General features: G+C 43.3%; 1 protein-coding gene across 4 annotated transcripts; it reads left to right on the top strand.

Annotated features, from left to right (window-relative positions):
• The first annotated feature begins 28,033 nt into the window (after positions 1-28,033).
• siae (sialic acid acetylesterase) lies at positions 28,034-128,413 on the top strand. Of its 4 annotated transcripts, XM_069908631.1 has the most exons (11): positions 28,034-28,150; positions 32,908-33,072; positions 37,935-38,122; positions 58,056-58,194; positions 66,709-66,883; positions 97,647-97,765; positions 108,828-108,961; positions 122,492-122,646; positions 123,290-123,482; positions 127,601-127,682; positions 128,027-128,086. In XM_069908631.1, the coding sequence occupies exons 1-10, from the start codon at positions 28,054-28,056 to the stop codon at positions 127,679-127,681; spliced, it is 1,446 nt and encodes a 481-aa protein (XP_069764732.1). In that variant the 5' UTR covers positions 28,034-28,053; the 3' UTR covers position 127,682; positions 128,027-128,086. The 4 variants fall into 4 exon arrangements, with proteins under 4 accessions (XP_069764732.1, XP_069764731.1, XP_069764734.1 ...); XM_069908630.1 differs by lacking the exon at positions 127,601-127,682 and having other exon boundaries at positions 128,027-128,413; XM_069908633.1 differs by lacking the exons at positions 28,034-28,150; positions 32,908-33,072; positions 127,601-127,682 and adding an exon at positions 36,327-36,371 and having other exon boundaries at positions 128,027-128,413.
• The last annotated feature ends 15,766 nt before the right edge of the window (positions 128,414-144,179 follow it).

The following is a 144,179-nucleotide window of genomic DNA, read 5'->3' as shown; positions in this document are numbered from 1 at the left end:
CACCATTTCCCCACGGCTGCCCCGCCATGTGGCAATACAAGTGGGGCCGGTTCGCCATGAGGATGTGCGCCACCACATACCATTCATCTAACCATCTCACAATGACACACTGAAACAGGCAGCCTGGCCCTTCTTGTCCAGGCCGAACACTTTCTCTCTTGCTTAATATTTATTTAAAGTCACAGAACAGAACATGAATTACTCTTTTCCAGTACATATTTTTACGGAGTCTAGAGGACCCCAAAATCCAGCAGCAATAGATAGGCACCACAGCAGAGGGTTACTTAAACAAAAGTAGGTTTAATTATATTTGGACAAGAAAAGAGAATTAAATTGTAACTGATTCCTGTGAGAAACCCAGCTGACTGATGAAATCATCTCACAGAGTCAGTGGGTGAAGTGATAAAACCTTTTATTCAACATTCTTGCAAGAGCGGGTCTCCTTCAGAGAAGACACAGTCACGGATATACAACGAGGTTGTATAACCTTTCCTTTGTTAATTTAATTGGTCATTTAACTGAGGAACTGTTTATTTAACCTATCAAAAGCTGTTTCACTCCTCCTCTTAAAGCCCATCCTTGTTTACTTCTCCTATTCCCCTGATTTCGGGACCCCCAACTCTTTATTTATTCTTATCTTTATTTGGTAACATGCTTTGTCACATGTTCCCGTTCTTTCCATTCTTTTTAATAGATCATTGTTGGGCGGTTTCAGTTGCCCCAATAATGACTCAGAAAAAGACAGAGGGGAACGATAGGTTTTATTGCACGAGAGACTGCTGGCCCGGGTTCAAGGCTAGGAATGAGTGGGAAGGAGAGGGGACTCGACCTTTATGGGCCGGAGTCACATGGGCAGAACTAAGGGAGGAGCCAAGGTAGAAGGACACCCGGAGGGAGGGGCAGCCAGAACATACAATCATAACAGTACAATTACCCCCTCTTTAAAAAAATGGAACCCACCGGAACACAATAAACACCCGGGGGTGACACCACAGCCATAGTAACAGCAGCAGTACAGTATTACAACAGCAGCAGGATAAACCCTCCCTCCCCCACCATAAGCTCGAGCAGGGGTGGCCAAACCGCCACTAGCGAGCCACATGCGGCTCTTTCACCTTTAATATGCGACTCGCTGCCAGTCTCCCACTTACCCGCCCAACTCACGCTTCCGGTTCCCCCCCTCGTCCAAATGACTCGTGATGCTAGTCTCCCTCCACCCTCACCTGGCCAACTTGCGCAGCTGGTCTCCCCGCCCCCACCCAGCCGACTCACGCTGCTGGTCTCCACCCACCTTGCCCACACGACACGCGCTGCCATTTCCACCCCCCCTCGCCCGGCCGACTCGTGATGCTGGTTCCCCCCACACTTGTACGATTTTCGCTGCCGTTCTCCTCCCACCCTCGCCCAGCCGACTCTCACTGCTGGTCTCCACCCCTCTCACCTGGCCGACTCATGCTGACAGTCACCGCACCACCTCGCTTGCCCGACTTGCCGACTTGCGTCTTCAATAGCCTGATATTTTTAGAATTTTATTTTAGTCATAAAAAGATATGATTTTAATGACTAATTTTGTAGGGTGGAATCTGATTAAAATATCTCTCCTTTTTTAACATGTTTGTGTCTTTATGATAGCTGAAACTAATACAAATTAACAGTTTAGAAACTGCAGGCATGAATAAATATGATGGCATTTAACAGCCATTTCTGAACATTGATATAATATTTTTGTTACAAAATGTGGATGTAACAATGAAAACGTCTGTGAGAATTTTGTTCTCCTGCGACTGACTCTCAAGCATCTGAGCTTTATTGTTTGTGGCTCTTACATTAAGCAAGTTTGGCTACCCTTGAGCTTGAGGTTAAGCCGCTCAGGCGCCCTCCTCTGTCTGCCAGACCGCTGTAAGGCCAGCATGTCCGTATGGTGCTCCTCCGGGGAGGGGAGCATCCATTGCAGGCACTGTCTGAAAAGGGGTGTAAGCGGTGTACTCCCGGACTGCTGGGAGCTCCTCCACTGTTGCATGGGAGGTAGATGCCTGGACGTCTGGCTGCAAGGCAGGCAGCTCAGGCTCCAGTGTCGTGCTCTGATGCTGCACGATCAGGTGCACGGCGTGGTCAGTAGCCAGAAAGGCGGTCTCAGGGTCTTCAGCCCTTGCCAGGTCTTGTATTGGAACAGTGTCCTTGCGGCCATCCGGGTACGGGGAGTATTGAGTGGGACAGGATATTTTCAGATAAGGATGTAAATGAAAAATTGAGGATATTCAAAAAAGAAATTTTGAGGGTACAGAGTAGATATGTCCCAGTGAGGATCAAAGGAAAGACTCGAAGTCATAGGGAGGCTTGTTTTTCGAGGAATATTGGAAATTTGGTTAGGAGAAAAAGGGAGGTATACAAGAGGTATAAAGAGCAGGGAGCTGAGAATTTGAAGGAGGATTTCAAGGAGTGTAGAAGGAATCTTAAGAAAGAAATTAGAAAGGCCAAAAAAAGGCATGAAGAGGCTTTGGCAGACAGAGTAAAAATAAATCCAAAGGGTTTCTATAGGTACATTAAAAGTAAATGATTAGTGAGGGATAAAATTGGACCCCTTGTAGATAGTGAGGGTAGGCTGAGTTCTCAGAGGAAATGCAGGGAAATTTTGAATGATTTCTTTGCCTCGGTATTCACTAGGGAAAAAAATATTGAACCAGTTGAAGTAAAGAAAAATAGTGGGGAGGTCATGAAGCATATAAGGATAACCGAGGAAGGAGTGATGGCTGTGTTGAAAAAGATAAAGGTGGATAAATCTCCGGGACCGGACAAAATATTCCCAAGGACACTCAGGGAGGCTTGTGGGCAGATAGTGGGGCCATTAACAGAGATATTTATGATGTCACTGGCCACGGGGTTAGTGCCAAAGGATTGGAGGGTGACGCATGTGGTTCTGCTGTTTAAGAAGAAGTCCAAATGTAAACCAGGGAATTATAGGCCCGTGTGTCTGATGTCTGTGGTGGGCAAGTTGATAGAAAGTGTTCTGAGGTATTTACAAATATTGGGAGGTCCAGAGATTGATAGGGAGTAATCAGCATGGTTTTGTCAGGGGTAGATCATGCTTGACAAACCTGATTGAGTTTTATGAGGGGGTTACAAAAAAGGTTGATGAAGGGAAAGCTGTGGATGTTGTCTATTTAGACTTTAGTAAAGCATTTGACAAAGTTCCCCACAGGAGGTTAGAAAAAAAGGTGGAGGCATTAGGTATAAATAAGGAGGTAGTGAAATGGATTCAGCAATCGTTGGATGGGGGGTGTCAGAGAGTAGTGGTAGAAAATTGTTTGTCCAATTGGAGGCCGGTGACTAGTGGAGTTCTTCAGGGATCGGTCCTGGGTCCACTATTGTTTGTTATATATATTAACAATCTGGAAGTAGGGGTGGAGAATTGGATAAGCAACTTTGCGGATTGGTGGTGTTGTGGACAGTGAGGAAGATTACCATAAATTAAAAGGTGATTTCGGAAGACTGGAGGTGTGGGCTGAGAAATGGCTGATGGAATTTAATACAGATAAGTGTGAGGTGTTACATTTTGGAAAGCAAAATCTCATTAGGCCATATGCATTAAATGGTAGGCTATTGAGATGTGCAGAGAAACAAAGGGATTTAGGAGTGATGGTAAATAGTACCCTCAAGGCTGATACTCAGGTAGATGGTGTGGTGAAGAAGGCATTTGGAATGTTGGCCTTCATAAATCAGAGTATTGAATTCAAGAGTAGGGAGGTTATAATGAAATTGTACAAGGCATTGGTGAGGCCAAATTTGGAGTACTGTGTACAGTTTTGGTCACCAAATTATAGGAAAGATATAAAAAAAATAGAGAGAGTGCAGAGCAGGTTCACGAGAAGGTTGACAGCATTTCAAGGTTTGAGTTACAGGGGAAGGTTGTGCAGACTAGGGTTTTTTTCTCTGGAGCGTAGAAGATTGAGGGGGGACTTGATAGAGGTGTTTAAGATTTTAAAAGGGACAGACAGAGTAAATGTGGATAGGCTTTTTCAATTAAGAGTGGGGGAGATTCAAACTAGAGGGCATGGTTTAAGATTGAAGGGGGAAAATTATAAGGGGAACATGAGGGGAAATTTCTTTACGCAAAGGGTGGTAGGGATGTGGAATGAGCTTCCGGCAGACGTAGTTGAGGCTGGATCATTGGTTACATTTAAGGATAGACTGGATAGTTACATGGAGAGGAGAGGACTGAATGGGTATGGACAGGGTGCTGGTCAATGGGACTAGGAGGGTGGGGATTTGATACGGCATGGACTAGTAGGGCTGAACTGGCCTGTTCTGTGCTGTAAGTGGTTATATGGTTATATTGAGGGTTTGCATGTATGAGGTGCACCGCTTCAACCAGTGGGTCCATCTTATGGCCCCTGACGTGCTTCCGAAGCAGAACCTGCCCTGGAGTTGTCATCCAGGGAGGGAAGGAAGAAGCATTCGCTTGTCTCCTAGGAAAACCAAGGAGGCATTCATGCAGGGTGGTGTTAGTAGTGGCACAAAATAAAGATTAGATGGCATGGAGGGCTTTGGGCAAGACATCCTGCCATCAGGATATTTGCAAATTTTTAGATCTGAGGGACAGGGATGTCGCCTTCTAGATGGTGCCATTCTCCCTTTCCACCTGGCCATTGCTTCTGGGGTTATAGCTAGTGGTCTTGCTGGTGGCTATGCCTCTGGCCAAAAAGTACTGTCGCAGCTCCTCACTTATGAATGAGGTCCCTCTGTCACTATGGATGTAGTCGTGGTACCCGAACAGAGTGAAGATACTGCTCAGGTCCTTGATGATCGTAGCTGAGGTCATATCTGGGCAGGGGTTTGCAAAAGGGATTCTGGAGAATTTGTCCACTACCGTCATGAAGTAGGCATTTCTATTTGTCATTAGGAGGGGGCCCTTGAAATTGTTTGAAAGGGTGGGCAACCTTGACGAGGTGTGCCTTTTCTGGCCGGTAGAATTGTGGCTTACACTCGGCGCCTTTTGGCAGCGTCTGGTCGAGGCCCGGAAATCCTCTACGGAGTATGGGAGGTTTTGTGTTTTAAACAAATGATACAACCTCGTTACTCTGGGATGACATTGGTGGTCATGGAGGATCTGGAGACTGTTGAGATGCATGCAGGTACACATCCCTCAGGCTAGGGCATCCAGGGAGTCATTGAGCTTACCCAGCTGGTACAAGATGTCATAATTGTTGGTGGACAATTCTAACCTACACTTCAGAATCTTACCATTCTTGATTTTACCCCATTGTTTGGCTCTGAACATGAAGGCCACTGCCCTCTGGTCAGTCAACAGGATAAACCTTTTAGTGTCGCCAGTGGTACACCGTCTCAACAATCACTTGAGCCTCCTTCTCGACAGAGGAGTGCCAGAGTTCGGGACTGAGCAGGGTGCGATAAAAATGCTACTGGCCTGCCTGCCTGGTTTAACGTGTTGGCCAGTGTAACATCAGAGGCATCGCACTCCATCTGAAATGGGACAGATTCATCTATGGCATCCATCGTGGCCTTAGCGAGGTCTCCTCTAATTTGGTCAAAAGCAGCCAGGGCATCCACCAATAATGGTTGTACGAATTAGGGGGTGGGTTTCATCGGCGTAGCTGGGCACCCATTGAGCATAATATGTAAACAGCCCCAGGCAGCTCTTAAGGGCCTTCAGGGAGTTTGGGACAGGATACTCCTTGAGGGGTTGCATGTGGTCTGGGTTGGGGGCAATGAAACGTGGCAATGAAGCATCTAAAAAGGGCTTGGCGCTCCGTGTTGAACATGCATTTGTCCTTGTTGTACGTGAAGTTGAGTCACTTGGCCATACACAAGAACTTTGCGAGATTCGTGTCATGGTCCTTCTGATCATTGCCGCAGATGGTGACATTGTGGGGAAAAGTCGCCGTCAGCCCGTGTTCCTCCACCATCCGTTCCATCACTATCTGAAAGGAAGACACCGTAGTAACCCTGAGAGGCACCCGCAGGAAATGAAAGAGCTTCCTGTCTGTCTCAAAGCCTGTATATATTTGATCAGCTGGACGGAGGGGGAGTTGATGGTAGGATGACTTGAGGTCAACAGTCGAAAAAATTCTGTACTTAGCAACCTTATTGGCTATATGGGGAAGTGGGTACGCGTCCAAATGGGTAAAATGGTTTATGGTCTGACAATACTCAATTACCTTCCAGGGATTGCCCGCACCTCTGATCAAGAGGACCTGTGCCCTCCAGGAACTGGTGATAGAGGCTATGATCCCCTTCACCAGGGGTCGTTGAACTACATGTCCTCCGATCTATAGCGCTTACTCTTGGTGGCAATTGGCTTACAATCCGTGGTGAGGTTTGCCAACAGTGATGGGTGGCACCCATAGCGTGGTGAGTTTGCAGTACAGTTCCGGAGACTGGGTATTGAGTCCGCAGAACGGTGCTGGTGGCTGCATGGTGAGACCACAAGGCGGTGCCGGGAACTGGTGGCTGTGGATGGTCAGCGGTGGTTGGGGGTCCCGGAACGTGAACGTCATGCTCCTGAACTGACTCTGAAAGTAGAGGCCCAGAAGGATCGGCGCACTGAGGCGAGACTTAATTAACATTACGAAATCATTATAACACTTCCACCCACCACCGTAAGCGACACTACACAATATCCCCAGATACTGGTCTGTTGGTCCCTTGCAGCCACTGAAACCATCCCTGTCATGGGTCGGACCGGTAGGGAGAGTCTCTGGACTAATTCGGGGTGCACGAAGTTTTCCGTGCTCCTGTTATCAAAAAGGCAGTTCATTTTATGCCCATTCACCTTGAGTTCAAGATCGGGATCAAAGACCGTCTTGATTCAGGGTGACTGATGCCAGGATAGGCATCCCTTCATTGTCATCGTCAGCAGGGAGGCCTTGCCAAGATGGTGACCTCCATGTTGACCACACAGTTTTCAATGAAGAATGCGGCAGAAATGGTGTTGTGGCATTCAGAAGTGATGTCATCGGGGCAGTAGGCCCAAGTGCTGAGGTTGGGAGCGATGGCCAACAGGATGGCGCTCCCCTTATTGTGCACACGGTCAGCATCAGAAGTTCCTCAGGAATGCACGCCGCGCTGCTCCCAGACTGTGCTTGGGACCTGCAGACTTACTGGTAATGGTCCCTCTTCCCTCAGACAGAACATGTAGCCCCCCCCTCGCAGAGCAGAGGCATCACAAATGCTTGGACTGCCCACAGAAGTTGCATCTCAATGATGCCAACGGCGTGATTGCAGCCATAGTTGGGTCGGTAGCCCCCGATGCAGAATCATAGGCTGAAGGCCCTTCTGGTGGAACATACGGAGCTGGCCCACTTCTGTCCGCGATCAAGGGTATGGATAGGATAGATGTAGGAAGGATTTTTGAGCTGGCCAGGGAAACTAAAACGAGAGGACACAGTCTCAAGATTCGGGGGAGTAGATTTAGGTCAGAGATGAGGAAAAATAGTTTTTCCAAGAGAGTAGTGAAGGGAAGTGGTTGAGGCTGCTTCATTAAACATATATAAAATTCGGTTAGATAAATTTTTACATGATAGGGGAATTAGGGGATATGGGGAGAAGGCAGGTACGTGGAGTTAGGTTATAAATTAGATCAGCTATGATCGTATTGAATGGCGGAGCAGGCTCGTTGGGCCATTTTTGGCCTACTCCTGTTCCTACTTCCTCTGTTCCAATGTTCCTATCAACAATGCATGGTGCTGGGGGAATGGCAAGATGGCGTAGGGAGCGGACGTGCATTCCCGGTCTCCCCCAGGCAGTTATATAAATACCCGTTTTAAGAATATTTATTTTCTGTTAAAAGTCTTTGTTTTGTTTATCAATTGTTTTTAGTTTAAAATGGCAACAAAGATTAAGGAAAATAGAGTTCAAATACAGAACAAAACTACACTCTCCGACTTTGGAAGAAACTCGGCCTACTTGTCCAGACAGAACCACGGAGTCAAGGCTGGAATTTTCTTAAGAACGGAGCTCATTAATTGGACTGTCGGATAAGCTGGCCTTGGACACCCCTCTGAAAGATGGTGATGAATATTGATTTGAAATGTTTTATGAAGATAAATTGCAGTAATTGGCATTGGTTGCCCGTGAGTTTTAAAAATCCAGATAACATTAAAGTTTATTAGTGATTTTTTTTGGATGGAATATCGGAGGATGAATTTATTATCTATAAATACAGAACAAAATTACATTCTTTGACTTTGGAAGAAATTTGACCTATTTGCCCAGACAGAGCCGGAGTTGGTGCTGGAATTTTCTCAAGAACAGAACTTATTAAAGTTGATTTCGGACTCCTTTTTGAATGATGGCGACGAATGTTGATTTGAAATATTTGAAATATTTTCTGAAAATAAACATATATATGGAACTCCTTGACCTGCAATAAGGTTTATTAGTGATTTTTTTTTTTGGATGGAATATTGGAAGAGTGAATTTATTATCTGTGAGTATGCATACATTGCAAACAGATTTTAATAGTTTTGAAAAGGTTTTTTTTAAACTAAACAACAAGATCAGTTTAATATTGAGAAAATTGGAAAAAACGGAAACTTTATTATTAAATTTGGAAATTCAGTAGAAAGAAACTATGAACAAGTTTGATGATTTATAAAATTAAAGTTGAAGGAGCAATGTCCAAGAAGAGTTAAAAATTTTGAATAAGTTTTTCTTGAAAATAAACAATAATTTCAACTTAACATTGAGAAGTTTGACAAAGTGGAAAATTTGGTATTAAATTGGGAAACACAGAAGAAAGAACTTATGAATAACATTGATGCTTTAGAAGATCAAGACCGAAGGAATTATGTTCAAGAAAATTTTAAAAGATTTGAAAAAAACTTTTTTTGAAAGTAATTCAACTTGAAACTGAGAAGAATGGAAGATTCGGTGTTGAACTGGGATGTTCAGAGGTGTTTTAATTCAGTGGATGAAATTCAGGAAGACTTGAAAAAAAAAATTTTTTTTTAACTTTTATTGATTGTAAACAATGTTTAACTCAGTGTTGGGAGGGTGGAAAGGGTGCAAAATTTAATATCAAGTTTGGATTTTCAAAAAAAAGAGTTTATGAATAAGATTGGTTAAATTGATGGACCGGGGTTTTATGGATATAAGAAATGATGATTTTTCGGATTATACGTGTATTTTGTCTGCCTGGGGGGGGGGGGAGGGAGTGGTACTTCTGCTCCCGAAAGTCATATTCCACTTGTGGTTTATACCACACCCATTTGAGTTTTTGGTGGTTTCCTAAGGGGTTAGGGGAGGTGGGGGGGGGGTGAAAATTTGAAAATTATTTAGTATCTATTATGTAATATTATACTAAGTCAATTTGAAATGAATGTATGGAGATACTATAAATAAATTTCGAAAAAAAAAACAATGCATGGTGCTGGGCCAAATTTAAGGTTCTGATTGAGTCGATAGCCTTTTGAGTGGGAGTGAGTCCTCCTCGAGGAGTCATTGCCGGATATAATCTGACCTCAGACCTGATACATAGGCATCTAAAATCAGTTCTTCCACGCATTGGGTCAGGGATATAGTGGCCATGGGATTCACCAGTCTTTTCGTAGTGTGACCAGGGACCAGGCGAACTCTCCAGTCTGTTGTTTTCGGGATGCCAGCAGCTAACGGGAGTATACCACATTCACTTTAGTCTTGTACAGCACCCGTAGCTCAGCCATCGCCTCGTTGAGGGTCGCACTGCCTTGGATGGTCAGAAAGGCCCACTGGCCGACTCATGACTGAGTATTTTTAATTTCTGCTTGTTGGAGTCGACCACCTGAGCAGCAGTGACGAGGAAGTTATTGAAGCAGTTTATCCACTGCTCGAAGACCACCGAAGCACCTGGGACTTGGAGGTCAACTTCTAGCCATTCTGGATGCAGCAATTTTTCTATTACCAGAGACATCCAAGATCTAGCACAATAAATTGTTGGGCGCTCTCAGTAACCCCAATAATGACTCGGACAAAGACTGACGGGAACGATAGGCTTTATTGTATGAGAGACTGCTGGCCTGAGTCCAAGGCTAGGAATGAGCGGAAAGGAGAGGGGACTCGTCCTTTATGGCCCAGGGTCACAAGGGCAGGACTAAGAGTGGAGCCAAAGTAGAAGGACACCTGGAGGAAAGGGCAGCCAGCACATACAATCATATCACTATTATCAAGTTGACCTTGCCTGCAATCTCTTGCAGGAACTGTCCTTCCTTTGTATTCTAGCTGACACCCCTAACCCTCCCCCCAAACTTTCTTTTCTCATGTCTTGTCTCTGAACAGCCATTGTTAACACTGATTATTACATTTTGCTGAAACATCACTTTGGATAATTCTCACAATTCCCCCTTTGGAAGTCCAGACCATGACTGAGGCATGCCAGGACTCCACGGAATGCAAGCCTCGCATCTTCTGCCCAACTCAGGCCCACATTGTGAAGGACACCCAGTCGTTTGAATGCCTCAGTATTGACTTCAAGGGCCCCCTGCCTTCCATGAACTGGAACGTCTACTTCCTCACAGAGATAGATGAGTACTCCCATTTTCACTTCGCCATCCGATGCCCAGACACCTCCACAGCCACGTTCATCTGACACAGATCTTCACTCTGTTCAGCTACCCCACCTTCATCCACAGTGACTGGTGGTCCAGCTTCATGATTGAGGAGTTGCGCCAGTACCTGACAGCGAGGGGCATCGCAACTAGTTGTACGACTAATTACAACCCGAGGGGCAAAGGGCAGGTAGAATGTGAGAACAGAGAGATCTGGAAGACAGTTCTCCTGGCCCTTAAGCCAAAAGACTGGACCGTGGACCACTGGCAGGACGTCCTCTCCACCAACCCCTTACTCTGCACCAACCCCTCCCTCCCCATCACCCCCCTTCACATCACCCCTCCCTCCCTCACCATCTCTCCCTCCTAATCACCCCTCACACCACACCAAACCCTCCCTCCCCATCAACCCTGCCTCCACACCAACCATTCCCTCCACTGCACCCTTCCCACCCCATCACCTCCTCCCTCTCCACCAATTCCCCTCAATCACGCCCTCCCTCCCTACCAATCCCCCTTCCCCATCACCCCCTCCCTCTTCCCCAACCCATCCATCCCCATCATACCCTCCCTCCCCACCAACCCCTCTGTCCCCATCACCCCTCCCTACCCAGCACCCCTGCACACCCTCCCTCTCCATCACCCCTCCCTCCAAACCAACCCCTCCCTCACCATCTTCCCATCCCTCCCCATCACCCCATCCCTCTCCATAACATAAACGGGATTCACGCCCGCGAGAACATTCTTGCATACGACTCCCCTTATTCCCCAGCCTGGTGTTGCTCTGTTACTAGGCAGCCTGGCCAGCCTCATTTTAGGGCTGCATGTCTTGTACTGCCCCAGCTTCCAACCGCACTTGTTCCCGATCCTGGGAATCACGTTAGTGAGTTATGCCGCTGTTTATTACCGCGTGTTGTGCCGGCCTGATCTCCGCACTTGTGGGCAACATTATCTTTTCATAACATTTTCCAATCATTTTGATCTAATTTTCTGCCTAAAACATTTTCCCACTTTCATCTTGATTTATGCAATTGTGTGTGAGAGTCTGTGAGTGCATTAGTGAGTACATGTGCATGCGTACATGTGTTTGTGCATGAGTTCATGAAAATGAAGGTGTACATTCATGTGTGTGCATGTGGGTGCACGTGTGTGTGTCTGTTCATTTGTGTGTGCACATGAATGTGTGGGTGCATGTGTGCAATAAGCCTGCATGCCTGTGTGCGAGTGTGTGCATGAGTAGGTGAGAGTGTGTGCGTGAATGCATGTTTACATCTGTGTGATTGTGTGTGTGTGTGTGTGTGTGTGTGTGTGTGTGTGTGTGTGTGTGTGTGTGTGTGTGTGTGTGTGTGTGTGTGTGTGTGTGCGTTTGTGCATTCACATATGTGACTGTGTAATGGGGAGGCAGCGTCCAACACCAGGTGGTGCTGCTGTGCTCCTGTTTGGTCAAAGACTCACCCCAAGCCATCAAGGTGACCCTTGCGATTGGCCCACCTAAATCACCAGGAGCTACTGTCCAGGAAGCCCGGCCAGACTTAGCCCTGACTTTCACCCAATTGGCCCAGGTGAATCACCTCGACTGACCCCTACTGAGCCTCTGCACTTCTTGACTTCAAGCCATTGGCCACAGCAGCCAGTGGAGCCCCGCCTGCCCTGAGTGATTGGCCCTCCCAGCACTGCCCCCTGAATTAATAAGGACCATGTGCCCCTTTGTTCTTCCTCTTTTGACTCCTTGTGGCTTGAAAGTAGCACCTTCCACACAGGGTTGGGATGAGTCTTGAGGTCAGGTAGCAAGAGCCATGTCCCTACCGGTTAAGGGGTGGGGGCTTGAAGTATAACCTTGAATCTGACTGTTCAATGTGTACATTCATGTAATTTTCCCCAGTCTCTGTTGGTTTCTCCCTTGTTATTGGAAGTGTATATTTACTCCCTGCGTACTCTGTGTGTTGAAGTTTGCCTAACATATTGACCCTGTTGTCCCGTTTCCATCCCTGAAATAAACGTGTGTTTTGTTCCTCTGCTTTGGCCTGGTTCTTAACCTGTGGGACCCACACAAACCTGACAACAATGCAGGAGGGGAAGCAAAGTATTTTATCAATAAATGAAGAGTCAAAGCAATAGAAATAAAAGACAGATACATCTGATCAGAATGTGACAAGAATTTAATGTATGTTTAGAAAGCAAAGGTAGGGATCTCAAGAAAAGCAACAGTGTGTCAAAATATAAACAAAGACAATAGAATATTAAATTTGTGTTATGACAGAGGTATAAGATAGTTTGAAGACTGCTACATAGAAGAAATTCTTCAGAAAATTAAACTCAAATACGGAGTGACCAGTGGGACCTTCTTCTGTTTTCTCCCGCTTGGATCGTTCTTCAGAGAAAGATGGGGACCAACATTGACCCCACCTAAAATTAGTGAAATGGAACAAAGAGTCTTGATGGGGAATACACCCAAATTTATCAATGAAATGTACGATGCTTTCCAGAGAAAAAATTCAAAGCCAGGATAGCAGAGGTCAGGTGAAAGATGGGAGACGGACTTGGATGTGACGATTTCAGAAAGAAGCTGGTCAGATTGGTGTAAGGACAGCATGACATCAATTAGAAATGCAGGATATGGACTGGTTCAGTCTAATATTTTACAGCAATTCTATCATGCCCCAGAGAAATGACCTAAATATCAGAAATGTGTTTCAAATGTGGGAAGATTTTATAGACATCATATATAATATGGGGAAAAGGATTTATATAAATCAAAACAAAGGGGGAAAGAAGATTGAAATATACAAATTCAGGAAGAAATAGGGTCAAGATTGTGTCAAGAGTGTTACAAATACGATTAATGCCAGATACAAAAATAGGATTCTCCACATCAATTCTGCTATACTCCATATAAATTAAATGCACTTATCTACAATAATTCCGAGAAATGTTTTCAATGTAATGAGGTGATCAGGACTTTTTTTTCCATTCGGTTTGGACCTGTGTAAAAGTGGAAGAATTTTGGAAGGATTTCACTATATTATTAGGACAAATTATGAAGATAAAAATACAAAAGGATGCAAGAATATTTGTGATTGGTCACATATGTGAAGCAAATACAAAACTGAAGTTGGATAAACATCAAACAAACTTTCTGAGTCCAGCCACAGCAGCAGTGAAGAAATGTGCAGCACTAACGAGGGATGGGACATTGAAATGCAAAACGGTGTCACGTTAGAAAAAAAATGACTTCTCGTTGAAGGAATCAGATTGGGAACGGTAAATGGATATGGCGAATAAAAGTCCATCCACATCCTCCACATCACCCACTCCTCTTAGTTCATGGTTAATAATTATTAACTAGAAAATCAAATAACTCTGGGAATAATAGCAACTGTATAGATTGAGGTGGGTTACTCCTTCTTTTCTTTGGGGAGGAGGAGGGAGGGGCTGGGGAGAAAATAGATTAAAGGTTTGGGATCATTTTGTATTCTGTTGTTATAAGATAGTCTCTTTATTGAGTTAATGCTTGTATTGATGTAAATGATAAACAAAAAAAGATGTGGGACTGAGACAGGAAATTTTTGGTTGTGTGTGAAGGTGAGGCCATTTTGGCAAGACATCACCGAAAAATTAACCAGGATAACAGGAGTGGCTTTCACGGGTGGCCCAGAGTGCTATCTACTAGGTAATGTGATGGAAGTCAGCAACAAATTGAACAAATATACAATCTCATTGATAAAAATAGCATTGGCTGGAGCAAAGAAAAGTGGCGCGATCACTTGGACGTCAGACTCCCCTCGACTTATCGCAGAATGGACGGCAGAAATGGACAGCTAGAAACCCATGGAAAAAGTCACATCTAACTTAAAGAACAAATATGACACTTTTGTAAAGACCTGGCAGCCAGAAAAGGACCGCATTGGGGCCCAAATACAGTCATAAAAATCAAAAAGGACTATAAATGCAACTATTATATTTATTTAAGCATGGTTTCCCCAATTGGATATTATATATTTGAAAGATATATCAACTCTGATGGTGAGCGGATTCATTTGTTTGGAAGTGGAGAGGGAGGGAGGGACCATTTTGCTTTTGTTGATTGTTTATAAGAAAAAGTTTCATATATATGATATTCAAAAATATGTTAAGGATATTTTTTTTTAAATCGTAAATAAATATGTTCGTTCCCCAGGGCTGAAGCTGGCCCCTGGTGGTCAAGGAGGTCCTGCGCACCCCATAGCTGTCTGGGGATGGGGATGTAGGCCTGGTCAGTGTCGTCCTAGGTTGGAGGTTGGCGTGGAGTGGTGGGTGTTCCTGCTGGTGCCAGGTTCCTGGCTGAGACGGTGTCCTCCCTGCCACTGCCGAACCTAACGTAGGCGTAGTTATGGTTCGCATATAGGAGAAAGAACTGCTTGTCCAGGGCTTCGGCCTTGTGTGTCCATACGTGCTTACACAGGAGCACCGGTCCCGGGAACATGTGCCATACTGGGTGGGACATTCCAGACACCGACTTCCTGGGGATTGAGAACAGACGTTCATGAGGGGTCTCGTTGGTAACTACCAAATGGCTTGGAGCACTTCGGGCTGGGCATCCTGCCTGTACTCAACGGCTCACCCTTTTGACTTGAGAGCCAGGAGGACTGCCTTCAAGAACACCCCATTTTTGTGTTCCACGCCCATTGCCTCTCGGGTTATAACTCATCGTGCAACTGGTCGCGATGCCCCTCGCTGTCAGGTACTGGCGCAGCTCGTCACTCATGAAACTAGACTCCCGGTCACTATGGATGAAAACGGTGTAGCCAAACATGGTGAAGATCTGCCACAGGGCCCTGATGATGGTGGCCATGGAGGTGTCCGTGCAAGGGATAGCAAAAGGGGAGTGTGAATACTTGTCCACAACCGTGAAGAAGTAGACGTTTCGGTTCATGGAAGGCAGGGGCTCTTTGAAGTCTATGACAAGACACTCGAAGGGCCGAGTGGTCTTTACAACATGGGCCTGTGGCTCATGGAATAAAAGGGGTTTACACTCTGCACAGACCTGGCAGGCTTCCTAGTGAGGATATGTCCCAGTGAGGATCAAAGGAAAGGCTGGAAGTGATAGGGAGCCTTGGTTTTTGAGGAATATTAGAAATTTGGTTAGGAGAAAGAGGGAGGTGTACAAGAGGTATAAAGAGCAGGGAGCTGAGAAATTGAAAGAGGACTACAAGGAGTGTAGAAAAAATCTTAAGAAACAAATTAGAAAGGCCAAAAAGAGGCACAAAGTGTCTTTGTCAGGCAGAGAAAGAATAAATCCAAAGGGTTTATATTTGTACATTAAAAGTAAAAGATTAGTGAGGGATAAAATTGGACCCTTTGTAGATAGGGAGGGTAGGCTATGTGAGAAGTCAGAGGAGACGGGGGGAATTTTAAATTATTTCTTTTCCTTGGTATTCACTAGGGAAAAAAATATTGCACCAGTTGAAGTAAAGAAAAATAGTGGGGAGGTCATGAATCATATAAGGATAACCGAGGAGGTAGTGATGGCAGTGTTAATAAAGATAAAGGTGGACAAATCTCCGGGTCCAGACAATGTATTCCCAAGGACACTCAGGGAGACTAGTGTACAGATAGTGGGGCCATTAACAGAGATATTTAGGATGTCACTGGTCACTGGGGTAGTGGCAGAGGATTGGAGGGTGGCTCATGTTGTTCCACTGTATAAGAAAGGGTCCAAATGTAAGTCTGGAAATTATAAACCTGTGAGTCTGACGTCTGTGGTGGTAAGTTGATGGAAAGTGTTCTGAGGGATGGCATTTACAAATATTTGGAAGAACAGGGATTGATAGGTCGTAGTCAGCATGGTTTTGTCAGGGGTTTCTCTTCTTTGGCTTGGCTTTGCGGACAAAGATTAATGGAGGGGTAAATGTCCACGTCAGCTGCAGGCTCGTTTGTGGCTGACAAGTCCGATGCGGGACAGGCAGATATGGTTGCAGCAGTTGCAGGGGAAAACTGGTTGGTTGGGGTTGGGTGTTGGGTTTTTCCTCCTTTGTCTTTTGTCGGGGAGGTGGGCTCTGTGGTCTTCTTCAAAGGAAGTTGCTGCCCGCCGAACTGTGAGGCACCAAGATGCACGGTTTGAGGTGATATCAGCCCACTGGCGGTGGTCAATGTGGCAGGCACAAGGAGATTTCTTTAGGCAGTCCTTGTACCTCTTCTTTGGTGCACCTCTGTCACGGTGGCCAGTGGAGAGCTCGCCATATAACACGATCTTGGGACGTGACCTACCCAGCGCAGTTGGATCTTCAGCAGCGTGGATTCGATGCTGACGGCCTCTGCCATCTCGAGTACTTCGATGTTAGGGATGAAGTCGCTCCAATGAATGTTGAGGATGGAGCGGAGACAACGCTGGTGGGTGTTCTAGGAGCCGTAGGTGATGCCGGTAGAGCCGAACATGAGTGTGGGTATGACAACAGCTCTGTATATGCTAATCTTTGTGAGGTTTTTCAGTTGGATGTTTTTCCAGACTCTTTTGTGTAGTCTTCCAAAGGCGCTATTTCCCTTGGCGAGTCTGTTGTCTATCTTGTTGTCGATCCTTGCATCCGATGAAATGGTGCAGCCGAAATAGGTAAACTGGTTGACCGTTTTGAGTTTTGTGTGCCCGAATGATATTTGGAGGGGCTGGTAGTCATGGTGGGGAGATGGCTGATGGAGGACCTCAGTTTTCTTCAGGCTGACTTCCAGGCCAAACATTTTGGCAGTTTCCGCAAAACAGGACATCAAGCACTGAAGAGCTGGCTCTGAATGGGCAACTAAAGTGGCATCATCTGCAAAGAGTAGTTCACGGACAAGTTGCGCTTGTGTCTTGGTGTGAGCTTGCAGGCGCCTCAGATTGAAGAGACTGCCATCCGTGCGGTATCAGATGTAAACAGCGTCTTCATTGTTGAGGTCTTTCACGGCTTGTTTCAGCATCATGCTGAAGAAGATTGAAAAGAGGGTTGGTGCGAGAACGCAGCCTTGCTTCACGTCATTGTTAATGGAGAAGGGTTCGGAGAGCTCATTGCTATATCTGACCCGACCTTGTTGGTTTTCGTGCAGTTGGATAAACATGTTGAGGAATTTGGGGCGGCATCCGAGGCGCTCTAGTATTTGCCAAAGCCCTTTCCTGCTCACGGTGTCGAAGGCTTTGGTGAACTCAACAAAGGTGATGTAGAGTCCTTTGTTTTGTTCTCTGCACTTTTCTTGGAGCTGTCTGAGGGCAAAGACCATGTCAGTAGTTCCTCTGTTTGCGCGAAAGCCGCACTGTGATTCTGGGAGAACATTCTCGGCGACACTAGGTATTATTCTATTTAGGAGAATCCTAGCGAAGATTTTGCCTGCAATGGAGAGCAGCGTGATTCCCCTGTAGTTTGAGCAGTCTGATTTCTCGCCTTTGTTTTTGTACAGGGTGATGATGATGGCATCACGAAGGTCCTGAGGTTGTCAGGGGTAGATCATGCTTAACAAACCTTATAGAGTTTTTTGAGGGGTGTATAATGAAAGAATTAAACTGTGTTCTTAGTTCTGCAGCTGCAAGGCTGAGAACCTGTTTGGAATCAACAGACATAATCTAAATGCCACCATGAGCTCAGGATGCATATTTAGTAAACACCCACCATGGGCCCCCACCCCCCCACCCGGGATGCAGTTGAATAGGAAGACATCATCTAATTTACACTTATGAGGCCCAGAGCAGTTTACATTTGTTGGTCACAGACTGTCAGGAGATCTTGAAGATAATTAAACCATTTGTTCAAAGAGATAGGATTTGAGGTAAACAACTTTTGGGGTGATATAAGCCATGGTCCCACTGCTGAAGTGAGAGACTCTCCAAGAGGTGGCAACATCTCTCAGCAAGAGGAAGATAATAAACCATTTGTTCAAAAAGATAAGATCTGAAGTAAACAACTTTTGGGTAATATAAGCCCTGGTCCCACTGCTGAAGAGAGAGACTCTGGAAGAGGTGGCTACATCTCTCAGCAAGAAGAAGAACTTCAAGAGTCCAGCTAACGTCCCAGTCGAGGGAGGTAGAGAAGCTGCTACCGGTGCCCCGACAACCTACTACAAGTGTTCAGTCGTTGCCTCACTTCGGCAGCTGGGATCAGTCCAGGCGTTGATAAGTATAATTGGGAAGGGCTTGCATATTGTAGTATGAGTTCAGCTTTGGATTTAGTAATAAAGACTTGGATAAACAGAATTGCTCTCGGTGTGTTTTGGTAGGTCAAACACTGTGACCAATCTAAAACAAACAAAATGAGAGGTATAAGTTTACCCAAGACAGGGGGGTTACAAAAAGATTGATGAAGGGAAGGCTGTTGATATTGTCTATTTAGACTTCAGTAAAGCTTTTGACAAAGTTCCCCACAGGAAGTTAGGTAAAAAGGTAGAGGCATTAGTTATAAATAAGGAAGTAGTGAAATGGATTCAGCAATGGTTGGATGGGATGTGTCAGAGTGTAGTGGTAGAAAATTGTTTGTCAAATTGGAGGCCGGTGACGAATGGAGTACCTCCGGGATTATTCCTGGGTCCACTATTGTTTGTTATATATATTAACGATCTGGAAGAAGGGGTGGTGAATTGGATAAGTAAGTTTGCAGATGATACAAAGATTGGTGGTATTGTAGATAGTGAGGAAGATTTCCGTAGCTTAAAAAGAGATATAGGAAGGTAGAGGAGTGGGCTAAGAAATGGCTGATGGGATTTAATAGGGATAAGTGTGAAGTGTTGCATTTTGGAAAGGCAAATCTAAACAGGTCATATACATTGAATGGCAGACAATTGAGGAGTGCAGAGCAACAAAGGTGTGAGAGATAAGTAAAACTGATACAAGAATATGAAAATGAGGAAACTAGTATAGATATATGTGTAAGGGTCTTCTAGCCTTAGACAGAATTAGCAAGTTCTGCATATAAGAAGGTTGTAGCCCTGAGAGTCGGGAAGGTGTGAATTAGAACAAAGGCAGGTTTGTCAATAAGGACAATGACATGATGGGACACCGACAGGATATCCCCTGGACCTCCAAGTTCATAGAAACAGCAAGTAGGCAGACAGGATTACCTAATGCCAAACTCATCCAGGAGGCAGAAGAATGTAAGGGGGAGGGTATTTCTATACTGAAATCAACTGTATAAAATTTGGGTGAGCCCCAGTGTATTTGTGTATTCCCAGGGTAAGGGGAAAGCACCCAACTTTCCATTGTTGTATAATAAATGTTCTTTGTTCTCAATTTTTGTCTCAAGCAATTTCTGTGAAGGTACTTCTGTTTTTCACAAATGGGGACTCGTCCGAGTTCCCACTCCCTCCACTGACAGAGTGCCCGACGATGGGGGTAGGTGCACCCCGGCTGATTCAGCTGGACAGCGGGTGACTGGTCAGTGGATGAAGCGAGTGATATCCGAGAAGAGGCATTGAGAACAAACAACGGGAGGACGTTAAGGAAGCGCGCTAGGAATAGCTACTGGATCCCGGTAAGAGGAATTTTACTTACCTGTTAGTATGGGAGGTGTGAGTAGCATGGAAGATAGTCCCAGGGAAGGATGGGACGATCAGATAACCAAGCAAAGTCCGTTAGGATTAATGTTATCTGATTGGGTTGCGGGGAGAACCCGTGGGAAAGACAAACTGACCATGGTCAGGTATTGCTGTCTGGAATGGGTTAAAAGTCCGATAAAAGGGAGTTCGGTATATTGGCCAAAGCTCGGATCCGAAGATGACTGGATGTGTCAGGCATTGAACATCTGGCTCTATCAAAACCAAAGAGATAACATTGAGAGCAGAGAATATGCAGCCTGCTGGCTCAGTGGATCGGTTGATCAACTGGTTTTGAATGAAAAGGAATGTAAGGAGAAGGATAAGGAACCTTTTGTCCCTGAAACACAAGGATGGGATATGTTACATTCGCTTCCTCCACCTTATGCTCCTCCTATGCCGGCTCCTATCTTTCTCCACTCTCCTATGCTCCACCCTTCTACACCTTCCCCTCCTCCCCCACAGCTAAACAGAGGAGAAGAAAGTAGGGGTGGTATGATGACCCGTTCATAAAGTACTAGATTACCACCTCTATTGACAAGAGACGGAGGAGACTTTGATTCAGAACAGTATGAGACCCTCCGGGGAGAAAGGGCAGAACACTTTGACTTTGGAGACTAGGAACCTAGACATAATAAGCCAGAAATTAATTGGATGAGACCTCTATAGGAAGTTCCCGTGGGAGGGGGGTCTCGGTTTTGTAAATGTGCCCCTGACTAGTACGGAGGTGCGTAACTTTAAGAGAGAAATTACCTCCCTGATAGAGGATCCTCAGGGATTGCCGAACAATTAAATCAATTTTTGGGACCAAATATATATACATGGGATGAGTTAACATCGATCTTTTTGGCTCTGTTCACTTTGGATGAACGTGGGATGATTCGCCAAGCAGGGATTAGAGTCTGGGATAGGGACCACCACGGGGGACCAGAGGCGGTACCTGGGGAACTTAAATTCCCCGTGGCAAAACCAAATTGGGATAAGAATACTAATGATGGTCGCACATTAATGGAAGAATATAGGGTTAATCTGATAAAAGGAATCAAGGAATCTGTTCCAAAGGGACAGAATTTTAAGAAAGCATTTGAGGTTCCCCAAGGTCCCGAGGAGACCCCCTCTGCATTTCTGAATAGATTGCGCATGGCCATACAGCAATATGGGGGTCTGGATGTAGAATACCCAGCGGGTGAACAATTGGTATTAATGGGCTTCGTTACGAACTCAGCCCCAGACATTAGAAGGAAATTGCAGAAGACTGAGAATTGGCATGAGCAGGGAATAACACAGCTTCTACAAATCGCACAAAGAGCATACGTCCAGAGGTCTGAGGATAAACAGAAAGGAAAGGCTAAGATTTTGATGCAGGCAGTCAAGGAAGTCGTGGAGGGACAGCAAGGAAAGGGTAGGGATTGTGTGCCAGCTCCTGGACATTGGGAGGAGCGCCAGGGGTGGGGAGGTAGAGACCAGAGCAGAGGGAGGGGTAGAGGAGAATTCCGGAGACGACGACCATTCCTGGGACCCCATGGAGACCCAGGCAGAAATTGGGAAACAGCAACAGTAGTAAAAAGGGGGGACACTTGTTACCATTGTAAAAAGGGGGGACACTTTAAGAGAGAATGCCCAATGCGATCCAGGGAGACGCGATCTTACGCCTTGATGGAAGCAGATTATGAATAGGGGGGTCATGGTTCTCAGTCAATATACACAGTGGGGCTGCACAGAGAACCATTGGTAAATTTAAGCATAGGACCCCACAGTGACAAGATGACCTTTTTAGTAGATTCTGGGGAAGCCCGGTCTTGTATTTTACAACCACCCAAGAGTGTTAAGATAGAGGGGACCGTGATGATTTCGGGAGTAGGTGGAAGAGATTTTACGGTCCCTGTATTAAGGGATGTAAGAATACAAATGGGTGAAAAGATAATAACAGAGGATATTTTACTAGTTCCCCAAGCTGGAATTTGTTTGTTAGGACAAGATTTACAGGACCAATTGGCTATCGTCACCAGACCACAGGAATCGGGTATCGGGGTTCAATTGTATGTATTAAGCGAGGAAGATCGAGAACTAATAAATCCTGGAGTATGGGCAGAAAGAGGCAATAGAGGAGTGTTAGATATTCCTCCCCTGCAAGTTACTCTAAAAGATCCTGAGCAAGTAATTAGACGAAAGCAGTATCCAATTCCGATGGCTGGCTGAAAGGGGTTGCAGCCAGTAATTGACCAGTTGGTGAATTTGGTGATACGGTACCTATCGATTAGTGCAGGACTTGAGGGAGCTGAACAAAATTATTCTCACCCGTCACCCGGTCGAACCTAATCCCTATACAATAATGGGTAAAATCGATCCCCATAGTAAATGATTTAGTGTGATTGACCTCAAAGATGCTTTCTGGACCTGTCCGTTAGCAACAGAGAGCAGAGACATGTTTGCCTTTGAATGGGAAAATCCTTTTACTAGATGCAAGAATCAATACCGGTGGACAGTCCTTCCCCAGGGCTTTACAGCATCACCAAATTTATTCGGCCAGGTCTTAGAACAAATATTAGATGAGGCTCCTCGGAGAGAGAATTGTCAGTTGATACAATATGTTGATGATTTGTTAATTAAGTGAAAAACGTATGAATTAGTTAAATAGTATACTGTTGAACTTTTGAATTTTCTGGAGAATAAGGGTCTCAGGGTGAGTGAATCCAAATTACAATTTGTTCAATCAGAAGTTAAATACTTAGGTCATCTGGTAAGTCAGGGAACTAGGAAAATAAGTCCAGAGAGGATACATGGTATTCTACAGATCCCACCTCCCAAGAATGCCAAAGAACTTAGGAAATTCCTTGGTTTAGTGGGATATTGTAGAATCTGGATTAAAAATTATTCTAGCCTGGTCAGATTTCTCTATGATAAACTCACGATTCTTGGGGGCGAAGCTGTTGTCTGGACAGAGGATGAGATTAAATATTTTAACTTGGTGAAACAGTGCCTTTTCAGTGCCCCAGTGTTGTCTTTACCCAACCTAAATAAGCCATTTGACCTATATACCAATGTGAAGGGAGGTGTAGCCACCGGAGTACTAACACAAGGGAGGGCAGGCTGTAGATAGCCAGTTGCTTTTCTGTCAAAAGTTTTAGACCCTGTTTGTCGTGGTTGGCCAGAGTGTGTGGAAGCCATCGCAGCCACTGCTACTTTAGTTGAGGAAGGACGAAAGATTACGTTTGGTGCCCCGATGATAGTTCACACCCCTCACACAGTCCGCAATATTCTCTTACAACGTGCTGGAAGGTGGCTCACAGACTCTAGAATTTTAAAATATGAAGAAATCCTAATGGATGGGGATGATTTGACCCTGATTACGAATAAAGAACACAATCCAGCAGCTTTCTTGGTTTCTCCAAATTCTGACAATACCATAAATGAGTTAGAGCATGTATGTTTAGAGGTAATAGATTTACAGACCAAAATTAGAGAAGATTTAAGCGATGAGCCTTTACAGGTGGGTGAAAGGTGGTTTATTGATGAATCCCGTTGCATTGATGGCACTCGCTATAGCGGGTATAGTGTAGTGAATGGGAAAGAAGGAGTGGTGATTGAAGCCAGTCGCCTCCCCGGTCATTGGTCAGCACAATCTTGTGAAATGTATGTCCTCTGTACAGCTCTCCAGGGTCTAGAGAACAAGGTGGGCACGATCTACACGGACTCAAAATACGCTTTTGGTGTAGTGCACACCTTTGGGAAGATCTGGAATGAGTGGGGAATGATAACTGGAAAAGGACAAAAGTTGATCCATGAAAACTTAATTGTGCAATCGTTGGATGCTCTTGCATTGCCTGAGGAAATAGCTGTAGTTCATGTACGAAGCCATCAAAGTGGTGATAGTCCTGAAGCACAGGGGAACAGACAGGCAGATGCAGCTGCCAAACAGGCTGCACTCACGGAGAAAATAGACATGCAGCTGTTACTGCCCACCCTTTGAGTATCCTATTCATTCTATTAAACCTGGTGATTGGGTATATGTAAAAGTATGGCAAGATCACCAACTAAAACCTGTCTGGGATGGCCCCTATTGTGTACCTTTGATTACAGACACTGCCATGCGAACGAAAGGGATGGAGCCACATCCAATGAATTAAACGAGCTGCTGAACCACAGACTAACGACATTGATAATCTACCCTCCACCTGGCGTGCAGTCCTTCATCCTTCTGATCTGAAAGTTACACTACGCCAGGAAAAAGTGCTGTAATGTTGTTTTTACCATTTGCTGTTTTGTTTACTTGTTGGTTCCCAATTTTTGGGAAATCACCAAATTGCTCACAATGTATTAAGTCCTCCTGGAATAGGGGCAGCAGAGGTGACAATTATTTACCTTTAGAATATAGAGAGGGCACAGATATAAAGTATAGTCATAGTGGGGTATGGGTTAATATAGGATCCCAACATGGACCAGGGGAACAGAACAGCTCTAGAGGAGTAGATTTGATTTGTATTTTGGCCTTTACAGGTATTAAAAAGAGGAGTTTTAAAGGGATAGCACAAAGGAGATGGTGGGACAATGACAGACAGAATGTTAGTCAGGATTGTACATGTAGCAGAGATAGAATGAATACATATGCTAATATTCACAGACAGGCTGCAACTCACAGGTTCAGTGATACTTATGCTAATGTTCGCAGACAAGCTACAACTCACAGGTTAAGTGACAAGAAACACCCCTCCCCAACTTGGTCTCCTGTAAATCATCCTTTGGGTCACACAGACATTCGGAATGTTAAGAACCACCTCTGTAAGGGGAGTTCTAGTTGTAAATGATGTAAGCTACTCCAGAACACAACAGCTGCTTGACATTTAAATCGTTTAATCAGACTCCAGCCTTGGAGATCATCACCGAACAGACAGTGATGGCCCTGAATTTATGGGCTGAAGAAAGACGACAGATAAAAGCCACATTTCAACAAAACCGCCAGGCTCTCGATTACTCGTTGGCTGCTGAAGGCAGCGTTTGTGAAAGACTGGTTAACGACAATGCTCACAACGGTCAGGCGGTTAAAGACACTTATTCAGGATTTCGGAAATCTTCCCATGCCCAGGTTCAGACTTGGTAACCTTACTCCCGTGTGGGATGGACTAGAATTTTTATTGGTAACTGGAGTCTGATACCCACAGCCCTTATAGCAGCTGGACTCGTTATTCTGGCCATTATGGTGCTCCCCTGCCTAAAGACTTGTGTGCAGTATTTAATTCAACGGACCCCTCATCAGATCACTAGAACCCAAAGGATGTATGTTTCCCTAATTCTGTCTGATGATGCTGAGACTGCAGTTCGTTTACTGACCAGCTGGGAAAAAGACCAAGTTTACAAGTAATACATTCCAGTTGAGTATTCACGAAGCGTAGCTAAAAGAAAAGTGAGGATTGTGAGAGATAAGTAAAACTGATATAAAAATATGAAAGATGAGGAAACTAGTATGGATATATGTGTAATGAATAAAGCCAGTATGAATAGGATAAGGATAGATAAAAGAATGTAGGAAATAAAGTTAATTTGAATAAGATAAGGGTCTTCTAGCCTTAGACAGAATTAGCAAGTTCTGCATGTAAGAAATTAGTCAGCCCTGAGAGTCAGAAAGGTGTGAATAAGGACAATGACATGATGGGACACCGACAGGATACCCCCTGGTCCTCCAAGTTTACAGAAACAGCATGTAGGCATACAGGATTGCCTAATGCCAAACTCATCCAGGAGGCAGAAGAATGTAAGGGGGAGGTTACTTCTACACTGAAATAAACTGGATAAAAGTTGGGTGAGCCTCAGTGTGTGTGTATTCCTAGGGTAAGGGGAAAGCACCCAACTTTGCATTGTTGTATAATAAATGTTCTTTGTTCTCAATTTTTGTCTCGAGCAAATTCTGTGAAGGTACTTCTGTTCCTCACATTTATGATTCTCTTTCCCCACTATGGTACCGCAACAGCTGCATGAGAATTAATTAAAATGGCAAGATTGTCGTACATAGATCTCTGATGCATCAGGAAACATCACTAATTTAGCTGACCATATTCGAAAGAGAATACCTGAAATACAGACATTAGGAAAACGAGCTTCACAATTATCACCCCTTGGTGACCTTTTACATGATGGTGGACAACCTTTATCTAGGGCACACATGTCAAACTCTGGCCCGCGGGCCAAATTTGGCCCTTGATATAATTATATTTGGCCCGCAAGATCATTTCAAAAATGTATTAGAGGTGGCCCGCCCTGCAGTGAGAGCCGATGCTGTTTTTTGGTAATGTCACCCCCACCATCCTCCTCTTCATTGCACATCCTTCCCCATTGTAACACGAGAAATTGTAACACGAGAAGTCTGTCGATGTCATCAGCCGGCAAGCCAGTTGGAAGGCTCCCCACACAACCAGTCACTTCTCCCACCTGTTGAGCGGTGCGGCGGATTGGCGAGCGCCTGTGATTTCCTGTCGGCGCGACGGGCATGGCAGGCTTTAAAACGGCCCCCAGGCCGCACGGGCCCCGCACTACTGGCACCGGACGGCCCTTCCTCAGCGCGAGCGCACTTCTCCCGGTCACCACGGCCTTCAGCGCTTGCACCCGCACGGACCCCAGGGATGGCTGGTTCAGCCCTGCACGTGAAGAGAGAGATGGTGGCTGTCCGCAAAGGCTGATTTGCAGCGCGCTGGGCCTGAGTGGGTGGGTAAGCAGGGGTGGGCAGAGGGTGTAGGTGAGGAGTAATGGGCAGGGGAAGTTATGGTGGTGCGAGGGGCAGTTAGAGGGAGGGATGAGTAGAAGGAGGGGTGGATAGGGAAGAGGTAAAAGGGGAGGGGCAGGGCGAGTAGGGGAGGGGTGATTAGAGGGTGAGAGACTGGTAGAGGGAGGAACAGGTTGAGGGGAGAAGCAGTAGAGGGGCGTGTATAGGATGGGGTGGGTAGAGGCAGAGCGAGTGGAGTGAGGGGTGAGTAGAGGTTGGGTAAAGGACTGGTCAGGTAGAGGGATGGTGGGTCGAGGGTGAATAGAGGCCTAGAGCCTGAGGAGTGAGCAGGAAATGCTGAGTCCTGATGCAGGCCAAAATGGACACAGCCTGTGAATGCTGACTACATCTCCACAGGGATCAAATAGGTTTCCCTCAGGTCAAGCAAAGGGTGAACTTGAGCTACCTACTCCTGACCTGTAACATTATCCTCCTAAAGTTATATCCTAAGGTTTAACATTACATATGTTGAAAGAAGAGAAAACATGCAGATGTTGTTGAAAATTTTCAATAAATATTTAGTTCGGCCCTCGACTTAGTCCAAGTTTTTAATTTTGGCCCTCCGTGAATTTGAGTTTGACACCCCTGATCTAGGGGATATGCACATTAGCTATCATTTTACTTCTCGTCCTGTTTGTGGTCTGCTTTTGCAAACTATAGTCACTGCTTGAAAATGTTATGATAAAATAAATGACAAAGAGAAAGGAATGTAGAATGATTTATATCTCACTAATATTTTAATGCTTTTGACTTGTATCTGAACGCTTTTAAAATGGCATAAGTGTGGCATGCTGCAAAGATAAAGTTAGCAGAACATTGTTCTATTTAGTCCGATGACAGTAAACCCCAAAAGGCCAGGAGCAGGGGCTGGGAAAAATGGAGAATGGTGTAACAATGAGAGTGAGGCTCCTTCTGCCCTGACTCATTGAAGTTGGGTAAATATAGCAGCAGCCACCTGTACCTTTGAAGTGCGAGCTGAGCTCATACCACCTGAGGGAGAGGCCTGCCCTGACCAGGCATCCTCACTTCCCCCACATTGGTCATCAAGTTTGTCTGCGCCCAGACACATCTGGAAACACCTTCCTGCTCAGGGGGCGGGGTCCGAATTCCAGTTCGAGGCGGAGCCGGGATCTGAGTGACGGCTAGGGGCGGGGCCGGGATTTGAGTGACCGCTCGGGGCGGGGCCGGGGTCCGAGTTCCGGTTCGGGGCGGGGCCACGGTCGGAGTGAAGGGATGGGGAGGGGGGTGAAGGCTGCGATGTCAGGGGCCTGGATCAGGTGGTTTACATTCGGCGCCACGATTGCCTGGCTTGGCGGAGGACAGAATGCAGGTAGAGAGAGCGAATGGCCGGGACTGAGGAACTGCGGCTCGTACTGGGAGGGGGTGAGAGGAGGAGAAGAGGAGGGGGGAAGGGGGAGAGGAGGAGGGGCGGTGAGGGGGAGAGGAGGAGGAGGAGGGGAGAGGAGAGGAGGAGGAGGAGGGGGAAGGGGGAAGGGGGAGAGGAGGAGGAGGGGGGAAAGGGGGAGAGGAGGAGGAGGGGGGAGAAGAGGAGGAGGAGGAGGGGGGAAGCCAGGGGGAGTGATGTCAGGGGAAGGAAGAGGAGGGGAAGGAAGGGGAGTGAGGGGGAAGGAAGTGGAGGGGAGTGAGGGGGGGAGGAAGAGGAGGGGAGTGAGGGGGGAGGAAGAGGAGGGGAGTGAGGGGGGAGGAAGAGGAGGGGAGTGAGGGGGGAGGAAGAGGAGGGGAGTGAGGGGGGGGAGGAAGAGGAGGGGAGTGAGGGGGAGGGAAGAGGAGGGGGAAGGGAGGGGAGGGAGGGGAAGGGGGGGGAGGGAGGGGAAGGGAGGGGAGGGAGGGGGAAGGAAGGGGAGGGAGGGGGGAGGGGGAGGGAGGGGGAAGGAAGGGGAGGGAGGGGGAAGGAAGAGGAGGGAGGAGAAAATGGAGTGGAAGGGAGGGAGATGAGGGGAGTAAGAATAGGGAAGGGGAAGGGGGATGGGTTGGGGATGAGACGGATGGAAGAGGGGCAGAGGGGAAAGGATTGTGGATGGGCTGTAGAGATAGGGGTGAGAGGTGGATGGAAGGAGATGGGGTTGAGGAGAAGAGGTGGGGGAGGGAGAGTGGATTGAGGGGAGGTTGGTTCGTGTGTGACAAACATTCCTTGGGTTAGTTCCCGGGTGGCACAATGGAAAATAAGGGCTGGTGGTGAGACCGGTCCAGACCGCCGTGGACAGCGTTGGTCGCTATAGGGGCTCGTAACATTTATTAGAAAGCATTCCAAGAGTTTTGTTGGACAAACACTTGCAGGGTGTAGGTTGTCTTGTATAGAAATGTTGGCCAAGCAGGGGCTGGAATTTAGAGGAGACAATATTTATCTGAACTATATAAAATCCTATGGAGAGTTTGTTTACTCCTGTGGGAGAATCTAAATCTCAGGCTTCGTTCAAAAGATGAAGAGATAGAACATTACAGCTCTTTGGCCCATAATGTTGTACTGACCCACATAAACCCACTCATAAACCTAAACCTAATACCTTACACCTATAACCCTCTACTTTTCCTTGCGTCCATGTATCTGTCTACGTGTATTTTAATTGCCCCAGTTGTTCCAGGTTCCACCACTATTCCAGGTACCCACAATTCTCTGTGTTTATAAAAAAACACCCTTGCCCCTGACGTCTCCCCTAAACTTATTGCCTCTCAAACTAAACAGATGTCCTCTGATTTTTGTTACGTTTGTCCTGGTGTAGCTGCGTGCTGCTCTGGGGAAGACACGCACAGGTAATGTAGTCAGGTTAAGCTCTGAGTTTTATTAGGGCTCAGTCCCAACTTTTATACTTACCCTTATGAAGACTTCACTGACTCCTTGTACCAGCTGATGTTCTTTGCCTTGCCTGCCATCCGGGTGAACAAGGGCCGCATGATCCGGGCAGCTGAGGGGATAAACCTGTGATAGAAATTGATCTTCCCCATGAACTCCTGTAGTCCCTTGGTCGTGTTGGGTCTGGGGAATTTGCGATGGCCTCCACTTTACTGGGTAGTGATGTGGCTCCTTCCTTGGTTATCCTGTGGCCCAGGAAGTTGACGGCCTCCGATCCGAACTGGCATTAGGCTGGGCTGATCGTCAGGCCGAACTCGATCAGTTGGGTGTGGAGGTTACAGAGGTGCGCCACATACTCCTGTTGGTTCTTGCTTGCCACCAGGATGTCATCCAGGCACTCAAAGGGGCCATCCAGGTCTTGGCCCACTGCGTCCACGAGTCACTGGAACGTCTGACCAAACGGCATTTGGAGGAATTTGAAGAGGCCGAATGAGTTGATGATAGTGGTTTTGGGAATATCATTGGGGTTTACCAGGATCTGATGATATCCCTGCACGAGGTCCACCTTGGAGAAGCTCGTGCAGGTGAGCTGCAAAGTCCTGAATGTGCGGCACAGTTGTGGCCTTGTTGAGCTGGCAGTAGTCACTGCATGATCTCCAGCCCCCAGTTACTTTGGGTATCGCCGTATGATGCAAAGCTCCTCCAGTTTCCTGAATTCCTTCTGCACCAGCTGAAACTCCTCCGGAGGAAGGAGTCTTGCTCTTGCATGGAGCGGCGGGCCCTGGGTCAGGAGGTGGTGCTGTACTCCACGTACATGGGTGGGCATCACCATGGTGAATTGGGGGTGAACACTGCAGGGAACCCAGCCAGGACCCTGGGGTATTCGTTGTCCAATCTCTTCACAGAGTCCAGGTGGAATGCTGGGAGTCTGGCATCTTTGAGGGGGAAGTCTTGGTGTGGACCAATCTCCTTCCCTTGAGGTCCACTGAGGCTGTTGGCGCACAGGGTCTGCCCTGAGGAACAGCTGTTCCACTGTGGCCAGCATAAACACCCACGAGAAGAGGCTGCCTCCCACTGCATTTGGACCTTATGGGTTCCGTAGGTTTGAATCGACGGGAGCAGGACACTGACTTCTGCTCCTGAAGGATGCATCATCTGGACTGGCAGTCCCAAACATACAGGAGGCTGTCTTGGTGGCCAGCCGTCATGGCTATTAGCAATGCTGGCCCCGGGATTTCCCTGAAACATGCATGGCGGCCTGCACCGATGGGCTCCGGCACCCCATCTCTGGTGGTTCTACGTGGGTCTGGCTGTGGAGTTCAGTGACGAATCCCATGGATGCTGAGTGCCCTTCTCTCTTGTTTCCACAGAGCGTCCGCTCGTGCTGCGACTTTCTGGGGCTCACTGTAATCTGCATCAGCCAGGAGCATTTGGATATCCTCGTGCAGTTGCTCCAGGAATGCCTGCTCAAATGTGATGCAGGGCTTGTGTTCGCCCAGGAGGGCCAACATTTCGTTCATGAGAACTGAGGGCCTGTCCCCTAACCCATCCAGGTGGAGCAGACATGCCCCTCTCTCACGCTGTGAGAGCTCAAACGTGTCGATCAGCAAGTCCTTGATGAATTTTGCCATCTGGCCTGTTGTGTCCTGGTCCAGGGCGCTCACCACGTGGTAGTACCAGGTGGATTCTGCTGTGATCTGCTGGATCTGGAACTGTGCCTCAGCCTGGTCAAACCACACGCAAGGTTAATTTGTTCAGAAGGTCGCCAGCTTGAGAGCGACCTCATTGACTGCTGCCTATTCGCTCATTGCTGGGTTTAGATGCCGTCTTTATTAGGGCTCAGGCCCACTTTTATAATTGCTCTGTTCCCGTTTTGGCTGACGTCAAACATGCATAACAAAAGCGGGTTTCCCAAGCACGGGTACTTTCTTGCACAACGGTGCGCTTTTTCCCCATGCGTGGGCTGCTGGCCTTTGGTTGCGCTCGCTGCCTGGAGCACCTCATTAGCTCTACTCTGGAACATCTGGACAGCAAAGATTCACACTTTAGGATGCTCTTTATTGACTACAGTTTTGTATTCAACACCATCATCCACTCAACACTAAGCAGCAAACTCCAAGACCTTGGACTTAACACCCCACTGTGTAATTGCATCCTGGATTTCCTCACCATCAGATCCAAATTAGTGTGAATTGGCAATATCTCCTCCACAATCTCCATCGGTACCAAGACACCACAGGGCTGTGCTCTTAGCCCCCTTCTCTATTCGCCTTACACTAATCACTGTGTGGCCTGGTATGACAACAGTATCTACAAATTCGCTGACGATACCATAGTAGTAGGCTGGATAAAAAGGGTGATGGAGATTGAAAACTTAGCTGAATGGTGTACTAACAATAACCTTGCATACAATGCCAAGACCAAGGAGCTGATTGTAGACTTTAGGAAAGGAAAATTCATAGTGTATGATCCAGTGATCATTGGGGTTCGGGGTGGAGAGGGTGAGCAAATTTAAGTTCCTGGGAGTCACTATCTTGGAGGAGCTTTCCTGGACCCAATACCATCATGAAGAAAGCATGTCAGCTTCTCCAATTGTTCAGGAGTTTGTGGAGGTTTGGTATGTCATCTGAAAACTTGGCACACTTCTGCAGATGTGCAGTGCAAAGTGTGCTGACCTGGCTGCATCATGGTCTGGTATGGCGATTCCAAAACCCCTGAGTGGAAAGCCCTGGAGGTGGTGATAGACATGGCCTAGTTAGTACATCACAGGCAAAAACCTCCCCACTATCGAGAACATCCACGTGGCATGCTGTCATTGAAGAGCAGACCACACCACCCAGAGCATTATCTTTACTCACTGCTGCCATCAGAAAAGAGTATAGGTAGCCTTAGTACCTCCAGGTTCAGGAACAGTTTCTACCCCTGCACCATTGCCCTCCTATCAGAGCTAATTTAAGGAGCTTACTTTGCTCATTATTTATTACTGAATGTTTGTTTGTTTCTGTATTTGTACAGTCAGTTGGTTTACATTTCTTTCCTTGTTTACATTTTTTATACATATCTCTGATGTGTAGTTTACCATATAACCACTTACAGCACAGAACAGGCCAGTTCGGGCCTACTAGTCCATGCCGTAACACTACCGAAAAGTCGAAATTCAATCTGTCCCACAGGAAAAATAATATGCGATGCCAAATTTTACTCTGTCAGTAACCTTGACTGCAGTGGGATCTTCTTAAAAAGGGATTTGCTCCTTGATGGTCTGTCTCTTCCAGAGTCGAGATTTAATTTTGGATCTTACTATGCCAGTCACATGGTGTTACAGAAGCAACCCTCACGAGCTGTTGTTTGGGGATATGGTGTTGTGGGAGCCACAGTTAACGTGAGTGTTTGGAGAGACGATGGCATCTATAGTCAGCAGACGACTCCAGTGCAAGAAGGTAAGATATTGTGTGAAGTGCATCTTGTAAATGGCAGTCATAGAACAGGCCCTTTACACAACTTGAACGCTAACAGTAATGGATTTGTGTTAACCTTTAATTTAATAATTATTTATTTTATAAAAATGTTTAAATTATAGTTAAAATATTGCATCTGTATTCTTAGTAAGTTAGCTGTGGGTTAGGACAGGGTCACACACGGGTCAGCAAATTTATAGAGAACCATTTCATTCTGAGAAGAGTGCTCATTCTCAGAGTTGATATGTCTTAGACAGACAAAGCTAATGGATTTCAAGTGGGTCTTAATTATTCAAGAACTGCTGAGGAAGCTGTCTGTTTTTAATCAAAACCACTTAAGCCTCTTGAACAGAGATGAGATCAGAGGTTGTTATGGATGTGGAATGATTTTGAAAAAGGAACAGAATTTTAGTAGAAATAAAACTGGTCATGTGGTTACCAAGAATTGGGACTCACCTTGGTGATGATGTAACAGTCACATGATTTGCAGAAAAATATTACTGAATTCAGACATTTTGAGTTGAGGTTTTGGGAGAGTTCAGTTTGGACAGTACGGAAGTCAAAGCCCCTGTGACACAGTGGTTGAAACCTTGTGAAAGACAGGGTTGATACAATAAGCAGAATTGATGTTGTGCGTTACTCTTGGGAAAAGGGGCTTTTGAAATAAGGAAGACCATTTTGCTGCCTCTTTGGAAAAGAGGACAGATTTCTACTGGGTCTATTTTTGTATGGCCACTTTGTTTAATTCTTGTCTGGGTTTGTGAATTCATCGTGGAAGAAAATAGCCACATTATGAGTAAGAGGCCTGAAGATGTGTTTAAAAGTGCTTTGAATTATTTCTGAACTGAGAATTTAAGACCTTCAAGCAAGACTAAAATGACGCTGAACTTTTAAAAATTGACTTTTCAGAGTGGGACTTTAATTATATATGCACACACATACATTTACATTTGCGCATAGTGGCGGTTAAATTAAAGTAAGTTTAGAGATAAGAAATGTTATGTTGTTAATAGCTTAATTAAGAATCTGTGACGGTACACCATTAGGCAGGCGAACCAGCCCCACTTGTAACATACACGGCGGGGCAGCCGGCCAAAATGGCGCCATGGGGGGTTTCCCCTTCGACCTCGGCACCGGGCTCAGAAGCCCGCGCTTGGGGACCCACGTGACGCCCTGGTGATGTCAGCGCCCCCAGCACAGTTCTCAGCCAGGTCTGGGCTGGGAGCATAAGGCCAGCCAGGCAGCCTGCAATAAATCAGTTCTGGTCACTGAGCTCAGCCCGTCTGGTTGTGCGTTATTTCAGTTCGCAGTGTAGCTGCCACTACAGATCTATCATTTTGTATTTACCACTGTCTAGTGAATTTTCCATTACTGTTCCTGTGTTAGTGCTAACAAAGTCCCTTTAGTCCCAAACAAAATTTAAAAGGGTTGTTAGTTCGTAACATATTCACGCTACTCATCCCAACTTGTGGTGGTGGACCTCTCGGTGGGGGATCATTTTGGTGAGAGTAACTACAACTCCAAGAGCTTCAACATAGATATGGAAAAGGATATAAACAGTCAAACTTGGAAAGTGCTTAACTTGGGAAGGGCTAATTAGGAAGGGATGAGGCAGTATCTAGCGCGAATAAATTAGAAACATGTTTAAGGGTGTAGGCACAGAAGTAACGTGGAGGAAGTTTAGGGACCACAAATTGGGTTCAAGATAGGTATGTCCCACTGGGACAAAGAAAATCATAGGAAAAGGGAACCGTGGCTGATGAAACAGGTCATGAGGAAGAAGGAAGTATACGTTAGATATAAGAAGCAGGAAACAGGAAGGGATCAAAAGAAGTATATGGTAGCCAGGAAAGAGTTTAATAAAAGGCTTAGGAGAGCTCACAGGGGCCATGAGAAGGCCTTGGCATGTAGAATTAAGGAGAATCCTAATGCGTTCTCTGTGTATGTGAGGAACAGAAGGATGATGAGAATGAAGGTGGTCCAGCTAAAGGATAAGGGAGGCAATATGTGCCTGGAGGCGGAGGAGGTTGGGGAGGTCCTAAATGAATATTTTGTGCCAGTATTCACAAGAGAAAAGGACCTTGATCATGGTGAAGTTGAAATTGAACAGGTTTATGGGCTGGACAATGTGGAGATTTAGGAAGCGGAAGTGTTAGATCTTACTAAAAACATCAAGATTGATGTCCCTGGGGCCGGATGCGATATACCCCATGCTGCTGTGGGAAGTGAGAGAACAGATAGCTGGGGCAGTAACTATGATCTTTGAATCCTCTTTGGCTGCAGGGGAGGTGCCAGAGAATTGGAGAATAGCAAATGTAGTCCCCTTGTTTAATAAAGGTATTAGGAAGAATCCTAGGAATTATAGACTGGTGAGTCTTATGTCAGTGGTGTGTAAACTAATGGTGAAGTTTATTAAGGATAAAGCATTTGGAGAAGTACAGTATACTCAAGGATAGTCAGCATGGGTTTGTGAAAAGAATGTTATACCTCACGAGTCTGTTTTTTAAGGAGGTAACAAAATAAATTGGTGAGGATAGGGCAGTGGATGTGGTCTACATGTATTTTAGCAAGGCACTTGATAAGATCCTTCTCGAGACTCATCCAGAAAGTTATGGGTCACGGGATCAATGGAAAATTAGCTGTATGGATTTTTTAAAAATTAATTTGTAGGAAGAAAGCAGAAGGAAAGTGTTCTGCCTGGAGGTCAGTAACTAGTGGAGTGCCACAGGGATCTGTTCTAAGATCCCTGCTCTTTGTGATTTTTATAAATTACCTGGATGAAGAGGCAGATGGATGGGTCAGTAAGGTTGTGGATGACACGAAGGTTAGAGGAGCTGTGGATGGAGCTGAAGGTTGTCGAATGTTACAAGATGATATGGACAGGATGCAGAGTTGGGCAGAAAAGTGGCAGATGGGTTTCAATCCGGATAAGTATGAGGTGATTTTTGGAAGGACTAACCAGAAGGCTGAATACAGGGTTAATACTCAGTTACTTAAGAGTGTGGATGAACAGTGGAACCTTGGGGCACAAATCCATAAATATCTCCAGGTCGCTGCACGGGTTGATAGCATAATTAAGAAGGCCTATAGGATGCTGGGATTCATTAATAAGGAGGATTAAATTCAGGAGTAGAGACGTCATGTCACAACTCTACAAATCTTTTGTAAGACCACACTTACTGTGTTCATTTCTGGTCTCCTCATTATAGGAAGGATGTGGAAGTTATGGAGAGGGTACAGAGGATGTTGCCTGGATTGCGAAACATGTTTTATGAGGAAAGGTTAGCAGAGCTGGGACTTTTCACTTTGAATCGAAGAAGGATGAGAGGAGACTTGATTGAGGTCTACAAGATTGAGTGGCATAAGTAGGGTGGACAACCAACACCTGTTTCCCAAGGCAGGATCTGCAAACACTGGAGGACATGTGTACAAAGTTAAGGGAGAGATGTTTAAGGGAGACTTCAGAGGTAAGATGTGTACCCGTAGAGTTGTGGGTATCTGGAATGTCTTTCTAGCGTTGATGTAGCAATTATCACAACACCTTTACCACGCCAGTGGTCGGGATTGGGGTTCGAATCCCGCTCTGTCTGTTAGGAGGTTGTACAATCTCCCTGTGCCTGCATGGGGTTTCCCCAGGGGCTCAGGTTTTCTCCCACAGTGCAAAACATACACGTTCTTTGGGTATAATTGGGCAGCAAGGGCTCATGGCCCAAAATGACCTGTAACCGTACTGTATGTCTAAATTTAACATTAAAATTTTAAATTTAAAAATGTATAACAGTGTCTTCTTATTCTTGCCATTTCTTAACTCAACCTACAATGATTCTATATCTTCTGATCCTATGTCACCCCTTTAATGCTGTTCCTTACCATCTGCCCCCTCTGCTTCCCTGCCTATTCTTTTGATACACTGTGTAACCTTGGACCTACTCCATTATGGCAAGAACATAATATCTGCCAATCTGTAGCTGTACTACAAGGTCATCCACTTTTTCTGGACTGCATGCATTTAATTACAAAACCTTCAACCCTTTATTTGTTATTTCTGATTATGTCCATTTTGAATTGCATTTCACCCCACCAGCTGCAATTATACCCTGTCCTTTTACGCCTGCTCTCTGTTACAGCATCAGTAGCATCGAAAAAATAGCATCGGATTCTCTTCCCCATTTTTAAGCACCCCCCCCACACACAGCCATTTATACTGTAATCACCTTGAACAGATGTGGGCATGAATTCTATTCTGTAAACATTGGAGACTGTATAATAGCTACAGGGCTTGACCCAGGGATGAGCTTCCAAAATATACACTACCTATTTCCCAGCTAGTTGACAATTAATTCTGTCCCTGCATCAGCTGCAGGAACCTTCTCAGCTTCTGCTAACTGCATTTAACTTTTACCAAGTACCGTTTGGATTCTTGCATATATTGGCTCCCCGGGTGACTTGCAGCCTTCCCTTCTCTCTACAAACCTCTCAGATTCTAGTGTTTCAATTCTGCTGCTTGTACATATCTGATAATAATCTTGCCATCCCTCCTCTCTGTGCTTTGTTTCCTCAGTCACAACCTAACTTATTTGCTTCTCCAGCGAGTCACAAACCTAGAGTGTAACCATCCCACGGCAACTGTAATACTTTGTATTCACACACAATATGAAAGGTACATTAATTGGGCACTGTTGTTTCCCTCCTATGGACCAAGTACTGGGGTTCTTACTGAGCTGGCTGCAGGATACTAGCCAAGGTTGGGCTGTCGGTGAGGTGGAGGAGACTTTGTGCTGCCTGGTCTGCTCCCTCTCCACAGCTATCATTCCAGTCACATTTCTGCTTTTTTTTTTCTCTAGGTGTATCTTCTGGAATCACTGGTGTGTGGCAGGTTTCTCTGGATCCCATTTATCCAGGTGGACCATTCTTTGTCACTGCAGAACAGAGGCTTGCTGCAGGAATGGACAGAGTTACTTTAAAGGATGTGTATTTTGGAGATGTCTGGGTGTGCGGTGGGCAAAGCAACATGGAGATGACAGTGTTACAGGTGAGTTTCCTTTTGTGAGCCGAAACAAAATTTGTTTACTTTTATTGCCTGTAAAGTCCCATACAAAGGTGCCACTAGTCCAGTGCCCCAATTGGGATGAGAAAGAGAAGCAAAGGAGAGTGCCTTCAAAGATATCGAGCATCTGTGGATCCTGCCACCACCTCTGATATGCTGACTCCTGCACCCCTGTAATCTCTGTAGCCGCATAGCCTCCTGTCCAATCCAAAGATGACCTGGGGCTCCAGGCATCTGAGTTACCCTAGGCCCCTGGTTCCCAATTCCCAAATTGATTAGGAAGCAGTCAGCACTTGAGGCATTTTAGGAGGCCCGCTCGCCAACAACACTCTTGTGAATCCCAGTCCAGATATTTAATTCCCAGAAGCCGGTCTCCAGCAGCTCACAGCCATCAGCCTCTGGCCGCTCACTGGTTCACTCCTGTGGTCTCCCATTCTGTAGGGTCTTCTCCTCAGCAGGTTTTGGGGGAGGTGTCCCCCCACTCTGATCCACTGCTCCCCGGATCCTGTATTGCACAGTTTCTTTGCACTTCCTTTTTGTTTACATTTCTCTTTTGTATACGTATCTTTTCTGGAGTACAGGTTTTGTTTTGCACTACCGATAAGTAGCAATTCCGCCTTGCCTGCAGGTAAAAGAATTATGCATGTACTCTGAACTTGACCCTTGTGGTCTGTGCTGCCAAGCATAGGCGCCACCATCTTGGGCACAAATTTCCATGGGTTCGCTAAATGTAAAGAAAAACTCCATTTAAACCAGTGGGGCTGCCAGATGTGATAACCAGGCATTAGCACCCAATGGAGGAGCATGGAAGACGAGTCCCTGCTTATCCTGGCCCTTTGGCAGCACTGCTGGGTTTTTTTCTGTGCTATTTTCAAGTCAAGCAAGAAAAATGCAGCATCAGGCTGAGGATTTTGGAATTGGAGCTCTTTTGCTGTCCATAGTAAGCATGGTGTGGCCTAAACCACAATGAAGATTTCTCTGTTGGAGTTAGTTTTGTCAATTGAGGGCCCGAACCTGCAAGAACATAAGAAGTTGGAGCAGGAGTTGGCCGTCTGTCCTGTTGAGGCTGCTCCATCGCTCAATAAGATTGTGGCAGATCTGGCCATTGATTCATTTCCACCTACTCGCCTGTTTCCCATAATACCTCACATTTGTCTGCATAAAATTCCATCTGCTATTTTGCAGCCCATTTTTTCCACTGGTCCAGATCCCTGTGCAAGCTTGGAAAGCCTTTCTCGCTGCCCACTATTCCGCAAACTCTCCTCATATACTAATATTTCCACAATCAACTTGGTGAATCTCCTTCAACACCTTTGCCCCTTGCCTCAGGAGTCGAGAACTGCACACAGTTCTCCAGGAGCGGCCTCACCACTACCCTGTACAGTTTCAGCAGAACGTCTCTGCTCTAAAATTCACTTCTTCCAGCAGTGGCTAGCATCTTTTTTGCTTTTTTGATTACCTGCTGCACCTCAAACTGTTTTTTCAATAAAGAATAGTCTGACGCTATTTTTCCTTCCAAACTGGATCCTCGCATTTACCAACATTATGCTCCTTCTGCTAGATCCTTCTGCACTCACTTAACTTGTTTCTCTGCAGACTCTCTGTATCGTAGTCACAATGTCACAGAGACTCTTTGAATTCTTTGGCCTAGCTCATCCATGTTAACCAAGCTGGCTGCTCCTATTTGCATATCTGTATCCTTCAAGGTCCTGCTTATTCATTTATTTGTTTGAAATATCTTTGGAATGTCAGAATTGTTCCCACTTCTATATTTTCCTCTACGGACTATACTCGAGGCGAAAAAGTTGCCCCTCTCCCCTTAACCTTGTGTCCTCTAGTTCTGGAACCAACTACACTGGGAATGTTGGTGAACGTTCACTTTATCCATGCGTCCTTATGATTTTATAAACCTTTATATGATCGCCCCTTGGCTTTATTCGTTCTGGATAATAAAGAACCAGCCAATCCAACCTCTTCCTATAACAAGCCATCCAGTCTTAGCAATGTCCTGATGAATTTCCTCTGCACCCTTTTCAACTTACTGATGTCCTTTGTAAGCTGGGTGACCAGACTGCACACATGCTCCAAGAGCAGTCTCACCAACGCTTTCCACAACTTAATCACTATTTCCCAACTTTTGTGCTCTGTATCCCACCCAATGAAGGAAACTGCCAAACAGCTTCACCACTGTGTCTATCTGTGTCACCACTTTCGAGCAATTACATACCTGTATTCTAGGTCTCTGTTCCTTCCTCTCTGTCATCCACAAGTTTACTAATCATGTCAACTACACTGCCAACCTAATCATTAATGTCAAGCTGCTGGTGGGAACCCAGGAGGAACAGACACTCACTTCCCTGCAGGGTCCTGCTTCCTGGTCATTGTGTTGATGGTCCAGCACAAGTTTAAACCACCTGTAGAACAGGACGGCCATCAGAGAACCCATCGAGGTCTGTGCCTAACATGACAACAGACCACGAAGGTTGTAGACTTTGAGGAAATCAGCACTCCGGGCAAGGGAATACCACCCCACTCCAGCTGAGAAGCTGGGAGAAGACCACAGCAGTGGACCAGTGATGGGTTCATGTCAGAAGGCCTCACACCAGGCCGTAGTTTGCTGGAAACCTGCTTGTGGAAACTAGGCATAGGGACTGGGATCTGTGGTGGTGAGATTGTAAGCAGAGCTCCTGAAGGGCCTCGGGGGGCTGATCACTTGCTATGAAACAGGGCCTTTGGACACAGGGAGCTCGGGTTCACTGGTGAAACGGACACGAGGCCTTGCAGCGCACCACTGGTCACAGGCCTCTAATCAGAATATACACACCCCCCCACCTCAACTTCACATGGACTCCCCCCCCACACAGGCAGTTTTCAATTCAGTGTGCAAATGAGGCAGCAACTCGCAGAGGTTGATTGGGGGAGAAGTTTAAGGAGCCCTGGTTGACCTGGGATATTGAGGTTCAGGTCAGGAACAAGAAAATGGCTTGTGTCAGACTTAAACAGTCTGGATTAAATAAATTCCTTCAGTACAAGAAGCATGGGAGTACACAACAGGGAAATGGAAAGGGTAAAAGAAAGCACGATCTGGTAGGCAAGTTAAAGGTAGCACTGTAGTGGCCACTACGGTAGAGCTACTGAGAAAAAAGCAATCACACACTAGGCTAGTCAAGCAGAGACTGGTTTATTAAAGCTTTTCAAGCAGCTTTTATTCCCTGTCTGTTCTGGGCTCCATGGGACAAGGTGGGACCTTGTTAAGGGACTGCTGCTGGTTTATAGGACCAGCAGGTTTAAATTGAGACTTGTTAACATCCCATGCCTTTCAGCAGGGGACCCAGCTGATCAACGTGCCATCCCTCGGCACTCAGTACCATTAGCATGCCAGCCCTTAGGCAAGTCCGTGCACTGCACTGATGGTGGTGCTTCACATTACCGTGCTGAGCGCCTGCTCAGCCCGCTACATAGCCGCTACGGCACGAACATTGAATAAGGTCACTTGGTCAGTGAGGCTGTCGGATTGCTTGAGATCAGGAGTTCTAGGCTGCTATGAGTATCCTTGCTAAGTTGGACATGGATATGGTATCTCCAGAGGAATCTGGCATCATTAGGTTATGTAACCTAGAGGTTGAATTGGGACAGCTTGGAAACTGAGCAGGTCAGTAAAAAAAAAACATAGAAACATAGAAGATAGGAGCAGGAATAGGTCATTCGACCCTTCGAGCCTGCTCCGCCATTCAACGAGATCATGGTTGATCTTAAAGTTCAGTACCCCGTCCCCGCCTTCTCTCCGTAACCTTTAATACCCTTATACTGAAGAAATATATCTAATTCCCTCTTAAATATATTTAATGAACCTGCCTCTACTGCCCTCTGTGGCAATGAATTCCACAGATTCACTACCCTCTGGGTAAAGAAATTCCTCCTCATCTCAGTCCTAAATGGTTTGCCTATTATCCTCAAACCATGGCCCCAGGTTCTGGATTTTCCCATCATTGAAAACATCCCATCTGCATCCACTCTGTCCAGTCCTGCCAGAATTTTATATGTCTCTATGAGATCCCCTCTCAATCTTCTAAACTCCAGCGAGTACAATCCCAATTTGCTCAATCTTTCCTCATAAGTCATTCCTGCCATTCCAGGTATCAGCCTGGTGAATCGCCTCTGCACTCCCTCCATTGCAAGAACATCCTTCCTTAGATAAGATGACCAAAACTGCACACAATACTCCAGGTGGGGTCTCCTTGATAAGGTATCCTTGTTCCTGTACTCAAACCCTCTTGATATGAAGGCCAACATACCATTTGCCTTTTTAACCGCCTGCTGTACCTGCATGCTCGCCTTCAGAGACTGGTGTACAAGTACCCCTAGGTCTCTTTGCACTTCCCCATCTCTTAATCTATTGCCATTCAAATAGTAATCTGCCCTCCGGTTTGTATTACCAAAGTGGATAACCTCACATTTAGCAACATTGTAGTGCATTTGCCATGTATCTGCCCAGTCCCTCAATTTATCCAAATCACACTGGAGCTTCCTGACCCCCTCTTCCATGCACACAATCCCTCCTAGCTTAGTGTCATCTGCAAATTTGGAGATATTACATCCAATCCCCTCATCCAGATCATTAATGTAAATTGTAAATAGCTGGGGTCCCAGTACAGATCCCTGTGGCACCCCACTGGTCAATGCCTGTCACTCAGAAAATGAGCCATTTATCCCAACTCTCTGTCTTCTACCTGCCAGCCAGTTCTCAATCCACATCAAAACTTTGCCCCCAGTCCCCTGAGCCTTGATTTTGGAAGCCAGTCGTTTATGCAGGACCATATCGAAGGCCTTTTGGAAGTCCAGGTACACCACATCCACTGGCTCTCCCCCATCTATTTACCTGTCACCATCTCAAAGAATTCCAATAGATTTGTCAAGCACGATTCACCTTTTGTAAATCCATGTTGACTCTGTTCGATCCCTTCTCTGCTAGTCATATGCTCTGCTATTACATCCTTAATAATGGATTCCATCATTTTGCCCACTACTGATGTAAGGCTCACCGGCCTATAATTCCCTGCTTTTTCTCTACCCCCCTTTTTAAATAATGGGGTAACATTAGCTACCCTCCAATCCATGGGTACTGATCCTGAGTCTATCGAGTTCTGGAAAATAATTCTTAAAGCATCTGCTATCTGAATGGCCACTTCCTTAAGTACCCTAGGATGTAGATTATCAGGCCCTTGGGATTTATCTGCCTTCAATCCCATCAATTTCCCAAGACCATGTCCTGAGAAATACTGATTTCTTTCAGTTCCTCCCTTGCATTAGTCTCTATGTTTCCCAACATCCTTGGGAGGTTATTTGTATCCTCTCTTGTAAAAACAGAACTAAAGTAAGAATTTAATTGGTCTGCCATTTCCTTATTCCCCATTATATATTCCCCTGATTCCGACTGCAAGGGACCTACTCTGGATTTCATCAATCTTTTCCTCTTGACATATTTATAAAAGCTTTTGCAGTCGATTTTTATATTTGCTGCAAGCTTACTTTCGTAATTCATTTTTGCTCTCTTGATTAATCCCTTTGTCCTCCTTTGGTGCATCTTGAACTGCTCCCAGTCTTCGGTTGTGGTACTTTTTTTGGCCAATTGATATGCTCTCTCTTTGGACCTAATGCTGTCTCTAATTTCCCTTGTTATCCACGGCTGAGTCACCTTTTTTGGTTTATTTTTATGCCAAACTGGCATAAACGATTTTTGCAATTTCTTCATTAGGTCTGTGAATGCTTTCCATTGTCTATCCACAGTCAACTCCCCCATAAACACCACCCAATCAATCTTACTCAACTCCCGTCTCATACCATCATAATTCCCTTTATTTAAATTCAGGACCTTAGTCTCAGTTTTAATTTCATCACTCTCCATGTCGAGTGAGAATTTGATCATATTGTGATCGCTCCTACCCAAAGGGCCTCGTACAACAAGATTGTTGATTAACCCCTTATCATTGCATAATACCCAATCTAAAATGGCCTGCTCCCGAGTTGGTTCCTCGACATATTGGTCTAGATAACCGTCCCGTAAACATTCAAGGAATTCCTCCTCCTCAGTATTTTTACCAATTTGACTACTCCAATCTATATGCAAATTAAAGTCTCCCATGATGACAGCTGTTCCCTTATTGCATGCTTTTCTAATTTCTCTTTTAATGCCTTCCCTCACCTCTACACTACTATTTGGAGGCCTATATACCACCCTCACTAACGTTTTCCGCCCCTTGCTATTCCTCAGTTCTACCCATATAGATTCCGCATCTTCCGAGTTGATATCCTTTCTGTCAATAGTGTCGGTCCCTTCTCTCACCATCAATACGACCCCACCTCCTTTTCTTTCTTGCTGATTCCTCCTAAATATCGTATACCCTGGGATGTTAAGTTCCCAGGCTTGCCCACCCTGCAGCCATGTTTCTGTAATCCCAATCAAATCATATTTGTTTATCTCAATTTCCACAGCTAATTCATCTACCTTGTTCCGAATGCTTCTTGCATTAAGATATAAAGCCTTCAGATTTGCTTTTTTCACCCTCCTTGCTCTTTCTGATTTTTTACTTTCGCTGCCTAACCTAACTTTTCCTGTTTTATCTTTTCTGTCCTTTGCCCTATCATACAGGTTCCCAACCCCCTGCCAAATTAGTTTAAACTGCACCCGACGGCTGTACCAAACCTAGCTGCCAATATATTGACCCCTTTTGGGTTTAGGTGTAACCCATCCTTCTTGTAGAGGTCATGCCTTCCCCAAAAGAGATCCCAATGATCCAAGAAGCCAAAACCCTGTCCTTTACACCAGCCCCTCAGCCACACATTCATTTTTCTTAACCTTCCATTTTTGTCCTCAGTTGCACTTGGCACAGGTAGCAAACCAGAGATCACCACCGTGGCTGTCCTATTTCTTAGTTTCTGTCCTAGCTCTCTGTAATCCTTTTTCAGTACTTCCTCCTTTTTATCTATGTCATTGGTACCCACATGTACCAAGACATCAGGCTGTTCGCCTTCCCCTTTTAGAATACCCTGGACCCGATTTGAGATATCCCGCACCCTTGCACCAGGGAGGCAGCACACCATGCCTATCTGGCTCACAGAATCTCCTGTCTGTGTTTCTGACAATGGAGTCCCCAATGACCACTGCATTCCTCTTTACTTTTTGGTCCACTATGCCAGGCTCAGTGCCAGTGACCTGGTCACTGCTGCCAGCTTCTGTCAGGTCATCTCCCTCAACAGCATCCAACAAAATATACCTGTTACTGAGAGGGATATTCACAGGTGTGCTCTCCATTTTCCTGGTATTTTTCTTCCCTCCCCTGACAGTTACCCACTTACCTGACACTTCTGGTCTTGGGGTAACTATGTCCCTGAAAGTTGAATCTATCAACTCCTCACTCTCCCTTACCAGCCATAGGTCCTCAAGTTGCAGCTCCAGTTCCCCATCTCGGTCCTTAAGGAACTGCATCTCGGTGCACCTGACGCAGATGTGGCTATTTGGGAGGGTGACATCCAGTACAAAGCACTAACCCCATAGGCTTGACTGAGCTAAAATAATGCCACTTACCTTTCTCCTCGCCTGCTTTTGCCTAAGCCTGTTGAGCCAAAGGCTGGAAGTCCCACTCCTTCAGTGCCCCACTCACTCAGTGCGCCGCTCCTCGCTGGCTGCTCCCTCCCCTTTTACTCCTTTTACTGTCCCCTTGACCAATTAACCTTGACCAATTAACTCAGTCAGTCTCTCCAAGCTCCTACTACTCTGACTCACAGCTCAAACTCCAGCTGCTGCCTCCTCAGACTCCCAGCCCAATTTGAGTAGGCCCAAGCCCCAGTAGTCTGATCCCAACCGTAAATAGGCATTGTAGGACAGCCTGGTCAATACAGTGAGGCCAAGGTCTCTCTTTGGTTTGCAGAGAGGAGGTTGTGGGTTGTCAAGTGATGTAAGAACAACAACCTGAGCCTCAATATGGACAAGGCCAAGCAGACGATTGTGGAGTTTGCTTTTAAAACAGTTGGTAAGTCTGGAAGAAGTGAGGCCTATCTTGGAGTTGGAGCCTGGAGACTCAGATGGTGCTCCTCCCCGCCCCCAGCAACGATAAGCGGCCGTTCTGAAAGTGACGCTGGCACCAGTGCCACAGAGCTCTGGGCAAGATGGCACCGACGTCAAGAGATGCTCCTCCACAGAGACTGGAGAGGTAATGAGCATGCACACTATCCCGAGTATTTTTCTCCCTATGGGAAGGGCTGGTACTCACCGACCCAGTAACCCAGGGTTGGTGGAGGGCCAGCCTAGGACCCGTGGAAAGTGGTGGAAGCAGGAGATCTGGGGGCTGGAGCCACTGAAGCTGAAAGTCCTGAAGAAGAACTGGGGTTTTGTGAGGAGGAGGAGGAAAATGAAGAAGAAACACCTCCAGCTTATGGTTGGCCTGGAGTTAAATCAACAGATGGTTTTGCACAGCAATTTCAGGCGATGTCTCAACAGATTTCTTCAGGGTTTACATCTCTCATGTTATACAGCATCTGTTCAAGTGGATGTGTCAAAATATGTTAAGTTGGTGGACAAAGTACAAGAAAAAGTTAAAAGGATGGAAGATAAACTTGAGGATTGTGTTTGTGTGATATTGATCAATATCAACAGAGATTGAATACTTTGGATGACTCTTTCACTGGGTGGAGCAGAGAGAAAAACAATTATTAAAGAAAATTGATTCTTTGGAAAATCAGAGCCGGAGGAACTATGTGAAGATAGTGGGAGTTCCAGAAGACTTTGAAGATTCTGAACCAGTAAATATTTTTCAAAAATGGATCCCAGAAGTTTTAGGATCAGAACTTTTTCTGAACTGGCTGGAATTAGATAGGACTTAAAGAGCGATTTGGGTGGGGGGGGGGGGGGGTGGGGGAAACTGTTACCAGACCTATTTTGGGAAGATGTTTTTGTTACCAAGATAGAGAGTTAATTGTATGATTGGCAGTTCAGAATGCTCAACAATATGGAGTTCCATTGATAAAATAGAAGTGTTTTTCTATGCGGTCCTTAGTCAAACTATAATTAAAAGACAAAGAATTTAATTCAGCGAATGCAGTCCTCTGGCAGAAGGGTTATAAATTTGCTTTCAGATACCCATCTGTATTAAAGGTCTTCTCTGGAGAGTATGAAACACAAATTCTTTTAATGATGATGGAGATGCCTCGATATTTGCCAATTCTCTGCCTGAACTTAGAAACCAAATGGAACCTTTGGAAAGAAGGATAATGGAGCACAAAATGAGAGAAGGAAGAAAACTGAAAAATCAGAAGGATGAGTCACAAAAGAAGAGAGTAGTGATTCTGAAGAGTTACTCAAAGAAGCTTATTATACTCAAACTTTTCTTTATATGTACTATTTGGGAAAGATCCAAAATCTCATTGAATCTCTAACCAAAACCATTGGTCACTTAGTGGCTTAGGCCGCTACCCATGTAGTAGAGGGGGTAGTACAAGTAGGTACTTTTGAGGGGATGGGGGGATTACATTTTTTTCAACTTTTTAAATTCTTTGTTTCTACTTTGTTGAGGAGATGCAAATTAATTTTACTATGTTTTACGTGGATGGGGGTCCTGCTCCATGGGTTTGGATGGTTGTGAAATGAGATGGCTAATTTAAAATTTGCAACATTTAATGTGAATGGGCTCAATCCAATTAGAAGAAAACGAGTGTTATCTTATTAAAAAAAATTAAAGATGTTGAATTTTGCAGGAGGCATGTTTAACAGAAAAGGAACATCAAAAATTAAAGAGAGATTGGATTGGTCAGATTTTTGTTTCTTTTAATTCAAAATCTAGAGGTGTGGCAATATTAGTTAATAAACAAAATTGTCACTTAGTTCAAAATCTATATATGATTCAGGGGTAAGAGCTTTGATAATAAATTGTAAAATTTATTCAGATTTTTGGACACATTTATTAACTAAATGTTGAAGATGAGATGTTTTTTCAAGGTTTTTCTTAATTTAGCAGAATCCTTTGACCAAATTATGATTGGAGGTGATTTTAATTGTTGTTTAGATCCTTTAGTTGATTTTCTTTCTTTGGCTTGGCTTCGCGGACGAAGATTTATGGAGGGGGTAAAAAAGTCCACGTCAGCTGCAGGCTCGTTTGTGGCTGACCAGTCCGATGCGGGACAGGCAGACACGATTGCAGCGGTTGCAAGGGAAAATTGGTTGGTTGGGGTTGGGTGTTGGGTTTTTCCTCCTTTGCCTTTTGTCAGTGAGGTGGGCTCTGCGGTCTTCTTCAAAGGAGGCTGCTGCCCGCCAAACTGTGAGGCGCCAAGATGCACGGTTTGAGGCGTTATCAGCCCACTGGCGGTGGTCAATGTGGCAGGCACCAAGAGATTTCTTTAGGCAGTCCTTGTACCTTTTCTTTGGTGCACCTCTGTCACGGTGGCCAGTGGAGAGCTCGCCATATAATACGATCTTGGGAAGGCGATGGTCCTCCATTCTGGAGACGTGACCCATCCAGCGCAGCTGGATCTTCAGCAGCGTGGACTCGATGCTGTCGACCTCTGCCATCTCGAGTACCTCGACGTTAGGGGTGTGAGCGCTCCAATGGATGTTGAGGATGGAGCGGAGACAACGCTGGTGGAAGCGTTCTAGGAGCCGTAGGTGGTGCCGGTAGAGGACCCATGATTCGGAGCCGAACAGGAGTGTGGGTATGACAACGGCTCTGTATACGCTTATCTTTGTGAGGTTTTTCAGTTGGTTGTTTTTCCAGACTCTTTTGTGTAGTCTACCAAAGGCGCTATTTGCCTTGGCGAGTCTGTCGGCTGCACCATTTCATCAGATGCAAGGATCGACAATGAGATAGACCTTTAGTTGATAAATCTGGCAAAATAACAAACAGAACAAAGATGGCTAAAAAATTAATATTCTTGATGAAGGAAATGAATTTGATTGATTAGTTGATAAACTTGGCAAAATAACAAACAGAACAAAGATGGATTTAAAAAATTAATATTCTTGATGAAGGAAGTGAATTTGATTGATATATAGAGGAAATTAAATCTGAAAGAGGGAGATTACTCGTATTATTCAGCGCAATATGATACTTATTCTATAATTGATTTTTTTGTTATCGGCTCAAATATAAGGCAATGTGGTATTGGTTGAATATGTCTTGACTTTTGTCGGACCATTCACTTGTTTTATTGACATATACAAAAATGGGAAAAATTAATTCTACATATCATTGGAGATTTAATTCTTTATCATTAAAAAATTCTGAATTTTGTTATTTTATTACTGAACAAATACAACAGATTTTAGATATAAATATATGGTCTGTGGATAGTAAATTTGTATTATGGGATGCATTAAAAGCATATTTGAGAGGTCATATTATTAGTTTTACATCTAAACTTAAAAAACTATAATAGCTGAAAATTAGAGAAAGAGAAATATTTTGGAAAAAGAATTACAAAGAGATCCATTTGAAAAGGGGGAAAAAGGTACAGGTGACTTCTAAAAAACTGAAATATAAACATTACAAACATAGATTTGAATATTTATTGCAGAGATCTAGATAAATATTTTGAATTGGGGAAAGGGCACATAAAGTCATAGCATGGCAGTTAAAATCTGTACAAGCATCTTGGACAATAAATGTTATTAGAAAAAATTTGAGAATTTCATATAAACATCAAGATATTAATGACATGTTTACAGAATTTTATAAGAAATTGTATACTTGGTCTTGACTCCATTGTATAATAATCAACTTATTTCTTTCTCAATACATAATCGAAGTTTATTATATTGGAGATTTAAAGGTGTGAAAAATTTGCGAGATTGTTTTAAAGAAGGTAAATTTTTATCTTTTGATCAGATGAGGGACAGTTATGGTATTGATAAAAATTTTTTGTTTCTTTATTATCAAATTCGATCTTTGGTAAAGCATGTGTTTGGTAGAGATATGATTTTACCTGAAATTACTAAATTTGAGACTTTTCTTATGAAGGTACCAGAGAAGGGTTATATTTCAGTTATGCATCAAATATTACAGGATGGTATGGATAAAAAGGGTTGGGATAAATCTAAAGGTAAATGGGAAGCGGAAAATGGTTTTATTTTTTCCGAGGATGATTGGTCAGATATTTGTTATAATAGTGTAACTAGACACGCTATGCAATGATTAATTATAATTTTTTACATCAATTATATTTAACACCTTAAAAACTAAAAAAGTATGGTTTTCATGAATCAGATTTGTGTTTTAGATGTGGTAACGCTGTTGGAACTTTTTTTTTCACGCTGTTTTTTTTAAGAAAGTACAATTGTTTCTGGAATACCTGTATAAGATTAAAATACCTTTAGATCCGACAGTATTTTTATTGGGTAGTTTGCAACCTCTGAAAGGTCTGGGATTAGATAAATTTCAACTTGCTTTTGTATATTTAGCATTATCTGTAGCAAAAAAAAATGTATTGCTAGTACGTGGAAAGATACAAATATGATTGATAATAATAGATGGCATAATGAGATTAAATATTGCTTAATAATGGAAAAATCACATGTTTCGCGTGATAATTATAGTTTTTTTATTAATAAGTGGTGGTTATATTCAGAATATTTACATTTTGATTTACATTGATTAGATTTTAATATGTATGCTTAATTTTTCTTTTTTTCTCTCTTTATGGTTCTCATAAGTTGGCTGAAGGGGGGGTTTCTCTTTTTTCTTATATATATAAAATATATCGTTCATGTTTAGTTTATTGTTATATATGTTACTTATTATCTGTATTTTGAACGAATAAATAAAGTTTAAAAAAAACTTCAGGAGTTGAGCAGGATCAAGCTAAAATTGATAGGTTTTTAAGTAAATTGTGATTAGCTATTTTAAATGATTGGAAGAGAGATGAATTGGAGAAGCCAATAGATATTAAGGAAGTATCTTTAGCTCTTAAATCAATGCCAAATGGTAAGTGTCCAGGAGAGGATGGGTTTACTATTGAATTTTATAAAAAGTTTCATAAGTTATTATTACCAGTGTTTAGCAAAGTATTAGGACAAGTTAGAGAGACAATCTGTACTAGATTCTTTTTCACAGGCTATTATTAGTTATATTTAAGAAAGTCAGAGACCCTTTGAATACAGGATCTTATAAGACCAATTTCATTGTTAAATGTTGATTATAAACTTGTGACTAAAATTCTAGCCAATAGATTAGCTCAATTTTTACCAAAATTGATTCATATAGTCCAAGCAGGATTTATTAAAAACTGTTACTTGGCAGATAATAAAATTAAGTTAATTAGTTTAATTAATGTTTCACAGAAGAAATCCAATTTGCCAGTAGATGCTGAAAAAGCATTTGATAGAGTTAAATGGTGTTTTTTATTTAAGGTACTGGAAAAGTTTTGATTTGGACCAATATTTATGTTGGATTAAGGCAATATATAAATAGCCTATGTTTGGAGTTGTGATAATGGACTTTTATCTGAATCTTTTGGGTTAGAGAGATCAACTAGGCAAAGTTGTCCTTTGTCACCTGCAATGTTTGCATTGGTGACCCTTTACCACAGGTAATGAGGCATGGTAGTGTATTACAAGAAAGGGTATTACAATGGGTCTGGATGAATTTAAGATTACTTTATTTGCTGATGATGTGTTGATTTATTTAACAGAACCAAAAAGAACATTGAAAGTTTCACAGAATAGATGAAGGGAATATGGGGAGTTATCTGGGTACAAAGTTAATTGGGAGAAAAGTGAATTTATGCCTTTGTCTGAAGCAGATTATTCTTCTTGTAAAGATGTTGTAAGATTTAAATGGACTGAACAAATTAAATATTTAGGTATTAAAATAGATAGACATATAAATCAATTATATGCATTAAATTATTTTACCGTTATTTTCTAAAATTAAAAATTATTTAATTAGATGGAAAGATTTACCAATAACCTTAATAGGGAGAGTGAATTGTATTAAAATGAATATATTTCCAAAACTTCATTATATCTTTCAATCTATTCCATGTAAAATACCTTTTTTTTAAAAGAATGTAATAGTGAGAAATTTTTTTATGGAAAGATGAAATGGTAGGCAGAAATTAATGTGAAAATATGAATTAGGAAGTTTACAACTTCCAAATTTTCAAAATTATTATTAAGCTGCTCAATTACAATTTATTAATAGAATGTTTGATTCTGATAATTTTTTAACATAAGCAGATATAGTGTTAAAATGAATTAATGAAAATAGAAGGGATCAATTTGTATATAAATAGAATGAAAAGTTGTTATATTTCCATAAGTCACCAATATTGTCTCATTTGATAGGAACGTGGGAGAAAATGAATATGGAAATTGGTACTCAAGGTAAAATATCTTGATCAGGGATGGCCAAACTTGCTTAATGTAAGAGCCACAAACAATAAAGCTCAGATGCTTGAGAGCTGCAGGACAAGAACAAAATTGACACACATGTTTTTATTGTTACATACACATTATGTAACCAAAAAATATATAAATTTTAAGAAATGCATATTAAATATAATAATAGTTATTCATGCCTGCAGTTTTTAAACTGTTAATTTGTATTAGTTTTAGTCATCACAAAGACACAAATATCTAAAAAAATTAAACCAAAAAAATGAGAGATATTTTAATCAAATTTCCATCTTACAAAATTAGTCTTATTTTAATTATATTTTTTATGACTAAAATACAATGCAACAAATATCAGGCTATTAAAGACGCGAGTCGGGTGGGTGAGGTGGAGAGACCGGCAGCACGAGTTGGGCATGTGAGGGGGAGGGACCGGCAGTGCGAGTCGGGCGGTTGAGGGGAAGGGAGACCGGCAGCGTGAGTTGGGTGGGTGCAGGGGGGGGAGACCGGCAGCGCGAATCGGGCAGGCGAGAGTGGGGGAGACCGGCAGCACAAGTCAGGCAGGGAAGAGACTGGCAGCGCGAGTCGGGTGGGCGAGGGAGGGAGACTGGCAGACGAAGAGGGAGACCGGCAACGCGAGTCGGGTGGGCAGGGGGTAGACTGGCAGCAAGCTGCATATTAAAGGTCAAAGAGCCGCATGTAGTTTGTGAGCCGCGGTTTGGCCACCCCTGATCCAGATGCACTCCTTTGTATCAGAATAAACTTTTTCCCTTTTCGATTAATAATCGACTTCTTAAAATTCGGGATCAGAAACGTATTAAGACTGAATAATTGTTCTGAATTGAGTCACGATCTTTCCTTCATTACCAAAATACCAACCCATACACTTTGTTGCATTTTTATGGGAGAAATTTGGAGCTTCCAAAGGAATCAAAATTTGAAATGTTAATTCAAGAAGGTGGAAAGAAAGGATTTGTATCTGAAATGTATAAATTACTGCAACAAAGAATGTTTAAGATAGGTTTACATAAGTCAATATTAAAATGGGGAAGGGACTTTGGGGTGGAATCATTGGCAAACTATTTGTAAAAACAGTATGAGCAAAATTATCAATGTGGGATATTGACTTGTTCATTATAATTTTATACATGAATTATATTTAACCCCAGAATGATTAAAATATATAATTTGATATCTTCTGATTTATGTTTTTGATGTCAGAAGGAGATGGGGACTTTTATGCATTCAGTATGGTCATGTGAAAAAGTTGAACTATTTTGGTCTAGGATTAGAGAATTTTTACAAAATGTTTTTAGAATTAAATTTTGTTTGGAACCATTAATTTTTAAAATTATTGATTGTAGAGCTGGTCGAAAGAATCAAAGACTTGTTGATCCAAACCAAGGCTTTTATTAGCAAAAGACAGGAGCTCTTCACAGGTGGCCGACCAGTCCGGAATGATCCGACCTGGCTAGGTACACAACCCTTTAAGGCCCAGACAATAGGCGTGGCTTAGCTCTCAGCCAATCGCTGTAAGCACAGTCTAGATACAGTAACTATATACACTATATACATTGGTGATAGATCTGTACTATCACATTCACCCCTTCTTGGAGAACTGACCCTGGAAAAAAAAACAAAAAAACGAGGGAGAGAATGAAAGGAAGGGGTAGGTTAAGGACTGTAGCGGTCAAGGGGTCTGACCATCCGGCGTGACCGCCGTGGTGCCAGAATTGGGGTCGCTGGAATGGTGTCGCCAGCGGGCTCGTCGGGTGCAACCGCTCCTTCGCTGAATTCCCCAGTCATGTTGTCGGCATGGTGGCCCGGGTCATTGGGGTGCTGTTGGTCCTTCTGTTGCGGCACGGGGCCTTGGGAATAAAGAGTTGGGGAAGGTTGGGTTGGGGGGTTTGCTGGGTCTACCGCATCCTGAGCTAGGTCCCGCACCGAAACAGTGTCCTCCCACCCGTCTGGGAACTCGACGTAGGCGTAATGTGGGTTCGCGTGGAGTAGAGTCACTCGGTCGACCAAGGGGTCGTTCTTTGAGTGCCGGACGTGACGTCGCAAAAGGACGGGGCCAGGGACAGTGAGCCATGCCGGTAAAGTGGTTCCTGATTCGGATTTCCTCGGGAAAAGGAACATCCTTTCGTGGGGGGTGGCATTTGTTGCGGTACAAAGGAGGGAGCGGATGGAGTGTAAGGCACGAGTGAGAACCTCCTGCCAGTGAGAGGTGAGGAGACCTTTAGACTGGAGAGCCAGTGTAACCGCTCTCCATATGGTGGCATTCTCCCTCTCGACCTGGCCGTTACCGCGTGGGTTATAGCTCGTGGTCCTGCTTGAAGTGATACCACACTCCAGAAGGTACTGTTGCAGCTCTGCGCTCATGAATGAGGACCCCCTATCACTGTGGATGGAATTGGGGTTCCCGAAGATGGCGAAAATACTGTTAAGGGCCTGTATCACTGAGGTGGCAGTGGTGTCTGGGCAGGGCACAGCGAACGGGAAGCGGGAGTACTTGTCGATGGCCGTAAGGATGTAGGTATTATGGTTGGTCGACGGTAGGAGTCCCTTAAAGTCTACGCTAAGACACTCGAAGGGGCGAGTGGCTTTGATAACGTGGGAGTTATCCGGACGGAAGAAGTGGGGCTTGCATTCAGCGCACACCGAACAGGCTCGGGTCATGGAGCGGATCTCCTCGACTGTGTAGGGTAGGTTGCGCGCCTTCACAAAGTGGACAAACCTAGTGACCCCTGGATGACAGAGCACCTCATGGAGTTTCTGTAGTGTGTCCATCTGTATGCTGGCGCACGTCCCCCTGGAGAGCGCGTCAGGCGGGTCGTTGAGCTTACCAGGCCGGTATAGGATGTCATATTTAAAGGTGGAGAGTTCGATTCTCCATCTGGCGATTTTGTCGTTTTTTATCTTACCACGCTGGGTGTTGCTGAACATAAAGGAGACCGTGCGTTGATCAGTCAACAGTGTAAAGCGCCTCCCAGCGAGGTAATGTCTCCAACGACGCACCGCTTCAACTATGGCCTGGGCCTCCTTCTCGATTGAGGAGTGTCTACTCTCTGGACCCTTGAGGGTTCTGAAGAAGGCTACAGGCCGACTGGCCTGGTTCAAGGTGGCTGCCAGGGCAAAATCGGATGCATCGCTCTCAACTTGAAATGGGACAGACTGATCGATCGAATGCAGCGTTGCAGCGGTGATGTCGGATTTGATTCGATCGAAAGCCGCTCTGGCTTCGGTTGAGAGTGGAAAGGAGGTGGTCTTGATAAGAGGACGCGCCTTGTCGGCGTAGTGTGGAACCCATTGGGCATAATATGAGAAAAGGCCCAGGCAGCGTTTGAGCGCTTTATGGGTATGGGGGGGGATAACTCCATTAGGGGACGCATGCGATCAGGATCTGGCATGACTATCCTGTTCTCCACCACGCAACCTAGAATAGCGAGTCGTGTGGTCCGGAAGACACACTTGTCCAAATTGTAAGTCAGGTTCAGCCGACGGGCAGTTTGAAGAAATTTGTCTAGGTTGGTGTCGTGGTCCTGCGTGTCGTGGCCGCAGATGGTGATATTGTCCAGATACGGGAAGGTAGCGGTTAGCCCGTTCTGGTCCACCATCCGGTCCATTTCCCGCTGGAAGACCGCGACACCATACGTGACCCCGAATGGTACCCTGAGAAATTGATATAGCCGCCCATTCGCTTCAAAGGCCGTGAATGGTCGGTCCTCGCAGCGGATCGGGAGCTGGTGGTAGGCTGAACGTAGGTCAATGGTGGAGAATATGAGGTATTGGGCGATCTGGTTCACCACATCCGTGATGCGTGGCAGGGGATACGCATCCAGGAGCGTGAAGCGGTTAATGGTCTGGCTATAGTCGACCACCATCCGTAGTTTTTCCCCGTTCTTGACAGCCACCACCTGGGCTCTCCAGGGGCTTGAACTGGGTTCGATGATGCCCTCATCCAGCAATCTGCGCACCTCACTCCTAATGAATTGCCTGTTTTCATAACTATATTGCTGACTTTTGGTGGCCACAGGCTTCCAGCAAGGGGTGAGGTTTGCAAAGAGTGCTGGTGAGGCAATCCGGAGTGTGGAAAGGACGCAGGATTGGCCCCGGGGCACGGGGGAGGGTTGCTCTGGTGCTTCGGGGGTGGGGCGATGGCAGACCGAGAGGGGGGCATGGGGTCCCCCAAAGTGTAGGGACACCGTTCGGAACTCACACTGAAAGTCTAACCCAGCAACACTGGGGCGCACAATTGGGGATGGACGAATAATTTGAAGTGGGTGACCGTTACGCCCAGTACTTCCAGCGTTGCGATGCAATACCCCTTTATCCCAATCGAGTGCGACCTCGTCGCTAATGAGATCCTCTGGGTAGTGAGGATAATGTCAAGTCCCCAACGGAGGGCCAGATCTGGCTGGATAAAGCTGTCAGTTGACCCAGAGTCAAATAAGCAATTGGTGTAGTGTCCATGCACTTTAATCAGTTCCATTGCTTTGGTGAGGGGATGAGAGCATTGCTGGTTTAGTGTTATTGAAGCAGTTGACAGGGGAGTTTCGCGTGATGATGTCACACAACGGGATGACGTCACACGACGGATGATGTAGTCAACGCTGGAGGAGCAGGTTGGAGGGACTCTCGGAAGTGCTGTTGTGGCGGCGTCCGCGGATGAAAGTTAAGTAATGGGGTTTATAGTTGCTTGCAGTTGGCGGTGGGTAGGTTGTCGGTCGCGGCGGTCGGGCCCCGGCGGTTGTCAGCGATGGACGCTAGCCAATTGCTGTAAGCACAGTCTAGATACTGTAACTATATACACTATGTACATTGGTGATAGATCTGTACTATCACAGTGATATACGTACAATTTGTTTGAAATTAGGTCTGGACAAATTTCAAATGGCTTTTTTAAATTAGCGTTAGGAGTAGCAAGGACGTGTGCTGCAATTACGTGGAAAGATCAAATAGAATTTGATTTACAAAGATGACATTCAAAATTGAGATCTCGTATTCCTTTAGAGAACAAAACATAATTTGAGAGATAAATATTTTATTTTTAGGAGGGGTTGGAGCCTTTATTTGGATTCAATGGATTTAAAATTGATAAGATCTGGACCTGGATATGGCAGGATCCCCCCCCCCCATTACACGATGATTAATTATGGTATTTTTGGTTATTTCTCCTCAACTTTCCTTATTTTTAGGGGTTAGTTGGGTTATTAGAGGTTGGGTTAGGATTTTGGGAGGGGGGGATGATTAGATTAAGGGGTAGGGGAGGTGTAGAGGGGAGTGATATTTCTTTATTTAATTGTATAAACCATGTTTGTTTTGATGATCCATTTTGTCAAATTACTTTGTATGATCATGGTTGTTAAATTTTAAATAAAATATTCAACAATAAAAAATGAGATTGCTAGGTTCTTGATTGCCAGGGCATTCAAAAGTTATGTGGAGAAGACCAGGCAGTGAGGCCAAGTGTGAAAATGGATCAGCCTGTAGAAATAAATCTGTTGTGAACTATGTTGATTCATTTCAACACTGTTTCAGGTTATCAATGCAAGAGAAGAGCTCTCCCTTGCTTCCCATTATCCATACATTCGCCTATTCCAAGCTGGATTGAAGGAGTCGTTTGAAGAACAAAATGATCTGGATAGCATTTCTGTGCAGTGGTCATCCCCCACAGCAGGTAGGAGCAGCTCTCCCTGGATGGGATGTTACCTCTACACCTCTTTGCCACTAACTTCCTCATCGCAGCAGAGTTATTTCATAAAATACTTAGTCTTAATTCCTCATCCATGCCAGTAACACCTTGCCTAATTTCCCTGATTTCTCAAATTATTTATTAACCTACTCTTGTATATCTCCAGTGATCGACCCTCCCATGTAAGCGTTAAGAAGGATGTAGACGCATGCTAAATTTTGAAAGGAATAAGTAAGATAGAAGCAAGGATGTTGTTTCCACTGGTAGGTGAAACTCGATCTTGGGGACAAAGCCTCAAGATTCAGGGAAATAGAAGAAAGAGATGAGGAAGAACTGCTTCTCCCAACAAGGAGTAAATCTGGGGAACTCTTAGCCCAATGAAGTGGTTGAGGTTGCCTTATTAAATGCATTTAAGACATGGTTGGATTTCTTTTTTTTAAAGACTTTATTTAAAATTTTTATAACATGAATACAATAAAGAATTACATTTAAAGAAAAATAGAAAAAAAATTTTAAAAGGTATGATTACAATATTACATCAGAAAACTACACAAAATAACCCCCCCCCCACCGTTAATTGTAACACAATATTAATAGTCTAACAAAATTAGTCCAATCCTCCCCCCAAAATAAAGAGTGAAGAGTTAATAAAATTGACAATATTATATATAAAAAAAATACCCACTTACAAAAAAAGAGATAAAACTTAACCTAAAAAAATTCTAACAACAACAAAAAAAATTGTCAATACTAAAATATCACACTTAAACATATATTTAAATCAAACTTAAATGCATATAATTAGCAAACGGAGTCCACTTTAACTTATAAAAAGACATCTTATCCTGAATTGAAAAAGATATCCTTTCCATAGTCAAACAAAATTTCATTTCCAAATACCACTTATCTAAAGTTAGTATATTTCTATCTTTCCAAGTAAGTGCGATACATTTCTTAGCCACAACTAAAGCTAAATAAATAAATGAAATCTGATAATCCTCTAAACCGAAATCGATTAATGATTGCATGTTCCCTAATAAAAATATATCGGGATCTAATACAAGATGGATATTATATAAACTGTTAAAAACAGATTGAATACCTTTCCAAAACTGTTGCAATCGATCACAAAGCCAAACAGTATGCAAAAAAGTATTGGCCGTCTGATCACATCGAAAACAAGAATCCAACTTACTAAAACCAAATTTTTTAAATTTCTCCGGCATTAAATATAGCTGATGAATAAAATTATAATTAATCATCGCTAGTCTAGCATTAATTAATTTCCGAATACTATTCTGACAAATTTCCATCCAAGCTTCTTCAGCTATTTTATGTCCTAAATCTTTTTCCCATTTCAACTTATCTTTATCCCAGTCTTTTTTTACTATCAATTTCTTGTAAAATACAATACAAATCAGATATATATCCCTTTTTTGGTATTGAAAGTACATATTCTTCAAAACTAGTTTCAGGCAATAAAATCATATGTCGACCACATAACTGTTTTACAAAAGATTTTAATTGATAATATACGAATATAGAATTTGCACTAATACCATATTGATTTCTGATGAATAGGGGAATTAAGGTGTAAGAGGAACAAGTTGTGTTGATGTGTTGTCTACGTAAGCAATCAAAACATATTTCATTCTTCTTTAAAAAGGTCAATTTCTTATCGTTCAATTTTTTTTCTCCAATTGTGAACAATTTTCTAAAGCATATTTATATTAGCAAGACAAACAGCTTTTCTGAACAGTCTGATCTTTTTCCTTTGTTTCTTTGTTTTTTCTTGTGCTTGAATCTGACACTTTGGTTTCTGTTGAGACGATGATTTGGACCTTTACATCTTTAGGAACTATTGAAGTATCCTTAATATTTCTAAATGCTGGTATGGTGTAAACATGCACGTGCCATTCCAAATATTGTACAACATCCACAAAAGTGGCGTCCCTTTCAGGAAGAATCTTAAGCTCTGCATCCTTGGTTCTCCTTAAATCCCTCAGCTTATAAGGTAATTTATTGACAATAATCGACAAATTAGCAAGCAAATTCAGCTCTTGCAAATGTACACTACTTCCCATTGCCTTACAACATCCTCTCGAAAGAGTGCGTATGCTTTAGCCTTTGCGTCCTCTAATTTTATTGCTGGCCAAGAAAGAATCTTATCTGTGTGGGCCCTTGCGATCTTGTGTTCATCAACATAATGATAATGCAATCATTCTTTCACCTTTAAAACCTTGATCTGGCTCCATATATTGGCAACTTGTGACTAACCTGTCGTCCAGTAAACTGTTCCAGGTAATACAGATGATCTTTGTAGTTTTTGGTATTACTTTCACATCAGATATTGTAATATTTTACAAGCCCAAAGGACCCTAAAACCCAGCAGCAACAGATATGCACCACGACAAGAAGTTAGTTAAACAAAAGTTGTTTTTAATCATCTTTAAACATGAAAATAGAATCAAACTTTAACTTATCACTATTAACTAACCCAACTTAACCCACTTTTAATTCTAAGCACATGTGTGTGTAAATTGAAGAAAAGTTCTTTGATTCACAGTTCAATCTCACTTTTCATTCTTCCAAGTTCACTGGTTGCAGGCAATTCTTATACTGTGCACAGAATTTAACATGTATAAAGTTAATCAGGTCTTGGTGCTTGAAAGATAAATGTTTACCGCTCAGGAAGGTTCTTGTAGGTTTGCAGAGAAAGATGTGTTGTTCCAGGATTTCCACAACTGAGGTACCGCCATTAGTCACCTCAATGTCTTGCTGCTTCTGTTTCAATTCCAACAAGCTTCTCCTGCTTGTTTCAACTGTGTGCCTCTCTCTCTCCATCTGAGATTCCAACTACCAGCCACATGTCCTTCTTTCACTCACTTGCAAAACCCCCTCCTTCTCCAGCAAACAGAAGGAGTCAGTCTTCTTCTCCCATCGGTTCTTTTGAGTAAACAAAACCTCTCAATGACCTCTGAGTAAGCACTTTGCAGAGAGGTCAAAAACCTTGCAAAAAAAAAGTCTAAAACAGATAGTCTGACTCTGGTTCTTCTTCAAAGACAATAGTCTATTAATTTCATGACATAATTTCAATTAGCAACTACTTGTGAAATGTGCATAGCATTCTACATAGTTTCTGTAAAGTCACTTAAAATGAATTCTTCAGTATTTTAAATAAGATATGTTTGAAAGTATGTGTATGTATGTAACCTTCTCTCATTTTACCAATTTATCTCCCAAATACATTCCCAAACATTCCATCACAAATGGATCTCCATTAAAAACTGGAAATTTCTTCTTAGGTAAATAATATTTCCCTGTTGTTGCGTTAATATAACAGAAATTTCATTTTGTTTTGCTATGAGTGATAATATATTGTCTTATCCACCATGGCTTGTGACTGGTTGTCTTGTTGTGAATGGAACATACGGAACTTGAGCTGGTGCCATAGGTGAAGGGCCCTGAGTTGTAAGTGATGCCATTGATGGGGATCCTGAAGTGCAAGTTGATGAAGTAGATAAAGAAAATGTGGTCAAAAAATATTCATGGCTTTTATTAGCAGAAACTTATAGTCCAATAATGAAAGACAATGGGTGCATACGCAGTTATATCCAAGGGGAGTGTCTTTAATGGTAGAGATAATGCACAGCCAATGTTAGTACAGCAAGGCTTGCCAGAGGGGAGTCAGGCAGCTTGGTAGAGATTTACTACAGATTCTTGAGTTGTAACTGATGGCATTGATGGGGATCCTTGGTATGTAAGTGATGAGATTGGTGGAGCTCCTAGACTTATTGCTGGTTCTTGAGCAATATGAAGAGACATCAATTGTTAAGTATGATCAACTTGCATGGTTGAACCTGGTTGAAATGCTCTCGTTTTAGTAAGATTCATAAATTTTGCACTCGGAAAAGATAGAATGTCACTAGCCCTTTCCACAAGGTTAGTCATTGACATTCGAACACTGGCAGCACCATCCATAGCTCCTTGCTTGAGTGTACTTGATTCTTGTGACTGCGGTACCCATTGATCTGCTGGAATGTTAGGTGCAAACCCCTTCGGTATTTCATTTTGAGCGATAGATCTTGCAAAACCCTGAGATTATGCTTTTACTTTGCCCATCTTCATAGTATATTGTTCCTCAAGATCTAGTCTTTTTCTTTTCTCTCTTTAATAATCTTTTTCATTCTTCTTGTGGAATCTTCATTTCAGCTTCTTCATCTTATTGGGCAGATCTTTTTCTCCAACCCCTCGCGTTGGGCACAGATGGTAGGCAAGTCTGCTGGCGCCTTAGCATGCATAGCTGATATGCTTGAATCACGTGAAGTTATACTTGCTTTAGATGCCTTTGAAGATATTCCTATGCTTATAACCCTAGAAATACTATCATCAGGATTCACATCTGAACTTTCAGATACTGCTAATTGAGTCTCTATCTTCAGCATTTCGCTCGATATACACCAGTGGGGTTTTGCAACATCCATTCATCTCTTTCAGTTCCACTATCGTTTAAACCAGCTAATGAGGTCTGCAGTGCCTTATCGAGTCTTCTTGCTTTGTAGTTGAAGCCGCTTCTTCACTGGTGACTGGCTCCAATCTCCTGCCAAGCGTTGTTGATCCGCCTTGCTGGCTCAACTCATGATCAAACAGTTCTTTGGGAGGAGCTGTTGGCTTGAGGTCTTTAGCCCGATGAGACTACTACTTCTCCATCTTGGGATCTTCACACTGTGACAGAGTATATAGATATGTTTTTGAGAGATACATTGGGAAAGGTTTCTTAGAGTAGGTTACATACAAACACTTTAAAACAGATCTTACTTGAAATACTGGAGCTCTGCTAATGTTAGACTTATCGGCTCCACAGCTTTTGCAAGAGCTTTGGGGGGTGCCCAAGAGACAACAGATGAAAGATCTTGTTGGAGCCGCAGTTTGTCTGGAGCTGTTCTAAGAGGGTCATGTGGTTTTGCAAGTAAACAGGCTTTCTCTCAGAGAGAGAGACACACACACACACACACACACACACACACACACACACACACACACACACACACACACACACACACACACACACACACACACACACACACACACACACAGATTACTTCTACAGTGCTACAGCCAGCAACAGCAGCTGGGACTGGAACAGGACAAGCTGGCAAGCTTGTGGAAGATGGGTTGTAAGTGCTTGATTCATCCTGGTCGAAGCCCTTGAGGTTCATGCGAGAGGAGAGGACAGGCTGTCTAATGTTTCACTTGGAATAAGAGAAACAAAAAGGAACTCTGAGATGACCTGAAAGAAAGAGGTTATCATCTGGAGAACTCTGATGGGGCAAGTTTTATCAGCAAGACATTGAGGTGACTGATGGTGGTACCTCAGTTGTGGAAATCCTGGAACAACACATCTCTCTCTGCAAACCTACAAGAACCATCCTGAATGGTAACCATTTATTTTTCAAGAACCAAAGCCTGGTGAACTTTATAAATTATGTGCACAATATAAGAATTGCCTGCAACCATTGAACTTGGTGGAATGAGAAGTGAGATTGGACTGTGAACAAAATAACTTTTCTGAACTTACACACACATTACATACACATGCGCGTAGAGTAGAAGGGGGTTAAGTTAGGTTAAGTAAGTCAATAGTGATGTTAAAGTTTGATTCTATTTTCATGTTTAAAGATAGACGGGAGCAATATGTTGAAATATCGGGTTATAAAATTAATTGGGAAAAAGGGAGATAATGCCTCTAACTGAAATGGATTATTTCTTGTGTTGGCATATTGAAATTTAAGTGGTCAGATCAGATTAAGTATTTAGGAGTTAAGATAGATGACAATTATTATCATTTATACTAATTACTTGCCTTTGTTGTCTAAAATTAAATATGATTTGAATCAGTGGAAAGATCTATTACATTAATAGGATGTGTTAATTGTATTAAAATAAATATTTTTCCTTTAATTCAATATCTCTTTCAGTCTATTTCTTGTAAGATTCCTTAAAATTTTTAAAGACTTAACTGTTTTAGTGAGAAAGTTTTTATGGAAAGATAAAATGGTAAGGGTATCATTACATAAATTAACTTGGAAATATGCACCTGTGGTTGTAACGTTCCGAAGCCCGGCAGCTTCAACACTATGGCATTGATTGTAGATTGGTCCTCCATTGTCGGGTCCAAAGCACTAATTGGACCAATTGGGGTCGCCACTGCAGAAAGAAGACTCTCACAGAAAGGGAATGGAATTGACACTGACTTTATTGGGCTGCAGCTCTGCCTTTTATAGGCAGCTGCCACGTCACCACTGGGGTGTGGCTTGAGTGGGGCTGGCTGCTGATTTGCGTCCTGGATGCGTGGGCCCAGATTGGATTCCCTGCTATCCACTGGCACTGATTGGTCGATTCAACCTCTATTCCTGCGGCCTATGGAAGTGGGTATTTCATCCCACGTGTAGTTTGCTTGATCGCCATGTTCAACTGCCGTTTCCTGTATTGGCTCGCAGAGCAAGCTACTACACTATCAGTAAGTGGGTATCCTGCCTTGATCTCACAAAAAAAATAATCGCAGTCTTGTATAGGATTTCACGAATGTACTCTAACAATAATTCTGAAATTGAAATTGAAATCTCATTGCAGTGCAGAGTTACCAGGATGTTGCCAATCAGGAAGAAAGTCTTGTGAGGCAAGGTTAGCAGAGCTAGGGCTTTTCTCTTTGGAGCGAAGAAGGATGAGAGGTAACTTAATAGAGGTCTACAATATTCTGAGACATAGATAAACTGGACAGCTGGTACCTTTTTCCCCAGGGCGTGAGTAGCAAACACCAGAGGATATCTGTGCAAAGTGATGGGAGAAATGTTTAGGGGAGACATGTATTTTGGACAGAAAGTAATGTGCGCTTGGAATGGTGGATATCACAGTGTCAATTAAATTAACTGCCAGTTTTACACCCCAGGGATTGCTCACTTTGCTACCCTCTTCCTTTTTAAGTAATCATATTTCTGTATTTTAAAATTATTTTCTAGTTTTCCCTCATAATAGTGAAAATCCAGAAAAAAATATGCCAATGCTAGAAGTATAAAATAAAAATGAAAATTTTCTTCAGTTGAGAGCATAATCTGGGGGAAGAGAAACATTAACTGACAGAGTTTTCAACTTGCAACATTATTTCTGTTTCTTTTCCCCATGAGCTACTGAGAATTTATAGTTTTATTTGTTCAAAATCAATTTTCTAACTTTTTAGTTTTTCTTTTGCTTCAGTTTTATGGTATGTGACTAGCTTTTCTTCTTTGTATGGTCTAGACTTTTTTTTAACTTTAATACTTTTTCTTGACCACCTCTGATAACCGTGGATGGTTTGTATTCCCATTGAATCCTCTCGCTAATTGGGATAAATTTCTATTGGAGAAATTTAATTATCTGCTGATTAATTATCTGCTTACGTGCTGGAGAAACTCAGCAGCTCCCACAACGTCCACAGATATATAACTCGTGTTTCAGGCCTGGAACATTCGTCAAGCTATGGAGAGCAACTGTCAATGCAGTGCAGGTATCTGAGATCTTTGAGGGCCAAACTGGAAGGCCTGGAAACTGAGCTGGAAACCAAGTGGCACAAGATGGAAGTGGAGGCAAGCTGCCAGGAAGGACATAGAGCTGTATAAGTGAGTCTGGGTAAGTACATGGTCGTAAAGCTTGAGAGCAGCAGTGACAGAGGCTCTCACAGAGCTCCTTTTGAAGAGAGGAGAACTTCTTCAGGTTAGGGCTTCCTTAGAGCCCCAAATTGTTCGGCATATAGCCACTGTGTTTCTCCAGCACGTTAGAGTATTAACTTCAATCACAGCATTTGCAGACTTTCTTGTTTCACTTAAATATTTGCTATTGCTTATCCACTGACCTTTCCTATGATATATTTCAAATTCCTGTATGTCAACATCTCTGAGGATCTGTCCTGGAGCCTCCATGTTGATGCATTCACAAAGAAGACTCATCAGTGGCTATACTTTGTGAGGTGTCCAAGGAAATTCGATATGTCACTGAAGACTTGTAAACCTCTACAGGTGCACCATGGAGAGCATTCCGGCTGGTTGCATCACTGCCTGGTATGGAGGTGCCAACTCTCAGGATAACAATAAACTCCAGAGGGTTGTAACTCAGCCTGCGACATCATAGACACCAGACTTCACCAAATCGAGGACATCTACATGAGGCCATATCATTTTTTTTTAAAAAAAGCAGCTTTTCTCCTCAAAGACCCCCATCACCCAGGCCATGTCCTCTTCACCCTGCTACCATCAGGATAAAGGTATATGAGCCTAAAGACAAGCACCCAACAACACAAGGACAGCTTCTTCCCCGCTGCCATCAGATTCCTGAATAATATTGTAAGATGATTATAATGTGAATGTTTGCACTATAATGCTGCCACAAAAACCTAAATTCTGATTCTGCCTTGCAACAGAGGTAGGTTAGTTAGTTGATTGACATTGTTTATTTGTTGAATCCTAGAAATTCTTGGCAATGGCAACTTCACCTGGTTCTCAGCTGTTTGCTGGTTGTTTGGCCGATACCTCTATGACAAACTACAGTACCCTATTGGCTTGGTAGCATCGTGCTGGGGAGGCACACCCATCGAGGCTTGGTCTTCCAAAAGAGTCCTCAGCAGGTGTGGACTTCCTATGAAGTAAGTTTGCTGCTTACCTTTTTAATATGCTTTTGGTTTGCTATTTCTGCTGCAGTTAAATAGTTCTGAATCCATTTCAAATAAATCACTACATTTTCACACCAAAGTAGATGATAAAAGTTGGAACATCAGAGACAATTGATCCAAATCTTTGATAGTATACAATGTCAGCCACGAAAAAGCAGCTGGCAACACACATGCATGCTTCAAGTAGAAGCTGTGCAGTACTTTGTAGCCCCTTGTATCCAGGTCCTAAGCACTGTCTTCTTTGGGGGCCACTTCACTATCTTGGGTTATGTCAAAGGATTAAATGAAATTAAAGCCAGAGCTGACCATTTTCCCCCTTAATCCTGCTTCTGCGTGAAGAAATTTCTCTTCATTTCAGTTCTAAATGGACCCCTTGTTCTGAGACTGACTGACTCCTCAGTTTCAGACATCTTCCCCAGGGGATATTCTTCATTATCTAACCTGCATGTTTCACAGAGCTCACCTCTGACATTTTGAAACTGGATGTTGTGGAGGCTCAGCCTGCTCACTTCTTCTCTCCTTGTGTGAAGAACGAGCCTGGTGAACCTTTGCTGCATCCTTTCCATAGCAAGAATACTCCAGGTCTGGATGCCCAAAGCTTTAGATAATTGATCATTGATCAGATTGTGACCATGGCAACCCCAGCCTTTATCTAGCCATCTGTTCTAACCTTCTCTGCAACTTAAAGCCAACATTAATGACAGGCTTTGATTACAGGAGCGTTACCTTTGTTTAGTGCTTTGGTGAGACAGCTCCTTGTGTATGGTTTTAGTCACTACAACAGGATCAGAAAGAGGACTGGGGGGGGCGGGGGGGGGGGGAGAGAGTCACGTGATGGAGTAGTGGCCGGTCGGGTAGAACCAGTCCTCTCCAGAAAAAAAGCGGAGAAAAAGCAGAGCTCAACAAACATAAAACTCAGGAAATAGAAGATAAAGTTACAGAGAAGAGCCAGAAGAACAACAGAAAAAAAAGGAAAATCACGGGAGAAGAAAGAAGAAGGCCTTACCTGCACGCGGGAGCGAGAAGCTACAGTGGTGAAGAGCAGCCGATCTCCGAAGTTGATGAGTGCCCAGCAAAGTCGCAACCTCCCGACAGGTGGACTTCAAAAATGGCTCTCGGAGCCAAACAAAAGTGCTCCAATGCGCAGTGCACAATCAAAAGACAGTGAATACCGGCAGGAGGGGAGCTTGGCCAAGGAGCAGGCAGCAACAGCACGACCAGCTGAGAGATGCCCAACATCGGGGGGGGGGGGGGGGGGCTCAGCTGGAGGAAACCTACAAACAAGAAAAACAAAATAACGAGAAAGAAAGAATCGAGGGGCCAGAAGAGGGAGAATGGAGACAGGGTGATCGACGACGAGATGATATACAGCAGGAGGCCCAGCAGACAGATGGCCTGCAACCGGAGGCCCAACAGCAAGATGCCCAGCAAGAGGAGGCCCGACAAAGGCATAGAAGTAACTCATCAGAAAGAGCAGAAGAGACACAGATACAAAGAAGAGAAGAAGACACAACACAGGTACAGACATAGAAGAAGAGGAGGAAGAAGACCAAGATCTTCAGAGGGAAAAAAAAGGTAAATGGATAAAATAGAGATACAGCCTTTTTTGAAGAGAAAATTAGGTCATTAAAAGAATGGTTATCATTAGAATTTAGTGCAATTAAAAGAAAAATGAAAAGAGCAGAAGATAAAATGCAAAGTTTAGAACTGGTCATGAGAGAAGTAGGGAAAAGAGTAGAAAATGTGGAGGAATGGGAAACAGCTGTAGAAATGGAAGTAAATGATTTAAGAGAAAAATTGGAAGAAAGTGACAAAAAAATTAAAGAGACACAAGAGTTATTATCTCAGAAAATTAATAAGTTGTAAAACTACAGTAGGCGAAACAACATAAAAATAGTGGGTCTGAAGGAGGATGTAGGAGGTGCAGACATGAAGGAATTTATAAAAGGGTGGATCCCGAAAGTTTTGGGAATGACAGATTTGTATGAAGAAATAGAAAGGTCACACAGAGCATTAGCTCCGAAACCACAGGCACATCAAAATCCAAGATCCATCTTAATAATGTACTAATATAAAGTAATAAATAATGTGTATATATAAAGATCTAAAGATGGAAAAGAGAAGAGAAAGGAAGGAAGGAAGAAGGGGGAAAAAAGAGAGAGCTTTGTTATATGTATAGAAATACAGTGTTTTCTGCAGGGGGGATGGGGAGGGGGAGAGAATAACCGTCACTGCAAAATCAGTTGATAGTTGCGAGTAAGATCGCAAACCAAATAGAAAGGGGAGTTGTTGCCCGGCAAGGGATAAGGGGCAACTCAAGGTGGGGGGGGGGGGGCGGCTTTCATTTGGGGTTAAGGTGTTATTGGTTGTGGGGATTGTTGGAGTATTTTATGTTACAAGTGTGTTGTCATACATTGAGATTAAAAAGGGACATTTAAAAGACAATAATGGATAAAAAGGGGTGGAGGTGGCAAGGAGACGGAAAAGAGGTGTAAACAAGATACAAGATGGCCACGTTGAACTATATGACTAAACGTTAATGGAATACATAACAACATTTAAAGGAAGAGGCTATTAAGTTTACTGGAAAAAAAAATAAAAGAAAGATATAGCATTTTTGCAGGAAATGCATCTAACCGAGGTGGAACATAACAAATTGAAGTGAGACTGGGTAGGACACGTAGCGGCAGCATCATATAATTCAAAGGCTAGAGGTATAGCCATATTAGTTAACAAAAATGTACCAATCAAGATAGAGGAGGAAATAACAGATCCAGTGGGGAGATCTTCTTCTTTTTCTTTGGCTTGGCTTCGCGGACGAAGATTTATGGAGGGAGTAAAATGTCCACGTCAGCTGCAGGCTCGTTTGTGGCTGACAAGTCCAATGCGGGGCAGGCAGACACGGTTGCAGCGGTTGCAGGGGAAAATTGGTTGGTTGGGGTTGGGTGTTGGGTTTTTCCTCCTTTGCCTTTTGTCAGTGAGGTGGGCTCTGCGGTCTTCTTCAAAGGAGGTTGCTGCCCGCCAAACTGTGAGGCACCAAGATGCACGGTTTGAGGCGATATCAGCCCACTGGCGGTGGTCAATGTGGCAGGCACCAAGAGATTTATTTAGGCAGTCCTTGTACCTCTTCTTTGGTACACCTCTGTCACGGTGGCCAGTGGAGAGCTCGCTATATAACACGATCTTGGGAAGGCGATGGTCCTCCATTCTGGAGACGTGACCTACCCAGTGCAGTTGGATCTTCAGCAGCGTGGATTCGATGCTGTCGGCCTCTGCCATCTCGAGTACTTCGATGTTAGGGATGAAGTCGCTCCAATGAATGTTGAGGATGGAGCGGAGACAATGCTGGTGGAAGCGTTCTAGGAGCCGTAGGTGATGCCGGTAGAGGACCCATGATTTGGAGCCGAACAGGAGTGTGGGTATGACAACGGCTCTGTATACGCTTATCTTTGTGAAGTTTTTCAGTTGGTTGTTTTTCCAGACTCTTTTGTGTAGTCTTCCAAAGGCGCTATTTGCCTTGGCAAGTCTGTTGTCTATATTGTTGTCGATCCTTGCATCTGATGAAATGGTGCAGCCGAGATAGGTAAACTGGTTGACCGTTTTGAGTTTTGTGTGCCCGATGGAGATGTGGGGGGGGCTGGCTGATGGAGGAGCTCAGTTTTCTTCAGGCTGACTTCCAGGCCAATCATTTTGGCAGTTTCCGCAAAACAGCACGTCAAGCGCTGAAGAGCTGGCTCTGAATGGGCAACTAAAGCGGCATCGTCTGTAAAGAGTAGTTCACGGACAAGTTGCTCTTGTGTCTTGGTGTGAGCTTGTAGGCGCCTCAGATTGAAGAGACTGCCATCCGTGCGGTACCGGATGTAAACAGCGTCTTCATTGTTGAGGTCTTTCATGGCTTGGTTCAGCATCGTGCTGAAGAAGATTGAAAAGAGGGTTGGTGCGAGAACGCAGCCTTGCTTCACGCCATTGTTAATGGAGAAGGGTTGCTGTATCTGACCCAACCTTGTTGGTTTTCGTGCAGTTGGATAACCATGTTGAGGAACTTTGGGGGGCATCTGATGCGCTCTAGTATTTGCCAAAGCCATTTCCTGCTCACGGTGTCGAAGGCTTTGGTGAGGTCAACAAAGGTGATGTAGAGTCCTTTGTTTTGTTCTCTGAACTTTTCTTGGAGCTGTCTGAGGGCAAACACCATGTCAGTAGTTCCTCTGTTTGCACGAAAGCCGCACTGAGATTCTGGGAGAACATTCTCGGCGACACTAGGTATTATTCTATTTAGGAGAATCCTAGCGAAGATTTTGCCTGCAATGGAGAGCAGCGTGATTCCCCTGTAGTTTGAACAGGCTGATTTGTCGCCTTTGTTTTTGTACAGGGTGATGATGATGGCATCATGAAGGTCCTGAGGCAGATTTCCTTGGTCCCAACAAAGCTTGAAAAACTCATGCAGTTTGACATGCAGAGTTTTGCCGCCAGCCTTCCAGACCTCTGGGGGGATTCCATCCATACCTGCTGCTTTGCCATTTTTCAGTTCTTCAATTGCCTTGTATGTCTTTTCCCGGGTGAGGACCTCATCCAGCTCTAGCCTTAGGGGCTGTTGAGGGAGCTGGAGCAGGGCGGAATCTTGGACTGAGCGGTTGGCATCTGAAAAGAGATTGGAAGTGTTCTGACCATTGGTTGAGGATGGAGATCTTGTCGCTAAGGAGGACTTTGCCGTCTGAGCTGCGCAGCGGGCTTTGGACTTGGGGTGAGGGGCCGTATACGGCCTTTAGAGCCTCGTAAAAACCCCTGAAGTCGCCAATGTCCGCGCTGTGCTGGGTTCGCTTGGCGACGCTAGTCCACCACTCATTTTGGATCTCCCGGAGTTTGCGCTGAACATGTCTGCATGCGCGACGGAAGGCTTGTTTCTTCTCTGGCCAAGACGGCTTTGTAAGGTGAGCCTGGTGGGCAGCTCGCTTCTTTGCCAGCAGCTCGTGGGTTTCCTGGCTGTTTTCGTCGAACCAGTCCTTGTTTTTCCTGGAGGAGAAGCCCAGTACCTCTTCAGTGGATTGCAGTATGGTAGTCTTCAGCTGATCCCAGAGGGTTTCAGGGGACGAGTCCGTGAGGTGGATTGCATCCTCGAGCTTTGCTTTGAGGTTTGCCTGGAAGTTTCCTCTTACTTCGTCTGACTGCAGGTTTCCAACATTGAACCTCTTTCTGGGGGCTTTACTGTTCCTGGGCTTTGGCTTGAAGTGAAGGTTGAGCTTGCAGCGAACCAGCCGGTGGTCAGTGTGGCATTCCGCGCTGGTCATGACCCTGGTGTGGACCACATCTTTGTGCAGGCCTGAGGACAGGTCCACGTCCTCCCCCTCCACGTCCTCCCCCTCCATGTCCTCCCCCTCCATGTCCTCCCCCTCCACGTCCTCTCCCTCCACGTCCTCCCCCTCCACGTCCTCCCCCTGCACATCCTCCCCCTCAAAAGATGCTCACAAACTCAAGCTAGCATGCTGGAACATCAGAACCATGCTAGACAAGGCTGACCGAACTGAACGTCAGTCTGCCATCATTGCACATGAACTCCTCAGACTTGACATCGACATAGCCGCTCTCAGTGAAGTCCACCTGGCAGATGTAGGCACCCTCAAAGAACGCGGCGCGAGCTACACACTACTGGTCTGGCAAGCCTATGGATGAACAACGCCTATCTGGTGTAGGCTTCATGGTCAAGAACTCCGTTGCCTCCAAACTTGAAAACCTCCCGACAGGCCACTCGAACCGGGTCATGTCCATGCGACTCCTCCTTCAAAACAAGCATCACATCACCCTCATCAGTGTCTATGCTCCAACCCTCCAGGCGGAACCAGCAGAAAAGGACAAGTTCTACACTGACCTGCGCAACCTCATTCAACGCACCCCTACAGCCGACAAGGTTGTCATCCTTGGCGACTTCAACGCTCGCGTCGGCAAAGACTCAGAAACCTGGCCAGGAATCCTGGGCAAGCATGGAGTCGGCAAGTGCAACGACAATGGGCGCCTCCTGTTGGAGCTCTGTGCAGAACTGCGGCTTGTCATTACAAACACCCTTTTTCAGCAGAGGGACAGCCTGAAGACTACCTGGATGCATCCCCGATCCAAACACTGACACCTCCTGGACTACATCCTGGTGCGAGAAAGAGACAAACGTGGGGAGATATGTAATGATAAAGTGTCAGATATACTCAGAATTTTGGAATTTGCTCAATATATATGCATCTAATGAGGAGGATCAAAAATTTATGCAAGCTATTTTTTTGAAGATTGCAGATACACAAGGAAATCTATTGATTAATCTTAATTTGGATCCAATATTGGATAAAACTGGACAAAAGACCTGCAAAAAGAATAAAGTAGCCAAACTTATGGTTAAATCAATTCACGAAATAAAACATGGATATATGGAGGAGGAAGCACCAAAAGAGAAGGAATATTCATATTACTCGAGTAGGCAAAAAAGATACTCAAGGATTGATATGTTTTTGTTGTTGGCTCATATTCAAGGGAGAGTCAGGAAAACTGAGTATTTTCTGATTATTCATAGAACTGGAGGACATCCCACCAAGAACATATAGATGAAGATTAAACTCCATGCTACTTAAAAGGCAGGAATTTAGAGAGTTTATTGAATGCCAAATGAAAACATATTTTGAAATAAACACAGTATCGGTTAAAGATAAATTTATACTATGGGATGCAATGAAAGCCTTCATAAGAAGATAGATAAGTTATATAACTAAGATGAAAAAGGACTACAATCGGGAAATAGAGCAGCTAGAAAGGGAGATAGTAAGTACAAAAAAGGAACTAGTGAAAAGGGATGATATAAAGAAAAAGAGAATTGGTGGACAAAAAATAAAATATGAAACATTACAAATGTACAAGGTGGAGAAGAACAGAATGAAAATAAAGCAAAAGTATTACGAACTGGGAGAAAAAACATAACATATTGGATTGGCATCTTAAAACAGAATAAGCTAAAAGAACTGTATTGGCATCGAGGAAAAATGGACAAACAAATTACATTTAACCCAACAGAGATTAAGGAAAACTTTAAGGAATTTTATGAACAAGTATACCAAACTGAGAATGAGGGGGAAAATTATAAAATAGAAGAGTGTTTAGCTAAAATTGAACTGCCGAAATTGTACGCCTAGGATCAAAACAAACTCATAAAATTGTTGAAAATAGAGGAAGTATAGGATATATTAAAAAAGCTGCCGAACAATAAAACACCAGGAGAGGATGGATTTCCAATAGAATTTTATAAAACATTTAAATAATTATTAATTCCTCCTCTTCTGGAAGTAATGAATCAGGTAGAAGAAAAACAAAACGTAGCAGACTTGTATAAAACAGCAATAATTACAGTAATACCAAAGACGGGGAAGGATCCATTAACACCAGCATCATATAGACCAATATCCTTACTTAACTCAGATTATAAGATAATAGCAAAATTATTAGCAAACAGATTGGCCGATTGTGTACCAAAAATAGTAAAGCAAGATCAAACTAGATTTGTCAAGAAAAGGCGAACAGCGGACAATGTCTGTAAATTTTATTAATTTAATTTATGCAGTTCAAGGGAGTAAAAACCAACGGTGGCAGTTACCTTAAATGCAGAAAAAGCCTTTTATAGGGTGGAGTGGATCTACTTATTTAAAGTGTTACATAAGTTCAATCTACCAGAAAAATATATTAACTGGATTAGAGCATTATATAATGGACCATTGACAAAAGTAGTAGTAAATGGATATGCATCGAACCAATTCAAATTAAGTAGATCAACTAGGCAGGGATGTCCTTTATCCCCCTCATTGTTCGCCTTAGCAATAGAACCATTGGCAGAGCTGATTAAAAAAAGAAAAGGGATAAAAATAAAGGAGAAGCAGTATAAAATCAATTTATTTGCCGATGACATCATTGTATACCTAACAACAGAACCAGAGAAATCAATAAAAGAACTACATAAGAAATTGGAGAAATATCGGGGTATAAGGTCAACGCAAATAAAAGTGAAGTGATGCCAATGAGTAATGCGGAACATACAGAACTTAAAAAAGAATCTCCATTTAAATGGCAAACACAAGCATCAGGATAGACAATATCTTAAACCACTTGTACAAATTAAATTATCAGTCATTAATAAAGAAATTACAGGAAGACTTAGAACATTGAAAAGAATTACCGCTAACGTTGATAGGGAGGGTGAACTGCATTAAAATGAATGCGTTCCCAAGGATGCAATACTTATTTCAAACGTTACCAATACCCTTAACAGAGAAATTGTTTGTTGACAGGATTTCAAGGTTTGAGTTACAGGGAAAGGTTGTGCAGACTGGGGCTTTTTTCTCTGGAGCGTAGAAGATTGAGAGGGGACTTGATAGAGGTGTTTAAGATTTTAAAAGGGACAGACAGAGTAAACGTGGATCGGCTTTTTCAATTAAGAGTGGGGGAGATTCAAACTAGAGGGCATGGTTTAAGATTGAAGGGGGAAAATTATAAGGGGAACATGAGGGGAAATTTCTTTATGCAAAGGGTGGTGGCGATGTGGAATGAGCTTCCGACAGACGTGGTTGAGGCAGGATCATTGGTTACATTTAAGGAAAGACTAGATAGTTACATGGATAGGAGAGGACTGGAGGGGTATGGACCGGGTGCTGGTCAGTGGGACTAGGAGGGTGGGGATTGGTTACGGCACGGTAGGGCCGAACTGGCCTGTTCTGTGCTGTAAGTGGTTATATGGTTAACTAAGGAGAATAATAATGAAATTATTGTCGAAATTGGGGAAACAGAGGGTCTTCTTCTTCTTCTTCTTTGGCTTGGCTTCGCGGACGAAGATTTATGGAGGAGGTTAAAAGTCCACGTCAGCTGCAGGCTCGTTTGTGGCTGACAAGTCCGATGTGGGACAGGCAGACACGATTGCAGCGGTTGCAGGGGAAAATTGGTTGGTTGGGGTTGGGTGTTGGGTTTTTCCACCTTTGCCTTTTGTCAGTGAGGTGGGCTCTGCGGTCTTCTTCAAAGGAGGTTGCTGCCCGCCAAACTGTGAGGCGCCAAGATGCACGGTTTGAGGTGTTATCAGCCCACTGGCGGTGGTCAATGTGGCAGGCACCAAGAGATTTCTATAGGCAGTCCTTGTACCTTTTCTTTGGTGCACCTCTGTCACGGTGGCCAGTGGAGAGCTCGCCATATAACACGATCTTGGGAAGGCGATGGTCCTCCATTCTGGAGACGTGACCCATCCAGCGCAGCTGGATCTTCAGCAGCTGTCGATGCTGTCGACCTCTGCCATCTCGAGTACTTCGACGTTAGGGATGTAAGCGCTCCAATGGATGTTGAGGATGGAGCGGAGACAACGCTGGTGGAAGCGTTCTAGGAGCCGTAGGTGGTGCCGGTAGAGGACCCATGATTCGGAGCCGAACAGGAGTGTGGGTATGACAACGGCTCTGTATACGCTTATCTTTGTGAGGTTTTTCAGTTGGTTGTTTTTCCAGACTCTTTTGTGTAGTCTTCCAAAGGCGCTATTTGCCTTGGCGAGTCTGTTGTCTATCTCATTGTCGATCCTTGCATCTGATGAAATGGTGCAGCCGAGATAGGTAAACTGGTTGACCGTTTTGAGTTTTGTGTGCCCGATGGAGATGTGGGGGGGCTGGTAGTCATGGTGGGGAGCTGGCTGATGGAGGACCTCAGTTTTCTTCAGGCTGACTTCCAGGCCAAACATTTTGGCAGTTTCCGCAAAGCAGGACGTCAAGCGCTGAAGAGCTGGCTCTGAATGGGCAACTAAAGCGGCATCGTCTGCAAAGAGTAGTTCACGGACAAGTTTCTCTTGTGTCTTGGTGTGAGCTTGCAGGCGCCTCAGATTGAAGAGACTGCCATCCGTGCGGTACCGGATGTAAACAGCGTCTTCATTGTTGGGGTCTTTCATGGCTTGGTTCAGCATCATGCTGAAGAAGATTGAAAAGAGGGTTGGTGCGAGAACACAGCCTTGCTTCACGCCATTGTTAATGGAGAAGGGTTCAGAGAGCTCATTGCTGTATCTGACCCGACCTTGTTGGTTTTCGTGCAGTTGGATAATCATGTTGAGGAACTTTGGGGGACATCCGATGCGCTCTAGTATTTGCCAAAGCCCTTTCCTGCTCACGGTGTCGAAGGCTTTGGTGAACTCAACAAAGGTGATGTAGAGTCCTTTGTTTTGTTCTCTGCACTTTTCTTGGAGCTGTCTGAGGGCAAAGACCATGTCAGTGGTTCCTCTGTTTGCGCGAAAGCCGCACTGTGATTCTGGGAGAATATTCTCGGCGACACTAGGTATTATTCTATTTAGTAGAATCCTAGCGAAGATTTTGCCTGCAATGGAGAGCAACGTGATTCCCCTGTAGTTTGAGCAGTCTGATTTCTCGCCTTTGTTTTTGTACAGGGTGATGATGGTGGCATCACGAAAATCCTGAGGCAGTTTACCTTGGTCCCAACAAAGCTTGAAAAACTCGTGCAGTTTGGCATGCAGAGTTTTGCCACCAGTCTTCCAGACTTCTGGGGGGATTCCATCCATACCTGCTGGTTTGCCACTTTTTAGTTGTTCGATTGCCTTATATGTCTCATCCAGGGTGGGAACCTCATCCAGCTCTAGCCTTAGGGGCTGTTGACGGAGCTGGAGCAGGGCGGAATCTTGGACTGAGCAGTTGGCACTGAAAAGAGTTTGGAAGTGTTCTGACCATCGGTTGAGGATGGAGATCTTGTAACTGAGGATGACTTTGCCGTCTGAGCTGCGCAGCAGGCTTTGGACTTGGGGTGAGGGGCCGTACACAGCCTTTATAGCCTCGTAGAAACCCCTGAAGTCGCCAATGTCCGCGCTGAGCTGGGTTCGTTTGGCGAGGCTAGTCCACCACTCATTTTGGATCTCCCGGAGTTTGCGCTGAAGATGGCTGCATGCGCGACGGAAGGCTTGTTTCTTCTCTGGACAGGACGGCTTTGTAAGGTGAGCCTGGTGGGCAGATCGCTTCTTTGCCAGCAGCTCGTGGATTTCCTGGCTGTTTTCGTCAAACCAGTCCTTGTTTTTCCTGGAGGAGAAGCCCAGTACCTCTTCAGTGGATTGCAGTATGGTAGTCTTCAACTGATCCCAGAGGGTTTCAGGGGACGGCTCCGTGAGGCGGGTTGCATCGTCGAGCTTTGCTTTGAGGTTTGCCTGGAAGTTTCCTCTCGCTTCGTCTGACTGCAGGTTTCCAACATTGAACCTCTTTCTGGGGGCTTTATTGTTCCTGGGCTTTGGCTTGAAGTGAAGGTGGAGCTTGCAGCGAACCAGCCGGTGGTCAGTGTGGCATTCCACGCTAGGCATGACCCTGGTGTGGAGCACATCTCGTTTGTCACTTTATCGCACCAGGATGTAGTCCAGGAGGTGCCAGTGTTTGGATCGGGGATGCATCCAGGTGGTCTTAAGGCTGTCCCTCTGCTGAAAAAGGGTGTTTGAGAGAGCCGTGGTTTTCAAGGAATATTGGAAACTTGGTTCGAAGAAAAAGGGAGGCGTACATTAGATATAAGAAGCATGGAGTTAAGGAGATGTTTGAAAGATACATTGAATGTAAGAGGAATCTTAAGAGAGGAATTAGGAAAGCTAAAAGAAGGTACGAGAAAACTATGGCAAGCAGGGTGAAAACAAATCCAAAAGAGTTCTACAAATATGTTAATGGTAAGAGGAAAGCTAGAGACAAAATTGGTCCCTTAGAAAATCAGAGTGGAAAACTGTGTGTGGAACCTAGAGAAATGGGGGAGATATTGAACAGTTTCTTTTCTTCGGTATTCACTAAGGAGAAGGATATTGGGAGATGTGGGATAAAAAAAGCAAATTGGGTAAATATGGGGAATATAGAGATTACAAAAGGTGTAGTTTTAAGGCTTTTGAAGAATATAAAGGTGGATAAGTCTCCAGGACCAGACGGGATCTTCCCCAGGACATTGAGAGAAGTGAAGGAGGAAATAGCAGAGGCTCTGGCGGTAATTTTTCGAATGTCATTAGATATGGGGATAGTGCCGGAGGATTGGCGCATTGCGCATGTGGTTCCGTTATTTAAAAAGGGTTCAAGGAGGAAGCCTGGCAACTATCGGCCTGTAAGTTTGACGTCTGTGGTAGGTAAATTAATGGAGAAAATTCTTAGAGATAGTACTTATAAACATCTGGATAGACAGGGTCTGATCAGGAGTACTCAACATGGATTTGTGGGAGGAAGGTCATGTTTGACCAATCTGATTGAATTTTTTGAAGAGGTGACTAGGAATGTGGATGAGGGTAGCGCAGTGGATGTTGTCTATATGGACTTCAGTAAGGCCTTCGATAAGGTACCACATGGAAGGTTAGTTAGGAAGGTGCAGTCTTTAGGTATAAATTTTGAGATAGTCAAATGGCCAAAGCCCAGGAAAGGGAGAGGCCAGAGAGTGGTAGTGGATAATTGTCTGTCAGGTTGGAGGCCGGTGACCAGTGGTGTGCCTCAAGGATCTGTATTGGGCCCATTGTTGTTCGTTATATACATTAATGATCTAGATGATGGGGTGGTGAATTGGATTAGTAAATATGCAGACGATACTAAGATAGGTGGAATAGTGGATAATGAAGAAGGTTTTCTAGGATTGCAGAGGGATTTGGGCTGCTTAGAAAAGTGGGCTGAAAAATGGCAGATGGAATTTAATGCTGATAAGTGTGAGGTGCTTCATTTTGGTAAGAAGAATCAGAATAGGACATATGTGGTAAATGGGAGAGCATTGAGGAATACAGAAGAGCAGAAAGATTTAGGAGTGACGGTACATCGTTCCCTGAAGGTAGAAACTCACGTGAATAGGGTGGTGAAGAAGGCTTTTAGTATGCTGGCCTTTATCAATCATTGCATGGAATATAGGAGTTGGGAGGTGATGTTGAGATTGTATAAGACGTTGGTGCGGCCTAATTTGGAGTTCTGTGTGCAGTTCTGGTCGCCTAATTATAGGAAGGATATAAACAGAGTGGAGAGAGTGCAGAGAAGGTTTACCAGAATGTTGCCTGGGTTTAAGCATCTGGAGTATGGGGAGAGATTGGACAGATTGGGTCTTTATTCTTTGGAGCGTAGAAGGTTGAGAGGGGATTTGATAGAAGTATTTAAGATTATGAAAGGGATAGACAGAGTGGATGTGGATAGACTATTTCCGTTAAGAGGAGGAAAGATTAAAACAAGAGGACATGAGTTAAGAATTAAGGGGCAGAGGTTTAGAGGTAACATGAGGGGGAACTTCTTTACTCAGAGAGTGGTAGCTGTGTGGAATGATCTTCCGGGAGAAATAGTGGCGGCGGAGTCAATTGTATTATTTAAGAAAAGGTTGGACAGGTATATGGATGAGAGGAAGATGGAGGGTTATGGGCATTGTGCAGGGAGGTGGGATTAGAAAGGGGTGTTTGGTTCGGTGCGGACTAGAAGGGCCTAATGGCCTGTTTCCGTGCTGTAATTGTTATTATTATTATTATTATTAATGACAAGTCGCTGTTCTGCGCAGAGCTCCAACAGGAGGCGCCCATTGTCATTGCACTTGCCGACGCCATGCTTGCCCAGGATTCCTGGCCAGGTTTCTGAGTCTTTGCCGACACGAGCGTTGAAGTCGCCCAGGATGACAACCTTGTCGGTTGTAGTGGTACGTTGGATGAGGTTGCGCAGGTCGGTGTAGAACTTGTCCTTTTCTGCTGGTTCCGCCTGGAGGGTTGGAGCATAGAGACTGATGAGGATGATGTGACGCTTGTTTTGAAGTGGGAGTCGCATGGACATGATTCGGTCCGAGAGGCCTGTCGGAAGGTTTTCGAGTTTGGAGGCAATGAAGCTCTTGACCATGAAGCCTACACCAGATAGGCGTCGTTCATCCGAAGGCTTGCCAGACCAGTAGAGTGTGTAGCCCGCGCCGTGTTCTTGGAGGCTGCCTACATCTGCCAGGCGGACTTCACTGAGAGCGGCTATGTCGATGTCAAGTCTGAGGAGTTCATGTGCAATGAGGGCAGACCGACGTTCTGGGCGGTGGCTGTCAGCCTTGTCTAGCATGGTTCTGATGTTCCAGCATGCTAGCTTGAGTTTGTGAGCATCTTTTGAGGGGGAGGACGTGGAGGGGGAGGACGTGGAGGGGGAGGACGTGGAGGGGGAGGACGTGGAGGGGGAGGACGTGGAGGGGGAGGACGTGGAGGGGGAGGACGTGGAGGGGGAGGACGTGGAGGGGGAGGACGTGGAGGGGGAGGACGTGGAGGGGGAGGACGTGGAGGGGGAGGACGTGGAGGGGGAGGACGTGGAGGGGGAGGACGTGGAGGGGGAGGACGTGGAGGGGGAGGACGTGGAGGGGGAGGACGTGGAGGGGGAGGACGTGGAGGGGGAGGACGTGGAGGGGGAGGACGTGGAGGGGGAGGACGTGGAGGGGGAGGACGTGGAGGGGGAGGACGTGGAGGGGGAGGACGTGGAGGGGGAGGACGTGGAGGGGGAGGACGTGGAGGGGGAGGACGTGGAGGGGGAGGACGTGGAGGGGGAGGACGTGGAGGGGGAGGACGTGGAGGGGGAGGACGTGGAGGGGGAGGACGTGGAGGGGGAGGACGTGGAGGGGGAGGACGTGGAGGGGGAGGACGTGGAGGGGGAGGACGTGGAGGGGGAGGACGTGGAGGGGGAGGACGTGGAGGGGGAGGACGTGGAGGGGGAGGACGTGGAGGGGGAGGACGTGGAGGGGGAGGACGTGGAGGGGGAGGACGTGGAGGGGGAGGACGTGGAGGGGGAGGACGTGGAGGGGGAGGACGTGGAGGGGGAGGACGTGGAGGGGGAGGACGTGGAGGGGGAGGACGTGGAGGGGGAGGACGTGGAGGGGGAGGACGTGGAGGGGGAGGACGTGGAGGGGGAGGACGTGGAGGGGGAGGACGTGGAGGGGGAGGACGTGGAGGGGGAGGACGTGGACCTGTCCTCGGGCCTGCGCAAAGGGTAGCGCTAGATAAATTAACAGAGAGGTATAACCAAGGTGGTTTTCCAGTTAACAAACTTCAGAAATTATTATAGAGCTGTGGTGGCACACATCCTCATGGTGAACCGGCCTCACTTGTATCGCCACATGGTGGGGCAGCCATGGGGAAATGGCATCATCAGAGGTTTCTCTCTGACTCCAGGGTCCCTTCCAGCGCCGGGCAGCGATTATGATGTCACAATGTACCAGGTGACTGAGCTCCTGCTGCCCTTATAGGGTTGTGCTGAATTTGAATTCAAACTGTCGTTAACGACCCTCAAGGTGGTGGCTGTGTTTCTCCCACTCCTCACACCCCCACAGTGGTGACCCCGACCTGCCCAGATGTTTCTCTGGACTCAAAACACCATGGATTCAGCAGAGGTTAACGCTGTCTCCATCAAGCTTCCCCCCGTGGTCCGGGCAGGTGGAAGCACAATTTCAACTCCGCAACTTCTCCTCAGACACCACAATGTTCTATCATGTCGTGAGCGCTCTGGACCAAGATACAGCGGCGAGGGTGGACAACATCATCCACCACCCTCCAGCTATGGGCAAGTTGACCGCCCTCAAAGACCTGCTGCTTGGAACTTTTGGGCTAACTCCTCGGCAACTGGCTTCCACACTCCTTCACCTAGATGAGCTTGGGGACCGTAGTCCATCAGCACTGATGGACGAAATGCTGGCCGTGGTGGAAGATCACAAGCCTTGTTTTCTCTTCTGCCAGATATTCCTGGAACAGATGCCGGAGTTCATCCAGCTGCTCCTCACATATGAAGACTTCTCGAACCCAAGAAGAGCAGCAGCCCATCCAGATGTCCTCTGATGCACGAAGAGGAAGAACGAGGCAGCCCTCAACCGGGTGGCACGACCAGGAGCCAGTTGTCCGCAAGCCACTCCCAAGACCAAGCCAGAGGAGGGCCAGTCGACCTGGTGTTTCTACCACCAGTGCTGGGGAGCACAACCCTGGAAGTGCTGCCAGCACTGTGGTTTTCAGGGAAACTACTTAGCCAGCTGCCGTTGATGGCTGCGATAGCTAGCCACATAAATAACCTCCTTCAAGTGACGGACAGATCCACTGGCCGCCGATTCCTGATGGACATGGACTGAGCTCAGCGTCCTTCCCCCCCCCCCCCCCCCACCCACAGCATTAGAGACTCGCACCCAATCTCGAGGTCCAAGCATGCGGGTGGCCAATGGCTCCACCATCAGGACCTACGGCACCCACGAGGCACAGATTCAGATCAGGAAGGAGTTTCCACTGGAGGTTCATCCAAGCCTCAGTGGGCACTGCACTACTGGTTGACATGAAGGTCAAAAGGCTGGTTAGTGCCCAAATGTTCCATTCCACCCGACTGAAGCCTGTAGACCCGAAATCGCCACTATAGCAGCCGCCAGGGACGTTCGATGAGATCCTCCATGAATTCCCCACCATCTTAGAGCCACGGTTCAATGCCGCCCTGCTCCATCATGGGGTCTTCCAAACATCGCCACACCACATCACCCCCTGATGCACGCTAGACCCAGACGGCTGCTGCCTGAGAAGCTCCAGCAGGCAAAGGAGGAGATCTCCATGCTCCAGGAACTGGGAATCATCCGGCGCTCAGACAGCGCCTGGGCATTGCCGCTCCATATGGTCCCGAAATCATCTGGGGACTGGAGAACGATGCAACCACCCCGACAGGTACCTGGTGCCCCACGTACAATACTTTTCCGCCAACCTCCATGGCGCATGGGTCTTCTCCAAAGTGGACCTTGTGCAGGGATACCATCAGATCCCGGTGCATCCATGCAACATCGGTAAGATGGCCATTATCACCCCTTTCAGCCTCTTCGAGTTCCTGCATATACCCTTCGGTCTAAAGAACACAGCCCAAATGTTCCAGTGCCTCATGGACGCGGTTTGAAAAAACCTGGAATTTTATTTATTTACCTGGACGATATTCTCATCGCCAGCTGCAACTGCAATGAACAGAAAGCCCACCTCCGCACACTCTTTGGCCGCTGGTGGACTTCGGCCTCACAGTCAACGCTGCAAAATGCCAGTTTGGCGAGGAATCCCTCCAGTTCCTGGGACACGCCATTTCGGCGGCTGGGGCTGCACCGGTGCCAGAGAAGGTAGCAGCTGTTCAACGATTCCCCAAACCCTCCACTATGCAAGGCCTCCGAGTTCGTGGGGATGGTGAACTTTTACCATCGTTTCATCCCCGGGGCCTTGCACACCATGCACCTATTGTTCGCGCTCATGGCCACCAAAGAAAAGACTTTATCTTGGTCAGAGGAGGCGGACAGGACTTTCATCGCAACAAAGGAGGCTCTAGCCAGCGCCATGCTTCTGGTGCACCCACGGCCGGAAGTGCACACGGCGCTCTCCGTGGATGCCTTAGCTACAGCAGTAGGAGGGGGTTCTGGAACAGTGATTTGATGGACAATGGCGCCCGCTGGCCTTTTTCGGCAAGCAGCTGTGCCCGCCGAAGCTCAAATACAGCGCTTTTAACATAACATATAACATAACAATTACAGCACGGAAACAGGCCATTAGGCCCTTCTAGTCCGCACCGAACCAAACACCCCTTTCTAGTCCCACCTCCCTGCACAATGCCATAACCCTCCATCTTCTTCTCATCCATATACCTGTCCAACCTTTTCTTAAATAATACAATTGACTCCGCCGCCACTATTTCTCCTGGAAGATCATTCCACACAGCTACCACTCTCTGAGTAAAGAAGTTCCCCCTCATCTTACCTCTAAACCTCTGTCCCTTAATTCTTAACTCATGTCCTCTTGTTTTAAACATTCCTCCTCTTAACGGAAATAGTCTATCCACATCCATTCTGTCTATCCCTTTCATAATCTTAAATACTTCTATCAAATCCCCTCTCAACCTTCTGCGCTCCAAAGAATAAAGACCCAATCTGTCCAATCTCTCCCCATACTCCAGATGCTTAAACCCAGGCAACATTCTGGCAAACCTTCTCTGCACTCTCTCCACTCTGTTTATATCCTTCCTATAATTAGGCGACCAGAACTGCACACAGAACTCCAAATTAGGCCGCACCAACGTCTTATACAATCTCAACATCACCTCCCAACTCCTATATTCCATGCAATGATTGATAAAGGCCAGCATACTAAAAGCCTTCTTCACCACCCTATTCACGTGAGTTTCTACCTTCAGGGAACGATGTACCGTTACTCCTAAATCTTTCTACTCTTCTGTATTCCTCAATGCTCTCCCATTTACCACATATGTCCTATTCTGATTCTTCTTACCAAAATGAAGCACCTCACACTTATCAGCATTAAATTCCATCTGCCATTTTTCAGCCCACTTTTCTAAGCAGCCCAAATCCCTCTGCAATCCTTGAAAACCTTCTTCATTATCCACTATTCCACCTATCTTAGTATCGTCTGCATATTTACTAATCCAATTCACCACCCCATCATCTAGATCATTAATGTATATAACGAACAACAATGGGCCCAATACAGATCCTTGAGGCACACCACTGGTCACCGGCCTCCAACCTGACAGACAATTATCCACTACCACTCTCTGGCCTCTCCCTTTCAGCCAATGTTCAATCCATTTGACTATCTCAAAATTTATACCTAAAGACTGCACCTTCCTAACTAACCTTCCATGTGGTACCTTATTGAAGGCCTTACTGAAGTCCATATAGACAACATCCACTGCGCTACCCTCATCCACATTCCTAGTCACCTCTTCAAAAAATTCAATCAGATTGGTCAAACATGACCTTCCTCCCACAAATCCATGTTGAGTGCTCCTGATCAGACCCTGTCTATCCAGATGTTTATAAGTACTATCTCTAAGAATTTTCTCCATTAATTTACCTACCACAGACGTCAAACTTACAGGCCGATAGTTGCCAGGCTTCCTCCTTGAACCCTTTTTAAATAACGGAACCACATGCGTAATGTGCCAATCCTCCGGCACTATCCCCATATCTAATGACATTTGAAAAATTACCGCCAGAGCCTCTGCTATTTCCTCCTTCACTTCTCTCAATGTCCTGGGGAAGATCCCGTCTGGTCCCGGAGACTTATCCACCTTTATATTCTTCAAAAGCCTTAAAACTACACCTTTTGTAATCTCTATATTCCCCATTTTTACCCAATTTGCTTTTTTTATCCCACATCTCCCAATATCCTTCTCCTTAGTGAATACCGAAGAAAAGAAACTGTTCAATATATCCCCCATTTCTCTAGGTTCCACACACAGTTTTCCACTCTGATTTTCTAAGGGACCAATTTTGTCTCTAGCTTTCCTTTTACCATTAACATATTTGTAGAACTCTTTTGGATTAGTTTTCACCCTGCTTGCCATAGTTTTCTCGTACCTTCTTTTAGCTTTCCTAATTCCTCTCTTAAGATTCCTCTTACATTCAATGTATCTTTCAAACATCTCCTTAACTCCATGCTTCTTATATCTAATGTACACCTCCCTTTTTCTTCGAACCAAGTTTCCAATATTCCTTGAAAACCACGGCTCTCTCAAACCTTTTGCCCCTCCTTTTAACCTAACAGGAACATAAAGCTTTTGCACTCTCAAAATCTGATCTTTAAAAGACTTCCATCTCTCTACTACATCCTGCCCATAAAACAAATTGTCCCAATGCACACCCTGCAAGTCCTTTCGCATCTCCTCAAATCTAGCTTTTCCCCAATCAAAAACCTCAATCCTTGGCCCTGATTTATCTCTTTCCATAATGACATTGAAGCTGATGGCATTATGATCACTGGACCCGAAGTGCTCGCCAACACTAACCTCCGTCACTTGACCCATCCCATCTGCCAACAGTAGATCTAACACTGCTCCTTCTCTGGTTGGCACCTCTACATATTGTTGTAAAAAACTATCTTGCACACATTTCACAAACTCTAATCCATCCATTCCTTTCACAGAATGTGTTTCCCAATCTATATGTGGAAAATTAAAATCTCCCATAATTACAACCCTGTGCTTATCACAAATATCTACTATCTCCCTACAGATTTGCTCCTCTAGGTCTCGGTCCCCTCCGGGTGGTCTATAATACACCCCTACAAGTGTAACCTCTCCTTTCCTACTCCTCAGTTCCACCCAAATAGCCTCCGTGGATGTGCCCTCTAATCTATCCTTCCTAGGCACCGCTGTAATATTTTCCCTGACAAGCAATGCAACCCCACCTCCTCTTGCCCCTCCGACTCTATCACACCTAAAACAACGAAACCCAGGGATATTCAGTTGCCAATCACATCCCTCCTGCAACCATGTCTCACTAATCGCTACCACATCATACTTCCAAGTATCAATCCACACCTTCAGCTCATCCACCTTTTTTACAATACTCCTGGCATTAAAATATATGAATTTCAGGGATTTCCCATTTTTCAATCCCTGTTTTCCCTCATCTTTAAGAACAACATTATTTACTTTTCCTGCCAATTGCCCTTCATCTTCTTCCAGAGCATTTCCCTTCTCTATCACCTGCCCATCCATATTCAAATTGACTGGGAGCTCCTGGTGCTGTATTTGGCCATCTGCCATTTCTGCTACTTCTTTGAAGGCAGGCCGTTCACAGCTTTCACTGATCACAAACCCCTCACTCAAGCACTGGCAATGGAGCCGTGGTCGTGGATCAGACTGATCCACGGTCTGCCAGACAGCAGCGCCACCTCTCATTTGTGTCTGAGTTCACGACCGACATCTGACACAGGACCGGCAACGACAATATAGCTGCGGATGTGCTCTCCCGTCCAGCCATCAAGACTGTTGAGCCCAGCCTGTATTACGAACAACTGGCTCGGGCACAGAGGAACGATGTGGAGACGCAGGCCTTGCGGACCGCAATCTCGGGACTCAAACTCAAGGTTGTCCAGGTGCCCAGCAGCCTGGACTTGATGCTCTGCGATGTCTCAACAGGCACGCTGCGCCCGGTGGTCCCGCCGCACTGGAGGGCGAAGATCTTCAGTCTGATCCACGACCTCGCTCACCCAATGGTAAAGCCAACTGCGCGAATGGTTGCGGAGCGGTTTGTGTGGCACGGGCTGAAGAAGGAGGTGGCGGAACTGGCCAGCAACTGTACCAGGTGCCAGACCTCCAAGGTCCAGCGACACACAGGAACCCGATCCCAAAACTTCGACCTGGCGTTTCGCAGATTCCAACACATCCATGTTGATGTCATCAGGCCTCTGCTGGTGTCCAGGGAGCCTCGTTACCTCTTCACGGTGGTGGATCGGGCTGGAGGCCATCCTGATTAAGGAGGCCTCCGCCGCAGAGCCACGCGCCAGGACTCTGGTCAGCCAATGGATTATCCATTTCAGAGTCCCGGCATACATCACTCGCAACAGAGGGGTGCAGTTCACTTCTGCCTTATGGACTCCGTTGGCGAAGTTTCTAGGGGTCAAGCTCCACGACACCACAGCATACCACCCACAGTCGAACAGGTTGGTGGAGAGGTTCCACAGGAACCTGAAGGCATTGTTTATAGCCAGGCTCTCTGGACCAGACTGGTCAGATGAACTACCCAAGGTCCTCCTCGGGATTAGGACGGCCCCCAAGGAGGACGTGCAGGTTTCAGCGGTGGAGATGGTCTATGGCGCACTGCTTTCCCAGCCAGGTGAGTTTTTCGACCCAGACCCTGACACCACGGCCACCGACAAAAACCTGCTGGTGGACCTACACAGGCGACTGGCCTCCCTAGGTCCCCCACCCTCGGCATGCCACGGCACCCGGCCGTTTCATCTCCCCAAAGAGCTCAACTCGGCCCAGTTCGTTTTCGTGCAGAGGGAACCACAAGGTGTACTGCTACAGCGATCGTTCGAGGGGCCATACAAAGTCTTACACCGGTCCAGCAGAACCTTCACCCTGGACGTTGGGATGAGAGAGGAACTTTTACGGTGGACCGCCTGAAGGTGGCCCATCTGGACTTATCACAGCCGGTGCAGACGGCCATGCCTAAGTGCCGGGGCCAGCCGCCAAAGTGACAGGACGCATAGCCGGTTCTGGGGGAGGCTGTGTTTCTTCCATTGTGGCGTCTGAGGAAATGTTGCGGAGTTAAAATTGTGCTTCCGTCTTCCCGAACCACATTCTCGGTCAGTGGCTCCAAAAGGGGGGAGGCTTGATGGAGACAGCATTAACCTCTGCTGATCCATGGTGTTTTGAGTTCAGATAAACATCTGGGCTCGTCGGGGTCACCTGGTATAACCAAGGTGGTTTGCAGTTACCAAACTTCAGAAATTATTATAGAGCCGCACAATTAAGGTATTTATCAGATTTTTACCAGATTGGACTAAGATAGAATTAGATCAAATTGGAGAGAAGGTACTGGAACAAATACTTTGTAAATGGGATGAAAAGCTGGTGCAATATAACAGCTCACCAGTATTGCATCATGTACTTAATATATGGAAGAAGATACACATAGAAAAGAAAAAAAATAAATTACCAAATACCAAAAAATGCTATTGACGCAAAATCTACTAATCCCTTTTTCAATAGATGACCTTTCATTTCGAGAATGGGAGAGAAAAGGAATCAAGAGAATAGAAAATTGTTTTTTGGGAAATAATTTATTAACATTTGAACAGTTGAAGGACAAATATGGAATAACTCACAGTACAATGTTTCCATACCATCAACTGAAATCTTATTAAATTGGGAAACAGATTGAGATTACCAGAAGGAAGCAGCTTTTAATATATGATTACAGATACAATGATGATTAAAAGATTTATAACAAATATTACATTAAGCTGCAAGGTAAGGAAAATTATGAAATAAGGTATAAACCCAAACAAAAGTGGGAAAAGGACTTAAATATAAAGATAAAAAATGAAACATGGGAAAAGTTGTGTTCTGGAACTATGAAGAATACAATAAATACAAGGTTACGTATGATACAGTATAATTGGTTACAGAGGTTATATATCACTCATGTTTTCGCTATAAAAATGAAATGGGAACAACAATGCATGCAATTTGGGCATGTACAAAAGTGAATACATTTTGGAAGAACTAAATCAGATATTAAATAAAATCACAAAAAGCAACATACCAAAAATCCAGAAAATTTTCTTTTAAGTAACATAAGAAGTAAAGAATTAGGTCTCAAATTGGATAAAGCACAAAAAAAAAATTCATTATGATAGCCTTAGCAGTAGCAAAAAAGTGTATAATGTTAACTTGGAAAATGGAAGAGAGCCTGATAATACAGCAATAATACATGGAAATAAATAAATGTATTCCATTGGGAAAAATGACATATAATTTAAAAAATAAAGTTACATTGTTTGAACAAATTTGGGAACCATATATGGAACATAACAGAAAGAACTTGCCTCGGACCTCCATCTCCTAAAATGATAAGAAGATAAAAACGATTAGATTTAGTGTGTAAAAGTAGATGACACATTTTTCTTGTTTGTATTTTCTTTGTATGAAGACGTTGTTTTATTGTATTGTATATGTTTAATATTTATTGGTTTTGGAGGGGAGAGAAAAGGGGAAAAATGCCACTGTGTATATTTAATGAGAAACGTCTGTACATATTTTGGTTGATATGGTTCATAGTGTGATAAATTAAAAAAGAAAGAGGGCTGGTGGAGTGGAGCAACTAATGGGGCTTCTGCTTCTCTGCTCCAGTAATTCAGATTCAAACCTGGCCTCTGGTGCTATCTGTATGGAATTTGTATGTTTCACATACATGAGTTTCTTCTAGGTGCTCTCACATCCCAAGGCTGTGCAGTTTGAGTAAACCAGCCACTAAATTGGTGAGGGTTTGACTCCTCCCAGAGTTGATGAAAATCTGGGGCAAGTGAAGTGGGATGGGTGCTTGGTGGCTGGTGCAGATGGGCTGAAGGGCCCATTTCCCTCCTGGCCTGTGACATTACAGTCACCAGACCACTCCATCAAGGACATCTACATGAGCTGGTGTCTTTAAAAAAAGCAACTTCTATCCTTAAAGACCCCCACCAACCAGGCCATGCCTTCTTCACTCTGGTACCATTGGGGGAAAAAGGTACAGGAGCCTAAAGACGAGCACTTAACGGCACAAGGACAAGGACAGCTTCTTCTCCACTGCCATCAAATTCCTGAACACTGCCTTACTTTTCGTACACTTTTTAAAAAATATATAATGTTGTAAGATGGTTATAATATGAATGTTTGCACTATGATGCTGGCACTAAACACCAAATATCATGACTTGTTCTTGTCCCTGATTATCCTTTCCTGTCCATATCCGAGGATGATGTGCGGACTGCGTTCAGGAGAGTGAATCTGAAGAAAGCATCTGATCCAGATGGATTACCCACTGAGTATTAAAAATTTGTGCTGACCAACTTGCCACTGGATATGTTTAACATCTCACTACAGCAGGGCATGGTACCCGCCTGTTTCAAACAGGTGTCAATCAATCGTACAGAAGCCCAAGAAGAGTGTAGTAAACTGGTTAAATGACTATCGACCAGTGGCACTCACATCAACAGTGCAGAAGTGTTTTGAAAGGCTGGTGTTGAAGCACATCAGCTCCTGACTGACCGGTGACATAGATCCATTTCAATTTACCTTCTATAGTAACAGATCTACGGCAGATGCCATCTCAATGACTCAACAAACCCCTGGAACACCTGGATAGCAAAGGTGAATACATCAGGATGCTCTTTATTGACTACACTTTGGCATTTAAAACCATCATCCCCTCAAATTGATCAGCAAGCTCCAAGACCTGGGACTCAGCTCCCTGCTATGTAATTGGATCCTGGATTTCCTCCCCTCCAGACCACAATCAGTGAGAATTGCTAAGAATGTCTCCTCCACAATCTCCAACAGTACCAGAGCACTGCAGGATTGCATTTTTAACCCTCTGCTCTATTTGCTATCTAGCTATGACTGCATGGCTCAGTACATCATCTACAAATTGAGGTAAAACACAAAAATCTGCAGACACCATGGTTAAAGTACAAATACAATGCTGGAGATACACAGCAGGTCAAACAGTGTACTTTCTACAGCAAAGGTAAAAATACATTTTGGGCTTGAGCCCTTCATCAAGGATTGAAAATTTAGAGGCAGGAGTCTGAACAAAATGGTGGAGGGAAGTGGCAGAGGGAGGAGCACAGTCCCACAGGCAGGATGTAATAGCTGGATAAGGGAGGAAGGGCACAGCATCATGGGGGGAGGAGGGATTGGTCTGAATGGAGAGAGAAGGGGGTGGAGAGCTGGAGGAAAGAAGACAAGGAGAAACGGAAGGGAGGGAGAATGGAAAGTCGGCTAGCAGAAAGTCGATGTTAATGCCATCCGGTTGGAGAGTGCCCCTCCAATTTACAATGCACGAGGCCATGGACAGAACTGTCTACATGTGAGTGTGACACAAATTGAAATGGTTAGCCACTAGGAGATCTGTCTCATTGTGTGGACAGCAAAGATGCTCAGTGAAGTGATCTTTCAGTCTGCGTCCAGTCTCTGATGTAGAGAAGGCCATACCAGGAGCCCCAGACGTAGTAGATGACTCCTGCAAATTCACAAATGTTGCTTCATTTGAAGGGCTCTTTGGGGCCCTGAATGGTGTTGATGTAATTCCAGGGGCTGCAGAGGAAGGTGCCAAGGGGGCGATTGGTGTGAAATGGTGAGTTAATAAGGGTGTCACGGAAGGAGCCTCCTTATAGAAGGCAGAGAGGGGAAGATGTGTCTGGAGGTGGGATCACATGGTAGGGGACGAAAATTGTGTCGGGTGTGGAGGCAAGGACAAGGCGAAAATTTTTCTTGGCTTCCTAAGCAATCAATGCTGCAAGCCTACACAGGCAAAAACACGCAAGAATTTCTGGATAGTTTGTCCTCTGAGACTGGGAATTGATGGTAGGATGAGAAAATCGTGGTTTACAAAAGAAGTGAGATAGCTAGTGAAGAGCAAGAAGGAAACATACATAAAGTTTGAAAGCTAAATGCAAGAACTCATGAGAATTATATGGTAACCAGGATACAAAGTTGGATGGAGAAGTAGCAGATGGAGTTCAATCCAGTTAAGTGTGAAGTAATGCAGTTTGGAAGGTTGAACTTGATGCTGGAGAACATGGTTAATGGCAGAAATCTTAAATAGAGTGGAAAAAACAGATCTGTGTCATTGATGTGGACTTGATGTTTAACTTGATGCTGGAGAACATGGTTAATGGCAGAAATAGAGTGGAAAAAACACAGGGACCTTGATGTCCAAATCCATAGATCTCTCAAGGTTGCTGTTCAGGGTGATTGGGTAATTAAGAGGGCTTATGGTATACTGGTCTTCATGAGTCAGGGGTAAAATTTGCACCAAAATGCTGTAGGAACTCAGTCGGCATCCATGGGAGTCAAAAATATATTGCTGACAATTTTAGCCTGAGCCCTGGAAATTAGAAGATAGCCTGAGAATACAGCAATGGTAAATAGAAATGAATAAATGTATTCCATTGGAAAAAAATAACATATAATTTAAGAAACAACATCACAGTATTCGAACAAATTTGGGAACTGTACATGGAACACAACAGAGAAGTCCTACCGCGGACCTCCACCACCTAAAATGACAGAAGGAGAAGAAGACGAAATGAACTGACCCAGTGTGTAAAAGTAGAAGACACAAATTTCTTGTTTATTTTTATTGTGTGATGACATTGTTTAATGGGTTTAATGTATTGTATATGTTGAATGTTGAGTGGGTGGGGAGGGGGGAAAGGGGGAGAAAATGACACTGTATATTCAAGAGGGGAATGTTTGTGTGTATTTTGGTCAGTATGGTTCATCGTGTGAAAAATAGAAATATTTTTAAAAAACAAGAAAATTAAAGCATCAGAAATAGGGACAGAAAAAAAGAAATAAGCAAAACAAAACCCCAGGAAATCTCAGAATAGAGACAGTTCTGGCTGGGGGAAGGAGGCCAGATTAACAGAAGGAGTTAATTCGATATGTTAAGTGGAAAAGTAAAATTTTGTCTGTGCAAAAGGAGATGGGGGAAAAGGGAGAGAGAACTGGGGGGAGGTGATGAGGAAAGAAGTGGGGATGGGGGATTTAATGAAGCTAGAGGTCGATATTAATGCCATCTGGTTGGAGGATGCACAGTTGGAAGATGAAGTGTTGTCCCTCCAATTTGGGTGTGGTCTCAGTCTTGCAGTGTCTGAGACAATGGACAATGTCAGCAAAAGAATGAGGTGGGGAATTGAAATGGGTGGTCACTGGGAGATCCATACTATCATGGTGGACAGAGCTGAGGTGCTCAACAAAGTGATCTCCCACTCTCTCTAATGTAGAGGAGACTACATTGGGAGCACTGGATGCAGTAGATGACCTCTGCAGATTCAAAAGTGAAATGTTGCTTCACTTGGAAAGACTGTTTGGGGCCCATAATGGTGGTGAGGGAAGAGGTGTGGGCATATGGAGTATCTCCTGCGGTCTCAGGGTTAGGTACCAAGGGAATGATTAGTGGGGAGGGAAGTGTGGACAAGGGAGTCACTGAGAAGGTGGTCCCTGCAGAAGGCAGAAAGAGGAAGAGAGAGGATTATCTGTCTAGTGGTGGGATCATGTACGTAGCGGAAAAGGTAAAGGAGGAAGTGTTGGTGGTGGAAATGGCAGAGGAAGGAATGTTAGGAGATTGAGTTCAACAGCCATGAGGTACTTTTGCAGCTCGATAAAACTGGATAGACCACAGTTGAACTATTGTGTTCCATTCTGTTTGCCTCATTACAGGAAAGATGTAGAATCTTTGCAGAGGGTGCCAAGGAGATTTACCAGGATGTTGCCTTGATGGAGAACGTGTCTTATGAGGCTAGGTTAACAGCTGAGACTTTTTGGGTCGAAGAAGGATGAGAGGTGACTTAATAGAGGTCTACAAGATTTAGAGGCATAGATAGAGGGGGGGGGGAACAACCAGCACTGTCTCCCCAGTCTCAGGGGAGACAGTAGCAAATGCTGGAGGTATCTATAAGGTGAGGGGAGGAAAGGTTATGGGAGACATCAAGAGTAAGTTTTTTTTTCCACAGAGAATAGTGGATGTCTGGAATGGATTGCCAGTGGTAGTGGATGCTGAGTCAATAGGGACAACAAAAACACTGTTAGACAGGCACGTGGATATCAGAAAAATGGAGAGTGATGGGTGTGAGTTCGGGGAAAAATTAGATTGTTGTGGAGTAGTTTTGCATAAGTCAGTGCAATGTTATGGGCTGAAGGGCCTTTATTTTTAATGTTCTATGTTCCTGTAATGTGACCTAAAGTACCCTATTCAGGCTATGCTTCTTTGTATTTGATATATTTCTTGTATGACCTCCCTTAGTTACAGGGAAAGGATAAACAGGTTAGGACTTTATTCCCTGGAGTGTAGAAGAATGAGAGGAGATTTGATGGAGGTATTTAAAATTATGAAGGGATAGACAGAGTAAATGTAGTTAGTTTTTTTTTCCCCACTGAGGGTAGGTGAGATACAAACTAGAGGACATGGGTCAAGGGTGAAAGGGACAAAGTTTAGTGGGAACATGTGGGAGAACATTGTCACACAGAGTGTGGTGGGAGTGTGGAATGAGCTTCTTGCTGAAGTGGTAAATTTGGACAGGTACATGAATGGGAGGGCTATGGGCTGGTGCAGGTTAGTGGGACGAGGCAAAGAATTGTTCACCACAGACTAGAGGGGCTGAGGTGTCCTGTTTATGTGCTTTGATTGTTCTATGATCTCATAGTCTCTGTCTCTGCTAACAAAGTTGATAATCTTGTCATGCTTTGTTCCATTTCAAATTCAACTTTATTGTCATCTGATTGTGTATACATATACAACCTGGAAAACAATGTTTCTCTGGACCACAGTGCTCACACCCTACACACAATAGCAATCAAAAATAAATATGCTGTATGTAAAAATAATTTGTAGGTTTATAGCTTTGTTCACTTCCTGTGGGAAGATGCTGTTTCCCAGCCTAATGTTCCTGGTTTTTAGTAGTAAAAACCGAAAGTCTGCAGACACCGTGATTGAAGTAAAAACATGCAAGAGAAACTCAGCAGGTCAAACTGTCCTTTATATTAGCAAAGATAAAAATACATAACTGACATTTTGGGATCGATCCCTTCATCGTGCTATGGGAAAATGTCAGCAGCCATCCGAAAAAAAAGGGTAAGGGGAAGGTGTGGTCACAAAGGCAGGAGGTGAAGATGGAGAAGGGAGGGAGGGCACAGCAAGGGGAGGAGGGATGGCTAGATGAATAGAGAGGGAAGGGGATAGAGAGTTGACAGGGGGAAGAAGAGAGCAGGTTAGCAGAAACTGGAGAAGTTGATGTTAATGCCATCCGGCTGGATAGAGCCCAGACGGAATATCAGGTGGTGTTCCTCCAATTTATGGTGGTCTTGGTGGGATAGCACATGGACAGACATGGAGTGTGACACAGAACTGAAATGATTGGCTACTGGGAGGTCGCTGTCACTGATGCAGACGGAGGGAAGGTGCTCAGCGAAGCATTTTCCCTATCTGCGCCCAGTCTGATGTAGAGAAAGCAACAATGGGAACACTGGATGCAATAAATAAATCCTGAGGATACACAGTGAAGTTTTTCTCCTGGTTTCTTTATGCTCCTATACCTCTTGGTTGAAGATAGTATCTCAAAGATACTGTGGTCTGGATGGTGAGGGACCTCAATTATTCTCTGAGCTCTCTTTAAACACCATTCCTCGTAGATGTCATTGACAGAGGGAAGAGAGACCCAAGTGATCTTCTCAACAGTTTTAATCACCCTCTATACTGACCTCTGATCTAATGTTTTGGAGCTACTATGCCATATTTTGACGCAGTCAGTCAAGGCATTCACTATTGTGCACCTGTAGAACATTGTTAAGATGGTGGCCAGTCGACTTGCTTTCCTCAAACTCCTTAGGAAGTGTAGGGGCTGCTGCCCCTTCCTGTCTAATGTAGCGATGTGGTTCTTGGAGAGGAAGTGTTTAAATGGATGCCAAGGAACTCTCTGCTCTCCACTTCCTCTATGAAGGAGCCATTGATACGTAGTGGGGAGTGGTCCTTTGTCCTCCTGAAGATCACAATCATTTCCCTTGTCTTGTCATGTTGAGACACAAATTGTTGCTCTTGCATCACTGTCCAAGCCTTTCAACTTCCTATCTGTAAGCTGACACATCATTGTTGCGGATGAGGCCCAACTACCACTGGCTCATCAGCAAACATGATGATTCTGTTGGCAGTGCAGTCGTGAGTTAGTAGCAGGCTGAGCACGCAGCCCTGAGGCACGCCAGTGCTCAGTGTGATGGAGCTTGTGGTTTTACTGACAACGACCCAGACAGACTGGTCTTTCTGTCAAGAAGTACAGGAGCTGTGAAACTGTTGTGAACAACATTCAATGGTTTGTGGGTAATTAACTTCAGCCAGTGTTCAATTGTCAGTTCTAGCACAAAAACTCTGCTTCACATTTTTTTATACCCAAAAATTGGCCACAGAAATCTGACCCCATTGGATGGGGAGCTGTGATGAGGCATCAGAGAAAATGCAATAGGAGCAGAAGAAAAGTATGCTGGTGAGACAGGAAGAGATGAACTTCCAAATTATTTCTGAATGAGCTTTAGTATTTTATATTCATATTACAATATTAGGGCTTCCTTTGTGGGGCAGATGCTTGGCTGGCAAGGTCAGCATTTATTTCCCATTGCTGAGAATGGGGTGGTGTGTCAAATACCACCTCGAACGTGCATTCAGATTGATGTGAATGCTTGATGACTTCTCTGTCACTTTTCAGTAGTACCAATGATGATCCAAGGCATGAAGTAACTGGACCTCACCAACCCACTGTCCTTTGGAATGCCATGATACATCCACTGACAAGGATGGTGCTGAAAGGAGCCATCTGGTATCAGGGTATGATATCTCTCTGTTTTGGGTCAAATCACTGAATGATATCTCTTGGGTGTGGATAATGATAAAAATATATCTTCACAGGATACCTTCCTGGTTAATTAAAACCAAACAATGACTTCAACTGGATAAGATTTGTTCTTTTCAACGTTACACAATTAAAAATGAACTTTTCTTGGAGTGAAACATAATCATTTTTGAGGTGTTTCTCCTTTCTCCAGAAACTCAACCAGGTACTTCCTGCTTGTGGGTATGTGGTCCTGGCACCAGATGTGTGGGTGTCGTTGGGTGAACCTGGAACTAGGTGGGTGGATGATCCTGCACTAGATGTGTGGATGGTCCTGGCACTGGGTATGTGGGTGGATGGATGGTGCCGGGACCAGGTGTGTTATCCTGGCATTGGGTGTGTGGGTGGGTGGGTGGTGCTGGGACCAGGTGTGTGATCCTGGCACTGGGGCTGTGAGTGGGTGGATGGTGCTGGGACCAGGTGTGTGATCCTGGCACTGGGTGTGTGGGTGGGTGATACTGGCACTGGGTTCTGGGATCTCCACTGGATATGCACGTTCTGATGCCATTCACCTCTGGGTAAGAGTCGGTAATGATTTTCCAAAGCTTCACTGCTTTTCACAGAGTGATTTTCACATCCAAAAACCAAAGAAAATGCAGAGCCTAGAAATCTGAAATAGGACTATGAGCTGTTTGAACTTCTTAGCAGGTCAAGGTCGCATGTGTGGTCAGAGCAACTGTGTCCATTTCACATGTTGATGAGCTTTTAACAGGCTTCGTGTGTTTTTTCTTTCTGATCACCTCCAACACTGACAGTTTCCATAAATGCACCCAGACCTGCTGAGTACTTTCAGCGGTGTTTTCAGTTGTAGTTTTGCTTGTGTTCACTGGCGCCACCATTTAACGAGACACTCGTACTTTCACAGATGTATTCTACATTTGTTTGGTGGCACTGTGGTATTTTTTTTTTAAACTTTATTTAAGATTTTATAACATGAATAACATATAACATAACATAACAATTACAGCACGGAAACAGGCCATTAGGCCCTTCTAGTCCGCACCGAACCAAACACCCCTTTCTAGTCCCACCTCCCTGCACAATGCCCATAACCCTCCATCTTCTTCTCATCCATATACCTGTCCAACCTTTTCTTAAATAATACAATTGACTCCGCCGCCACTATTTCTCCCGGAAGCTCATTCCACACGGCTACCACTCTGAGTAAAGAAGTTCCCCCTCATGTTACCTCTAAACCTTTGCCCTTTAATTCTTAACTCATGTCCTCTTGTTTTAATCAATCCTCCTCTTAACGGAAATAGTCTATCCACATCCACTCTGTCTATCCCTTTCATAATCTTAAATACTTCTATCAAATCCCCTCTCAACCTTCTACGCTCCAAAGAATAAAGACCTAATCTGTCCAATCTCTCCCTATACTCTAGATGCTTAAACCCAGGTAACATTCTGGTAAACCTTCTCTGCACTCTCTCCACTCAGTTTATATCCTTCCTATAATTAGGCGACCAGAACTGCATACAGAACTCCAAATTAGGACGCACCAACGTCTTATACAATCTCAACATCACCTCCCAACTCCTATATTCCATGCAATGATTGATAAAGGCCAGCATACTAAAAGCCTTCTTCACCACCCTATTCACGTGAGTTTCTACCTTCAGGGAACGATGTACCATTACTCCTAAATCTTTCTGCTCTTCTGTATTCATCAATGCTCTCCCATTTACCACATATGTCCTATTCTGATTCTTCTTACCAAAATGAAGCACCTCACACTTATCAGCATTAAATTCCATCTGCCATTTTTCAGCCCACTTTTCTAAGCAGCCCAAATCCCTCTGCAATCCTTGAAAACCTTCTTCATTATCCACTATTCCACCTATCTTAGTATCGTCTGCATATTTACTAATCCAATTCACCACCCCATCATCTAGATCATTAATGTATATAACGAACAACAATGGGCCCAATACAGATCCTTGAGGCACACCACTGGTCACCGGCCTCCAACCTGACAGACAATGATCCACTACCACTCTCTTGCCTCTCCCTTTCAGCCAATGTTCAATCCATTTGACTATCTTAAAATTTATACCTAAAGACTGCACCTTCCTAACTAACCTTCCATGTGGTACCTTATCGAAGGCCTTACTGAAGTCCATATAGACAACATCCACTGCGCTACCCTCATCCACATTCCTAGTCACCTCTTCAAAAAATTCAATCAGATTGGTCAAACATGACCTTCCTCCCACAAATCCATGTTGAGTGCTCCTGATCAGACCCTGTCTATCCAGATGTTTATAAGTACTATCTCTAAGAATTTTCTCCATTAATTTACCTACCACAGACGTCAAACTTACAGGCCGATAATTGCCAGGCTTCCTCCTTGAAACCTTTTTAAATAACGGAACCACATGCGCAATGCGCCAATCCTCCGGCACTATCCCCATATCTAATGACATTTGGAAAATTACCGCCAGAGCCTCTGCTATTTCCTCCTTCACTTCTCTCAATGTCATGGGGAAGATCCCGTCTGGTCCCGGAGACTTATCCACCTTTATATTCTTCAAAAGCCTTAAAACTACACCTTTTGTAATCTCTATATTCTCCATATTTACCCAATTTGCTTTTTTTTTCTCACATCTCCCAATATCCTTCTCCTTAGGGAATACCGAAGAAAAGAAACTGTTCAATATCTCCCCCATTTCTCTAGCCTCCACACACAGTTTTCCGCTCTGATTCTCTAAGGGACCAATTTTGTCTCTTGCTTTCCTTTTACCATTAACATATTTGTAGAACTCTTTTGGATTAGTTTTCACCCTGCTTGCCATAGTTTCCTCGTACCTTTTTTTAGCTTTCCTAATTCCTCTCTTAAGATTCCTCTTACATTCAATGTATCTTTCAAACATCTCCTTAACTCCATGCTTCTTATATCTAATGTACACCTCCCTTTTTCTTCGAACCAAGTTTCCAATATTCCTTGAAAACCACGGCTCTCTCAAACCTTTTGCCCCTCCTTTTAACCTAACAGGAACATAAAGCTTTTGCACTCTCAAAATCTGATCTTTAAAAGATTTCCATCTCTCTACTACATCCTGCCCATAAAACAAATTGTCCCAATGCACACCCTGCAAGTCCTTTCACATCTCCTCAAATCTAGCTTTTCCCCAATCAAAAACCTCAACCCTTGGCCCTGACTTCTCTCTTTCCATAATGACATTGAAGCTGATGGCATTATGATCACTGGACCCAAAGTGCTCACCAACACTAACCTCCGTCACTTGACCCATCCCATTTGCCAACAGTAGATCTAACACTGCTCCTTCTCTGGTTGGCACCTCTACATATTGTTGTAAAAAACTATCTTGCACACATTTCATAAACTCTAACCCATCCAGTCCTTTCACAGAATGTGTTTCGCAATCTATATGTGGAAAATTAAAATCTCCCATAATTACAACCCTGTGCTTATCACAAATATCTTCTATCTCCCTACAGATTTGCTCCTCTAGGTCTCGGTCCCCTCCGGGTGGTCTATAATACACCCCTACAAGTGTAACCTCTCCTTTCCTACTCCTCATTTCCACCCAAATAGCCTCCGTGGATGTGCCCTCTAATCTATCCTTCCTAGGCACCGCTGTAATATTTTCCCTGACAAGCAATGCAACCCCACCTCCTCTTGCCCCTCCGACTCTATCACACCTAAAACAACGAAACCCAGGGATATTCAGTTGCCAATCACATCCCTCCTGCAACCATGTCTCACTAATCGCTACCACATCATACTTCCAAGTATCAATCCACACCTTCAGCTCATCCACCTTTTTTACAATACTCCTGGCATTAAAATATATGAATTTCAGAGATTTACCAATTTTTAATCCCTGTTTTCCCTCATCTTTAATAACAACATTATTTACTTTTCCTGCCAATTGCCCTTCATCTTCTTCCAGGGCATTTTCCTTCTCTATCACCTGCCCATCCATATTCAAATACTTACTACAAACTTTCTTTGTTTGCATTCTAACCTTCTCCTTACTGCTCTGTACTATTTTGTTCCCTCCCCCCAACCATTCTAGTTTAAAGGATCCTGAGTAGCCCTAGCAAATACCTCTGCCAGGATTCTGGTCCCCCTAGGATTTAAGTGTAACCCGTCCTTACTGTACAGGTCACATCTCCCCCAGAAAAGGTCCCAGTTATCCAGAAACTTAAAACCCTGCCCCTTACTCCACCCCTTCAGCCACATGTTAATCCTCCACCTCATTCTATTTCTATTCACACTGTCACGTGGCACAGGGAGTAATCCAGAGATTACCCCCTTTGCGGTCCTTCTTTTTAACTCCCTACTTAACTGCCTGTACTCACTTTTTAGGACCTCTTCTCTATTTCTCCGTATGTCATTGGTACCTACATGTGCCACGACCTCTGGCTCCTGTCCCTCCCACTTTAGGATATCTGGGACACGAGCAGCAACATCCCGGACCCTGGCACCAGGGAGGCAAACCACCATCCGGTTCTCCTTGCTGCGTCCGCAGAATCCCCTATCCGTCCTCTTAACTATGGAGTCTCCTACCACAATTGCCCTCCTCTTCCTTTCCCTCCCTTTCTGAGTTACAGGGGCTGACCTCGTGCCAGAGGCACAGCCACTGTCGCTCCCCCCAACCTTGATGTCCCCCTCAACAGTACTCAAAGAGGCGTACTTATTGTTGAGGGTTACATTCACAGGGCTCCTCTCTGGTACCTTATGGTTTTTTGTCCCTCTCCTGACAGTTACCCACCTTTCATCCTCCCATGTCCCTGGCGTGACCACCTGGCTGTAACTCCTGTCTATGACTTCCTCTGTTTCCCTAACCAGCCTGAGGTCATCGAGCTGCAGCTCTAGTTCCCTAACACGGTCCCTGAGAATCTGCAGCTCGACGAACCTAATGCAGATATGGACATCCGGGAGACTGGAAGACTCCAGGACCTCCCACATCCGGCACTCCGACAACACACAGCCTTAACACTCATCCCTTACCCCAATGAAGTAGTAATAAAGACTATCTTAGCTAATAAAGGATTACATTTTAAAAAATTAAGAATAAAATAATAAAATTACAATACAATATCAGTAATCTAAATAAACTATACCCTCCCCAATAATTATTACACATTAATAACCCAACTCAAATTAGTCCAACCCCCCCTTTCCCCACCAAAATAAAGAGTGAAGAATTAATAAAGTTAATAATATATGTGAGAAAAAAAACCACTTACAAAAAAAAAACAAAAACATAACCGATTAAAATATTAACAAAAAGAAAAGTAATTAATACTAAGATATCAGACTTAAAAAACATATTTAAATCAAACTTAAATGCATATATTAAATGAACCAAGCCATGAAAGACCCCAACAATGAAGACGCTGTTTACATCCGGTACCGCACGGATGGCAGTCTCTTCAATCTGAGGCGTCTGCAAGCTCACACCAAGACACAAGAGAAACTTGTCCGTGAACTACTCTTTGCAGATGATGCCGCTTTAGTTGCCCATTCAGAGCCAGCTCTTCAGCGCTCGACGTCCTGCTTTGCGGAAACTGCCAAAATGTTTGGCCTGGAAGTCAGCCTGAAGAAAACTGAGGTCCTCCATCAGCCAGCTCCCCACCATGACTACCAGCCCCCCCACATCTCCATCGGGCACACAAAACTCAAAACGGTCAACCAGTTTACCTATCTCGGCTGCACCATTTCATCAGATGCAAGGATCGACAATGAGATAGACAACAGACTCGCCAAGGCAAATAGCGCCTTTGGAAGACTACACAAAAGAGTCTGGAAAAACAACCAACTGAAAAACCTCACAAAGATAAGCGTATACAGAGCCGTTGTCATACCCACACTCCTGTTCGGCTCCGAATCATGGGTCCTCTACCGGCACCACCTACGGCTCCTAGAACGCTTCCACCAGCGTTGTCTCCGCTCCATCCTCAACATCCATTGGAGCGCTTTCATCCCTAACGTCGAAGTACTCGAGATGGCAGAGGTCGACAGCATCGAGTCCACGCTGCTGAAGATCCAGCTGCGCTGGATGGGTCACATCTCCAGAATGGAGGACCATCGCCTTCCCAAGATCGTGTTATATGGCGAGCTCTCCACTGGCCACCGTGACAGAGGTGCACCAAAGAAAAGGTACAAGGACTGCCTAAAGAAATCTCTTGGTGCCTGCCACATTGACCACCGCCAGTGGGCTGATAACGCCTCAAACCGTGCATCTTGGCGCCTCACAGTTTGGCGGGCAGCAACCTCCTTTGAAGAAGACCGCAGAGCCCACCTCACTGACAAAAGGCAAAGGAGGAAAAACCCAACACCCAACCCCAATCAACCAATTCCCCTGCAACCGCTGTTCCCCTGCAACCGCTGCAACCGTGTCTGCCTGTCCCGCATCGGACTTGTCAGCCACAAACGAGCCTGCAGCTGACGTGGACTTTTTACCCCCTCCATAAATCTTCGTCCGCGAAGCCAAGCCAAAGAAGAAGAATAAGAAATGCATATATTTAAGAAACGGAGTTAAGATGAAACATATATTTAACTCAAACTTAATATAAAAACTTAGTAAAGTTAGTAACATTATCTATCAAAAATTCTTAAACAATAATCAATTCTTAAAAAAAATTGTAGCATGAAAAAAAAGATGAAAAAAAAACTTTCTCTATAGAGATAAACCTTCACCAAATATCAACTAACTTCACATCTATCATCATATTAGTCACATAAACCAGGATCTTAAAACAAAATTCAAACCTCATTAAGCATTGTATAATTCAATTTTAGTACTCTTCCACCATTTTTCCCTTTTACTCTTGAATAGATATCCAATAAAAGCTCCAATACCACATTTAAATATCCCCAATCATTACGTTAAAATTCAGATATCCAAATAATAAAAGCACATCTACAATGAAATCTATATCTTCAACAAATGGAGCATAAACCACAAACAAAATTCAAGCCTTATTAAGAATTGTACAATTCAATTTATAACTTTCACCATTATTCCCTTCGTTCTATAACTAAAATAGCAAAATAATATACACCAGAATTACCACTCCTTTCACCTTAAAGTTAAAGAAAAAATATAAAAAACTTATCCATCCCATTCACATTTAAATTTCAGATATTCCTTATCTACTGAATAAACTTTACAAAAAAAACCACATCAATTTTTAGTTTTTTAAACAATCAAATACTTTCTTATGCTTTTTTTTATATTTAAACAAAAAAAACCCCTTCATTCTTTAATCTAATAATACAAAAAAAAAGGAAAAAAAATGGGTAGGAGGTTAAAAATACCCCCTCCCGTCTAAACCGCGCAATGCGGTAACTCCCAAAAAAAAATGGGTGTGAGATAACTCACACGTAGCAGATGACTTTCAGGAAATAGTGCCTATCTAGTTCTCTCCCCCAACTCTCACTTCATTTTAAACTAACATCATCATTATTTCATATCCGTTTTTTTTAAAAAAAAATTAGAAAAAATAAGGACAACTCTTCTTTTAATCAGCTCCAACTGCCAAGTCACCATTACAACCATTCCTTCTTGGAGCACGACTCTTTTCTTCCATCTCTTGTCTCCTTAGAGGTCGCAGCGGACTATGTCTCTGTTGAAACTGAGTAATTGGCAGCTCTTGAGCAAATGCTATAGCTTCCTTTGGAGAATCAAAGAACTTTGGTTGGCAACCATCTTGAAAAACCTTCAAAACAGCTGGATATCTAAAGGTTGCCTTGTAATCTTTCTTCCACAACAACTCTTTAGCAGGATTGCATTCCCGTCGTTGGAACATAACTTCTTGACTCAAATCTGCAAAGAAGAAAACTCGATTATTTTGAATCATCAAGGGTGATTTTCTCTGTTGTGCATTTCTAATAGCCACTCGTAAAATTATTTCTCTGTTGTAATAATTCAAGCAACGAACCAAAGCAGGTCTTGGACTTTGACCTGAAATAGGTCTTCTACGCAAGGCTCTGTGAGCACGTTCCAGTATTATACCTTCCGGGAAATGTTCTTGACCCAGCACCTGCGGAATCCATTCAGTAAAAAATTTTCTTGGGTCTGGTCCCTCCATACCTTCCGGCAAACCAATAATCTTTATATTGTTCCGCCTGGATTGGTTTTCCAAATAATCAATCTTTTTCACCAAATTTTTTTTTGAGTTGGTAAGTCTTCGACCATTTTGGTCACATCAAAAACTTGATCCCGTATTTCGTCTATATCTTCTTCACACAAATTAAATTTATCTCTCACTTCAAGCTTAAAAGCTCCAAACTCAGCCATCTGTTGAGAATGTATTTTCACCAAAGTATTAAACCTAGTACCAAGTTCAGTCATAATCTTGGATAATCCCTGCATTGTATAAGATAATTTAGATTCAAGATTCACAAAAATCTTTTCAATTGGAAGACATTTTGGCTCAACAGATTCCTGCTTCTTCTCCAAAGGATCTTCTATTCCTTCCTTCATTCTGGTTGCCTTCCTTGTAGTATGACTGCGTGTGGAAACCCCAGTCACAGTCTCTCCAGCAATGACTGGAGGACGCTGGCCGGGGTTTTCCCCAGTCCATAATGTATTAAATTCTCCCAGTACATCAAGTTGTATAGGTTCTTGTATCTCAAGAGATGCAGTTTGCAGCGCCACCTCTACAGTTGACAAATGCCTTTGAGTAACTCTTTGTTCTAAAGGCTGTTTGGTGCCCTCTTTAGGGGGCTCTACTGATGTAACATAGAGCTCTACATCCGAACACTGTACCTCTCTCCTGGGATCCATTTCACGCTGAGTCCCGGTGTCTTTCCTGTAGGTAGGCTCCAAAACTTGAACTTTTGGAAAATGTAGTTTTTGATGATCTGTTGTCGTTTTGTTTTTGCTCTTTTCCACCAATTGTACCATCATAAGTTAAATTAACAGCACTGAAATTATCTAAACTTTTAAAGAATTTTAACGTGCATTTCTAGACAAAACAATAAGATAGAGTCAGGAGAGGACTGGAAGGCATGTCTGATCCTTACGCCATCTTGCCACGCCCCCGCACTGTGGTATTTAAAAGATATGTTCTTAGTCATTGTTTGTGTTCTATTGGGTCCAGTCAGAATAGGAACGACTTGCTAGAAGCACTTTTCTGTGCAACAGCTTTTGGCTTTGCTTGTTGATGGACCTGGTTTCCAAGGGCCAGAATGGTTCCAGACAATCTCCTGAATGCGATGTGTCACCCAATTGTGTGGGAACTCCATGGGAGGAGCACATGAGGACTGTACTTGTCAGTCTTTTTGGGTCCCTGGATGGTGGAGTGGGATGTGGTGTGACGACGAGGTTACTCTTCCGTCACAGGGGAAAGTGCCAGGGGGGTGGAGAGGGATGATTGGGAGGAGATGAGAGGACCAAGGAATGTAGGGGAAAGCGGTCCCTGCATAAAGCAAAGTGGGGTGGTGCAGCTGGTGGTAGGATCTGAAGATGAGATCAGTGTGGGACCTGACAACTCTTCTATTGACAACCGGGCAAGCTGGGAGGGGGGTGGGGGCTAGTGTTTGATGTGGTGTGCTCCCAGTGCACCAAACCAGATTTGGTTCTCAATACCATCTCAAATTCTTCTCTGTTGAATGGTCGTGGGCCATGGATTCTTGCAAATCTTTCAAAGAGTTGGAAGTTTTCTAGGGAGTCTTGAGAAGATCCCTAAACATTTTCTTGTGGTATGTTCCCACCACATTTTCAAGGGCAATTATGCATGATCAATAAATGTTGGCTTGCCATTATAACCCTTATTGGCCTTTGTTCAACAGTGTTATAGTGGTATTGTAATTGGCCTGTACCCATCTGATTTTTTTTTAGATATATAGCACTGTAGCTAGTCATTCTGGCCGAGAAGCAGCACCCCCCCCCCCTCATACACCAATTAACAAAACCCTCGTACATGTTTGAAGAGTGAGAGAAAACCAGAGCACTTGGAGGAAACCCATGCAGACACGGGGAAAACGTACCCAAGTTGTTTCAGGTGGTGCTGATGATCAGTTCAAGGGGGTGTGCAAGGGGTTATTTTGGCCAAAGTTGGTTTGTGAAGCATGTGTTGGCACTGTATATGGATGACATTCTCAGGAGCAGTTCAGAGATGAGGATGGGTAATAGATATCTATATACTTCAGAACGTCTAAAATCATGACAGAGGTCTTCGAAATGAAAATGTTAATCAAAACAAATAATTTGATTGAAGGGACAGATTATACTGAAACCTTTGGTAATTTTGAGGCTTGGAGAAATGTTTAGTCAAACATGGATCTCTGAATCACCAATGTTGGATATGCTGGGTAAGTCAGCTACTCTGTTCAAAAATCTGGACCAATATTTTGAGGTACATTTAGGGTGAAGGGCAAAATCTTTGGTTCATAAAGCTTATTTTCATTAGATGCTTGGGTATGATTCCTGTGTTTGGAGGTAGTGGGGAAACACTAAGGAATGAGTGTTGTGGGGCTGGGAACGATGTTCAAGAGTAGATCATCACAAAAAGGGCAGGTGGTCTGTTTACGATTAGGAAGGGGCAATTACTTGCATTGAATGTTGCTTGTCCAAGCTAGTAAAAATGTAATCTTCTTCAAATCCTGTGGGGAATGGGAGATTCCTATTAAATATTGGATGTATTGGAAATGTGCAAAATCAGCCTTTCAGGTAGGTGACCTTCCACCAGAATGGGATGATGAAAAGCGTTTGGATCATTCCAGGATTGTCCAGTCATTTTGGATTGTGGTGCTGATCAAGTTTTGTGGTGAATTCCACATCCATAATCCATCCTGCACTATCTCCAAAAGAGTATGGGGTTTGTAGGTTAATTTTAGATGGAATTGGCTTCCACCCTGTTGTAATTAAATGTAAAATTTAAATTTGTTATTGATGTCCACAATAAAGTATGGCAGAATTTAGAATAAGGTAGGTTTGGTAGAATGGTACACCAGTTCCAACTCTGTCTGCTATAATGTTCTATGGCTGAGCAGAGCTTCATGTGGTTTCCCTGCAGGAGAGTCGAATGCAGCTTGGCATAATGCTGAATATAACTGCACCTTTCCAGCCATGATTGAGGATTGGAGACAAGCTTTTCACCAAGCATCTGGAGGATCCTCAGAAGTTGACTTTCCCTTTGGTTTTGTCCAGGTAATGAAGAAATTGATGCTAATTCTGAGTTCCAAACAATAGAAAGAATTTTATACGCTTCATGTTACTGTGTGCAAACTCAGCTGGGAGATGCTTGGATCACGTATCAATCCTGTTAATCCTGGCATACAGACCAGTGACAAAATGAATGAAGCCAGTTTGCAGGGAGATCAAATCATGGCCAGGGGAGTGGGTGGGTGGGGGGCCCAATGAGGCACTACAGGACTGTTTTGAGACCATAGACTCCAGCTGTTTCTGGGAGGTGATAACCTACAATGGTCATAAAAACATTGAGGTGTACACAAGCTCAGTGAATGGCTATATCAGGAAGTGCATCGAGAATTGCACTTTCTGATGCAGCCTGCTTCACAACCAGGGCTAACCAGGGTTGGATGCAGAGCTTGTGATACTGCCTTTAGGACAGCAGGCAAGATGGCAATAAGATCAACCTGGGCTGAACTCTCCCATCCAATCTGGAAGACAAAGCCTGGGTATGGACAGAAAGTCCATCATCAACTGTGCGAAACCAGCCACACAAGGCCCATGTGGCAAGGCTGAAAACTATAACAGACCACAAGACAACCTTGCGAATTAAAGACAATGCGCCTCCCTGCCTTCTGGACAGTCTGAACATCTATGCACAGTTTGACGAGAAGAAGAGGATGATGCCGAAGAAAGCTCCATGTCCCCCTGATGAACTGTGGTGGAGGGAAGGAGAACCCCATACAAGGTGAACTCACACAAGGCAGTGGGCCAAGACAACCTACCTGGTCGGATACTGAAGAACTGCAAAGACCAACTGTTGGAGGTCCTTACAAACATCTTCATCAGTCCATGATCCCTGTGAATTACAAGACAGCTGCCATTATAACATAACAATTTACAGCACAGAAACAGGCCATTAGGCCCTTCTAGTCCGCACCGGGCCAAACACCCCTCTCTAGTCCCACCTCCCTGCACAATGCCCATAACCCTCCATCTTCTTCTCATCCATATACCTGTCCAACCTTTTCTTAAATAATACAATTGACTCCGCCGCCACTATTTCTCCCGGAAGCTCATTCCACATGGCTACCACTCTCTGAGTAAAGAAGTTCCCCCTCATGTTACCTCTAAACCTCTGCCCCTTAATTCTTAACTCATGTCCTCTTGTTTTAATCTTTCCTCCTCTTAACGGAAATAGTCTATCCACATCCACTCTGTCTATCCCTTTCATAATCTTAAATACTTCTATCAAATCCCCTCTCAACCTTCTACGCTCCAAAGAATAAAGACCTAATCTGTCCAATCTCTCCCTATACTCTAGATGCTTAAACCCAGGTAACATTCTGGTAAACCTTCTCTGCACTCTCTCCACTCAGTTTATATCCTTCCTATAATTAGGCGACCAGAACTGCATACAGAACTCCAAATTAGGACGCACCAACGTCTTATACAATCTCAACATCACCTCCCAACTCCTATATTCCATGCAATGATTGATAAAGGCCAGCATACTAAAAGCCTTCTTCACCACCCTATTCACGTGAGTTTCTACCTTCAGGGAACGATGTACCGTTACTCCTAAATCTTTCTGCTCTTCTGTATTCATCAATGCTCTCCCATTTACCACGTATGTCCTATTCTGATTCTTCTTACCAAAATGAAGCACCTCACACTTATCAGCATTAAATTCCATCTGCCATTTTTCAGCCCACTTTTCTAAGCAGCCCAAATCCCTCTGCAATCCTTGAAAACCTTCTTCATTATCCACTATTCCACCTATCTTAGTATCGTCTGCATATTTACTAATCCAATTCACCACCCCATCATCTAGATCATTAATGTATATAACGAACAACAATGGGCCCAATACAGATCCTTGAGGCACACCACTGGTCACCGGCCTCCAACCTGACAGACAATGATCCACTACCACTCTCTGGCCTCTCCCTTTCAGCCAATGTTCAATCCATTTGACTATCTTAAAATTTATACCTAAAGACTGCACCTTCCTAACTAACCTTCCATGTGGTACCTTATCGAAGGCCTTACTGAAGTCCATATAGACAACATCCACTGCGCTACCCTCATCCACATTCCTAGTCACCTCTTCAAAAAATTCAATCAGATTGGTCAAACATGACCTTCCTCCCACAAATCCATGTTGAGTGCTCCTGATCAGACCCTGTCTATCCAGATGTTTATAAGTACTATCTCTAAGAATTTTCTCCATTAATTTACCTACCACAGACGTCAAACTTACAGGCCGATAATTGCCAGGCTTCCTCCTTGAAACCTTTTTAAATAACGGAACCACATGCGCAATGCGCCAATCCTCCGGCACTATCCCCATATCTAATGACATTTGGAAAATTACCGCCAGAGCCTCTGCTATTTCCTCCTTCACTTCTCTCAATGTCCTGGGGAAGATCCCGTCTGGTCCCGGAGACATATCCACCTTTATATTCTTCAAAAGCCCTAAAACTACATCTTTTGTAATCTCTATATTCCCCATATTTACCCAATTTGCTTTTTTTATCCCACATCTCCCAATATCCTTCTCCTTAGTGAATACCGAAGAAAAGAAACTGTTCAATATCTCCCCCATTTCTCTAGGCTCCACACACAGTTTTCCGCTCTGATTCTCTAAGGGACCAATTTTGTCTCTAGCTTTCCTTTTACCATTAACATATTTGTAGAACTCTTTTGGATTAGTTTTCACCCTGCTTGCCATAGTTTCCTCGTACCTTTTTTTAGCTTTCCTAATTCCTCTCTTAAGATTCCTCTTACATTCAATGTATCTTTCAAACATCCCCTTAACTCCATGCTTCTTATATCTAATGTATGCCTCCCTTTTTCTTCGAACCAAGTTTCCAATATTCCTTGAAAATCACGGCTCTCTCAAACCTTTTGCCCCTCCTTTTAACCTCTCTGGTACCAGAGAGGGAAACAGTAATAGGCCTCAATGACAACCGCCCTGTGGCATTGACCATTATGAAATGCGTTGAGAGTCTGGTGTGGAATGCATCAAAGTGCACCTCCCAGAGACACTGGACCCATTTCAATTCACCTACAGATAGAACTCTTCCACTGATGATGCTGTAGCCTTGTCCCTCTGGTCTGTCCTGACCTAGCTGGAGAATGACTGCTGCTCATCGACTTCATCTCAGCGTTCAAAACAATCAGTCTCCAGAGGCTGATCCTAACGAAAATCAGCAGTGTGTCCAGGGCAGTAACAGAATATCGAACAACATCATGCTGAGGACTGGTGCACCTTAGGGCTATGTGCTACTGACCCACAACTGCATCACTAGATACAGCTCCATGACAGTAGTTAACCTTGTCAGCCACAATGATGAATCGCACGACAGAACAGCTGGAAAATCTCTTGATATGGTGCAAGAATAACAACCTGCATCTCACTGTGGACAAGATGAGGTATATGATTGTGGACTTCAGGAAACTATAGTCGACCATCTCCAACTATACATTAAAAGCTTGGTCGTTGAGAGCACCAAGTTTTCCTTGGTGTCTGACTTAAGTAGTGTCCTATCGTGGACACGCATCTCCTCACTTGTCAGGAAAGCACAAGAGCGACTGCGCTTGAGAAAACTGAGGCAGGAAGGCTACTGCCACCATCCCGTCAGTTTTCTACAGGAGCTCTATTGAGAGCAACCTGGTTGGCTGCATCACAGTGTGGGGCAGTTGCTGTAGAATATTGGATTGGAGATCAATCCACAGGACTATAAGAAAGGCAAAGAGAATCATGGGGTTCTCCCTCTCAACCATTGACATGATCTTCTGGGATCGTCGTCTAAAGAGGGCTTGCAAAATCTTTAAGGGCTTGAATTGCATCTTCCAGGTAATCTCGTTGGGAAAGAGGTACAGAATCACTGGACTGAGAAACAGCTTCTTCCTACGGCCAGTGAGACTGCTGACGATTGATGAACTGCTCATACAATCCCTCCAATGCTCTATTATTTATTTAACAATATTTATTATATACAGTATGTACTGCTAACAAATAGCTTGTAAGTATCTGTGCTATTGCGGCCTCTAGAATCACATCAGATACAACGAAATAGTCACACAAGGCGTTTCTAGAATGAATCAAAAGGATTTACTCTTCATAACCCACGTAACCTTTTAAAAGCCTGAATCATGGGCCCGACATGCACTGATGTCATCACGCACTGACGTCACATAGCCAGTTTGATGCCTTTTGGGAGTTGTAGTGCTGCCATAGCACCGCTACACACCCTCCCCTAGTCTGTCTTTTAGGTGGTCAATCTCTGCGACGGACTGTTGGCTGCTGCATTGGGGAAAAGGTCCACATGAGCTGGTTTAAGCCTGTCAATAGTGAAAGACTGTGGCTTCCATCCAATGTTCAAAATGCAAGTCGACCTAGTTTGTCTGAGTATCCTATAAGGTCCTTCGTAAAGTGTCTTCAAGTGTTGACCAAGTGTTCCCTTTCAGACAAAGATATATTCATAGTTTTTAAGTTCTTCAGGCACAAAGGAAGTGTGTTCTCCACCAGGGGTCAATTTTCCTACAGTGTCCCTTAGCTTGCTGAACAGTTCCTTAGGATCATAATTGGAGTTGAAATGTTAGGGAATGAACTCCCCTGGGACCACCAATGGTGTGCTGTACACGAGCTCTGCAGATGAAGGTTGGAGGTCCTCCTTTGGAGTAGTCCTAATGCCCAGTAATACCCATGGCAGATAATCAGCCTGTCAAACCAAGCCCTTGAGGCTGACTTGAGATGTCAATGAAATCTTCCCTCATTCCATTAGCCTGGGGATGATAGGCATTTGAATGATGAATTATTGTACTGAGCAAATAGTGCTCCTCTATCTGAAGTAACATGAGCCGGTAAACCAAAATGAGACACCCAGGAACAGAGGAGTAGCATCTACACGGACACGGCCTCGGACCACCTGTAAAAAGTAATGGTATCCTCTTGAAATAGGAAGTGGACCAACAATGTCCACGTGGACATGAGCAAAACAATGAATAACTTCTGGGAAGGACTGCAGTGGTGCCTTAATATGCCACTGAACTTTTGATTTCTGGCAGATGTGATAGATTATGTTATTTTATATTGTATATAGATATGTTTTAAAGAGATAAATTGTGGCAGGTTTTTTTTTAAAGTGTAGGTCGCAAACAAACACTTCACAACATTGATCTCATTTAAAATTCCAGAGCTCTGAGTGCCTTTGCAAACTTTGAAGAATGCTTATAGAGACTTTACAAGTAGGTGTTAATTGGACATGCTGTGAAGTAATCATTATTTGGAAAGCAACAGATGAATAGACAGAAGATTGGGTCTGGTGCTGCAGTCTGTCTGAAAGCAGTTTGCTGTTCTAAAAGGGTCATGTGCTTTTCTCAGAGAGAGAGAGAGAGAATTCAGTTCTACAGTTCAGCAGCTGCAGCTGGAACTGGAACAAGCTGGCAAGCTTGTGGAAAAACCCCATTTTGAAGACAGGTTGTGAGTTCTGAGTTCAGCCTTGTGGCTCGTACAAGAGGAGATGACAGGCTGTATAATGTTTCATTTGAAATAAGGGAAACATGAAAGGAACTCAGTGGTGACCTGAAAGAAAGAGATTATCATCTGGAAAACGCTGTGGGGAAAGTTTCTTCAGCAAGACACTGAAGTGGCTGATCGAAAGGAATTAGTTTGTGTCCAACGAGCAACAAATCTCTCTGAAAACTGACAAGAAGTGGTAACCATTTACCTTTTAATCATCAAAGCCTGGTGAACTTCATAAATGTTAAATTCTGTGCACAGTATAAGAATTGCCTGATATTGGTGAACTTAGAGAAGTGAGATTGGACTGAGAATTGAAGAACTTTTCTGAACTTCTACACACATTACATAACATGTGCGCTTAGAATTAAAAGGGGGTTAAAGTTTGATCCTGTTTTCATGTTTAAAGATAATTAAAAGCAACTTTTGTTTAAGTAACCATCTGTCTTGGTGACTTTCTATTGCTGCTGAGTTTTGGGGTCCTCTGAGCCCATAACATTTGGAGGCTCATCTTTTCTGATTGAAAATTGGGGTCTTGGGATCTTAAACATTTGGAGTTTTTGTGATTTTTTTTTCAAGCTAATTTAAAGCGCGTGTATGAGTGTGGAAAACAGCAGCAATGGATGTTAGTACATTTTTGTCACAACCATCACCTGCGGAGCTGCAGAGGTAAAGAGGAACTGATGGTCATTGCCAAGGCATTAAAACTGACTGAAGTCTAGCATTAGAGGAGAAAAAATAGTGAAATATTATATTGGTGAGGGAAAATTTGTTGATAAAGACATATAATTTTCCAGAGGATAGATCTATTGAATTGGAATGGGAGAAATTGAGGATAGAAGAAGAAAGAGAATAATGGAACTTTGAGTTGCAGAAAAACACAAAATTAGGTAGAGGAGGCTGAGAGATGGAGAGTATATGAGGCAGACCAAGATGAAAAACAAAGAAGCTGAATAGAGGATATATGAGTTAGAGGTAGCTGAAAAATGGAGGGGGGGATGATGAAAGATGAAGAAAATATGACGGAGATGGAGGAGGTAAGAGAGCTGAGGCTGTAACTCCTGAGGAGAAGTTTTTGGCTAGTAGAGAGGTAAATCTCGTTCCACCTTTTGATGAGGGAGATGTAGATACATATTTTCAGCTTTTTGAAAAGGTTGCTGAGAGCTCAAGATGGTCAAAAGAAAAATGGCCTCTTATGCTCCAAAGTGTATTGAAAGGAAAAGCACAAATTGCATAATCTAGTTTGACTACAGACCAAGTGGTAAATTATGACAATGTTAAACAAACAGTATTGAAAGCTTATGAGTTGGTTCCAGAAGCATATAGACAAAAATTTAGGAACTTGGTGAAAGCATGGAACCAATCTTATATAGATTTTGCTCTGGGAAAATCTCTATGTTTTGACCAATTGTGCACCTCAAAAGGAATAAATAATGATTTTAACAGAATGAGAGCATTGATGTTAATTGAGGAAATTAAAAGGTGTGTTCCAAATGAGATTAAATTATACCTGGATAAGAAGGGACGTGGCAACAAACACAAGGTTAGTGGATGAATATTCCCTGATTCATAAACAAATTTTAGAATAGTAAGCCTTTTCAGAGTGTTAATGAGGAACAGATTAGTAAGCCTGTTAAGAAGGTTAATGTGGAGCAGACTGAAATTAAGTCTGGGGAGAATGTTAAGAGAAAAGATGAAGGTAAGGTGGGAAAGGACAGAACTTCATATTTGTATGTCATTTTTGTAAGAAACCTGGTCATATTAGTGCGAATTGTTTAGTGATGAGAAGGAGGTTTTACCAGAAGCATGTATTCAGACAGTTGAATTTAAAGAGAGCAGTTGTTCTAAAGCTGACAAGGGTGTTATGGATATTTTCAAACCTTTTGTGTCAGAGGGCTTGGTTTCAGTAAAGGAGGGAGAATCACAGGTTCCAGTTAAAATCCTTAGAGGTACTGGAGCTGCCCAATCCTGTTGTTGGAGAATGTTTTAACTTTTCATCAAAAGACTGACACAGGGGAGACAACTTTTATTAGGGAATGATTTGGTAGAGGATAAAGTTGTGTCAGTTTTGAGATTAATAAATCAGCCTAATGAGGATGACGTTGAAGAGGATTGTGAGATATATCCTGCATGTGCTGTAACGAGGTCTTTGTGAAAGAAAATGATGAGAGCTGAGGAAGATCCAGTTAATCGAGACTTGCCCAGTACTTCTGAAATAGTTTTGAAAGAAAAGGTTAATTGTGAGAGTAAGGATTTCTCTTTGACAAGGAAAGAGTTAATTCAGCAAACAGAGGAAAGATACTTGACTTAAGGGACAAAGCAACTTTAACAGAAGATTAATGAAATGGCCTGTGGATATTACTTGAAGGGTGAATTGTTGATGAGGAAATGGAAACCTCTTGATATTCCTGCTAATGAAGAGTGGGATGGGGGGTGGGGTGGGGTGTGATCCATCACGTGGTCATTTCTAGAATTTACTAGAATGATATTTTAAATTTAGCCCTCAGTACACCTTTGGGTGGTCATCTTGGTGTAAAGAAAACCATGAATAAAATTTTGAGTCAATTTTTCTGCCCTAGTTTGAGGAAGGATGTTGTAAATTCATGCTGGACATGTCACTTTTGTCAGGTTGTGGGGAAACCTAACCAGGGTCCTCCAGTGGCTCCATTACAGCCTATTCCTGTTGTTGGGGAACCTTTCACTAGGGTTATTGTGGACTGTGTGGGCCCCCTGTCTAAAACTAAGTCTGGGAATCCGTATGTGTACAGAGTTAAGATTTCCAGTAGTTTTACCATTAAGGAATATTAAAGCAAAAACAGTGGAAAAGCTTTGGAAAGATTTTTCACAGTTTTTGGATTAACAAAAGTGATCCAGAGTGATCAATTTATGTCTGGGTTGTTTCAACAGTTGATTTATGAGTTGACAATGAAATAGATCACTTCATCTGCGTAACATCCTGAAACTCGGAGCTTTGAAGAGATTTCTTTCTACTCTTAAAAATATGATGAGGATTTATTCTCTGGAGAATGCAAAAGATTGGGATGAAGTTATTCATTTACTGTTGTTTGCAGCAAGGGAGGCTGTGCAGGATTCATTAGGTTTCAGCCCTTTTGAAATTGTGTTTGTACATCAGGTTAGAGAACCTTTAATGTTGATAGAAGAATAGTGGGTGAATGAGGATGTGCAGTTGGACTTGCTGGATTATGTTTCTAAATTTAAAGATAGGTTACAAAAAGTGTGGACTTTGGCTCAAGAGAATTTAGAAATGGCTCAGGGTAAAATGAAGTGTTTATTTGACAGGAATGCTTAAGTGAGGAATTTTAAGACAGAAAATAAAGTTTTGATTTTGTTTCCAACACATGACAATCCTTTGAGAGCTAGATTTTCTGGACTGTTCGTAGTTAAATCAAAACTGAATGATGTTAACTATGTTGTTAACACTCCAGATCGAAGGAATAAAACTCAGGTTTGTCACATAAATATGTTGAAACCTTATTATGAGGATAAGGGTAGTGGAGAAAAATCTGTATCAGAGGTGTTAGCTGTTGACAGGGTTGAGGAAGTTATAGATCATAAGATTATGGAAGCAGAATCTTGTGAGGGAAACCTTAAAGAAACCATATTTCCTGTACATCTGTCTAACTCAGCAATTTTGGAAAATCTGGAGGTAAAGATAGGTCATCTTAAGTCACAAGAAAGATGCAGTTGAAAGAATTAATTTTGAAATAAGCAAATTTATTTCCTGATATGCCAAAAAGGACGTCAGTGATTTATCATGATCTGGATGTGGCAGAGGCAAGTCCCATAAAACAACACCCATATAGAATAAATATTCAGAAGAGTAAAATCATGGATCAGGAGTTGGAATATGTGTTGAAGTATTATATTATTAGACCTTCAAAGTCAAATTGGAGTTCTCCTTGTGTTCTGGTATCTAAATCAGATGGAGCTGTTGGGTTCTAATTAATGGAGAAAATTCTTAGAGATAGTACTTATAAACATCTGGATAGACAGGGTCTGATCAGGAGCACTCAACATGGATTTGTGGGAGGAAGGTCATGTTTGACCAATCTGATTGAATTTTTTGAAGAGGTGACTAGGAATGTGGATGAGGGTAGCGCAGTGGATGTTGTCTATATGGACTTCAGTAAGGCCTTCGATAAGGTACCACATGGAAGGTTAGTTAGGAAGGTGCAGTCTTTAGGTATAAATTTTGAGATAGTCAAATGGATTGAACATTGGCTGAAAGGGAGAGGCCAGAAAGTGGTAGTGGATCATTGTCTGTCAGGTTGGAGGCCGGTGACCAGTGGTGTGCCTCAAGGATCTGTATTGGGCCCATTGTAGTTCGTTATATACATTAATGATCTAGATGATGGGGTGGTGAATTGGATTAGTAAATATGCAGACGATACTAAGATAGGTGGAATAGTGGATAATGAAGAAGGTTTTCAAGGATTGCAGAGGGATTTGGGCTGCTTAGAAAAGTGGGCTGAAAAATGGCAGATGGAATTTAATGCTGATAAGTGTGAGGTGCTTCATTTTGGTAAGAAGAATCAGAATAGGACATACGTGGTAAATGGGAGAGCATTGATGAATACAGAAGAGCAGAAAGATTTAGGAGTAACGGTACATCGTTCCCTGAAGGTAGAAACTCACGTGAATAGGGTGGTGAAGAAGGCTTTTAGTATGCTGGCCTTTATCAATCATTGCATGGAATATAGGAGTTGGGAGGTGATGTTGAGACTGTATAAGACGTTGGTGCGGCCTAATTTGGAGTTCTGTGTGCAGTTCTGGTCACCTAATTATAGGAAGGATATAAACAGAGTGGAGAGAGTGCAGAGAAGGTTTACCAGAATGTTACCTGGGTTTAAGCATCTAGAGTATAGGGAGAGATTGGACAGATTGGGTCTTTATTCTTTGGAGCGTAGAAGGTTGAGAGGGGATTTGATAGAAGTATTTAAGATTATGAAAGGGATAGACAGAGTGGATGTGGATAGACTATTTCCGTTAAGAGGAGGAAAGATTAAAACAAGAGGACATGAGTTAAGAATTAAAGGGCAAAGGTTTAGAGGTAACATGAGGGGGAACTTCTTTACTCAGAGAGTGGTAGACGTGTGGAATGAGCTTCCAGGAGAAATAGTGGCGGTGGAGTCAATTGTATTATTTAAGAAAAGGTTGGACAGGTATATGGATGATAAGAAGATGGAGGGTTATGGGCATTGTGCAGGGAGGTGGGACTAGAGAGGGGTGTTTGGTTCGGTGCGGACTAGAAGGGCCTAATGGCCTGTTTCCGTGCTGTAAATTGTTATGTTATGTTATGTTAACTTGACAAAGCTAAATTTCTTACTAATTTGGATTTGTTGAAGGGTTACTGGTGTGTGCCTTTAACTGAGAGAAGAAAGCCATCTGGTTTATATGAGTATAAGTGAGGAATTTTAAGACAGAAAATAAAGTTTTGATTTTGTTTCCAACACATGACAATCCTTTGAGAGCTAGATTTTCTGGACTGTTCGTAGTTAAATCAAAACTGAATGATGTTAACTATGTTGTTAACACTCCAGATCGAAGGAATAAAACTCAGGTTTGAAAAATGCCCCTGCAACATTCCAAAGGATGATAAATTTGGTAATCCAAGGGTTAACACATACAGATGTTTATATTGATGACTTGGTCACAAAAAGTGGCACATAGGAAGAACATCTGAGGGAAATGGTCAAATTGTTTGCAAGATTATCCAAAGCAAACTTAACTCTCAATTTAGCGAAAAGTGAATTTGGACATGCTACTTAGGTCATGTAGCTGGTTATGGCAAAGCTGCACTTATTCAAGCTAAAGTGAATGTAATTTCTGATTTTCCTATTCCCAATGGGCAAGAAAGCGGTGAGAAGGTTTTTAGGAATGGCAAGGTATTACTGGAAATTTTGCTGAAGTTACTCCTCCTTCAACCAATCTTTTAAAGAAAGGGGAGAAATGTGTGTGGACAAAAGTATGTCAGAGATCTTTAGAAAATTTAAAGGAGATGCTATGCCATTACCCTGTTTTCTTTAGTGGATGCCAGTGAGAGGGCAGTAGTTGCAATTTTATTACGAAAACATGATGAAATTGACCATCCACTTACCTACTTTTCAAAAAAATTCAATGTTCATCAAAGGAACTTTTCCACTATTGAGAAGGAACTGTTGTCTATAATACTTGCTCTGCAGAATTTTGATGTACATCTCGGTACCTCTCATGAAGCACTTGTGATATTTACTGACCACGATCCTCGGGTATTTTTGAAAAAAATGAAAAATTAAAACAGAAGATTGTTAAACTGGAGTTTAATATTGCAAGAATATAATCTGCAAATTAATCATATCAGAAGTACAAATAATAAAATAGCTGATTATTTGTCAAGATGTTAAACGATCATGTATAGAAATATATACTCTCAAAATTGGGTTACATTGTTATAACATGTGATTTTAAAGTCAGTTTAGTTATAACTGGATTTTAACTCGAGTTAAAATTCCTTTGTAAGGGGAAGGTGTGACAGATTATGTTATATTTTATATTGTATTTAGATATGTTGCAAAGGAGATACATTGTGGCAGTTTTTTCTTTTAATGTAAGTCACAAACAAACACTTCACAACACAGATCTCATTTAAACTGCCAGAGCTCTGCTCAAGCCAGACAGTCTAGGTTCCAAGTACATTTCCAAACACTTTGAAGAATGCCTATAGAGACTTCACAAGTAGGAATTAATTGGACCTGCTGTGGTGTAATGGATTATTGTTTGAAAGCAACAGATGAACGTACTCAGAAGTTTGGGTCCAGTCCCGCAATCTGTTTGCTATTCTAAGGTCATGTGGTTTTGCAAGCAGAGAGAGAGAAGAGACAACACAGGTTTTCTCTAAGAGAGAGAGAGAGAACTGGTTTCTACAGTCATGACAAGCTAGCAGCTTGTTGAAAACCCATTTTGAAGACGGGTTGTGAGTTCTGAGTTCAGTCTGTGGCTGGCTAAAATGTTTCACCTGAAATAAGGGAAACAAAAGGAACTCTGTGGTGACGTGCAGGAGAAGAGGCTATCATTTGGAAAACCCTGATGGGGCACGTTTCTTCGGCAAGGCACTGAAGTGGCTGATTGGAAGGAATCAGTTTGTGTGTGTCCAACGAGCAACAAATCTCTCTCTGAAACTAACAAGAACTTTCCTGAGTGGTAACTATTTAAGCACCAGAGCTTGATGAAAATTCATAAATGTTAAATTCTGTGCACAGTGTAAGAATTGCCTGATTCCTGTGAACTTGGAGGAATGAGAAGTGAGATTGGACTGTGAAACAAAGAATTTTTCTGAACATACACACATATTATATGCACATGCACCTAGAATTAGAAGAAGGTTAATAGTAATAAGTTAAAGTTTGATCCTGTTTTTATGTTTAAAGAAAATTAAAAGTAACTTTTGTTTAACTATATGTCTTGGTGAATTTCTATTGCTACTGCATGGTCTGAAGGGCCTGTTATTTTCTATTCTTCGATGTTCTTTCTTGCTGTGATAAGCCCACCAACCCAGAATTCAAACCAATATATCTTCTCTGAGTTGCCTCCAGTACAAGTATAACCCTACCCTCCAATCCATTTGCTGCCTTAACTACTTGCTCTACTCTTTAAAGGTGTGTTTCATGAAGGAAGGTATGAAAATTCTTTTCTATAGTCATGTATGTAATCTCTATATAAACAATATGTTGCCTAAGGAGATAACCTCATTTCTCCATGTGAAAATGCTCTGCCAGATATTTGCCCAATCTCTATCCCGCTCTGCCTTTTTGCACAATTTGCACTTCCACGTATTATATCATGCAACCTGACGGTAAAATCAGTCCTTTCATCAAAATCTTTCCTGCAGATTTACCTGCACTGGTTGAAGGACTGGCTCCAGTGAAGTTGCCATTCATTGTTGTTTTAGCACAGGTAGAACGCAGGAAAGAAATATGTAGGCTCTGATCTTCAATATTCCTGGGGTTTTTTTTTTGTAGATTTCTGCCATTCGCCACCAAGTCCCAGATGACTCGTTCTCTTGGATTCGCTGGCATCAGACAGCTGATTTTGGATATGCTCCAAACCTCAAAATGAGAAGAACATTCATGGCTGTTGCAATGGACCTAGGGGATGAGAAATCTCCTTACGGCATGTAAGTTACAACTGGTTTCAAAGGTATCTTCAAGTTGGAGGAAAATGACTTCTGACATAGCCATCAGGATGGAAGGCTAGACATGAATGGAACACACTTCAATTGTCCAATTCAGACTGCATTTTCACAGGAGCTGGAGTATCAACCAACAAAGATTATGAGCAGAAACAACAAACTAAATGACAGCATCTGTGAGGTAGACCCTACCTAAACAGATCATCTTTGCAGAGCATTGTAGCAAAGGAAGCATATGAATGATTATTGGTCAGTGAAAGACAAGGTTTTGCTATAATTAGCATCCTTTGATCAATCAGAATCTTCACAGACAATTATTTGTGATAGATAGTCTCTTATACATAGGCAGTTGCAGTAGAAAAGTTGTGAATGACGTTCCTGCAGGATTGAATGGTTAAATGGGAATCTTAGCTGCAATCCCAGATAATCTTGCCCAATTTTTTGATGTAGGTTCTTTTCCATCCCATCTGTGCCAGTGAATGTTCCTTAGTTCTGACAGTATGGCACCAAGTCACATCATGGGTCTCTGACTAACGTTTGGAGTTGGTCTAGAATTCACAAAACTCAAATACTGTGGAATCAGATTTGTAGACAAGTGCCAGTAAACATTGACTTTCATATGTTTCAGCATTCATCCTCGGTATAAACAAGATGTAGCCTACAGATTGTACCTTGGTGCTTGTGCCATTGCATATGGAGAGAAAGGAATTGTTTACCAGGGTCCTTTTCCAAAAGACCTCCAGCTCAAGAACTCCACAGAATTGAACATCATCTACTCCCAGGAACTTGCCATCTTGGAGCTGAGTAAAGACATATTTGAGGTATGATACAATTGTGGGCAGATCCAACAATTTTTTGATAGAACTCCCCCTTCACACCTGAATTTGTTTGGGATAGATAGAACGATTTGCACAACTTCCTAAATCTTCCATGCAGAGATTCATTAACAATGTTAAATCTTCTGATTCTGACCCTCAGGAAGGGGAATATGGTTAAGCATGGTCAACGTGCATTTAGAAAGAAAACAAAACATTCAGCTGATCTCCTGGATGATTTTAAGCATGCAACCAGAAATACAGCTATGAGGGAATGAAGGAATATGGTATATTTAGATTGTTGGAATACTTTCAATGATGCAGAAACATCAAAGGGCAGAGTGGACTGAGGGCATTTCACAAGTGCTGCAGTGATTACGAGGTAAGTTAACCTTTGTATCAGAAGGGGTTGACTGCAGCTGTGAGGGAGATGTGGCGTTTGTTCCACCATACCTAAAGTATTGTGTGCAGTTTTAATCATATGCAAGAAAGAATGTACTTGGCATACAGTGCAGCAAAGATTTACCATTCGTGTTTCATGAATGGTGAATGTACTGCTTAGAGATTAAGCAGACTTGGACAATGTTCTCCAGTTTATAAGGATGAATAAAGATCTTAAAACTTAAAGAATTGTTGCAGGTTGTGAAAGCTGTTCTTTGGTTTATTTTATGATCAACAACTCAAAATTACCAGGTTTGTCAATATCAAAGCATCTTATTCAAACCTAAATACCACACTAAAAGCAGTATATTTGTGTATCCATGTGGGCTGGGTTACCCTTTTGGTCTCATGAGAGACGTAGATGCTCAGTGTTCCAGCTTCTAATTAGTTGATCAGACTATTTTGCTGCTGAGCAGGTTAATGATCATCTCGGGGTTAGTAATTCGTCTAAGCCCACATTGGGAATGCAGTTGTGCAATCAGTTTTGGTAAATTGGCCCCACTTTCAAACAATTGGGCAAAATATTCTCTGCATCCACCTGGTCTGTTCTTCTCATGATTGTGTTCACTTCATCCTCCTGCGCTCCAAGAAATAAAGTTGTAAACTGTTCAACACCCTGTGTCCTGGCACCATAAAGTGGGGCCTGAGTCACCAGTGTTTTAACTACAATATAACTTCCCAACCTTGATACTCAGTACTCAAATGAAGCCTTTTTGACAACCATATCTACCTGTGAGACCATTTTAAATGTACTAGGTACCTGTACTCTTCAATTCCCTCTGTTTTACAATACTCCCAATCCACAATTTACTTGTGTAGGTCCTACCTACTTTACACCTCCCAAAATGCAATTTCTTTGTATTAAATTCCACTAACCATTCCTCTTCCAACCTGTCCACCTGATACAATTAAAATTCTGCTCCAATCTTTGGCTACTGTCTTCACTGTCTACAATACCAGACATCCACAAACTTACTGATTACTCCATGTCCTCTTTTATCTTGATCATTGATATAACTGACAAACTTGCACTGAACACTGTGGTCCACCACGAGTCACAAGACTCTAATCTGACAAGGAGCCCTCCACCATCATCATCTGATTTCTACTACAAAGCCATTCTGCGATCTCTCTTCCAGAGCAGCCTACCATGTGAAATCTTATCAAATGCCTTGCTGAAATTCATATCTATATTTGTCAAGCTTCTTAATCACATTTTCAAAAAACACAATTAGATCTGTGAGACACGACCTCCCACTTTTAAAATCACATTGGCTATCCCATTCAGCCCTTGTCGATCCAAATGCATGTATACCTTCTCCCTCAGAATATCGAGTAATGTACTGACCACAAATGTTAGGCTCATTTGCTTGTAGTTCCCTGTATCCTTTCTTGTAGAGGCACAATATTTACTATACTCCAGTCTTCTGGTATCTCACTTAGACTTAACTTGTAATGGAGCCATTCTGGCTTTTTCCATTACAAATCTGCAGGGCACCTGCAGTTTACTCTCTTAATTTCCAAATGGTTATATCTGATCAGGCCCAGGAGACTTGGCTAACTTCATGTGCATCAGGACACTCAGCACCTCCTCAACTGTAATTCTAATGGTTCTCCAGATGCTCCTATTGACTGCCTCAAGTTTCTCAGTAAACAGATTGAAAACCTTACCCATCTCCTGTGGGGTTCTATTTTTTTTTCTGTTTTCGCTTTTCTCCTTTCTGTACCGATTTTAAAATCTCTTGGGATTATCCTTAATGTTGTCTTCATTCCCCACCTGATTTCCTTTTCTAGCTTCCTCCTCAGTTCCATAAATTCCTCCAGGTGCACACTTGATCCCAGCTGCCTATACCTGCCGCAAGCCTCCTCCTTGCTCTTGAAGAGAGCATGTATTTCCCTTGTCATATAAACTTCCCTACACTTGCATGTCTGCCCTTCACTCTTACAAGAACGTGCATGTCTTGGACTCTTGTCAACACACTTCTTAAAACATCCCATTTGCTAACATTCCTCTTCCTTCAAGCAACCTGTTCCAATAAACTTCAGCTATTTCTTGACTTGAACATTCAAAGTCGGCCTTGCGCAGTTCCAAATCTTAACTACAGACACGAAAGGCTGGAGAAACTCAGCTGGTCAGTATACCTTCACTGCACCACCCCCCACCCGCTCATCGCAAGAATGTCCTGTCTCCAGTTCAGAGACCAGAAGCGTGCACCATCCTCCAGCTGAGGATCACCAAAGCCCTGAACAACTGCTTCTGTTCTCAAAATCACTCATAATAAAAACCTGCATTCCATTACTTTTCTTCAGCACCTGTGCAGTGCCTGCATTCCAACCTTCGGTGACTGATGCACCACAATGCCCAGGTCTTGTTGCACCACCCCTTTATCTACTTCAGAGAAGGGTCTACCTTCCTGCCATTGGCACCAAAGTGCAGAATCTCATATTATCAACATAATACTGCATCTGCCACACCCTCCCAATCACTCCAATGCGCCTTCCAGCCTCTTAGAAACTTTCTCACAACTCAGACTCCACCCAGCTTTGTGTCAGCTGCAATCTTGCCTTCCTTGTAATGTTGGGGTTTTATTATTGCTCCTCTCCCAATGATCAGTGAGAATTGGAGACGATGTAAGCAAATCACAGAAAGGTGCAAAAACTTTAGGGTTATGGGACTGGGGATTTTGAGTTTCCCAATATTAACTGGGATGCCCTAGTTTAATGGGTGTAGGATTGTCAAAGTACGTCCAAGGTAGTCTTTTAGGACATGCCTAAATGTCTGATAATCCTACCAGAGAGGAGGAAAAGAAACTGGGTGGGGATGGAAGAGTCAGTGAGGGGAACCTCTGGGAACAGTGATCACCATTCTGCATATTTCAAGGGTGCTGTGGAAAGGGATGAGATTGGTCTTAAAACAAAAAAAAGTCTGCATAAGCTGGGGTCAAATACAATGAACAGATATGCTGGAGAAACGTAGCTGGTTGTGCAGCATCTACAGGATGTAAAGGATAAGTAACCTTTCAGTTAGAGCTCTTTGTCAAGGTATGAACAAAAAACCAGCAGGGGCCTGAATAAAAAGGGGGGGGAGGGGAAGAGGCAGAAGGAAGGGGCAGGGGGAGAAGTAAAGGGTAAGAACACAGTTGCGAGGGTCAAAGAGAAAAGAGCTGAAGTGATGGGGAAAGTAGCTATCTGATATGAGTAGGAAGGGAATGTGGTGGGGAAACAGATAGGGAGGGAGTGGGTGGGAAACTGGGGGAAAGGAGACAGGGAGGGAGTGGGTGGGAAAGTAGAAGAAAGGAGAGAAATTCAGAGGGTGTAAAAGAGACCATGAAAAATTCTTGCCAGCTAAGATTAAAGATAATCCTGAATTATTCCCACATAATATTGGGGGCATGAATAAAAAATGGGTCCCTTTAGAAGCAAAGTGTGGAGCTAGGGGATGTGGGTAAGATGTTGAATGAAGACTTCTCATTTGTATTCACAAGGAGAAGGGCATGGAGGATTGTGATTTCAGAAAGGGGAACATTGATAATCTAGAGAATGTCAGCCATAAAAAGGTGGACGTGTTAGAGGTCTTGGACGCATAAAGATAGATGTTCCCATGAGCAAATGAGATCTATCTCAGAATCCCACCCCTCTCTCCCACAACCCTGCCCACAAATACCTCCTCATCTTGGTTGCAGGCAAAATGGTGGAGAATGTGTGATGCCGGCCTCCTTGCAGTCCAGACACGTGGCAGCTGGCTTCCACAAGTAAAACATTGAAGTAAGAAGCTCATCGACAATTCTGAAATTGGCAGAAAATTAGCTCCCTGTAAACAAAATAACATTCAATAATCTGCCAAAAACTCTTGCTAAGTGCATTTAAGAAAATGTATTTTTAAATCACAGCAACAGAGAGCTTGGATGTCTGTTTTCATCTTGTGATCAAGTTGAGGAATGCTCTTGTTAAATGAGAAAGTCATCACACCCTCTTTGCTGGTTATCCATGTCCTGATAAGTTTGTGATTGGAAATGGAATGGCCTGTGGTTAGCTGTGTGCTGTGATTGCTGAGCTCAGTGCAGTCAACCAGTGCTGGTGACTAGATGACTTTATTATTTTATGCCCAGGTTCACTGCTGTTTCAAGAGGAATTCTTTGAGCTGTCGCTGGGTTTCTGCTCCCATGTTGTATTATTCCTTCAACGTACTGTCTCTATCTCTTGAACAATGTCAGCACGCAATACATGGAATACGTTATGCATGGAAGGAATGGCCTTGTGACCTGAAGAAATGTCCTCTGTACAGCAAAAGCTCAACGTTGCCTGCTCCAACCTTCGTAATACCCAGAAATTATTATTTCTAAATCTGATGTGGGGGGGGGAGAAAGACAGGTACATCAGTAAAATAAAATCACATGTTTAAAAGTAAAAAAAATTATGTTATTCTTTATGTCGGCTTTTTAAAAGTTTTTATTATTTCTGTGACAATTTCACATATGATTAAATTTTTTGACTTAGATATCTTTCAGTGATTTTTTTTGGAGGTACAGAATCTGGGATATCTGTGCAAGTGCAGGATTCACTTTTATTAGAAATGACATTGTTTAGAATTTGCCAGTAAACAAGAGAGATGAAATCAGACCTTGCCAATGGAACAGTGAGGGAACCAGAGATTGGTGAGTCAGAAGGGAGCTTTTCATAAAGCTGAACCTTTAAATAACATTTTGATTCCAAAGTGGATTTTTTTTTAAAGTGTCCAAAGCTCCCATGCACTTAACCTATTGATATCCCTTTGTAGGTTTATTGTGTTAACAAGATCCAGGAGGAAAATTCATGCATTCGAGTCTGCTTTGTCATTCGAATCGTGGCTGATGTCGCCTTAAACAAAGGCTAGATAAGTCAAGAGAGAGATGGGACTCAGATAGAAATTGATCCATTTTGCAGCTCTGATCTATGTTGGGGCAGCTTGAGCAATACAATTAATGTAAGGTGCAATATACTTTTTTTCTTTGCATCAGCTGTACCTTTACAAAATTAAATAAATTGAAATCTGTATTATCCAGTTTACGTTTTCGATGCAGCCAAGATATAGTGACCTTTTTGCATTCGACATGGTCATGCCCTTCTGGGAGTCCTTCTGGGAAGATTTGGGGAATCTCCTGGAACAAATTACTAGAATTTGATACCCTCAGGTGCCAGAATTGTTTTTATTGGGGAAATTAGCAGATATGAGGCTAATTGAAATTTGTTAAACGTGCTTTAGCAGTGGCCAGGAAATGCATAACTCTTACTTGGAAATGTGATTCCCAACTGAGTATGACCTGCTGGAAGTCAGAAATGCAGAGTTGTGTTCCCCTGGAGAAGATTACTTACAACCTCAGAAATTATTACAACATGTTTTTAAGAACTGGAACCTGTATTTAAGATACACAAAGATTAACCTTTAATGTTTTCTCCCTCCGGTCTCCAATACCACCATCTCCAGTATCCCTAGTGATGTCTCTGTTAAGACATTTATCCCTTAAGGGAGGAAGTAGCTCTGGACGAATCACGTCATGTTTCATCTGTATGTAATTAATGCTTTTGGAAAAGATGATTTTTGTCACATCATATGGGAGAATTACCTCCTTTTTCCTTTGCGGGGGGGGGGTGATATTTCTCTTTTCCTTTTTTCTGTTTCCTACTTTGAAGGATCGGCACGGTGTGTAATTTTTATAAACAATAGTGGAGAGTTTGATTATTTTAATCATGTGTTGATTGTTCCTTCTTTAAATATCCACATGTACTTCAGTTCTGGTGTTTTCTTATATAGATCTGTTATGTTTCTTTGATTTTGTTTGTTTTGTAATTTCATATTTTAAAATCTTTTTTTTTAAATCACGGCTGGTGTACTTTTCAACAACATTCTCCTGTTTTATCCCCATAATTTTAACACCCTTATGAATTAAGAATCTATCAACCTCTGCTTTAAATCTACCAGTGTTCTCTCCAACTTGCCTTGCCTTTTAACCCACCTCTCTTCACTCATCTGTCAGAGTGGCTGCAAAACACTCAGCCCCCTTGTCCAACTCATTAAGGTGGGTTGTCACACACCACAATGATCCCATTGACTCATCATTGACCCATTTATCCTGACTATTTTCTGTTTGTTGGCCAATCTGCAGCAATGTTCCACTCATTTGTATGGTAACTTTTTATATATTAATTCCTGAGATGTTGGGTTTATCAAAGGCTTGCAGAGTCGCAGAGTGAGGTTCCAAGTGGACAGGGGTTTCATTCAAGTATAGACAGGCCTAGTGAAGCTGGAGAGGTGTAGTAGATTGAAGGCAACATGGAAACTGACATCACATTTTCTTAATTTGGTTGGGAAATGTATAAAGTCTTTTTTTTAATGAGATGTTAAAAGGTGCTCAAGTTTGAGGGATCTGGGTATTTTTGCACTTGGTTCACTGAATGTTTATCTGCAGGTTCACCAAGCAACTGGGACGACAAATAGTATTTATGTTGGTTATGCAGTCCCTTAATAGATCAGAAAGATTTTATGCAGTCCTGGTCTCCCACCAAAGGAAAGGTAAACGTACAAATGAGTATGGGTTTGTGCTATGAGGAGAATCAATACCTTCTCGGATTTGAAGAAAGGTGATTTTATTAAATCTTATTACAGGTGGCACGGTTAGCACAATGTTATTTCACGGCCAGTGACTGGGGTTCTAAAAGTTTGCACACTTTTTAAAAATACTTTATTTAAAATTTTAAACCACAATACATTAAATTATGTTCGAGTATGATCATTCATATACAAAAAAAACGTGGTATATACCAAATTCCCACCTCCTCCCCTCCACCGCACTAACCCTCCCTTCAGGCCCTCTTTGGGGTTACCACCCCAAAGATAGCAGAAAGAAAGAAAGGAGATTCAACCATCAATAACATAATAAAATACCACGGATTAGGGCCGTAGAATTTAAACCCACCTAATCCAAATGGGGCTCCACATTTTCTGATTTTTTTTTTAAAGATCATTATCACATAGATTGTACATTATCTTTTCCAATTAAATACATAATCTCAATTCTATAGGCCATCATTGCAAATTTAAATCAATCTCATTTTTCCAAGTAATCGCTATACATTTTCTCACTACAGCCAAGGCTAATCTTAAATGTCAATTGGATACTAGCTAATCTCAATTTCAAACCCAAAATTTTAACATTACCTAATAAAAATAATGTTGGTTCCATCAACAATTTAATCTTTAAAATTTTCTCTAAAACCTCCTTAAATCGTGTCCAAAATGTTTATTAGTATCAAATGACCAAGTAGAATATGAAAAAGAACCTACTTCTTTATGACACCTAAAATATAAATCTGAAAGAATTAAATTATATCTCTTTAATTTTTCAGGAGTTAAATATAACTGATGTATAAAATTAACATAACATATAACATAACATAACAATTACAGCACGGAAACAGGCCATTAGGCCCTTCTAGTCCGCACCGAACCAAACACCCCTTTCTAATCCCACCTCCCTGCACAATGCCCATAACCCTCCATCTTCTTCTCATCTGTCCAACCTTTTCTTAAATAATACAATTGACTCCGCCGCCACTATTTCTCCCGGAAGATCATTCCACACAGCTACCACTCTCTGAGTAAAGAAGTTCCCCCTCATGTTACCTCTAAACCTCTGCCCCTTAATTCTTAACTCATGTCCTCTTGTTTTAAACTTTCCTCCTCTTAACGGAAATAGTCTATCCACATCCATTCTGTCTATCCCTTTCATAATCTTAAATACTTCTATCAAATCCCCTCTCAACCTTCTACGCTCCAAAGAATAAAGACCCAATCTGTCCAATCTCTCCCCATACTCCAGATGCTTAAACCCAGGCAACATTCTGGTAAACCTTCTCTGCACTCTCTCCACTCTGTTTATATCCTTCCTATAATTAGGCGCCCAGAACTGCACACAGAACTCCAAATTAGGCCGCACCAACGTCTTATACAATCTCAACATCACCTCCCAACTCCTATATTCCATGCAATGATTGATAAAGGCCAGCATACTAAAAGCCTTCTTCACCACCCTATTCATGTGAGTTTCTACCTTCAGGGAACGATGTACCGTCACTCCTAAATCTTTCTGCTCTTCTGTATTCCTCAATGCTCTCCCATTTACCACATATGTCCTATTCTGATTCTTCTTACCAAAATGAAGCACCTCACACTTATCAGCATTAAATTCCATCTGCCATTTTTCAGCCCACTTTTCTAAGCAGCCCAAATCCCTCTGCAATCCTTGAAAACCTTCTTCATTATCCACTATTCCACCTATCTTAGTATCGTCTGCATATTTACTAATCCAATTCACCACCCCATCATCTAGATCATTAATGTATATAACGAACAACAATGGGCCCAATACAGATCCTTGAGGCACACCACTGGTCACCGGCCTCCAACCTGACAGACAATTATCCACTACCACTCTCTGGCCTCTCCCTTTCAGCCAATGTTCAATCCATTTGACTATCTCAAAATTTATACCTAAAGACTGCACCTTCCTAACTAACCTTCCATGTGGTACCTTATCGAAGGCCTTACTGAAGTCCATATAGACAACATCCACTGCGCTACCCTCATCCACATTCCTAGTCACCTCTTCAAAAAATTCAATCAGATTGGTCAAACATGACCTTCCTCCCACAAATCCATGTTGAGTGCTCCTGATCAGACCCTGTCTATCCAGATGTTTATAAGTACTATCTCTAAGAATTTTCTCCATTAATTTACCTACCACAGACGTCAAACTTACAGGCCGATAGTTGCCAGGCTTCCTCCTTGAACCCTTTTTAAATAACGGAACCACATGCGCAATGCGCCAATCCTCCAGCACTATCCCCATATCTAATGACATTTGAAAAATTACCGCCAGAGCCTCTGCTATTTCTTCCTTCACTTCTCTCAATGTCCTGGGGAAGATCCCGTCTGGTCCCGGAGACTTATCCACCTTTATATTCTTCAAAAGCCTTAAAACTACACCTTTTGTAATCTCTATATACCCCATATTTACCCAATTTGCTTTTTTTATCCCACATCTCCCAATATCCTTCTCCTTAGTGAATACCGAAGAAAAGAAACTGTTCAATATCTCCCCCATTTCTCTAGGTTCCACACACAGTTTTCCACTCTGATTTTCTAAGGGACCAATTTTGTCTCTAGCTTTCCTCTTACCATTAACATATTTGTAGAACTCTTTTGGATTAGTTTTCACCCTGCTTGCCATAGTTTTCTCGTACCTTCTTTTAGCTTTCCTAATTCCTCTCTTAAGATTCCTCTTACATTCAATGTATCTTTCAGACATCTCCTTAACTCCATGCTTCTTATATCTAATGTACGCCTCCCTTTTTCTTGTAATGAACTAATCTATATCTTACATTAACAATCTTAGTCATACTATCTTAACATAAATTCTACAATCTTCCTGATTAATTACCACTTTAATCTAGATTTATGTAAATCTAATTTAGGTATTTTATTCTGAAATAACAAATACATTTCAGTTACAAATTTTCTTCCCACCTTCCATTAGTAAAATTTCAAATTTTGACGGCCTTGGCAACCTCAAAGTATGTCCAAAATTATCCAATAATAAAGCTCTAACTTGATAATAACAAAAAAGATAACTTTGTGGTATTTCATATTTTTCCTTCATTCTTTGAAAGAGATAAAATAAACTTCATAACAATCTTGTACAGTCTTAATTCCTTTATGATCCCACATTTTCAAAGGCTGGTTATTAAGAGTAAATGGAAAATGTTTATTCTGATATAAAGGTGTTTTAGCTGAAAATTTCCCCTGTGTACCTATTTCCTCATTTATCACACTCTATAATTCAATTAAATGTCCCAAAATAGGTGAATTATAAATAATTATTAACTTAGAATTCCATTTATAAATAAATTGTTCCATCTTCTTCTCACCAATTTTAGTTCACCAATTTTAGTTAACTCAATATTAGCCCAGATGAATGGATTTTCCAAATCAAACATTCTATTAATAAATTTCAATTGTGCCGCTCTATAATAGTTTTGAGAATTCGTGAGTTGCAAACCTCCCAATTCATACCTCTAAGTCCATTTTTGTAAAGATACCCTAACCATTTTATCTTTCCACAAAAACTTCCTAACTATAGAATTTAGATCTTTGGAGGAACTTTGCAAGGAATAGATTGAAAAATATGTTGTAATCTAGGAAAAATATTCATCTTGATACAATTAACTCTGCCTATTAATGTTATAGGTAAATCTTTCCATCTATTTAAGTAATTTTTAATTTTATGAAAATAAAGGCAAATAATTTTAAAATATGTTCGAGTATGATCTAAATTTTTATCCAACCTTGTACTCTGTGGTGATATGAAAGAAAGAGGTTATCATCTGGAGAACCATGATGAGGCATGTTTCTTCGACAAGACACAGAAGTGGTTGATTACAAGGAATCAGTTGTGGGTGTCCAGCAACCAACAAATCTCTCTCTGAAAACTGACAAGAACCTTCCTGAGCGGTAACCATTTACCTTTCAAGCACCAAAGCCTGGTGAACTTGATAAATGTTGAATTCTGTGCACAGTATAAGAAATGCCTGCAACCAATAAACTTGGAGGAATGAGAAGTGAGATTGGACGTCAGTCAAAGAACTTTTCTGAACTTGTATACATGTGCGCTTAGAATTACAAGGGGGTTAAGTTAATAGTAATACTAGAGCACCTCGGATGCCCCTCGAAGTTCCTCAACATGGTTATCCAACTGCACGAAATCCAACAAGGTCAGATCAGATACAGCAATGAGCTCACTAAACCCTTCTCCATTAACAATGGCGTGAAGCAAGGCTGCATTCTCGCACCAACCCTCTTTTCAATCTTCTTCAGCATGATGCTGAAACAAGCCATGAAAGACCTCAACAATGAAGACGCTGTTTACATCCGGTACCACACGGGTGGCAGTCTCTTCAATCTGAGGTGCCTGCAAGCTCACACCAAGACACAAGAAAAACTTGTCCATGAACTACTCTTTGCAGATGATGCCGCTTTAGTTGCCCATTCAGAGCCAGCTCTTCAGCGCTTGATGTCCTGTTTTGCGGAAACTGCCAAAATGTTTGGCCTGGAAGTCAGCCTGAAGAAAACTGAGGTCCTCCATCAGCCAGCTCCCCACCATGACTACCAGCCCCCCCCCCCACATCTCCATTGGGCACACAAAACTCAAAATGGTCAACCAGTTTACCTATCTCGGCTGCACCATTTTATCGGATGCAAGGATCGACAATGAGATAGACAACAGACTCGCCAAGGCAAATAGCGCCTTTGGAAGATTACACAAAGTATCTGGAAAAACAACTAACTGAAAAACCTCACAAAGATTAGCATATACAGAGCCGTTGTCATACCCACACTCCTGTTCGGCTCTGAATCATGGGTCCTTTACCGGCATCACCTACGGCTCCTAGAACGCTTCCACCAGCGTTGTCTCCGCTCCATCCTCAACATTCATTGGAGCGACTTCATCTCCAACATCGAAGTACTTGAGATGGCAGAGGCCGACAGCATCGAATCCACGCTGCTGAAGATCAAAATGCGCTGGGTAGGTCACGTCTCCAGAATGGAGGACCATCGCCTTCCCAAGATCGTGTTATATGGCGAGCTCTCGACTAGCCACCGAGACGGAGGTTGCACCAAAGAAGAGGTACAAGGACTGCCTAAAGAAAGCTCTTGGTGCCTGCCACATTGACCACCACCAGTGGGCTGATATCTCCTCAAACCGTGCATCTTGGCGCCTCACAGTTCGACGGGCAGCAACCTCCTTTGAAGAAGACCGCAAAGCCCACCTCACTGTCAAAAGACAAAGGAGGAAAAACCCAACAATTTTCCCTTGCAACCGCTGCAACCGTGTCTGCCTGTCCCGCATCGGACTTGTCAGCCACAAACGAGCCTGCAGCTGACGTGGACTTTACCCCTCCATAAATCTTCGTCCGCAAAGCCAAGCCAAAGAAAGAATAAGATAAAGTGTGATACTGTTTTCATGTTTAAAGATAATTAAAAGCAACTTTTATTTAAGTGATCATTTGTCTTGGTGAATATCTATTGCTGCTGGGTTTTGGTGTCCTCTGGGCTCATAACATATAAAGATTCAATCCAACTAATAAACGTTGATCCAAGCCTAAATTTTTCCAAAACTTTAAATAAAAAACTCATTCTACCCTATCGAATGCCTTTTTGCCATATAATGATAAGACAATTGGTATGTTGGATTTCTCCCAAGAAATATAAATCAAACTAATTAATTTAACAATATTATCTGCAGAATAATGAATTTTAATAAATCCAGCTCGATCTAAATGAATTAAACTGGTAAGTAATTCAATAACCTATCTGCTAGAACCTTAGTTACAATTTTATAATCAACATTTAACAAAGAAATAGGTCTATACGATCCAGTATTTTAAGGATCTCTGTCTTTCTTAAGGATAACAGTTATAATTTCCTGAGGTAAAGAATCTGGTAAAGAATGAACCACCATTGCTTGTTTCAGTACATCCATTAACAAAAGCATTAATAAATCTTGAAATATTTTATAAAATTCACCAGGAGATTTCCCATTAGGCATTGATTTTAAGCTTCTATAATTTATAAGTAAAGGGAGCATCTAATTCATTACATTCTTGAATACTCAAAAAAGTTAACTGAAAATCGGCTAAAAAAATTATCATTTTTTACCTCATCCTTTTCAGATTCAGATGTATATAATTTAATATAAAATTCTTTAAAAGCATAATTTATATCTTGGGGGCTATATGTAATTTTTGAATTTTTCCTAACAGCATTAATTGTTCAAGAAATCTGTACTGAGTTTAATTGCCACGCCAATACTTTTTGGGCTCTTTCCCCTAATTCATAATAGTTTTGTCTAGTTCTTTTTAATAATTTCTGTTTAATGTCTGTAATGAATTATAATGCAATCTTTTTATTTATCAATTGTATCTTCTTAGTCTCCGTTGAATTCTGCTGTAAATTATTTTCTATCTTTTTCCAATTTATCAACCTCACTACAATATTGTTTCTTAACTTTAGTCGAAAAACTAATAATTTGTCCTCTTAAATATGCTTTTAAAGCCTCCCACAAAATAAATTTACTTTTAACTGAATCTATTTATTTGTAAATATTGTTGTATTTTGACTCATAAAATTACAAAACTCTACATTTCTTAACAATAAAAGGGGGGGGTGGCATGGCATGTTGCCGCAGGAGGAAGACGTGGAAAACACCTCACCTGGCAGAATTTATTAATTCCCGATTTCTTAAAAACTTATTAAAATTTAATTGTCTTTAAATAAACTTCTTAGAGGTCCTAGAAGATGGCTACAAAGAAACCTAAACCTCAAACTTAAAAAAAAAATTGACTACAACTGAAGTAACATTGTTGGAAGAATCCGAGCCTACCTTGAAGATTCAGCCTTCGATTTTAGTTCCTCTCGGCCACGATCGATGAAGACTTCCCAGGTAAGAATCCCAGCTCCTGTGCTGACCTCTCAGGGAACTGAGGAGAGTGGCACTGGAGCACGGAGGAAAGCTGGAAACGGCTACAGACCAAGTGCGCATGCGCAGGACATCACGCATGTGCTCTGCTGAAGCGACCGGAATGGAGCTTGAGGACCCAACTTCAGCAAAGGTGGCAGGACATACACAGGCCAAACAAAAAGCCCATTCAGAATTTTAACAGAGGAGGAAGAAAAGGAACTTGAGGAGAAGAAGGAAGCTTTATACAACAATCTTAAGGAGAAGAAGTAGAAGAAGAGGTGGGAGACCAGTATGTTCAAGGTGAAATGGGTCCATGGAATATTTGGAAATGGTTTTGGGAGATAAATTGGGAAAAGTAGAGTAGGTTACATGCACACTTTAAAACCGGTTTTATTTGAAATAGTGGCGATTTCATATCCACAATACTTTGCAGAAACTGTGCAGAATGCCTATGGATTTCACAAGTGGCTGTTAATTGAAGTGAATGAATGGACTATTGTCTGTAAAGCCACTGCAAGAGACAGGCTGTCTCCTAATACCTTTTTGCAGTAAGGTCATTGCTGGGTTCTTGTTTACCTAAAAACAACAGATGAACCAGAAGATTGACTTCTGTTGTTTTCTGGAGAAGGTCGGGTGTTTTTTCCAGGAGAGAGAGAAAGAGAGAGAGTGTCACATGGGCTTTCTGGCAGTTTTCAGTCAGTGTCTCAGAGAGACAGAGAGAGAGAGACAGACAGACAGACATACAGAAGGGAGTCTTGGACTGAAAGTTGTAACAAGCCAGGAGAAGCTTGTTGGAACTGAAACAGAAGCTCCAAAGCGGTGGATGGCTGGAAGTGCTATCTGTCTGATGTTTCTCTTGGAATAAGTGGAACAGAAAGGAACTCTGTGATAGCCTGAAAGAAAGAGGTTATCATCTGGAGAAACCCGATGGGGCAAGTTTCATCAGCAAGACATTGAGTTGTACCTCAGTTGTGGAAATCCTGGAACAACAAATATCTCTCTGCAAACCTAAAAAGAATCTTCCTGAGCGGTAAACATTTACTTTTTGAGCACCAAAGCCTGGTGAACTTTATATCTGTTTAATTCTATGCACAGTGTAAGAATTGCCTGCAACCAATGAACTTGGAGGAATGAGAAGTGAGATTGAACTGTGAACCAAAGAACTTTTTCGTAAATTTACACACACACTACATACATGTGTGCTTAGAAATTGAAGGGAGTTAAGTTAAAAGTGATAAGTTAAAGTTTGATTCTGTTTTCATGTTTAAAGATGATTAAAAACAACTTTTGTTTAAGTATCCATTTGTCGTGGTGAATATATATTGCTGCTGGGTTTTGGGGTCCTTTGGGCTCATAACACTATGTTACCCCAACTCCTCTTGTTCCACAGGCTTATTTTAAAAATTTGAAAAAATGGACTTAATTAGTCAAAAAAGGATGCTAAATTTGCTGAGGTTAAAGCTGAGGTTATAAATCAATTGGGAGTGATTAAAGAGGAAATAACTGAAGTGAAAACAGAGGTGACAAAATACAATAAATCTGTTGATAAAATTAAAATTCAGAAATGTGAAGAAGATTTTTATGATTGCCATATGGAAGTGAAACTGTAAGGATACAGTCAAAAAATTGAAGACTCTTTTACTGCATGGGAAGTTGAGAAGAAAGGTTTGTTACAAAAAAGTTGATATGTTGGAGAAGCAGAGCAGGAGATAATGTGAAAATTGTTGGTTTGCCTGAAGATTTTGATGTCAATAATCCATTTTTTTAAAATGGCTGCCTGAATATTGGGACTGGAGAATTTTCCAAATGGAGCACATAGGGCACTAAGGGAAAAAAACGTATCTAGGGCAACTGCCACGCTCTGTCTTGATTAAATGGTTACACTATCAAGATAGGGAAATGATTTTAAGAATGGCAGTTCAAAGAACAAGAAAATGTGACAGGTATTTAGAGGTGGTTTGGGAGGAATTTCTTAAGCAGGTTGCACACACACATGTTTCAAACACAGAATATTTGCAGAACTTTTGCAGGGTGCCTTTTGCAGAAAGAGCAACCAAGGTGCAGAATTCATCTGGCCTGGGAGAGCATGTGATCTTGGCAGGCAGAGGGAGAACAGTCTGGCTCTCAGAGAGGGAGGATGTGAAACAGAGAGGGAGGGTGTGAAACAGAGAGGGAGTGTATGAAACAGAGAGGGAGAAGAGACACAGAAATCAGTTCCAGAAGGACAAGCTGGCAAACTTTTAAAGGCTGCCTGGTTGAAGGAGAAGACTAGCTGTCTGAAAGGTTACCTGAAAGAAAGAGAATCATCTGGAAAATCCTGAAGGGGAAAGTTTGTCAGCAAGACTGATTGGGAAGGAATCAGTTGCGGATGTCCTGGAAAACCAGCAAGAACCCTCCTAAGTGGTAACCATTTGCCTGTTAAACACCAAAGCCTGGTGAACTTTGTTAAAGTACTAACTTCTGTGCTCAGTGCAAGAATTGCCTGCAACCAGTGAGATTGGACTGTAATCCAAAGAACTTTTCTAATCTTAAATTTACATTACACACACTTGCGCTTAGTATTGGAGGGGGGATTAAGTAGGTTAGGTAGGTTAAGTAATAAGTTAAAGTTTAATTCTGTTGTTCAAATATAATTAAAAACTACTTTTGTTTAAGTAACCCTGTGTTGTGGTGCCTATCTATTGCTGCTGGTTTTTGGGGTCCTCTGGACTCCGAAGCATTTTATGGGAGAGCAAAGCTGTTCTGCCTCTCTCTGCAACTCACTACGTTAACTGTACCGTCCCTATATCAATGTGCCACAGGCTCTCTTTATGACCCTATTAACCTGTGACATCACTTTTGGGGAATTTTGTATCTGTATTATCATCCCTCTGTTGCACCCTGCCCATATACTGATGTAACTTGTGACAATCTTCAGGATCATACACCTCTAACCTTCGTATCATCCGCAAACTTACTAATCCATCCCTCTACTTCTTTGTACAGGTTATTTATAAAAACCACAAAAAGCAGGGGCCCCACAACAGATCCCTCTGGAAGTCCACATCACTGACTTCCAGGCAGAATACTTTCCATCCACTACTGCTCTCTGCAGTCTAGAGGCAAACCAGTTCTGAATCCATACGGCCAAGGCTCCAGGGATCCATGCCTCATGACTTTCTGAACAAGTCTCTCTTGTTCAATGCCTTACTAAAATTCATGTACACCATATCGATCGCCCGACCCCAATCAATTTCTTTTGTTACTCCTCAAAAAACCTCAGTTTCATGAGGCACAATCTTCCCCTCGCAAAGCCATGCTATTTCTGAGAAGACTGTAGCTCTCTACATGCTTGTAAATTCTCTTAATATGTACAAAAAAGTAACAGATTACATAGCTCAGGAAAAACATAGCTTGTATCCAACTTTAAATTGTAACAAACAATGATGGGCACATACGGATGTTGTATTAACCAGCTTAAAAATTAAACCCCAAACAATAATGAAATTCCCAGGCATTTTTAATTTTAACTAGAGGGGCATGTTTCAAACCCACCAATTTATCGTAGATAATGGATATTAAACCTTTGGGAGAAAGTTATAAACTAAAAAAATACATCTATGGCATTCGCACCACACAGGCATGGAGAAGAATGACACGCACAACAAAATCCTTGAAGTAGAGACTGGTTTATTGCACTGATCGTTGCCTTTATATGCGCCCCAGGCGTTAATGTTAGGGCACCTCATCACCAGAGCACTGACTTGGGATTGGTCGGCGTTTCCACGATAGTTCTCCGTCTTCCCGCCATGCGGGAGGTCGTCTGGGACAATGGGCAGAGTCGTCCCCAGGTCCGCGTGGTCACTGCATTTGTTGGCCATTTTGTGGCCTGGTCCACATCCCCATGCGTAGGCTGGCACACATCAGCAATGTTTGCGTTGGGTGCCCCAGGGAAATCAGGTGTCTGAGACTGAAGAAAGCAACTAATTTGCAAATATCTGAAGAAAATGAGTATTTGGTAAATTGAACTTTTCAGAAAGCTGTTGATATGATGCAAGACTGTTATCAATTCAAAGATCTTTGAAACATTCAATACCCGATCTGTGATTCATGAAAAGCAAGATCATGCAGAGGGTTAAAAAGATATTGGATAAAATAGGACTTGAAGGAGAAAAACCATGAAGTCCAAAATGTTTTTGAACTGCACCCATACAGGTTTGTCAATGGATTTATTTAAAGAGAAAGCAGGTGAGGATCAAAGAAGTACTGAGATGGGAAAGTTTTTAGTACAGCTCCATTACTACCCAAATTGGAACCAAAACATAAGGTTGACCTCCCAATAATAAAATTGTTCCTTTTAGATTTTTGAAGATAAACTTTGTTTATCTTCCCCTTCCAATATATAAGACAATGTAGCTGAATCAAGTGAATCAAAAAACGATTTGGGAATGAAAATTGGTATAGATGCAAAAGGTATAAAAATTTAGGTAAGATATTCATTTTGATAGAATTAATACAACTGACCAAATATATAGATGGGTGACCATTGTGTTAGGGACTATCTCACATGCTTTAATAAAGTAAGGAAATTTTCTTTAACAAGTTACTTATGATTCTTTGTAACTGTAAATACCAAGAGAAGTAAATTGATTTTCCACAATCTTAAAAGGAAGATTAGTGTACACTGATGCAGGTTCAATCTATTATCCTGAAAACAGACTCAATTGGAAAAGTAATGACAGAAAGGGAGATAAGGGGGTGTAAGGACTTGATATGAAAAGAAGGAAATCATCCACCGAAAGGGAAACTGTGTTCAATTCCTTTCCTTAACATCCTTGCACTCTTGAAATGCAATGGCTAATGGCTCTAAGGCCAAATCAAAAAAATAATGGACTGAGAGGACACCCTTGACCTCAAGGTCCCTCTCCTTCCACACTGTTACGTATCCTACGATTAACCCTGTATTCAGCCTTCGTTTGACCTTCCAAAATGCATCATCTCATACTTATCCCAATTGAACTCCACCTGCTACTTTTCTGCCCAACTCTATACCTTGTCCATATCCTGGTGAAACCTACGGCAATCTTCAGCACTATCCACAACACATCCAACCTTCGTATCATCCAGAAACTTACTAATCCATCCCTCTACTTTGCCCAGGTTATATATAAAAATCACAAAGAGTGGGGGTCCCACAACAGATCGCTCTGGAACTCCACTCGTAACTGACTTCCAGGTAGAGTACTTCCCATCCACTACTGCTCTCTGTAATCTATAGGCAAACCAATTCTGAATCCTCACAGCCAAGATTCTATGAATTCCAAACCTCATGACTTTCTGAACAAGTCTTTCATGGGGGACCTGATGACATGCCTTACTAAAATCCAAATAGACCACATCTATCGCCCTACCATCATCAATTTCTTTTGTTACCTCCTCCAAAAACTCAATTAGGCTTGAGAGGCACAACCTTTCCCTTGCAAAGCAATGCTGACTAACCCTAAGAAGACTTTACCTCTCTAGATGCTTGAAAATTCTGTCCTTAATAATCCTCTCCAATAGTGCAAATTACCTTTGATTGTCCTTCCAAAGTACAACACCTCACGCTTGCCTGCATTTTTTCCCAGCTGGTCTGGATCCTGCTGCAACCTTTGAAAGCCTTCCTCACTGCTCATTGCACCTCCGATCTTTGTCACCTGCAAACTTGCTGAGCCAATTTACTTTATCATCTAGATCAAGGCTTTCCAAACCTTTTAGCTCACAGAACCCTTTTGGGGAGCAGTTGGAAACTGCGGAACCCCAATCGTCAATTAGTTTTAAAGTCCTGGTATATACACAGGGTCGGTGTCATGGGACGGTATTCGCAGACCATACCCCCTCTCAAAATGAGTTATTGTGCCCCACATGCCTGCAGCAGTAGTGTCTGGAGCTCCGGGATGTATTACTGCTTGAAAAGACACTAATCTGAGACCAAAGACCCCCCTCCCCTGAACCTCAGTCGCTGCTTGCTGTCTGACCTGCGGACTTCCTCCACCGAATCTTTGTCTACCCAAGATTCCAGCACGACAAGCGAAGTGTTGGATTCAATATGTTGTGAGTGCGTGATGAGCTTCCCCTCTTCCTACCCTTTGAGCTGCTCCCTCATCTTGCAGAAGCAGGTTAGTCCCAGCAGCACCGTTTGTATCGTCAGTTTATGAGAAATGGAGCACACCACACAAGTGGGGGAAAAAGAGCTTGTAGTGGCTACTTTGGTAGAACTACTAAAGCAATGCACACACACAACCCAGGTTAGTCAACACAAGACTGATTTATTCAGACTTTATGAGCTTATTTTATATACTGCATGTCCAGGGCTCCACGGGACAAGGTGGGCCGTCACTCCAGCAGGTTTAAATTAAGCCTTGTGAGTGTCCTGCGCCTTCCAGTGGGAGACTCAGCAGCTCAACATGCCATTCCTCGGCACTTAGTATCTCTCAGGTGATATTCAGCTGTCCGCGCTGGTTCATGATACTGTGCTGTGCACCTGCTCAACCCGCTACACAGCCAATATATCACACCCACCACCCCCCCTCCAGAACCGGCGCCAGAAGCTAAAACACCAGCTGCATGCACCTTAGGTGGACCCCCTCACTGTCTGGGATGGGGGCACTGAATGGTGAAGCGGGATCCACATGGGCAGGCTTGAGTCTGTCCACATTAAACAGCTGCAAATGCCCCCCAATGTTCAAAG

Source organism: Narcine bancroftii, chromosome 13 (genome assembly GCF_036971445.1).
Source record: "Narcine bancroftii isolate sNarBan1 chromosome 13, sNarBan1.hap1, whole genome shotgun sequence".
Taxonomy (NCBI): Eukaryota; Metazoa; Chordata; class Chondrichthyes; order Torpediniformes; family Narcinidae; genus Narcine; species Narcine bancroftii.
This window is presented reverse-complemented; position numbering and strand designations above follow the sequence as displayed.

Coding starts and splice junctions, on each gene's coding strand:
- siae (XM_069908630.1), top strand. CDS start 28,054: ATGGGGAGGGGGGTGAAGGCTGCGATGTCAGGGGCCTGGATCAGGTGG. Junction 38,123..58,055: donor TGGAGATGACAGTGTTACAG/GTGAGTTTCCTT, acceptor ACACTGTTTCAG/GTTATCAATGCAAGAGAAGA. Junction 122,647..123,289: donor GAGAAATCTCCTTACGGCAT/GTAAGTTACAAC, acceptor CATATGTTTCAG/CATTCATCCTCGGTATAAAC.